The sequence below is a fragment of the Musa acuminata genome, chromosome BXJ3-6, assembly GCF_036884655.1.
Source record: "Musa acuminata AAA Group cultivar baxijiao chromosome BXJ3-6, Cavendish_Baxijiao_AAA, whole genome shotgun sequence".
NCBI classification, from domain to species: domain Eukaryota; kingdom Viridiplantae; phylum Streptophyta; class Magnoliopsida; order Zingiberales; family Musaceae; genus Musa; species Musa acuminata.
In genome coordinates, this window is record NC_088354.1 from 11,851,046 (window position 1) to 11,989,295 (window position 138,250).

General features: G+C 40.4%; 19 protein-coding genes and 1 pseudogene across 23 annotated transcripts; 11 read left to right on the forward strand and 9 right to left on the reverse strand.

Moving 5' to 3' along the window:
• Positions 1 to 216: 216 nt before the first annotated feature.
• LOC103987949 (uncharacterized) lies at positions 217 to 6,263 on the reverse strand. 2 transcript variants are annotated; one of them, XM_065154771.1, is made up of 6 exons: positions 5,999 to 6,263; positions 5,790 to 5,881; positions 5,090 to 5,186; positions 2,888 to 3,746; positions 2,677 to 2,810; positions 217 to 1,390 (listed from the first exon to the last, which is right to left on the reverse strand). In XM_065154771.1, the coding sequence occupies exons 1-6, from the start codon at positions 6,103 to 6,105 to the stop codon at positions 523 to 525; spliced, it is 2,157 nt and encodes a 718-aa protein (XP_065010843.1). In that variant the 5' UTR covers positions 6,106 to 6,263; the 3' UTR covers positions 217 to 522. The 2 variants fall into 2 exon arrangements, with proteins under 2 accessions (XP_065010843.1, XP_065010845.1); XM_065154773.1 differs by having other exon boundaries at positions 5,090 to 5,157; positions 5,999 to 6,046.
• Positions 6,264 to 6,584: 321 nt separating this feature from the next.
• LOC135641340 (WAT1-related protein At5g07050-like) lies at positions 6,585 to 7,409 on the forward strand. Its single transcript, XM_065156701.1, has 3 exons — positions 6,585 to 6,820; positions 7,014 to 7,097; positions 7,178 to 7,409. Exons 1-3 carry the CDS (start codon positions 6,585 to 6,587, stop codon positions 7,407 to 7,409), a joined length of 552 nt encoding a protein of 183 aa, XP_065012773.1.
• A 7,658-nt stretch (positions 7,410 to 15,067) lies between these two features.
• Positions 15,068 to 16,259, reverse strand: LOC135641527 (E3 ubiquitin-protein ligase SGR9, amyloplastic-like). The gene has a single exon (XM_065156918.1). It carries the CDS (start codon positions 16,035 to 16,037, stop codon positions 15,225 to 15,227), a length of 813 nt encoding a protein of 270 aa, XP_065012990.1. The 5' UTR covers positions 16,038 to 16,259; the 3' UTR covers positions 15,068 to 15,224.
• Positions 16,260 to 18,244: 1,985 nt separating this feature from the next.
• LOC135641528 (uncharacterized GPI-anchored protein At5g19250-like) lies at positions 18,245 to 19,756 on the reverse strand. The gene is made up of 2 exons (XM_065156919.1): positions 19,426 to 19,756; positions 18,245 to 18,877 (listed from the first exon to the last, which is right to left on the reverse strand). Exons 1-2 carry the CDS (start codon positions 19,493 to 19,495, stop codon positions 18,363 to 18,365), a joined length of 585 nt encoding a protein of 194 aa, XP_065012991.1. The 5' UTR covers positions 19,496 to 19,756; the 3' UTR covers positions 18,245 to 18,362.
• A 4,189-nt stretch (positions 19,757 to 23,945) lies between these two features.
• On the forward strand, positions 23,946 to 26,243 carry LOC103987951 (gibberellin receptor GID1C). The gene is made up of 2 exons (XM_009406427.3): positions 23,946 to 24,381; positions 25,002 to 26,243. The coding sequence occupies exons 1-2, from the start codon at positions 24,343 to 24,345 to the stop codon at positions 26,001 to 26,003; spliced, it is 1,041 nt and encodes a 346-aa protein (XP_009404702.1). The 5' UTR covers positions 23,946 to 24,342; the 3' UTR covers positions 26,004 to 26,243.
• Positions 26,244 to 30,093: 3,850 nt separating this feature from the next.
• On the reverse strand, positions 30,094 to 32,651 carry LOC135641525 (probably inactive leucine-rich repeat receptor-like protein kinase IMK2). The gene has a single exon (XM_065156917.1). It carries the CDS (start codon positions 31,584 to 31,586, stop codon positions 30,378 to 30,380), a length of 1,209 nt encoding a protein of 402 aa, XP_065012989.1. The 5' UTR covers positions 31,587 to 32,651; the 3' UTR covers positions 30,094 to 30,377.
• A 135-nt stretch (positions 32,652 to 32,786) lies between these two features.
• Positions 32,787 to 39,276, reverse strand: LOC135641524 (autophagy-related protein 18g-like). Its single transcript, XM_065156916.1, has 9 exons — positions 38,796 to 39,276; positions 36,311 to 36,772; positions 35,782 to 36,213; positions 35,425 to 35,670; positions 34,510 to 35,328; positions 34,249 to 34,415; positions 33,916 to 34,007; positions 33,235 to 33,831; positions 32,787 to 33,147 (listed from the first exon to the last, which is right to left on the reverse strand). The coding sequence occupies exons 1-9, from the start codon at positions 38,964 to 38,966 to the stop codon at positions 33,143 to 33,145; spliced, it is 2,991 nt and encodes a 996-aa protein (XP_065012988.1). The 5' UTR covers positions 38,967 to 39,276; the 3' UTR covers positions 32,787 to 33,142.
• Positions 39,277 to 40,818: 1,542 nt separating this feature from the next.
• LOC103987956 (BTB/POZ and MATH domain-containing protein 1) lies at positions 40,819 to 47,088 on the reverse strand. The gene is made up of 4 exons (XM_009406430.3): positions 46,402 to 47,088; positions 44,205 to 44,553; positions 42,397 to 42,673; positions 40,819 to 41,158 (listed from the first exon to the last, which is right to left on the reverse strand). The coding sequence occupies exons 1-4, from the start codon at positions 46,851 to 46,853 to the stop codon at positions 40,983 to 40,985; spliced, it is 1,254 nt and encodes a 417-aa protein (XP_009404705.2). The 5' UTR covers positions 46,854 to 47,088; the 3' UTR covers positions 40,819 to 40,982.
• Positions 47,089 to 47,587: 499 nt separating this feature from the next.
• On the forward strand, positions 47,588 to 67,055 carry LOC103987957 (protein HUA2-LIKE 3). The gene is made up of 11 exons (XM_009406431.3): positions 47,588 to 47,985; positions 48,615 to 48,691; positions 54,540 to 56,633; positions 58,992 to 59,460; positions 62,600 to 62,708; positions 62,793 to 62,905; positions 62,986 to 63,173; positions 65,156 to 65,633; positions 65,720 to 66,173; positions 66,263 to 66,439; positions 66,719 to 67,055. Exons 1-11 carry the CDS (start codon positions 47,863 to 47,865, stop codon positions 66,742 to 66,744), a joined length of 4,308 nt encoding a protein of 1,435 aa, XP_009404706.2. The 5' UTR covers positions 47,588 to 47,862; the 3' UTR covers positions 66,745 to 67,055.
• A 613-nt stretch (positions 67,056 to 67,668) lies between these two features.
• LOC135586173 (diphosphomevalonate decarboxylase 2-like) lies at positions 67,669 to 72,908 on the forward strand. Of its 2 annotated transcripts, XM_065156979.1 has the most exons (11): positions 67,669 to 67,766; positions 67,875 to 68,123; positions 68,288 to 68,486; positions 68,737 to 68,800; positions 69,023 to 69,086; positions 69,187 to 69,267; positions 70,213 to 70,299; positions 70,603 to 70,760; positions 70,909 to 70,957; positions 72,238 to 72,362; positions 72,443 to 72,908. In XM_065156979.1, the coding sequence occupies exons 1-11, from the start codon at positions 67,698 to 67,700 to the stop codon at positions 72,663 to 72,665; spliced, it is 1,368 nt and encodes a 455-aa protein (XP_065013051.1). In that variant the 5' UTR covers positions 67,669 to 67,697; the 3' UTR covers positions 72,666 to 72,908. The 2 variants fall into 2 exon arrangements, with proteins under 2 accessions (XP_065013051.1, XP_065013050.1); XM_065156978.1 differs by having other exon boundaries at positions 67,714 to 68,123.
• A 396-nt stretch (positions 72,909 to 73,304) lies between these two features.
• Positions 73,305 to 76,221, forward strand: LOC108953162 (isoamylase 2, chloroplastic). Its single transcript, XM_065156977.1, has 2 exons — positions 73,305 to 73,435; positions 73,518 to 76,221. The coding sequence occupies exon 2, from the start codon at positions 73,541 to 73,543 to the stop codon at positions 76,127 to 76,129; it is 2,589 nt and encodes an 862-aa protein (XP_065013049.1). The 5' UTR covers positions 73,305 to 73,435; positions 73,518 to 73,540; the 3' UTR covers positions 76,130 to 76,221.
• A 148-nt stretch (positions 76,222 to 76,369) lies between these two features.
• Positions 76,370 to 84,578, forward strand: LOC135641554 (diphosphomevalonate decarboxylase MVD2, peroxisomal-like). Its single transcript, XM_065156980.1, has 10 exons — positions 76,370 to 79,802; positions 79,967 to 80,165; positions 80,416 to 80,479; positions 80,702 to 80,765; positions 80,866 to 80,946; positions 81,890 to 81,976; positions 82,280 to 82,437; positions 82,586 to 82,634; positions 83,911 to 84,035; positions 84,116 to 84,578. The coding sequence occupies exons 1-10, from the start codon at positions 79,593 to 79,595 to the stop codon at positions 84,336 to 84,338; spliced, it is 1,260 nt and encodes a 419-aa protein (XP_065013052.1). The 5' UTR covers positions 76,370 to 79,592; the 3' UTR covers positions 84,339 to 84,578.
• Positions 84,579 to 85,212: 634 nt separating this feature from the next.
• Positions 85,213 to 87,893, forward strand: LOC135641319 (isoamylase 2, chloroplastic-like; annotated as a pseudogene).
• A 440-nt stretch (positions 87,894 to 88,333) lies between these two features.
• LOC103987959 (isoamylase 2, chloroplastic) lies at positions 88,334 to 91,529 on the forward strand. Its single transcript, XM_018827698.2, is given in 3 exon segments — positions 88,334 to 89,700; positions 89,703 to 90,187; positions 90,189 to 91,529. Coding segments are annotated over 3 exon segments (2,130 nt in total). The 5' UTR covers positions 88,334 to 89,276; the 3' UTR covers positions 91,410 to 91,529.
• A 1,328-nt stretch (positions 91,530 to 92,857) lies between these two features.
• On the forward strand, positions 92,858 to 94,576 carry LOC135641341 (cocosin 1-like). Its single transcript, XM_065156702.1, has 4 exons — positions 92,858 to 93,104; positions 93,216 to 93,505; positions 93,604 to 94,053; positions 94,123 to 94,576. Exons 1-4 carry the CDS (start codon positions 92,858 to 92,860, stop codon positions 94,513 to 94,515), a joined length of 1,380 nt encoding a protein of 459 aa, XP_065012774.1. The 3' UTR covers positions 94,516 to 94,576.
• An 11,615-nt stretch (positions 94,577 to 106,191) lies between these two features.
• Positions 106,192 to 110,306, forward strand: LOC103988441 (uncharacterized). Its single transcript, XM_018827971.2, has 13 exons — positions 106,192 to 106,433; positions 107,446 to 107,583; positions 107,702 to 107,783; positions 107,897 to 107,973; positions 108,482 to 108,588; positions 108,811 to 108,922; positions 109,055 to 109,171; positions 109,262 to 109,353; positions 109,456 to 109,522; positions 109,608 to 109,686; positions 109,769 to 109,860; positions 109,948 to 110,091; positions 110,169 to 110,306. The coding sequence occupies exons 1-13, from the start codon at positions 106,281 to 106,283 to the stop codon at positions 110,190 to 110,192; spliced, it is 1,284 nt and encodes a 427-aa protein (XP_018683516.2). The 5' UTR covers positions 106,192 to 106,280; the 3' UTR covers positions 110,193 to 110,306.
• Positions 110,307 to 110,635: 329 nt separating this feature from the next.
• LOC103987961 (acetyl-coenzyme A synthetase, chloroplastic/glyoxysomal) lies at positions 110,636 to 117,500 on the reverse strand. Its single transcript, XM_009406437.3, has 18 exons — positions 117,149 to 117,500; positions 116,808 to 116,951; positions 116,564 to 116,719; positions 116,358 to 116,480; positions 116,109 to 116,277; positions 115,574 to 115,656; positions 115,330 to 115,431; positions 115,161 to 115,249; positions 114,960 to 115,050; positions 114,593 to 114,706; positions 113,558 to 113,634; positions 113,393 to 113,471; positions 113,174 to 113,242; positions 112,870 to 113,045; positions 112,632 to 112,688; positions 112,404 to 112,494; positions 112,221 to 112,319; positions 110,636 to 111,135 (listed from the first exon to the last, which is right to left on the reverse strand). Exons 1-18 carry the CDS (start codon positions 117,368 to 117,370, stop codon positions 110,950 to 110,952), a joined length of 2,127 nt encoding a protein of 708 aa, XP_009404712.2. The 5' UTR covers positions 117,371 to 117,500; the 3' UTR covers positions 110,636 to 110,949.
• Positions 117,501 to 118,740: 1,240 nt separating this feature from the next.
• On the reverse strand, positions 118,741 to 122,639 carry LOC135639950 (nascent polypeptide-associated complex subunit beta-like). Of its 3 annotated transcripts, XM_065153983.1 has the most exons (7): positions 122,059 to 122,126; positions 121,595 to 121,696; positions 120,532 to 120,599; positions 120,218 to 120,366; positions 120,074 to 120,130; positions 119,881 to 119,919; positions 118,741 to 119,156 (listed from the first exon to the last, which is right to left on the reverse strand). In XM_065153983.1, exons 2-7 carry the CDS (start codon positions 121,670 to 121,672, stop codon positions 118,984 to 118,986), a joined length of 564 nt encoding a protein of 187 aa, XP_065010055.1. In that variant the 5' UTR covers positions 121,673 to 121,696; positions 122,059 to 122,126; the 3' UTR covers positions 118,741 to 118,983. The 3 variants fall into 3 exon arrangements, with proteins under 3 accessions (XP_065010055.1, XP_065010057.1, XP_065010056.1); XM_065153985.1 differs by lacking the exons at positions 121,595 to 121,696; positions 122,059 to 122,126 and adding an exon at positions 122,569 to 122,639; XM_065153984.1 differs by lacking the exon at positions 121,595 to 121,696 and having other exon boundaries at positions 122,059 to 122,173.
• A 55-nt stretch (positions 122,640 to 122,694) lies between these two features.
• Positions 122,695 to 125,088, forward strand: LOC103987962 (glyceraldehyde-3-phosphate dehydrogenase A, chloroplastic). The gene is made up of 5 exons (XM_009406438.3): positions 122,695 to 122,856; positions 122,936 to 123,055; positions 123,253 to 123,557; positions 123,637 to 123,881; positions 124,414 to 125,088. Exons 1-5 carry the CDS (start codon positions 122,815 to 122,817, stop codon positions 124,914 to 124,916), a joined length of 1,215 nt encoding a protein of 404 aa, XP_009404713.2. The 5' UTR covers positions 122,695 to 122,814; the 3' UTR covers positions 124,917 to 125,088.
• A 4,165-nt stretch (positions 125,089 to 129,253) lies between these two features.
• Positions 129,254 to 130,815, reverse strand: LOC103987963 (probable BOI-related E3 ubiquitin-protein ligase 2). Its single transcript, XM_009406439.3, has 3 exons — positions 130,620 to 130,815; positions 130,022 to 130,424; positions 129,254 to 129,920 (listed from the first exon to the last, which is right to left on the reverse strand). The coding sequence occupies exons 1-3, from the start codon at positions 130,676 to 130,678 to the stop codon at positions 129,369 to 129,371; spliced, it is 1,014 nt and encodes a 337-aa protein (XP_009404714.2). The 5' UTR covers positions 130,679 to 130,815; the 3' UTR covers positions 129,254 to 129,368.
• Between the last annotated feature and the right edge of the window lie 7,435 nt (positions 130,816 to 138,250).

Here is a 138,250-nt window from a genome sequence, read left to right on the forward strand (position 1 = left end):
TTCTTGAATTATTTGACCTTTTTACTTGCATGTAGTGTTTCTCCAATATTATTCTGGATCATTCAACATGTTTCAAGATAGTATTAGTGACACAGAATCTCCAGAATATATCGAAATTCTTTTTTTATCATGCTTTGTATCCAAATGACAAACTTGTGGACATGCTTTGCAGAAATAAAATTAACTATATGGTCATGTTCAACTCCTCCCAAGGCATTCAACAAGTTGAAAGGGCGAGCAATGGATCAGCAAATATCAAAATCTAAACAGTTAGTGTCAAATCACGAATCAAAATAATGCTCTGTCAGAACAATTAGAACCTCTTTTTCTCTCTGGAGTCATCTTGAAAGGGAAATCTTTTTCGTACAATTCTTCAGTGGCACGAGATGAATAGCTTTTGCTAAAACTCCATGCATTTTTCCAATGAGCTTGAGTGGCTTTGTATAACAAGAATTCTCCAGTATTTGCTCTGCAACTGAGTGATCCCATAATATGACAATATCAACGGCTTCAAAAAAATGTTCATGGTTTGGATGACCTCCCGATACATGGATAGAGCAAAATATGCAAGCAAAGAACCCAACAAGGTAGATGAATCCATAGTAGGTACAGATAAGTGGCGCTGTTCCATGACCATAAGAGCTGTGACAATTCCCAGAAGGTACCGATACTTGTCTTTCCAAAATCCTCAAACGCACCTCTAGATGTCAGTAATGCAACTGTTGGAAACCCAACCACAACCAGAGCTAAATTGCAGATCACCAGTAGTGCTGACCTGAGACAAACACTTTCCTCCACCTGCTTCCTCAGAGGTTGAACTAACAAACACATTGGAACAATCAGCATGGCCCCAGTCTGTGCAGTTGAGAAATTGATGACTGACATTAAGCTCAGACCCATTGAAGCAGCAGCAATCATCACAGATTTCAGAAGTTCCCATCCACAATGGGTGGAACAAGTGCCCAAAACCAGGTAGCAGATCAGCAGGGTTCCGATGGCTATTGCAGCCCAAACTAACATGAGATTTGTTGGGATTGTAAGGGGGAGTTGGGAAAGAATGCTCGGCAGCAATGACACGATGATCCCCCACAAGTGAATCATGAATACCACTTTTGCAGCTTGAAGCCATTTCCATGATCCAGAGCTGATTTCTGCGTGACTGGCACATCCAGGTTCTGGGTTCATTTCATCTGCTGAAAGCCCTAATTTATCACTACGAGAAAAGAGAGCAGCAGCGACTATTGGAAGAGGAGCTATTAGCAGTGCAAATGGAATCATGTAAACTCCGACAGACACAAACTTATGAGGAGCTGTTAAGAGATAGAGGAAAAATGACTGATGAAACTTCTCGAGAAGGTTATTTACTGAGCGGATGACTGCTTCAATTAACCTGCATAAAAAGTTAGATGCATTTCGTAGATGTTAGCTAACAAGTTACAAAATTCTACCTGATTTTGGTCCTTGAGTCTGCAATATAAGATGTCTTTCTTCTACAATAATAAAACTATTTCAAAGGTGACATTCATACTCAATAACCATTTCAACTCATTGAACAATTCCATATGGTGAATAATAATGATGAACTATGAAGTTAACATATATGACCATCATGGATAGCAGCCATGGATTTAAATTTACCATTCCTAACATAACTAGGCAATAAACTTACCAATACCTAACTGGCTGACATGGAACATATAGATTTCTTTTATTTTTTATATATTTAAAACCCCTCCCTCAATTTCTCAGTGTTCCTAAAGCAGACTAGAATTCTCTGTCTATATTGATTCAAATTTAATTTAGCTAAACTGATAAATCAACTTTAGGTCCTCTAGAGCCCGAAAATTTATGTGCTTACTCTAGATCCTATTTCATTAAGTGTACCACCAATGCTCTAATGCAAAAAGTTAAGTATGTCATTTTTCAAAAAGAAACTATTTTTTTATCGAATATATCAATGACCATTCCGCATTGTAAGATTAGGCAAAAGTTAGAAGCTACTAAAATTGGAGTAAGCCATGTAACTAGAAATTTTTACTCTATAAAACAATTTAGTAGTTAATATCATGGTCTGCAGTACCGGACTGTACCGCCCGGTACGGGCGGTACGTACCGGTCCGATAGGCTTCCGGTACGCGGACCGCCTGTTATCGGTCCGACACTGTAGCAGCACTGTAGCAGTGCTACAGTGCTCGGCACGCCTGAATATATTGCTCGGTACACCTGGGTGTACCGCTCGGTATACCGTATCGTACCGGTACCGAGCCTAGGTCGAAACTCCAGTATGGTACGGTATTGCGGACCTTGGTTAATATCCTCTTACCAATTGGTTTTCTTTCGATTCCTGTTTCTTTTGAACAACCTTGAATAAAAAAAAATATGATGAGATATTGATATTATTACTTCATAACATGAAAATGCATAATATAAAATGCCAAACACTATAGTGTATCAGTGACCAGAATAGACAACCTTAAGAGCTACCATCAAAATCATGAATTAAGCCAGACAATGAAAGAGGTGACTAATTAAGAGCTAGCAGTAAAAGCACAAAATAATTTGGACAACCAAAGAGGACCAAACAAGAAAAGTCTTGAATCACATAATAATCCCAAGGCATCAAATGCCCAAAGCGACATGTGCAAATGATTTATAAAGATGCCTACGGAAACTAACCTGCCACTCCTAAGAAGAAATGCATATCGACTGTTGTCATTATTAAGAGGGAATCTGGGGGAGAGCTCAAGAGTAACTGCATCCACTTGGTAATCACGGAAAGCCCCATGGGACCCAGTTGGCACACCAATGGCCTGCAAAAATGAAAAGCAACTCACTAAGCTTGGCAAGCAAACCAAAAATCAGCAAACTCAAGGTCTATGATTTCAACCTGATAATAAATTGAGCTTGCAAGAGTAGCAGTGCCTTGAACATATTTGGCAGCTGTAATATCAAATTTCCATTTTGGATTAAATTGTTTGGCCAGTTTACCAAACCATTGCAGCATTTCACCAATAAACTTGAGCAATGCAGATTTAAGTAATGATTGCATGGTTTCAATCTTTACATGCAGACCTTGTCTGTGAACTGCCAAATAACGAACAATACTAATAAGATCAAGATTAGGCATCTGGCCATTAGATGCCTCTGCATGTATAGTAACACAATCTCTTTCTTCCTCCTTGTCCACGATCTTAAATACAAGAGCAACAGCCATAGTTCCAGCACGCTTAAAAACATTACACTTTGGTCCATTAACCTTTAATTGATCCATAAAACGGTGAATATTTTCTTCAAAACATATACCAGCAACTATCTTCCCTGAATCACTAAGGAAAGAAGGATTATGGTAGTCTTTTAGCCAAGTATCAACTGCTATATACTCTCCATATCTGGAATCTGCAGCTAACCAAACTATATCCTTTTCAAGCCATGTAACTCTGCTAAGAAGTGAGAAAATTGAGAAGGCAAGCCCTAGTGATAAGGCTTCATCCTGTCTGAGATTCTTTGCATTGTAAGGAGTTACCAACACAATCGATTCTTTCCCATCACCATGAGGCGCTCGTATAATACCAACAGAATTGAGACCAAATGATGTGCAGCTAGAGTTATCTTGCATCTCCAAAGTATTAGTGATGGAAGAGAAAAAATGAAGAGGATGGAACTGATTGGCATGAGGTTGGAATTTGTGGTAATACAATTCAGCACCCACATCCACCATCTGCTGACCTATCAATTTTGCTATTTCTCTGAAATTTTTGGGCAGTGTAAGATTAATAATAACCAAAGAAAAGTGCAGTTATTATTGGAAAAAAAAAAAAATAACCAAAACTTGCAATAAGCAAACAGATATAACAGAACAAACACTTGTGTGATGTGCCTCTAAGTTGCTGGCACTATTGTTAGTGTGCTAACAAGCTTGTTATCAAGCATTGAGAAAAGCATTTTAAGCACCAAGCAATTTGTTTTAAGCTTCAAACTATGTAAACATCAAGCTATTGTGGAGGACTCTTCCATGAGTTTCCCACTTCATATTCTGTAGTTTTCAAATGATTAATCCTTTAATATGCTCTTCAAGTGAACCTCTATGAAAAATGTTGCACAAATTGCATGAGTTTTCATTTCAAAGAACAGAAAAATAAAAAAAAAGAAACAGATCAAGTGCCTCATAGATCTAATACTTCTTAAATTCCTAGTTTAATGGAAGATGTTATGAGATTATCTTCAATAAACACAAGTGAATTTTATTGACTGATTCCAAAACAATGTCTGATAACCTGTGGAAAAGGCAACGGTAAAATAAATGAGGTATAACAAGCAACACCCTCTATCTAATCACTCAGATTTTCTTTATATTATAAACTACCCTTCTTATTTCTTGTGTCCATGTCATACAAGGTAAGTCTCTTAGTTACCATCCCTTAAAACAAAACAAAGAACCTCCTCAAGGATTGGAACTGTCTAATCACCATTGCGCATGTGTGAATAGAACAGTCATCATTTGTAATACCAACTACTAGATCATACCCAATCCCCTAGCTAGACCATCTTCTAAACCATCCCCAATCTCCTAGCCAGACCATCTTCTAGACCATACCCAGTCTCCTAGCCAGAAAAACATATATCATCTTGTCCATAAACATGATATGTCAACACCTTATTAACTGGCTATCCAGTTTGTCAATTCACATAATTTTCTATAAAAATCATGTGAATCAACAACAGATAGCAGTCATGCATGTAGGTGTCATGCATGTTTCAGAAAACAAAAAATTAAGCTTGACCAAATGTTAACAGAACATATATAGTAATTTTATCACATGCCATAAAAACCGTGTGAAAAAATACACATTGCAAAATAGTATTGATTATTGCAAGTCAATGTCCATGAAAAAGCATGCACATGGCAACTGAAAACAAGTGAATCAGTACCAACCTAAGAAAACACACTATGGATCTGGTGCCACATGTTTCAACATCTCATTTATAATAAGGCATTAAACTTCCAGAGAACGACCAGGAGAAACCAAAGTTATCCATGAAAAAATCAAGTTTATAAAAAAATATAATACACAGAAGTAAACGGACATACATTCCTGTAGCTTTTGTGTTTTCTTTATCAATCATTTCCTCGACAAATCTGTTTGCTTCGAGTACATCCTGAGAAGAAAACATTGGATTGGCAGAACCTGTTACCAGATCCTTTTATTGGTCAAGTACATTCAATGCTAATTAATCAGTTATAAACTTGAGCAATAAATGCTCATAGAGAAGGTATTACAGTCAACCATTCATTAAGAATGAACGACATGCTCAGTTCAGAATTTTTACCAGCTTATTTTAAAGGGACATGCATCAAGACTTGATTCCATCTCTATATGTATGATTCTACATAAAAGACACGCTAAAGCATACAAATCATTATTTCAACGAATATAACAGGGTAAAAAAATATGATCATTTCGATCAATGTAGGTTGGGTTTGGTCATTGAGTTGTTATCGTTTTTTCACTTTCCTTTTCTACAAAATTGAATTTTACAAGACACGATGGCTCTCCCATCATCATATGTCCGTTTTAGCCTGAGCAACATTCCCTTCGTTTTCCCTAGAGTTCTATGACCTAAGAATTTGACACACATTCAGAGGATCTACAAATCGTAATGAGACTATCAAAGAACAACCAATTGGAGACAATTAAGTAGGCATTCTATGCATAAAGATCCAACGCGGGGAAAGAACCGTGAATTGATTAGGGAGGCAGGGCAATTTTAAGGTCGGAGAAGGTACCAACCTGGCATCAGCGCGTTCTCGGAGACGTAAGTGTTCTTGGCCAGTAAAGGGAGGAGGAGGAAAGCGATCGACCCCGCTATGCCACACACCACGCTTGGTTTCAACACAACGATTTGGATCGGTCAGAACTCCAATAGCATCAACCAAAAAGAATGTAAGAGAGAGAGAGAGAGAGAGAGAGAGAGAGAGTGAGAAGGACGAAGAGAGTACCTGACGAGAACGCTGTGGGCGACGAGGAACCCGGCGAGGCGGACGATGAGCCTGGATCTGGGCCTCGTCCTTGGTTGACGTTTCTCTTCCGCCGCCTCCGCGGCCATGATCGCCGAGGGAGGACTCCGCTGACACTTCCTCGGGAAGCAACCGAAAGGAGAGGCGCAGACGAGGGCGGCGCTGGAGACGACGACGGAGCGAGGCGACGAAACGAACGGCTGGCCGAGGTCGCGTTACTTCCACTCGAGCCAAAACAACGGTAAGCCCGAACTCGGTGTAACGGAATGATGTCGGGTCTCGCTTGGATCCACGGCCATATCAGACCCGAGACCCGTTTGTTATGCAAGTGGAATTCCAAGACCTCCATCTTAATGCAAGCAGGAATGTAAAGAATCCCCTGCTTCTGCCCACGGCCAAGCATGCCTCCATGAGGATAGGGAAGACATCGTCAACAGCACGCACCGGCATCCCCCACATCGTATGGGTGCATCTGCCATCACCCACCACTGAAGTAGCGCCCAAGACCCAACCATGCGCCTCCTCTTTCTGCCACTGTGATGATCTCACTGGCCAGTGCTGCTTATAAATGCCGAATCCAGAGACACACTCTCCTGCTGCGTTGAGGAGGCAAGGGAGCTGCAGCAAGTTCTTCCAGGTCTGCAAGCCGTACGTCGCCATGATCTTGCTCCAATTCGGCTACGCCGACATGAACATCATCACCAAGGTCTCCCTCGACGACGGGATGAGCCACTACGTGCTGGTCGTCTATCGACATGCCTTCGCCACCTTGTCCATAGCCCCCTTCGCCCTCACCCTCAAGAGGTAAAGGAGCACAGACTTCCGATACAGACTTGTGAGCTCTTGCACTCATCGTTCTTGCTCACCTTCGCCATCTTCATGCAGACATTTGTGCTAGGGCTAATAGTTTCATGCAGATAGTTGTACCTTAGCTTGATGACATAGTTGTCAGCTAATAGTTTCTGCAAGACTTGACGCCATGTTTGACATGGTTTAGGCCGGTCATAGACCAGAATTTCTACTACGCCGGGTTGAAGTTCACGTCGCCCGCCATGACCTTCGTGCTGGCCGTCCTATGCAGGTAGACAAGTTCGATCGCAGCTCTCATGGCTCCATTACAAGTGCAAGTGCTGCTAATCTAATGCGGTCGTCCAATGACAGGATGGAGAAGGTTGATCTGAAGAAGGTGAGATTCCAAGCCAAGGTGGTCGGGACGCTGGTGACTGTGGCCGGGGCTATGTTGATGACCCTGTACAAGGGGCCTCTTATGGAGATGGTGTGGACGAAGCATATGCATGACCGTCCCCACCAAGCCAACGTACCTGGTTCAAGGGCTGCATCTTCCTTGTCATTGCAACCCTGGCTTGGACTTCTCTCTTCATCCTCCAGGTAATCCTTGTTTGATATGTAACAGTTGCAGTGCCTCATAAAGTTGTTCTTTGTGGCAATTCGTCCTGCTTCAACAAGCTGCAGCCTTGAGAAGATACGATGCTCCCCTCTCACTCACCTCAATGATATGCTTTGTGGGCACTCTGCAAGCCATTGTTGCCACCTTTGTCATGGAGCACAATGTTTCTGTGTGGCACATAGGGTTGGATATGGACCTCGTTGCTGCTGCCTATGCAATCAGTCTCCCTCTCTCCTCCTCCTCCTCCTCCTCTCTCTCTCCTATACTTGCAAGATCTCACGGGGCATTTGCTGCACTGCCTACTATGTTCAAAGTCGGGTGATACAGGACAAAGGGCCCGTCTTTGCCTCTGCCTTCAGCCCTCTGACGATGATTATAGTTGGCCATAATGGGGCTTCTTCATCCTTGCTGAGAAGATCTACTTGGGAGGGTAAGCTCGCCACATTCATACACCACGTCCAAGAAGAAAACTGATTGCTTTACGTCCATCAAAGAAAGTTGATACAGCAACACCTCTCCGAATATAGATCATCGTCTTGACTTACACAGTTGTCCATTTATCTATTTATTTTCTAACATGGTATCAGAGTTATAGGTGCCTCTCATCACATCACCGCTGATCTTCAGAATTTGTCTTTTCACAATCCCTATGGCGGCGATGAAGATATCATCATCGGTGATGGTAAAGAACTTCCTATAACTCATACTGGTTCCACAACGCTTAATTCTGACTCTAATACATTTACCCTCAATGATGTTTTATGCGCCCCTCATATTAAATACAACCTCATTTCTGTTTCTCAATTTTGCAAACATAACAATACTTCCATTGAATTCTTTCCTGATTCATTTCTTGTTAAAGACTTGAGCACGGGGGCATCATTGGTCCAAGGCCCGAATAAAGACAACATTTACGAATGACCATCAGCCTCTCAAATAACCCAGCCCACTGTTCATTCTTTTGTTGCGGCTCCAGTTGATGTGTGGCATCGTCGGCTTGGTCATCCCTCGTCCTTTATTCAGCAGAAATTATTATCTCGTCACTCTCTTCCTCTTTTTAAGTCCACTAATTCTATGATGCATTGTGATGCTTGTCTTAGTAATAAGAGTCATCGGCAACCTTTTGGCTCATCTTTCATTTCCTCCTCTAAACCTTTTGAAATTATATATACTGATGTTTGGGGTCCTGCTCCAATCTTATCTTTTGATAAGTTTCGATTTTATGTTATTTTTGTAGATCACTTCTCTAAGTACACATGGATATATCCTCTTTCTCATAAATCTGACGTTTCTCGCATTTTTTCCACTTTTCAGAAGTTGGTCGAAAAATATTTTCAGTCTACCATTAAAACATTCTACTCTGATGGTGACGGTGAATATCAAGCCCTGGCATCCCATCTCTCAGCTTGTGGCATTCAATACCTCAAGTCTCCCCCACATACTCCTCAACTAGTTGGTTCTGCCGAACGCAAACATCGGCATATAGTAGAAACTGGACTCACACTTCTACATCAGGCTTCCATGCCTTCAACTTTTTGGACAACAACCTTTCAAACTGCTGTCTACCTAATTAATCGAATGCCTACACCAGTTCTACAATACCAGTCCCCCTTTGACACACTATTTCACAAACCCCCTAACCTTCGTAAACTCCGAGTGTTCGGTTGTTTATGTTATCCTTGGTTACGTCCCTATGCCTCTCATAAGTTAACATCTCGATCTACTCCTTGCGTCTTTATTGGTTACTCACTTGAACATAATGCTTTCCGCTGCTATAATCTCCACACTCACAAAATCTTCATATCACGTCACGTTGTCTTTGTTGAGTCTAACTTTCTTTTCCAAACCCTTCCATATCCTGCTATACGGACCACTTCACTATCTCACTGGAGTATACCTTCGGACCAATCGGACGAGCCTCTCATGACTTCATCTACTTCCTCCCCTCCTGATCCGCACTATATCACTCCAGTTCAACACTTGGCCGTTTCCTCTGTTCCTACTCCACTCCACTCTTCCCCAATTGATGGGGCAATATGTTCCGAAACACAACCATCCTCTTTACCTCCTTCTCGCCCAAGTGCCCCTGACGTGTCTCCACTTGACCCGGCTTGTGCCACAGATCCTCACCCAATATCACCTCTCAATCCTATCGTCTCCAATCATCCTATGACCACTCGCTCTAAGCATGGTATTTTTAAACCTCATCAGGTACTTAACCTATAAGCTATCATGAATTCCTCATCCCCCAACGTTGAACCCACCACCTTCACTCAAGCCCAAAAATCTCCGCATTGGCGTACTGCCATGAGTGAGGAATATAATGCCCTCCTCCATAATTCAACGTGGGATCTCATTCCTTTCCATCCTTCACAAAACATCATCGGGTGTAAGTGGGTCTTTAGAATTAAGCGGAACCCAAATGGCTCTGTTGCCCGATATAAGGCACGCCTGGTCGCCAAAGGGTTTCATCAACGACCTGGAGTTGATTTCACTAAGACGTTTAGTCCTGTTTTTAAACCCACTATAATCCGACTTATCTTGAGTCTGGCTACCACTAAAGGCTGGCAATTACGATAATTGGATGTTAATAATGCCTTTCTATAGGGATCTCTATCCGAAGATGTTTTTATGCAACAACCCCCTGGTTTTACTCATCCTCAGTATCCACAGCATATTTGCAAACTTTGGAAAGCCATTTATGGACTTCATCAGGCTTCGAGAGCTTGGTACACTGAACTTAGCTCATTTTTTACTTCTGTCGGCTTTCTTAACTCCAAATCTGACACTTCGTTGTTTCTGCGACATCATCATGGAAACACAATGTATATTCTGGTATATGTGGATGATATTATTGTCACAGGCGATAATCCCATCAGCATCCAAGCGTTCATCAAACAGCTGGCAGCTCGATTCTCGCTTAAGGATCTCGGACCCTTGAGCTACTTTCTGAGCATCGAAGCTACCTTCACGTCTTCCGGTCTCCTTTTATCACAACGTAAGTACATTCAAGATTTGTTATTAAAGACAAACATGCAGGATGCAAATGCAGTTACAACCCCCATCTCTACTAGTAGTTCTCTCAAATTATCGGATGGAAGTCCTGCTACGGAACCCACTCAATACCGCCAAGTTGTTGGCTCTTTACAATACTTAGCTCTCACGCGTCCAGACATCTCATTTGCTGTCAACAAATTATCACAGTTTATGCAGCAACCATCTACTCTACACTGGTCTGCGGTCAAGAGACTTCTACGATATCTTAAAGGGACCCTAAATCATGGTCTCTTTTTTTCGTAAACACTCTCCACTTCGTCTTCATGCCTTTGCCGATGCTGATTGGGCAGGTAACCTTGATGATAGAACATCCACATCAGGGTATATTATCTTCCTTGGTGTTCATCCAATCAGTTGGAGTTCTAAGAAGCAAAAGACAGTCGCCCGGTCTACAATTGAAGCTGAATACCGTGCCATTGCCGCTACCACTGCAGAACTCAATTGGATCACGAATCTACTCCAGGAACTCAACATCGATTCCACCCCTACAATATATTGTGATAATATAGGTGCTATGCGCTAATCCGGTATTCCACTCCCGCATGAAACATATTGCTATCGACTTCCACTTTGTACGCGATCAAGTTGTCCGCCATCAACTTCGTGTTTCTCATGTTCATACGGTTGATCAGTTGGTCGACTCATTTACGAAGCCTCCAACTCGTAAACTTTTTGCATTACATCTGTTCAAGATTGGCCTCCTTGATCGAAGTACCATCTTGCGGGGTAGATGAGATTTCCCTAACTGTTTAAGGAAATCTCTCTACTCTGTTGAGGGAAATCCTCGTTGAGGAAAATTCTCCCTTCTAACCTGTATAAAAGGAAGGGAGATATGTTAATAACAATCAACTTCTTCTACAACTTGTTTATCTATTTATTTTCTAACAATTTTCTTGTGGGTGCTGAGTAGTTGGATCAGTTCTTATTATCGTTGGCCTCTACTCGAATCTGTGGGGCAAGAACATGGCGAACAAGGAGAAAGAGTGGGAAGCCATGGACACACCTGTCCATGGAAATCGTTAGATCGGATGGAGTTGAGCGGGAGAACAATTAAGGAAGAAGATAAAAGTTATGAAAGAAGAAGAACAATGGATGGAGTTACGAAAGAAGAACAACTAAGGAAGAAGATAAAAGTTATTATAATATCTTCTAATAGTAGTTCATCTTTTTTTCAAATATCCAAGACATTCTTCTTCTTTTCGAAGATTTATGTCCTTATGTTAAAATCTTTCCTCATCCAAAATGGTCAAGTAAGACCTTTTTTTTACTAAATTAAGTTTAATCTAGTACAATGGTAGATTTGTTGTTGATGCAAATTTATGTTGCTTCTTGTTTGATATGTATCTTCTTTGACAAGCTTCTTAACCATATAGCATTGCATACGCATGATGATGTCCCAACATATTCAAGTTGAGTGTTACAATTGATTGCTTTTTGACTGTTCAAGTAATTATGATATCTCTCATATAGAACACAAATTCAGATGTGCTTCTTTTATTATCTGAATTGTTATTAGAATATTCAAGGTCTCCTCCTAAATTGTTATTAGAATATTCAAGAAATTAAAAAGTATTAGAACTTGAATAGAATAAATCCTGGGAGAGTACTTTTGATGTAATGAAAAATTCTTTTAGTAACCTTCAGATAAGTTGAAGTAGGATCTTCTATAAATCAACTTATTAATCCGACAACATATAGAATGTTTGATCTTGTGCATGTTAAATATTTCAAACTTCCAATCAACTCTTATAAAGAGTCGCATCTATTGCTTTGTCTTCATCATTCTTTGATAGCTTGACACCGCAATCTATCAGTTTGGTTATAATCTTTCATCTTAAATCTTTTGACAACTTGTCTTGCATATACTTCTTGTGAAATAAAGATATCTTTTTTGTTTCACTTCTATGCCATGAAAATAAGATATCAACCTCATGTGGGTCATATCAAACTTCTTTATCATAGCTTGCTTGAAGTCTCGAAACATATAAGGATTATTCCTTGTGAAGATCTATTTGTCTACATACAAGCAAATATATAATATGCTTTCATCTTCTTCTTTAAAGAAAAAAAATACTCATAAAGATATTGCATGACACCATTAGTCTTAAGATAAACATCAATTCTAGCATTCTAAGCCTTCGGAGCTTGTTTTAACCTATAACAATTTTTTTTCAATCTTATCTTCATGTCCTTTCTCAATATATCTGATAGGTTGTTCAATATAACTTCTTTAATAAAATCATTTATTGATGTGGACATTGATAAATTTTTATTTATTTTAAGCAGCTAAAGAGATAAATAATCTAATAATTTTTATTCATGCAATAGGAGCATATACCTTATCATAGTCAACATCAACTTTTTGCTTATATCCTTTAGCTATTAGTCTTACTTTATATTTTTAAATTTCTCTTTATGTGTTCTTCAAAAATCCATTTATCTCTATAGATTCATGACTTTAGGTAAAGTTGCCTCTCTCAAGTCTTATTGTTCTTTATGATATTGGCTTTCTCATCTATTGCTTTCTTTCATTTTTTATCTTTGATTACATCGTCAAGAAAAATAACTTCTTCATTAGCATAATGATAAACAAGATTGAGTTAGGTTTGTCATCTCATATAATTCTTGTATGCCCCTTGTTTTGTTTTTCTGGTTAGATTTTCTTCCAAAGATAATATAGGAGATGATGAAAGTATAATGTAAGCATAAAAATCTGAAATATACTATATTAAATACGAAAATAACCTTTATGTCAGAATTGAAATCAAATACTTAGATCTAATTAACGATGCGTACCTTGTGATGTCATTTGTTTAGAGATATCTATTTGATCTGCAAGGTATGTCTTTAATCCAAGATCGCTGTCAATCTTGAAACTAGATCCTTTCTCCTCTCTTTCTATCTTTTCATAAGATCACTTAAATTGATGGATTAAGAGATTAGGGGAGAGAAAGATTGACAGAAAAAATCTTAATCTCTCAACTACATTGAGTGAAAAGATCACCAATAACTATTATTAGAATCCAATCATATTTATAATATATCTTACTTAATTAAATAGGACCATATAATCTAACAATAAGCTCTTTATTTATCACTTTGTCTTTATCTTCATGTTGCACCATTTATGCTCCAATTCTATACTTTATCTTCATAAAACTCCGCATCTCTACTCACATGTATTTTGTGTTCTTTCGGATCAAATAACATCTAGATTTTAGATCGGATATTATAGCCAATGAAAATATATTTTGAGCCTTTGTTATTTAATTTTATTCTTCAATGATTTAAAATATGAACATAGGTAATGCATCCAAAAATCATTTAAGTAAGAGATGTTAGGCCTTTTTCTTTTCAAAAGATTCATATCGTTTTTAAGATGTAAACATTTTTCTTCATTCAAGATGATCCATTAAAATTGTCTTTAATTAAGTTAAGCTTAATCTCAAACCATCACCGTGATCGATAAGGTCACCACAGCCGTTTCCGATCGGGCTGCAGAAAAATCCCCTTGAAACCGAACGAGCAAGGAGAGAGACAAACAGAGTGGAGGAATTGAGTGGATTCAAGTGTTGAGGAGGAGCTCTTTTGATCTTTCACCTCTTGTCTGTTTTTTTCTTCTCTTCTTTCATGGCATAGTTCGAGCTCTTCATGTAAACCCATGGTTTGCAGCTCGGAAGGACTGCTAATGGAGAACTCCATGTCCCTTGATTCAACTACTCCAGTTGCTTTCATTTTAGCATCCAACGAACAGATACAAGTGGCATCAACATCACTACCATATGCAAGGTTTGCTTCCAGGTTAAAGAAGGGCTTAATTCTTGAAATGTATGATCATAGAAAACTGAGTTGCCATAAAGAAATGATGATACTGATATGGTAGCGATATCTGAATCAACATATGAATGTCTCTTAAGAGGAATGCAAAGTCTGCATGGAAGTGGCTATGGACAGAACGATCGCATGATTCATTCAACAACAAGTCCCACATATTTCTGCAGTTCATAACCTCACCCGCTAATCCTGCAACCTATTGCGAGTGCAGTACATGGTTTGGGCCATCTTGACATGCATCAGCTCGAGTGTTGATGATTTGTATGCACAACGTGAAACAGATGGTAGTGCATGCACAATGCTTAGCGAAGCACCGATGGAAATAAACTAAGGTTACAGTGGCAGATCTCAGCCCCAGGTCACAAGTTGACTCGTTCAAACATGTAGAACGGCCATCGAGGACAGAACGAGAAGAAGATTACGAGGCGGCGGAGGAGGAGGACGAGAGAGAGAGAGAGAGAGAGGGAGAGACGTCGCAGGCGAGCTGTGCTTCGGCTTGTCTCCGTCGCAAGTGCTTTGGCTGCCCCTCAGATGGCCACGTTTCCGGGAACGAAACAGATCCGTCCGTTCGTTGTGGTTTGACTGGATCTGACCGTTAGTCGAAGATAACGGGGCGGTCGAGGTTGCTTTCTTTTGATCGTCTATTACTTGTTCTACTTATCTTCTAGTACCCATTTTGCTACCGCGCGTTGATTCGACAAGATACATACCGGCCTTAGAGATAACCGGGGCCCACTGGTGGGCCCCACGTAAGACATAATTGGATCAGATCTTTGTGATCCCTCTTCGTTCCACGTGTAGGATTTTATTGACTGACAGACGACTGTCAACGTAGCATCAATACGAGTATACAAACGCTGCAAACCAAGACCGGTTCGCACTGCGACGCCGGCCACAAACGTAGCCTTCTCATGTCGTCCACTGATCGCCCATCTTAGCCGCAGCTCGCCACAGTCTCCCCATCTCACAGAACACGTCCTCCGTCGGCAGCTCGTGCCGGCAGCATGGGCACGTGTTCCGCTTCCCCAGCCACCCCAGGACGCACCCCCAGTGGAACCGATGCCTGCACGGCAGCTCGCACACGTCCCTCCCCGCCGCCATCTCCTCCTTGCATATCACGCACTCCCACCCTCCCGTCCTACACTCCACCGACGGCAGCGCGACCACGGCCGCCACCCACGCGCCGGCTTCGCCGTCCACCTTTTGCCCGCCGCCCCCAATATCCGAGAGAGCTTCCGTCAACCGCCGGCACTTGACGGCGGCGTCGACGTAATGGCGGACGACGGCCCATGCATCGGTTCCGAGCCCCGAGGGGCTCAGCATGGAGCGAAGAACGTTGTCAGAGACGGCTGAGTGCCAGTTGGAGAGGCGGGCGACGGTCGGGTCGTAGGCGTCGCACATGGCCAGGAGGAGGAGGGCTGCGTCGAGGTCACGCAGGCGGAGGGGGTGGGAGGGACCAGAGAGGGAGGGGAGTAGCTTGCGGAGACAGGAGAGAAGATAGCGGGCGAGGAGGAGAGTCTTCTGAGGGAGGGTGAGGGAGCGGAGGAAGGAGAGGGTGAGGGAGAAGTGGAAGGGGGAGACGAGGAGGAAGGCGAGGCGGCGGCGTTGGAGGCTGAGGTCGTAGGACAAGGAGCGCGCGACATCCGAAAAGGAGGCGGAGGGGAGGCCCAGGAGGGCGGCCATTACGACTTCACCAGAGGAGGAGGGCAAGGAGAAGTCCATGGGGATCGGAGCAGAGCTTGCAAGGCTGCAGAGGAGATGAGAGGGCGATGTGCCATGAGCATGACACCTATATACTGTTTGCAGAGTGGGACTAATTGGTCCAATAAATTATTTCTATTATTCTAATATCAAGACATGAATCATAGTAACAAAATAATACTAAGTTTGGCATCAGCATGAATAAAAACACAGCATTCTACACCCAGCCGTAACACCAAGAAAATACATTTCAATTATAGATTTCAGAGGAATGAAGTGCTAGATCAGCTAATGAGTCACAATAGAGACTTGGCTGAGACAAAATCTTTTAACTTTTTCTTATGCGTGAAGATGATTGTCAACATAAAAATTATAATAATGCTTATGTTATATGTAAAAAATATGTTTCTATTGTATGAGAAAGTTTTAATATAAAAATTAAAATTAAATAATAATATATCTAGATTAGGATTATATACTTTTTGATATTATTTAAAAAAAAATTATTTGATCTACGAGTGTGTCACTGTGAAAGCAGTAGACTCGTCTTCTATTCTTTTCATATCCTTTATAGGAGCATTATAAATGAAATAGGGACTAAGAAGAGATAGAAAAAATCTATAATCTCAATATATAACTTAGTAACATATATTAAATCTTTAGGAGTTTTTGTCTACGAGAGCATAAAGTCTAAGATAAATAATTAAGAGAGTCCCTTATTATGGTGAGCGATCGTTCTCACAGGGTCGATCGACGACCCCATTTATTGTTGCGATGTTCCACTGTGCGATTGTACTCACGTGCTGACCAGCCTTCACCAATGACCCTATTGCCTATGGTCACCACCAGCGCTATGTGCGATCAACACATCATAGCCATGAGTCATGCAATGCAATCCATCGTCAATGCCATCTATCGACCAGTGAGCCCATCACAACATACTCCTTTAACGTAGCTCGCAACATAACCAACCCCCGATGATGCTATGTGAGGGTGTAACACTCATAGATTGTCATTCACAATCATAGCCACCTTCACCGTCGATCAAGGACAGTGCCCAATATGGCTATTGCCTTCCTGTGCTATTGCATGCAACCAATGTTATCGTGTTATCGTTGCATGTGCAGTGCCGCTTATAACCAAATCGTTGTCGTGTTATTATTGCAAGTGCAGTGTCGCCTATAACCAAATCTTACCACCATAGGCAATAGCAATGCCATTACCCATGGTGGCAATTGTCGCACACAATGATGTCGTCACAACACTTTCGTTGCCTAGGCTACTACACATATTAGTAACAATATAGCGATGACTGTCATTTGCATAATCATTGCCCGCGACCATAATGGTGACCAACGAAGGTCATCGCCCTCAAAGTGCTATTGTCAATAGTAACCTGTCGACGATAGCCCGTTGAACAAATACGAACAACATATTCTGTCGTGGTTCCACCTATGTTGCAAGCATATGAGAAACACAGAGAAATAAATTCAAAGATCAAACAAGATGGACATGATAAGAAAGCATATCGACAAATAGACAAATTATTCAAGCATGATACAATCATAATCGGATCACATTTTTGTAAGTGAATGGTATTAACAAATAAATCTAAATATAAAATAAATTTGATATACTTTTACGATCTAAGATATTTGATTTCAAAATATGACTGATATAATTATAAGTATAAAAACTACGATCTTACTTATGTTATGCGGAAAAACTTTAATATCATAATCAAAATCAAATAATGATACATTAAGAATATGATTATGTACCTTTTGATACTATTCAAAAATATTTTATTTGATATGCAAGCGCACCATTGTAAGATCCGAAAGATACAATGATATCGATCTATAATGAGAACTAGACTCATATATATATATTTTTTCTATCCTTCACAAAGTCACTATAAACGATAAAATAGAGACTAAGGAAAAATGAAAGAGAAATTATAATCTCTCAACGTATAACTTAGCATCACATATTAAGTCCCTAAGAGGTACTATCTATTTAAAGATGATAACAAATTGTCTAGATAAGTATGTATAATTTGAGTTCCTAGAAAGTCATATCTATTTATAGATTATCACAAAAGATAATTAGGATAGTATTTCATAATTAATTTTTTTATTAGTCGATAATCATAAATCAAAATTAAATCATTTCTATAATATATTTTACCTAATTAGATATGATCATACAAAGATATCATAAGATAATAACTCTTAAATCCTTTTGAGGGAACTATATTTTATGCCATATAAATTTTTTTCAAAAAGTTCACAAAATGCTAGGAAAAAAAAAAAGAACACTTCCACTGTCACACATGAAAAGAACTTAGCCGACCAGGTAAATAGCGAAACCCAGCAGCAACAGCATCACGTAGTTGTGATCAGCAACTGAAATGAATGAACCAGCGCTTGCATCTGCAGCTGAAGCATAGTTTCCGGTGGCCGTATTTGTGGTCAAAACTACAACAACCCAGTTGCCTTCCTCAGCAATCCCGATTCCGGCATAGCTGCTGTCGTTCAGCTTCTGGTTGTATTGAGACTTGGTGTAGTTGGCCAAGACAAGATCAGGCGCCAAGTCCGGCACACAAGCTGGCATTATGAACCCGTCTCTCGTCACCGTCGCGTTTAGATGACATGCGGTCAAATAATCAGGGAAGTCGGGGAACTGCTCCTCCGTGCCGGGAACAGTATCTGATCCAGTGGTGTTGCTGCAGCCTTGGCCTTTGAATGCTGATGCAAGCTGTGCAGCCAAGCAATCTGCATTCTCGTTCTCTGTTAGTGATGAAAGGTTGAGGGAGACTCTGTAATCGTTGATACCTCGAAGAAGCTGACCGGTTGTATCTGCGAAGAAAGCGAGTATTAGGAAGCTTCCATCAGAAAAAGTACTGCAACCAATGAAATATATGTTGTCATTAAAGCTAATAGTTTTGAGTATTATATTGTCATTAAGCTTTTACAGAAATCATAATCTTTGCTTCTGCAAAATCATAAGAAGATTTCCTGTCTCGAGAAGTTTTGATCGATCACTAAAGAAATCTTTGTTTGAGATGCTCATGAGCTCGAAGGTCTTCTCTCTGTGTTATGCTATAGATCTAGTTCATCCCCAATTTGGTCACCAGCTTCATAATGATCAAACTGTAAGCAGATTTAGAGCAATGAAAATGCTACATCCAACTCACAGTCAACAAGTCCCCTTTTCTGCGTAAATCTATAGATCTGTCTCATCCCCTACCTCGAAGAGGAGCCTCTAATAGAGAGCAGAACAATTCCATGAACTTCTATTTAGACAGGAAGAAGGGAATCTACTATCGATCTAGTGGGGCTTTGATGAAAGGATTGATTCCATTTCCCATACATTTCATAACGTAACCATAAAGAAAGAAGCTTACCACCAGATCTGGCTGAATCAAGCAGCACAGTGAGGAAGAAGAAGGAGAGGAGGAAGATCCCGAGGCCCATCTCTCACTGCCTCCTCAGCCACCCGCCCTTCCCTTCTTCCGCTCCCTGAGAACTCGAGAACAGGAAGCGGAGAAGGAAGACCAAAGCTCCTTTCTCTCGTTCTTTATTTACACCATGCTTTTCCTTTTCCTGTTCTTTAATCCAATTTCACGGTGGAGCGTTGCTGGCGCGGTGTCCTTTTTCCACCAGCTGTCAGGAATTCACAGTATGTACGGCATTCTTTTCTACTGTCTCATGGAGAAATTTGCTTGGTGAGCCGAAGATTAACCACCACCTCTACGCAGGATCAGCGACCTGAATCAGTGAACAAAGCGAGCTCCGTGAGCTGCTGAGCTTAACCACTGCTTCATGGAATGAGATGTTGACCTCTAACCCACAGCGGTTGACTTCTTTGTGCACCGACAAGATCTGACGCGCTTATCACGATAGATTATGTGGAGACTAAAGATATGGGTTAGGCCAGTCCATAACCCACCCACTAGTCTTGAAGAAGAAATGGGCTGCTGAGCCCACTCGTCTTGGACTACAAACAAAGATTCACAAAGCAAAAGAAGTAATGCGCACACACGAAGTGCAGAGAGAGCTGTAGCAGACTCGAAGCAGTACCGAACGTCGTTTACTTTGGGCAGGCTGACTGCCACAGCACAGCCTGCATCGACACATTGTTTATTCCTCCTCCTTGTACACACAGAGTCTTGCGGTGATTTATAATGGCCGGTGGCCAATTATGGTGCTGACAGAGTGCCGTGAAAGCCTCGCCGCCAGATGCCATGGACTACACAACTGTGGGGATCCGCAGGTTTCCCATCATCCTCTGTCTCCATTAAAAGCGGTGGGAGAAGACTCGCAAGAATCAGAAGCGGAGAAGACGAGGGAGGGGGGCAGTAGCAGTAGCAATAGCAGTAGCAGCAGCAAGGAAAAGAGTGAGGGCCAAAAGGAACAAGATGCATGTCATCTTCCCCCACGGCAAAAGGACTCGGCCTCTGCTTCTCCTGTGAATGTACAGTATCCAACAGTGTCTCTGGTGCACCTTTTTCGGATTATTCAAGAGGCATATCTCATTGGTCACCAGAAACAATTCTAGATTCAAATTCTCCTTCAAAATAAGAACAAGGAAAGAAAGCATCCTCACTAGTTCCAGACATCCTATCTATTGCTTCTCTCATGTTTCAATCGACAACATGGATAAATGACACCGAAGATAATCCAAACTTATCCTAAAATTGACTTATATTTTGTCCAGCTTAATAAAGATAGACTTGGCAGTCAGTCAGCCACAGGCTTTTCTTATTTGTTTGTTTGTTTGATTGATATAATCCAAGCACTCTGCCATGTACTTCCAGCCTTTTCCTGTGGATCATGGTCTAGACCGAGCATTAAGTATGAACAAAACGAAGAGGCTAAAGATTCTCTCGCTGTGATCAAAACATTGATTAGGTTGCGTGATCATGACACTAAAGAGGACAACTGTTTTATAAGAAGAAAAGTAAAATAAGGCGAGGAACAAATGTATAATTCTCTTTGTCCCCATCTTTTTATATTACCATCAAAGATTGGGTTGAAGAAGCTGGTGAGGAAACGACAACCGAGCATCACAAGGCATCAACTTGGCTTGTCAAACGTGTAGCCAAAGCGATTGGGATTCTTTTGTCTTCTCTCCCTTGTACAGAAGCTAAACACACACTTTTTCCATGAAGGATCAGAATTCCCACACTGTAGCAGATGATTGGTGCGAGCTGATCAGACCGTTCTACTGGATCACAATCTATCAGACACTCGAGCAGAGGAGAAAGGAGGAGGAGGAGGAGGAAGAAGAAAGAAGACAAAGTGGAAAAGGTCTAAAAGAGCATGCAGCACACGTTGAGCCACGTCCAACCAAAGGACAAGGCAGGCACATGGGGGCGCACCATTAATGCTTACGTGAAGCATCCTTCTCTCCCTCCCCCCTCCGCCCTTTAATTAATGTGCTCTGTTGATGCATCCATCCATATCACGTCCAACCCGTGATCGTCCTCCCACCCCATCCATCCATCCATCATCTGATGTGTGCACTGTGTGTGCATCATCCCATCACCATCACATCCCTTTGTCTCGACGTTCTTTCTCTCTCTCTCTCTCCTCTTCATCGCGATCTTAATTCATATCATCGCCAATTCAAGCTTAAGCCCTTCATCAACCTCAACAGGGGTCCGTAGGAGAAGCAGAAGAGGTTTCGGTGAGAGAGGGAGAGAGTCGATCGATTCCTCGTTTGAGTTGATTGAAGTGGATCGAATCCTTGTACGAGATGATTAAGGATCCCAACTTGCATGGCTTCTAATTCCTTCAAGGAGGATACAGTTCTCCTCTCCTGTACTCTTTTGGGATCGTCTTCTTGGTTTCTCTCCTTAGGGTTGTGTTGTAACAGCAGCGCCTGTACCGTTGACTTGTGACGTGGCTTATTTGAGTTGACCCCCGACAAAATCTACGCCAAAATCCCAGCCTCGGTCAAAAGGCCTCCCCGCTTTGGTTCCGGAATCTCCATCCTCTACGCGTGGGATCTTTTGCTTGTGCCAATGACACTTTGGATGTGAACGCATGATGGGAAATAACACAGCTTCAAAGAAGAAAACCTTCTTCCCTTTATTTTCTCTCTCTCTGTCTCTCTCTCCAAAACATGGGTAGTAATGAGTGCATGTCACACGCATCAACTGCATGATTCAAAGTCGATCATGCATGACAGGTCAAGTCGATGTAGATGACAACAGAAATCGAAGTCATTGGACCAAAGCAAGAAACCTTTAGAATAAACAACACAGAACAAATCCTATGCTTCATCAATGTCATCTACCTTTGTCGTTCATGTGGAACAACTTGTGAGAACATAAACTACTCTCCACCAAACCCATGACAAGTAAACAATCTGGATTATTCCGACTAACCCAAGTAGTAAATGTTGGGTTCCCAAGAAAAAGAATGTGCGACGGCCCCTAAAGTCACCACAAAGCGAGCACTTAGGGATGGCCATTATGAAGAATCACCACATTGGCAAAGCCATTCCCGTTCATCCAATTGAATTATTCGGGTTTACTTTGACTTGGCGCCCTCTTTCGGACAATGTGATCCTACCACGAAAGAAAGCAAGGCACTCCCATCCCTTTCTACATGTGAAGACAAACGCTAAGGGTGACGAAGGAGCGAGGGTGGCATTTTGGTTGGGCACGTCAACACGATGCCCATTAAAGAAGGAGGAAGACAACAAACACAAGGTTGGGGAATGGCGATGGATGGGGAGGTCTCCATTTGTGGGGTCGAGTAAAGGTGGTAGGGCTGCCTTCTTTTTGTCGTGGTGTAGCGTCTTCGCTTCGTCCTCACGCAGCAAACTTTTGTCTCCTTCTCCCCCTTCCATTCCCCTCTCTCTCTCTCTCTCTTTCTCTGTGTATGATTGCAGAAGCTTGCCGACAAAGGTCTTGAGTTGTATGTTCACTGTACATAGGTTTCACAAAGGTTGGATTGTATTGGACATACATATTTGTATACGTCATCGAGTCTATAAAGAACAAAAGAAGGGTCAATATATTATAGAATAGGATTATGTTTTACATTGAAGAAAGGAAAAATGAAACATATTCTTCTCTTCTTCAGAGGTTTCCCACTGACCCTAAAAGGAATTTTAAAATGGATGTGAACATTTGGACTTTTGTGGGAAAATTTTGAACTTTTGTATATTATTATTTCACCAGTATGATTTTAGCATTTCTTTTTTCTTTTCCAAGGCTATTGTTTCCACAATTTGCAATATTCATTATGTAATTTCTTGATATATGTGTATGTGTATAACAACACTACAAATAAAAATTTCATATTGAGAAAAAAATAAATATTTTAAGCTCAATCTCTCATCAATAAAAATTCATTTTTTTGACTATTGGACCACATAAATGAAAGGAAGCCATGGCAATATTTAACCCATTTTTCAATTAGATTAAATTATTTATATGGTATATATATATATATATATATATATATATATCCCAGTGACTGAGTTTTGTACACGTGGCAGTCCACTGTGCCGAGAGCCTCCTCTTTTGATGATTTGATGTGAGTTTGATTGATCTATTTATGAGATCCAGCGGTGGACAAAAGACCCATTGTGATTTGAATTGAAAATACAATAAAAATAAAAATAAAAAGGTATTAAACATGCCATGCATAAAATAAATAATAATGTTTATGTAGAAGCCACCAAATTGGACCCCAAAAACCGCATTAATCGACAAATAGTGTCATTATTTGTCGTTTTTGTGACGCAGGTATCGCACTGATGTCATGATGACATGGCACGATACATTGCTGACGTGGTATGCCTATTGGGGATTCTTTATTATTTGTTTCCCTTCGGCCGCCCCAATTTGTCGTCTCCTGCGTCCCTCACTCGCTACCCTTTGCCGTTTCTTTAACTCGCTCGCTCTCTCTCTCTCTGTGCTCGCGTGCCCCGTCCAACTTCTCCCCCTTAATAACTTCATTCTCCCCTCACCTCCTCCCGTCTCTTCGTTCCTACCCACATCGGTTTCTCCCTCGGTCGAGGATCTCTCCTGGCTCCATCTTGGTGCTTGGATCTCGAAAGGTGGTTCCTTTGGGCGGGATCGGGAAGCTGCGCGGTGGAAGGAGGTGAGCGGCGCGGCGGGGGTCCGTGGAGGAGCAGAAGCAGCGAGTTCGCGGGTTCGGGAGCGAGTCGTTGACGGTTCGATCCGTCAACTTCAGTTCACGAGGAAAAAGGAGAGATTTTTGTTGGCTTCCGGCGGGGCTCGTTTTGGCTCGGCTGGTTCTTCTCTTGTTCTTGGCGTTCTGTTTCCGGGTGCGGTATCGCGATGGCGGGAAGCAACGAGGTGAACGCCAACGAGTGCAGGGTATGGAACCTCTCGCCTCCCTCCTCGCTTTGGATTTGGTGTCAATGTTCCTTCTTTTATGGAATCTCTGCGCCCGTGCTTCCTGTGCCGATGATGCGATCGGTGGTTTCGCTGCTTTTTGTTCTTCGCCAGATTTTGGGGTGTATCTTGATTTCCGTGTCCATTCGGTTGGTTAAAGGTCGGATCTTTGATCGGCTTCAGTCGTTTCTCCTCTTGCATTTGGCTATTTTCTGTTCTTTCATTCGCTTGATGGGGGGACGGGGGTCTTTGCTTCGGGTTCGTGCATTCCGAAGCGAAGAAGCTTTGTCGATCTCCCATGGGCTCTATAGAAATCGCGAAAAGTTTGGATCTTTTGGCGTTATCCGAGGAGGAAAACAGTAAAACCAAACAGAAACCCTATTGATTCTCGCTCGCTATCTTCGTCTCTGTCCTCGATTCTAATGAAATGACACATGCCCTGAAGCTCCCAAGAAATCCCTCCCGGCAATTGCAAAAAGTTTGAATCTTGCTTCCCTTTCACGGCCAATTCCTGCCGTAAATGAAGACAGAGAAACCAAGAAGGACGCCTCCTCACCCTCTTTCTTGATTCGGTGTTTTTTTTGGCTTTGATTCCCTCGCAGATGGTGGTTCCCCTCAACACATGGGTCCTCATCTCCAACTTCAAGCTGGCCTACAACATGCTGCGCCGCCCCGACGGAACCTTCGACCGCCACCTCGCCGAATTCCTCGACCGCAAGGTCCCCGCCAACGCGGCCCCCGTCAATGGCGTCGTCTCCTTTGACATCCTCATCGACCGCACCAACAATCTCCTCGCCCGCATCTACCGCCCCGCCCCTCCGAACCCGTCCCCCGCCACCACGCCCCTCGCCGACTTCCACCGGCCTCCCTCCCCGGATCCCTTCCCCGTAATCATCTTCTTCCATGGCGGCAGCTTCGCCCACTCCTCCCCGAACACCGCCATCTACGACTCCCTCTGCCGGCGCTTTGTCTCGCTGTGCGGAGCAGTGGTTATCTCCGTCGACTACCGTCGCTCACCTGAATACCGGTACCCCTGCGCCTACGACGACGGATGGGCGGCCCTCAAGTGGGCTTCCACCGAGCCATGGCTCCACGGCGGCAAGGACGCCAAACTTCGGGTGTTCCTCTGCGGCGACAGCTCCGGGGGCAACATCGCGCACCACGTAGCCGTAAGGGCTGCAGAATCCGGGATCGAGGTATCCGGGAACATCCTTCTCAACCCCATGTTCGGCGGCAATCACCGGACGGAGTCGGAGAAGAGATTGGATGGTAAGTATTTTGTGACGATCCAGGACAGGGATTGGTATTGGAAGGCGTATCTCCCGGAGGGAGCCGACAGGGACCACCCAGCTTGCAACCCCTTCGGTCCCAATGGCGTCCCCCTCGAGGAGCTTCCTTTCACAAAGAGCCTCGTCATAGTGGCAGGCTTGGATCTTGTTCAGGACTGGCAATTGGCCTATGCCGACGGGTTGAAGACGGCCGGCAAAGATGTGAAGCTCGTCTACCGGGAACAGGCCACCATCGGCTTCTATTTGTTGCCCAACACTGACCATTTCTACGAAGTAATGGAGGAGATCAAGCACTTTGTTACCTCTAACTTATAGTCCATGTGCAGCAGGAAGAAGAAGGAGCTGTTCTATCATCTTCCTATGCCTGATTCCAGTTCCACGAGGTTGGAAGATGGTGCTAACTCTATAGGTAACTTGCCTTTCTTCCTTCTGCTGGTGCCTTCAGTGGTATCTGTTGGACACCAGGGTGTATAGTGAGTCAAGTCCAGGAAGATGGATACAGCATGTAACATGGATCTTGTGTTGGTATAAAGATGCCCTCCTGTGATTCCTTTCTTTGCATGTAACATTGATCAGAAGAGAGAGGGTTTTGGATCTTCCTCGGTCCATTTCTTGCCTTGGTTTCCAAGTACATGGCCACCACTGGGACCTGTGGGCACTGTTGCTTGACTTCTGATGCCTTCTTCTTCCTTGACAAATGGTTGTTAGTCGGCTCTCTCTCTCTCTCTCTCTCTCTCTCTATTCTTCGCAGGAGTAGTAGTTTAATGCACGCAGTCCATATTCCAACCACAGTACTTGGTGTGATATGATACATACATATAGGTCATATAATTAGGTGCAGGGCAAATTATTATTGTCCTTTTGACTGGACAACCTTTGTCTGCTTCCAATGGCAGGGCAGCCCTGTGAGCCATGCTGGCTACATTTCCTCGTTACCAGTCAATAACCAGTCCTTTTCAGAGTTTTATGTGTCACTGTTTACTGCAAGTCCCAACAACAAGAAGAACAAGAACAACAACAGCAACAGAAGCCTGCTCTGCTCATTGCTTCAATTGTAAGCAGCAAATTGGAGCACGTGGAGTGAGAGTACTTTTGTTGACGTGGTTGTCAAAGACCAAGAACCAAAAAGTCAAAAGGAAAGGGAGTGCCAGATGTTCTCCTCATCCAAAACAGATTAGATTAGGTCAATTCGAGGGTTCCTCCTCTCTCCAAAACTCTACAATTTAAATCTTATGAAGTTGATTGGGATAATCTCAAGTGTTGGGGATCAGTCGTATCCATCTTCATCGAGTATGTCATAACCAATCTTCTAATCACGAGTGGTTTGAGAGCCTTCAAGTTTTCTCTCGGGAGCACCCACTTCGGTATCACTTCGTCGAGTTTGGGATGGGATCTCAACTCCACGTTAGCAGAATTTATTCGGTTCGGGTCAACCTTCCACGTTGCGCTCGGACGTGATCGCGTCCGATCCCTCATTCGGAGACGACTATGGAACCACCAGAGGTAGAATTGATTCTGGAACAAGCGTTGCATTTTTTGGATTCCGAGACATTTCATTTCTTGAGTGTTGGGAGATAGCTAGTCCTGTCAAAAGGTTGTTTCTTTGTGTCATGCGTCGTTGAATACTGAAGTCGTTTTTGGCTTGTTGGTGTTATCTCCGGGGTTTATCATCATCAAGAAGGTCAATGTTGGGATTGAGATGAAAAAGGAGCATTCTTGACTAAGATGGGCTGAAGAAGACCATCCGAGGATGGGTCATGGCATGGGCACGTCCGACATGGATACCGACAAGAACGACACTATGCGTGTTGGTGATGCTGCTTGCTCCGGTATGGAAATTGAGATCTTTTATCTGACCCGCCGATTGCTCCCATGTTCTTCACCAGTACTTGTCTGTCGATAGCCCGTGGCCTGTGGGCAATGGATAGCCGGGCATATGTTTCGCAGTTCTCGGAGATGGTTCACCGTTTGTGGTTGCGCTCCAGGTGCTTGCTGGAATTACTGACCGATATATTCATTGCAAAATGGCATCTGTTCATGTGTCTAACTTTTCATGTTTGTCGGTTATGTGATAGGGAAGCCGTGTGCTAATATACAATGTTGATAATGAGTGGAAAGTGGGAAGAACATCCGTGCCAAAAGCTTGAGGTGGACAATTGCCGATAGATCTCTTTCTCCAGATCAACCATACATTGTGAGTTCCTGAAACAGTCTTAGTAAAAGCTTCCGGTTGCATTGCTTTAACTGTTTGTGCCCAAGAATAATTGTTCCGTGCCTTCTTCTATGGATAGTTGATGGCCAGTGGCAATTCTGAATAGATCAAGATTTTGTTGCAATCATTTAAGGTTTAGACATTCTTACTCTACCCTGCAATTCGGCAAAGCTTTCTGGGATAGTGGCATCTATTGCCACTATCCCAGACCGCTTGGCTGGTTGTTCTTGTATACATGTGAGGTGAGTAATAGTGAAGCGGCAGAGGTCTTTTGAGTGGCGGTGCAGAGGTGATAGGAGTACTCTGGTGGGGAGAGAGAGAGAGAGAGAGAGAGAGAGAGAGAGAGAGAGAGAGGTTTGAATCCTTGTGAAGGTGATTTTCTAGAATGGATTCACCCCCTCCTTTATCCTAAATTGGAAGAAAAAAACAGCACCAGATAGAATGTCACCGTGACTGGTATCCAATTGGATAATAAAACCTTATTCATGCCCTTTTTTAGCATGACTAATATTTGCATGCATTCCAATTGAAATCTTGTTGCACTTGGGCTACTTAGAGGTGTCCAGATATCTCAGGTTTCTGTATATATTATGTTCATTGCTACGATGTGAATCTTTAGGATTTTACATCCAGTTAGTACCTGAACTGTCGATGCTTACGAGATTGTGTCTGCTTACCTCGACCTTTATCAGCATTCATTAAACTAGAGTGATTTGCAGAAGGAGCTTATGAAAAATACTATAATTTGCGACAAATGTAATTATTTGACATCTATAATGTTGCAGTTCAGATACTTGCTAGCTTATAATTTTGGTGAGGATCTAATTAAATAACAAGCCTGGATCTTTTCCTACTATCAAGTTTAGAGCAATATCGCTAGCCAAACTACTCATTTTATTCTTCTAATAAAGTTTTTCTTTGGTGACAATCATCAAAAACCTTTCTCAGATATTACAACCCTGAGCTTAACTAATGTTGTTGAAAGGCTATATCAAGAACTTCGTTAAACTTTTATTATATAGATGGAAAATACCACTTTAAATTTGTTGTCTTTGTAAGACATATATCAGTTTGCAGATGAGTCTACTGTGGTTGTCGGTCCACCATTTGTCATGTGATTACTAATGTTGCAGTAGAATTTCAGAAGAACAGTCGTAAAAGGACAATGATTGACCATATCGCAATTCCAAATTAAACCTGTAAATTGCTATTTACTGCTTTGGGTAATTGATACTGTCTCATGAGAAGGCTTAAGCCTATTCAAGCTTCTTTCTTGAATAACCTAAAGCATACATGCCTTTCTTTTTGTGATTATTTTTATATTGCTGACTTAGCTGTTCCCATTTAATAGATCCAAAAGTTTATTTCTTGATTCAGAATTCACATCATCCTTGGTTATTACAGGCATTATCAATAAGTTGGTGGCTGGATCATGGCAATGCTATTATTCCCCTTCATTCCACCTTGGCTTGATGGTGAAAGATCCAGTTTACAGAAAACACACAGTAAAGCATCCATCAGAAGAATTTTCAGATACAACTCTTAAATGATAGTGCAACGCCCTCAACTTGAATCAAATGAGCACCCAAATGTCTTCTGTATAAGCTATAGTTGGTGATCTTTCAATTATTATGACAAAGTTCTTTAGGCAATCAGAGAACTCAATTGACATTCTGAAACAAGATGCTGGTGAGAGTGTTCATGTGAGATGCCTTCATTAACATCCATGGAAAGAGTCCACAGTGTACTACCAGACCTGGTGGAGCTGCAAACTCTGGGGGAAAGAAATTATACAGCCTGTTCTCTCTTAGGGAAGAGCATGATTGATACGTGGAGATGAAAAGGTTTGGAACAATCACAGCAATTCATTCGGCAGCTAGTATTCTTCATGTTGTTCGATCTCCTCACAGATGTGTTTCTGGTGTTTGGATATTGCAGGTGGTGTTCTAACATGCCACCTCGGTTACGCGGCTGAATCCAACCAACCTCTTCCTACAGATCCAAAACGTCACTGAGATCTCAAAGGCATCAACATCACCCATGGATGCACTGAAGGGTACAAAAATCACAGACCAATCCAATTGGTCATATCAGCTCGACCGGACCAAACAAACACCAGTGGATCTCGTACCGAATCCAACGAAAGATTGACGAGGATTTGCTCACATCGGACTTCTGCAAACGACATCAATATACACGGCCAAAGCTCGTAATCTCTCTACACAGCAACTTACATTATCTTACAATAAAGCATAATTAAGGAGAACAACATGACATTACCGTCCTTAAATCCCCATATATATATATATATAATTGTTCGTGCTCTTCTTCCACAACCCAAAATTAATAAAAGAATTTTATTATTACCGTATGTTAATAAGCTACTTTTTTTTATCGTAGTAATTCTCTGTAAGTCTTCGGCTGACTCGATCGTGGTTGCTTGGAACAGGCGGTGATGGTGGTCACGAAGGGGCGGATTAGCTTCTCCAGTTGGGGCACTGGTCGACGGGGCGCATCTTCTGCGTGCCGGCCTTGAGCGGGCAGGGCGTGTCGAAGGGCGGAACCATGCAATTGTACTGCAGGCAGAGGGCCGCGCCAACGGGGATGACAGCTGCAGCAGGGCCGAACTCGATCCCTGTCAGGAAGTTGTGCTGGAGGTAGAGCAGTTGCATCCCGTTGCTGAGCCGCTGCACCAGGCGGCTCGGAACCTCCCCGGTGAACCGGTTGTTGTTGAGGTACAGGCGGTCCACGCCGGCCAGCTGCGGCGGAACGGATCCCCACAACCGGTTGTAGCTCAGGTCTACCACCGGGATGACCACGTCTCCCTGGGGCACCACTCGCCCGGAGAAGGCGTTGCGCTGGAGTTGGAGAGCCTCGAGCCGGAGTCGGAACACGCATCCGGGGATGGGGCCCTCGAGCAGGTTGGAGCTGAGGTCCAGGAAGTTGAGGCGGGTGAGGCGGGGGAGCACGGCGTCCACGCTGCCGGTGAGCGCGTTGGAGCCGAGGGCGAGGTACTGCAGGGAAGACGGCAGCGGCGGGATGGGGCCGGAGAGCTGGTTGTGCTTGAGGTCGAGGCGGAGGAGGGCGGCGGAGCGCGGGAAGCGCGGGATTGGGCCGGAGAGCTGGTTGTGGCAGAGGATGAGGTTGGAGAGTGCGGAAGCGGCGGTCAGGGCGGGGGGAACAGGTCCGGAGAGCTGGTTGTAGCTGAGGTCGAGGGTGCGGATACGGCGGAGGGAGCCGAAGCCGGCGGGGAGGGGGCCGGAGAGGAGGTTCTTGCTGAGGGCGAGGAATCGCAGGCCGCTGCAGCGGGCAAGGGCGTCGGGGATAGGGCCGGTGACGCGGCCGGGGACGAGGGACAGCTCGGCGAGTGCGGAGAGGCGGCCGAGGGCGGGGTCGAGGCGGCCTTGCAAGCCCGGGGAGCCCGCGCGGGGGTCACCCAGGGCGAGCGCCACCACGCGGTCCCCGGCGCAGAAGACGCCCGGGAAACCGCAAGGGTCGTCGGTGAAGTCCCACGCGGAGAAGAAGTCGGACCCGGGCATGTCCTCCAGTCGCTTCCGCACAGCCTGCAGCGCCAGGAAGTCCACCGGGTCCAATATCCCCACCACGCCCTTCGACGACGCCAGCAGCAGTAGCAGAAGTAAGAGACCCCCCAAGAAGCAGCACCGCAACGCCATCGTCACAACCATCACCGCATCGGCTCTGTACAAAGTCTGCTCTGCTTTCCTTGGCTCCCCTCCTTTCGACCGCTCCTTTCCTTTCTTTCCTTGAGCTGCAAAGGGGAAAAGAGGGGGTTTTAATAGAGAAGACGGAGGGTTCACGGTACACCCTTTCTACGTTGGCCTGCTGGCTTTCTCGTGGGGAAGGGCGTGAGCACTTTAATGGCGGAAACCGTAAAGAGCGAAGACGTGGGGGAGAAGCCTCCCTCTCTTTTCTATTCTGCGGTGGGTTGGTTGCCGGCGAGGGTCTCGTGTCCCAGAAGATGGTAGTAATCGATGCTGGCTTGAGGAGGAAGGGGAAATCGATGTGGGTACTCGATGCCTCCTCCCGCCTCTGCAGCGAGCGGACGGTTCTTTATCGTCGTCGTCATCATCATCGTCATTATAAGCGTGGTGCGGGGTTTTGCCTTCTAATTATTGTCATCTTACTGGTGGTTTTGGTCCGGAACAATAAACGGCTGTCCGAGGCAAGTGGTTCGGGGTTCGGTGGTGCGGTACGGGGAACAGAGGGAAGGACACCTCAGTGGCCACGTCAGACAAGGGCGTGGCGGCCATGTCGGAGTCGTCCTTGGAACGCCACGTGCCGGTTGCGCTCAATTGGTACAGAAAGGCCCTCATCTCAGGTGGGAGATGTCTTCTTCGTTCGACTGACTGCAACTCTGAGACATGTCATGTGACGAATGTGGGGCTAAGGCAAACCTGGTGATCAGATCAGCCGACCGAGAAGACGACAATAGAGTGTCACGTCGATGCGGTGGCCATGTTTGCGGGGGGAGGGTCTAAGCTTGTACGCGCCACTGGCAATTTGCCCCCGGGAAGATGGTCCATGATATGTGCGTCGGGTAGCACGCAGCAAACTAACTGTTCGACGTAAGGCAGCCAGTTTCCTTTGAAAGAGAGTGGCTTTACTTCTTCGTTCCCATCGTGTTTCAGATGTCAGGAAGGCCTTGTCAAGTATGGTTCGTCTTTGGGGCCGACTGATTCCTGGCCAAGGATTGATTCCCTTTCTCGTTCTGAGGATTCCTGGCCAGCGAATGCGAATCTTAAGTTACCACACAGTGTGTTGTCACAGAAACGAGTAACATAGAGCACACAAGTCTTGATATAAGCAACAAAGTCCAGCTTGTAAACATAGAAAACTAGTTTGAAGTTTATTTCACCACGAAGAGGAAAGTGAATCGCCCTTGAAACTAATTAATGGTGAATACTTGTGTAAATGTAAACAGGAAGGAGAGCTCATCTGTGGGAAGCACGTCCAACTACATGAACTAAAAATCCATATCTACAGAATGTACAGTGACCGTGGTGGTCTAGGTGGTTGGATTGGCAGACCTTTTGCTTCCATCTCCATAACTAAAAATGCATTATCTACCTTTGATTGCAAAATGAGAATCAAAGAGAAGGAGCAAGTGTAGCTGTAGAAGTACATGTCGATAGCTTCCGGTTTGTAGGTTGTTTCAGCCATCCAAGATAGAAATTTGCTTGTAGAAAGACATCGTATGATGAAGCCACCAACTTCCACATCATCAACCTGTTCCGCATCATCAAAAGGTAAAATAATTGACACAGAAAATTTAGATTCAGTGCTGAACAAAAGATCTTGCGAGTTTAGGTTCACCTTCTTCGCTGAAGGCAAATATACCTCCCACCATGTTGTCGTCGTCCCCATCTTCCTCGGGCTTTTCTCTCTCGCAGTGGCTGCTGTTGCTGTCTGCATCTGTTACAGCTTCAGTCAACTCGCGGCAGTCATCGCGTTCCGATACTTGGCAGTAACCCTCGTTGAAATATTGGGCAAACTCCACTGAATTGTGGGAATCAGATCTTTCAGCGTGTTCCATGTGGGTGTTTGTAGAACATGCCTTTTGAACTTTACCACTTCCTTTATCGTTCATAAAGTCATTATCTACAACCAGTAATCTACCACTACATGACAGGCTACTTGATCTTGTCGACACACCATCAGTGACAGAGTCATCCTTGACAGAATAGCTATTGGTGTCTTCTGAATGAAGTCGGGTGCAATCATTAACGGAGTCCTTTATTGGCAGTGTAGTGGATGCTTTGGATTCTGATAATGCAGGAATACCTTTGCTGATGATTGAAGGCGAACCGTGACCAGATTCATCAGCTGTAGTCTTCTCTATCGCCTGCAAGCTAACAGGTTCACAAGATCCTGTTTCATCAAAATCGAGCAAACTTTGTGTAGTTCCTGACCCTAGAATAAACATTTAGGGATTAGTAAGTTTCTGATTACCAAATTCCATATCAAAGTTTCTTCAAATTCAAAACTTTTACTTACCAAAATCCGATCCACATGCAAAAGATACAGGCTTAAACTCATCTGTAGCTTGGAAAACCCCTGATGATGAAGTTTGATATCTACCTCCAACCCTGAAAATGTAGATCATGTAATGGCCAGGTTGTATCCTTGGTTAGTACTCATTGCTTATTCTGATACTGACTCCAATTATTTTCCATTTTGTTGGGTTCTTCAAGAGTCAACGCTCAACCCAAACTACCAAAATGGTGTCAGATATGTAGACGAGTAACAAATAACAGAAACAAGACTCAGAAACTCAAACTATTGAACATGATTGGCAATTTGAAAAAATGAATGGGATAAAGTCTGTACCTATCATTCCAGCTGGATTGGATACAGCGAAATTGCTCAAAAACAGGAAGTAGATCCTTTCGCCTTATTTCTATCTCATCAAAAAATAAATTTTCAATCTCAATCTCTCCACCATCTTCTGTAAAACCTTCAACTGCTCTTGATGGATTCAACACACAAAAACATATCTACGATAAAAAAAAAAAGATTAGATACATCATCAAACGACTTGGAGAAATTAGTCATTTTTATGAACAGCTCAGAAACAGAAAAAATGACCACCTTTGATTTCTGCCATATCGGGATCTTTCCCGAGTTAATCTGTACCTCTGCATTTGAAAGGTACCAGTGGAATCTTTCACTTCTTGCCGACTCTGCTCCAGGTACACTGCCAGTAGTCGACATGGAACATGAAGTTTCATTATCTTCACTATCTCCGGAATCCATAACTGTCTCACTAGTTTGCTGATCATTACAGAATATTCTGGAAATATCTTCCTCTCTCTCAGGCCAATTCAATCTTCTGCAGACATCCCACCATTGAACTGGCTCAGCATTTACACGTAAATCATCATCTTGAAGTTGCAACACAGAAGTAGGTATTGTTTTCGAGCTTCTATCACAAGGCTCCACAAAAGAAGATGGAAGAAGTTTGTGTTGTATGACATGACCAGATGGAGAGTAAACTAGAAGATGCTCCAACGAGTTGGCCTTGGAGGGACCCCGTGGAGTGTCATGATACAGAGAATTATGAAACACAGCAGCAACGGCACCTGATGGTACAGATATCTTGCCTGCTGCAGAAGCAGCAACATTGCTAACAGTGCTTAGCCAACCAGAATTAGCATTTTTAATCCTACTAACTACAGAATATGTAATTGGAGGTGGTGGTTGTTGTAACTGTTGATGGATCATGCAACAGGAAGCTGCCCACCATGGCGACGTGAGATTAGGAGTAAGAATCGGTCCATCATGGATATTTTGTGGTTGAAGGCTAGCATCACCACCGAAAGGTGATATAACATATATGTGACAAGTTCCCCGGGATGAAATAATTGAAATCCACTGACTATAATGACTAAATGAGATATCCTGTATGACCTGGTACAAGAAAAAAAGAAATCCATCAAATATACTAAACAACTGACATGTCAGTTGCCCTACAAAACATTATAAAGATAACTCTTAGATTCATACAGCCGCTGTTAGCCCACGATATAGTTTGTAAAGATGAGCATGTGATGATGTCCAATCATAATGTGCTGAGATAGAACCATTATGTACACGGGTAGGCATAATCCGGAAAATGTTTATATTGTGCCCATGTATTGAAGCTGTAACCAAAAGGGTACCACTTGGGTCAAAACAGAGAGCAGATATTGGACTGGTGTGAGCCCTAAATTGTGAAATGACATCCTTCGAAATGAAATCTTTTATAACAACCTGCATAGAACCATTACAAATAATTAATTTATCCAAAAAAAAGACCATATGATTTCAAATCCATCTGCATTAATATAAGAGGAACATATCCAACTTTGATAATATACACACCGTTCCTGCATTGTCAGGTTCAGTTGGAAGTCCTGTTGGTGGAAATCTTCCAGACCTGTTGGAATGTGGTGACAAAGGAGAACTAGAACCATCAGGAAGTAACTCCTGACAATATTTTGAGAGAGTTTTGTAACCTACATCTCCCAGATTAAGAATTCCAGCAGCCAACGTTTTACTAGATTCCATTGCATAACGAGCAACTAAATTTCCACTGCTGGGTGAAGTTGATGGGCTTACGCTTGGAGAGGGAGTAAGATTTTGAGGACTAAGGCGGCCTGTACTTGGTACAAGAGGGTTATTGGAAGCGTAAGCTAACCACCTAGGACCAACAGCCATCGGACCATAACCAATGTTAACACCAGCTGTTCCTTGTAAAGGATAGGTCAGAACGCTGAACTTGTTCTCGAGAGTAACAGCATCAAAGCAGTATATCTGCCAAAACAAAATTCAAGCAATCAGAAAAGATAAATCATTATGTTGAATCCCATATCAACATGATACTCAAAAATATAGTACATTTCCTGCTTACTTGTGCAGCAAGCGCCACAGCAACTATTCTAGGACTGCACCGAATCATATATACAGCAGAGCGGAATCTCAGAACATGAACATAGCTATGATATTTGAGTGAGTAGAACCTAACAACTGAAGGAGTAGTGATACTATTTCCTGCCTGAGGTTCATTGACGCTCTCTCTAATTAATGCACTCAGACGGCCACCTTGGACCATACCTGTGCCATTGGTCTCATCACCAGCAACAATCAAGAGCAAAGGATGTGAGGCTCTGAATCCTTCAGTAGCTTCAGACATCATTGGCGTGGGCTGCATCTGTAAAAAAGTAGCTGGGCCATCACGCTTGGATACCAGTTCGCAGACATTAGAGGCATCCTCCACATCAAGCACTTGAAATCCATTAGAATAACCAAGAAGTAGAACATTCTTGAAGGAAGATGGACTAAGCTCTAGTTTATCGAAGCCAGCCCATAAAACCTGTTAGAGAAATAATTGATTATGATCAAAATGAAACACAGAAAATATATGGACGATGTTGTGGATGATTCTGGTGAAAATTTGTTATACAAAAACGGCTTAATAATACCCAATAAATGAAATATGTTTACTAACCAAATATAGCATAAATAAGGTAAACTAGTCAAAACTACGTAACCACAGTTACATATGCCTCATAGTTCATTTTCTTATGCACAATTTAAATAGTTAATATAATCAAACTATTCAAACTAAGTGCACCTTCACAAGCCTCCCTAATATCCCCCACTCTCTTTACTTTCCGAAGCAAATTACCAGCACAAATAAGTTCCTGTGTAAATCTGCTTTTGCATTTTCTACTATTACACCAAATATATGGAAGGCCACTAGTATATCTTTAGTTACCAAGTTAACTAGGCCAGTTTGTTGTGGAACCTCTTCATCAAAGCTAGGAAAAAATATAGTGAAACTTTTGCTTTTTGATGGCAGTAAAAAGGTTATGAGAAATCCACTTCATGGAGTACTTTTTTATAATTAATTAATTAAATATATAGGGTGAACAGTGAAAATTAAGCCAGTGCATGGTGGATTGACACACCACTACCATGACCACTTGGTTACAACTGCCCTTAATCTCCTCTTGTGGTTAATATACACCAACTTTTAATTGTAAAAACATGCAAAAGTACTTTGGCAATACTATAACGTAGAAAAATGAGTTTATACCCACCAGCTTATATGTACCAAAACAGTAGCAGCAGCACCACCACCAAAACTCAAGATGACAATAAGTTCCAACTTGACAAGTTGTATTCATAGTGCCACATGCCTAGTAAAGAATTTTGAAAAGAACGGGCAAGCAACCAGTGATCCTATTCTCATTGGAAACTGGACCTACCTGTAATCCTACAACCAAATCAAAGTAATTACTATGGTTTTTCAACCAGGATGTGAGGCACTAAGATTCCAATAGTTCAGAGTAAAAATATCACCTACTCTTGCATTAATAAACTTCATCAAGACTGAGATCCTAACTCAAATGAGACTAGAATAATTTAAACTAGTAAAACAGGACTTTTCTTCTCAAAAATTCATAAAAATTCTCATCTGGAGGAACATCTAGATCTTTTCAAACTCAAATCCCATTGACCCAGCAATATAACTAATCCAAAAACTCCCCTGATTTAGGATCTGTAATCTATTACTCAGAATACCAACAAGATAACTAATCCAAAAACTCCCCTGAACTAGGATCTGTTATCTATTACTCAGAATGTGGTTCTAAAGCCAGTAATAGTATTTATCTAAACAAACAATGATAAAAAAATGTAACCTATATATTGTTTGGACTGAAACCTGTTACTCATAACCCAAGCTTAGCCTCCACTGTGCTTTAACCCAAGGGTTAAAGTTATTGTACATGTAAGTTTCCCAGGAAAAAGTAAAAGATCTCAAGATTCTTTTACTGAATATACATGTCAGTGTCTAAACTGTGCAAGTTGGCTCCTTATGTGCCATAAGGCTCAAGAATTTGAAAACAGCATCAAGAATGAGCAGCATGCAAGTGTTTAGTTTCCCTGACACGAAACAAGATGCTTTTGGCCAACAAAATTACCTATTTAAGATGGATAATCATTTACATTCTCCCTTCAATTATTTTTTACTTGTTCACAAAAATGAACCATAAACTCTTCCATCCTCCTGGGTCGTCGTTCCTAATTAAACTCTAGGTAGGAAAAACTGTTCCTCGGAAGCATTGACAAACCCAGCAGTTGATATTAAGAAGCCTGAGCAACAAACCTAGAGAATCAAGAAGCTTGAGAGAGCCATAGACCTAAGTCCTATCAAGTACCTATCATGCATCACAGTTCATTCCATGAAAAAAAGTAATCACATAGCAGTAATGTCATCGCAAGCCAAATTGAAAACAAGACTGTCATCCAACACGGAAATCAACATGCCATAACGCCTCTCTTCCGTCCAAAAGCAAGCAAAGGGGGAGATATGTATTTTCGATAGCAACCTGGTCCTTCTCATCCTCGGCCGGCACGGCGATGGATGCGGCGACGGACGCCCCGGCGGATCGGACGCTGCTCGCGACGGACCCAGCGTTGGAAGACACGGTTTTGAGGCACGACGAGATGATCCGCAGCGAGCTCGGCAGCAGCCCGCTCTTAACTCTCCCCTTCCTCATCCTCCCAACCTTCCCACCTTGCACCTCCTCCTCTGTCTCCTCCTCCTTCTTCTTCTCTACCAACAACCGCCCACCGCCGCCCCGCCGCCCATCGCCGACTCCCACCGCCGATGATCAATACCATCCGACTCCAGCGCACGCCGCCCTCCTCCTCCTCCTCCTCCTCCTCCCAACAATCTATTCTTCCTATTCTTTCACCTCCTACCCTCAAGGTTTGACTTCATCTCCATCGTGATCATCGTCTCTCTCACGTTCACGACTCGCCCCAACTCACAACCAGCAAACTAAAACCAACCCAACCCTCTCCGTCTGCCTTTTATTATTATTATTATTATTATTTATCTATTCTCTCTCCTCTCTCCTCGCTGTTCTCTCGCTTTCGTGTTCGCTTATCCCTCCCTCCTAATTAATGATGGTGAATCTGGTTCCGCTGAACCGCTGGTAGTCGTTAAACAAGTGCACCCTCAAGGTGATCGGGTCGGATCATACGGAAATCCTCCGTCGGATGTGTGTCGCTAACCGGGCATCACCCGCTAACTACACATTCTCCTCCGATCACGCTGCCGGGACCGCTATACAATAAGCAAGGAACAAGATAAGGACGACGCAACCGCGGGCTACCGGAACCGGCGTTGCATAGAGAACTCTAAAGGTAGATCCGCACGCAACGGGAATTTGTATGAGAAATTTACGTATCTAACGAAACAAAGAAAACGAACGGGTCCCACTTTGCCCGCCAATAAGAAGGCAGGTAGGAGCATCGCTCCATCCTCCCTCCTCCGTGCTGTTGTTTATTTATTTTTATTAAAAAGCAGAAAATATATTACTGAATAAGTCAATTTTTTGGTCATGTAAACCTCCAAAATTAAATGGATTTAGATTAAAGAATAAAAAAGAGAGTAAAATGTGCTAACCAGTTAGCACTATTCTTTCAATACATGGCAAATAAGATTCGAAATGACAAGTTCAACAATTTTAGGAAGATGTTTCCTTTTTGCTCAATAGCTTCTTCAATGATACACTAATGTGATCTCTAACTACCCTACGCAACAACTCATCACAATTCCAATTTATAATAATAAGATTTTATGGTTAGTAATGCTCCTATGGAAGATTGAGTCTCCACAAGAGTAGCATGAATACGAGGAGCGGTGGCATGTGAGCGCCGACAAGGGTTGCAGCTTGGTGGTCAAAGGGAGATCGTGATCACATCAAGTGGTGGGGAAGGAACCGCTCGGATTTATATGGCATCATTAAATCATGATCTTATTAGTCTTTTAAGTCTAATAATAGCACATAGAAGGCATTGTGAATCAAAGCTGAGGAAACAATAGAAAACATTTTTGCAACATAAATTGGACATGGCATCCATCATCTGTTCTTTAATCGATACATTGCCAGACCAAGATAGGAAAATGATGAAAAGTAAAAGACAAGGGAGAAGATTATGTGTTAATCAACAGGATTTGCTTCCTTTCAGTTGAAAGATAAATATGTATAATTATTCTCTGAAACAAGATAAAATGTCAGATTACATCAGAGACTAAACATCTGCAGAGATTGAAGTAAAATACGGTTTAGTAATGCACAATCACCACAAATATAATTCAATCAACAACAATCCAAGGAGAAGGAAAAATCTCACAAGAACCTGAAGACAACATGCATGCTAATGGCTGGCCGCACGCATCGATGGTATCTGAAGGGGGCCACAATAGCAATGCAGTTCTTTACAAATTGATGCAAACAAATAATCTGAATCACGCTGTCCATTTTGTCCAACATCAAATTTTCAAAAGGTGACAATTATAACCAGAAACCTGTAGGATCCCATCATAGCTCACAACACATCTGGTGTTTCATGGTTCTTGCTATGCTATATTGACATTTATCTTGTTACGGTTCAACAAAGATACAAGTATTTGAATTAGGAAATTATAAGTTGAAAGCAAAAGTTTACTACATAGCACAACAAACAATGAACTTACAGCCATAACAAATTAGTCATTGCATATATCAGATCCGAGGCTTGACCCGTCTTCCCGTTATATCACAGCCGTCAAGTGCATCATTTGCACATGCATTAGAAACTGATGAAATTTCACCAATCCTAGCAACATACTGCAAGAGCTCCGTCAGAATAGATGGACAACTGACCTTCAAGTATTCAAATCCCTCGGTTTGCATCACAGCTGCAAAATGCAGTACAACCAAAATATTACCAGAATTAGGAGGAACATCAACGGTTAAGGAACTTCTAGACCACATATGGTCGCCCAAACAATGATTAAATGTATCAACGGAATTTTTACTATATGCAGTTATATATGTGTGCAAAATGCTTGGCTTCTCACTGACCTTGGACCAAAACAAAAACAAGGCATTTAAGTCTGAAAAGAAAACATCATGTAACAAGGCGATACAGTGTTTGTTCTTACCATACCACTTGTGATACATGGTACTACAGTAGATATGAAAAGCCAGAAATACATTGGATGATGATGGTACACGGATTCTAGTCAAACCAACACACAACTAGAAAAACAGAAGATATTTCAGAAAGTAGGCATAAAAAGTTATAATCAATCACTCGTGTCAAATGATTGGAAAAATAGGCTGACCTTACAATTTTCAAATTTCAGAGATCGACATGCATCAGAATAAAATTGAAATGGGATCCATCAGAGCATACACTCTAACTAAACATGATGTATGCCAAGGAAATGCATGAAAAGCCCATTGTTCAGAGGGGGCCATATTTGCCTGGTTACCGAAAAAAGGACACAGCAAATAGTGGATGAGAATAAAAATCTGACCATGAGATGCTCTGGCAAAATGGTTTTGTGATGCCATAGAGGGAGACATGTACATACATCTAAAATTCATGCCCATATCAACAGTAAGATAACTATGTCGAACAATTTTAAGCATGCAAAAAAAATTGTTTCAATCAACAGTGTGTTACCTTATGATATAGCAAGCCTGTATTAAAAAATATGATAAGTTTCAATCAAATTATCTTGCTAGCAGAATTTGTCTGTTTACCATCTGTGTGCACCTTTCGATTTTTTATATTGCTTGTACATATCTCATAATTAGAAATTAATTGCAAATACCCTGTTATCGAGATGCAGTTTTAAATTGACCTCTAAAGCACTATAGCAGTTCTTATGTTGAAAGAACTAAAGCTAGTTTTATAACAATGAATAAGATAAATAGTACAAAATGGAAAGAGAACTTTTAAGAAGAGTCCCATGGAAATTCATACTCCAATCAAAAGATCACCTGTGTGATTCATGCCACTAGATGATGGCGAACCAGCACTTGTGCCTGTCTATAAGTATAGTGTGTTGATACTGGTATACTAAAGGTGCCACTATCAAAGTGTATTTAGCAAAATGGAACCCTCAAGATAGAATGCTGATTATACCTCTCAAATTTTCAGGCAATGCAACAAATTTGAGACAAACAGATTTGAGCTGAATACAGTGGTGCTGCTCAGCCAGAGCTAAGGTAGTGGCCACTGTATTTATAGCAACATCCTCACATAACTTGACTTCACATAGTAATTTAAGCCTATCCAACGCATAGCAGTCAGCAGCAGCAAGCAAATGTTGAGACATCAAAGTGGAAGCACACTTTGCATTCAGACCAGTAAATTCTTCCATGTCAGGTAGAGAATCCCAGTATATGAAATGGAGTAGAGCCTGAAAATAAGAATAAGCAATTTTTTTGGGGCTAAATTGATGATGATGATAATAATGTGCAAGCATATCACTTATGGTACAATACACAATAAATGATTTTAAAAGTAACAAATTCCACATTTTCCTTACTGAAAATTATAGTAATAGGAAAAATAGATAACATTATCAAATAATTTCCCGTCTTATAGATTGAATTCCATGTAACAAGCCCTCAGGCATGCTCAAAGATAACAAATTTCTATGAAACGGAAAGCTCACTATTGCAAGCAATATTACCAAACAACTTGTGCTGTTTCTGTTCATCACAGTCACTGCCTAATATGAGATTCCAATGTTTTCTGGACAAAGACATGCTGGGCATTAGATAACTTAAACAACATGGAGAAGCATATAGAATTAGAGTAGCAATAACGATGGAGTAAAAAGTGGATGTCACTGTCAGAGATGATAATCCAAGTTAAACTGACTGCAGAATAGCTTGTGAATGAAATGCCTACAATTATGAACATGTGTTTTATCCAGCCAATATCAAGTGAAAGAGACACTTAAAAAATGTGTAATATAAAGGGTGTTGACTTTAGACCTTTGGGAAGATAAATTATAAACAATAAGTCCCAAAATTATGAAAAGTAAGTTCCACAAACCCATTTGGGTTGTAGAAAGCTCTTGGACTGATTTTTTTTTAATTCAGAACTCATTTAAGGGTATCTTCCTACGTTGAGTGTTCAATAATGTGTATGTGTCGAGAGTAATTGCAATGTCGCAGAATCTCAGGTTTAGTGGATCCTCAATGGTACGTGAAAATAAATAAAAATAGAAATGCAGATAATTATATTATTGCTTCAACATCCATCAGGATTAGTGTTTCTTGTGTCAAATAAAACCAGAAAAAAAAAGGCTTAGCACCAAAAGAAAAGGGCACAGCCAATCACCAGCCTCCATATTTAATAATATTGTTTCAGTTGATGATAAGCTTAGGTTTCACTTTCATTACACAAACTGGTCGTTAATTTTTTTCTTCTTAACCTTGCTCCCTATAGAAAGTGAAGTCACACAGTTAACCATCTATGTGTCCTTAGAAAATCCATCTACATATCAAAATTTAAAAAATCTTCATGCCTTATTCATAATGATCATCATCAGCATGTAGCAATAAATCAATTTCGGCTGAAACCATACATTATGGTGCTAGTGGTAAAGGTAAGCTCTATGAAAAATTTTACTATGAACAAATGAAAATTTGGCAACAACAACAGAAGTTATTCCCTTCTTGCAAAAAGTAACTATAGTAGAAAGTGGCGTGCTACGAGCCCAAGAAGCAACTGGCAAGACCAAAGTGAAGTAAACTGATAGTCTGATACTATTGGAAATGGAAGTTATAGAGATGCAACAAGAGAGTATATACTCCCATCTCTAGAAGAAAAAAATAATTATAAGAGCTTAAACAAAGGAGGCAAGGATTAAATTAGAAAATCAGGTTCATCTAAGTAAAATAGTAGCAAAACCCGACATCATATTAAAACTACACTACCTTAAAAACTGGAGCTTCCATATCTTCAATCTTTATGCAATGCGTGTTGCTGTCTTTCATTGGACCAAATAATTGTGCCCTGAACACAGGTGATCGAGCTGCAAGTACCAACTTGTGGGCATTGAAAATCTCACCATCAACTTCAAAACTTATATCAGTTCCCCTTCCACTCTCTAAAAGCTGTCCAAAATGCTGAGCTATATTAGGTGGTGGCACTGCTATGGTGTAAACCTTGGGTCCTTCGGTGCGTGATCTAACAACACCAACGCTACAATTAACCAGAAGACAATCATCTTTAAGATACTCTGATGTCTCCAAAGCAGTTCTTCTGAAGAAACGCTTATAGCCCCTGCAACATTTAAAGTGTAATATCCACGTGTAAGGTCACTCGTAATACTCATTCCTTGCAGAAATTTTTATGCACAGAAGGCACATAGTAATAAATTCCAATATGTACAAATTACAAATCCAAGCAATGAAAAACAGAAAAGTACATTACCTTATTAAAAGCTACTTTTGAAGAAAAAAAGAACCACTATCCCATTATTGGTTATGAAAAACAATAAAAAAGAGAATCAGACAACAAAACCAACAGTTGTCATGTTTAAGGCACAGAATCAATTTCTGATCCAACACACTTTAGCTGTTAAGCTGTATGATAGTTGATACTCTTGATAGTTTCCTTCCCCCTCATGTGCATATCTTTGATTCTGAATAACCATTTGAATTATTCAAAACTACCCACATGACATCAGCTAAATAAAATTCACAGTGACATGCTCAACCAAAGATTATGAGGAGCAACAGTGCAATCGTAATAACCAAATCAAGTGTCCAATGGAAACTGCAGTTTTACTGATAGTCATGAACCATGGAGAAAGCTTTATTCTACATGCTATTGGTAGTTCGAGCATAACTCAGATTATGAGTTAGTTTCCACTTTAGAAGTACAAGGAGTAAAAAGAAATCTTATTCAAGAAGATAATTAGGTCATTATGATGGCAAAATTGGACCATATTATGCTGATACAACATCATATATGAGATTCAGGCAACCTGGCCCATACTTGGGACTGAAATAACTAATCTGAAAATACTATGAATTGACTAGAGAGCAAGTGTAACAGAGAAGACATCCAGATTAAATACAGAACAATACCCCATAAGCGTAATATCTATTCTAGAGACGGCAGCTAAATGGATCTTCCACAAAACTATAGTGTTACCAAAATTTTCTCAGGATGTTGACTAAATCTTGTCTAGTTGATCAATTAAAAGTGCCAATCCATATGGTCCACAGAGTAATCAGTTAAACCCACCAAGGCCAATAATAGTTATAGTCCAAAATGATTGTCTAAGGATTTCAATTGTCAATAAATCTGAACTACCAAGTTTGGCTCGAATGGACTGTCAAAGCTCATAATGACATATTCAGCAGTTTAAAACTAGGCCTTGGTTTGGGACCCGTAATCTACTGTTTAGAAACAATTGGACAAGATCAAATATAGCTCAAAAGTTTACTAACAGAGTCAACTATTTGGGAATTCGATGAAAAATTAAACAGTAATTTTGTTGAAGCTAGCAGAATAAAAGGCAACCCAGCATTGTTGCAAACAAAAATCTGACGGTGTACTAAATGTGTACAATTGTTACCAAGAAGCAACAATCTAAAATATCTCATAACATAACACAGTATTTATTGCCAACTTTGTTCAAGTAATACACTAAATATTGTTGCCCAAAGAATGAATCTCTGATAACCAAATAAAGGCAATATGACCACAAATTTGGAAAGAGACAAACAAATATCTTAACAATCAATTTGATCAACAAACTTCCTCACTTGTGAACTCCTCTTAGGTCAATTGAACCCTCCACACACCTTCTACAAGTACATATTTTTTTCCACAACACAATCAATTGAAACTAAATTTTGAAAAGAAAAGACATAATACATGTTTTAAAACATGGTCATTTTACATCGGAGAAACAAAAAATCACCATCCACTAACCATAGGAATATTTTCAGAGAACGATTACTTGGTTACGATGCCATCTCAACGAATGTTATGTGGCAACTCATAGACAAAATCAAATCACATGCCCCGGAGATGCAAAATATAAAAATAACTAATAATCAACGATCAAAGAAACTATTAAAAACTTGTAAATAGCCAATTCACATGAGCTTCACTTACCACATACTGCCGCGGTACTTGAGAGTGTAGGGGCCACCCTCGAGCGTCCTCCCGAAGTGGCTATGGACCTTGTGCTGCTCCTTCCCGCTTTGATCCAGAAGCGTCAACTCGAAAAGCGCCCTGACGTCGGTCCCCTCGCTCGCCAGCGCGATGAACAGCGACACGTACGTGGCGCCGTCCTCCAAGCTTTTCCCGTCGGGGTAGAAGTAGATGGCCCAGTCATAACCGCCCACCGTGAACGTGTCCGACGCCGTGTACTTGCCGATGCCCATCCCCTTGAGCAGCGAATACCCATCGATCTTGAAGTGGTGCGAGCCGTTCACCGTGTCGGTAACTGACGTCGACGCCGTCTCCGTCGGCGGCCCGGGAGGGGCCGAGAGGTGCGGCGACGAGGAGGAGGACGAGAACGGCCGGGCGAAGGTTCCTCCTCCGCATACCCTACCGCTACCCATCTCGATGAGCGCAGATCGATTCGATCGGCAAGCGGAATCGATCTCGGAAGGACGGATCTTCGAGGAGGGCGCGGCGAGGCGCGTCGCGGGGCCTCGGGGTCGAATTGACCTGGGGCTTTGCTCTGAGAGATCGAGCGATGGAGATCTCCCAGGGTTAAGACTCGGGATCGGCGTGGGGCGATGGAGATCGGGGGAAGAAAGAGGGAAGAAATCGGCAAAGAGGGGAAGGTCCGGCCATTAATGTGTTCTCCAGGGTTGGAATTGGGCAAGGACCGATTCATTTGCTACTCGTATACAAACGCACCCGCGTTTCGTATCTTCCGTTTGATTGGTAAAACCCACTCGGGCCCACCTATAGAGCATTAGGTTCTCCAATCAGAAGGAAGATGCTAAAGGTGGGTGAATATCTCGTATCGGATGATGACAGGCAATTGAAACGAGACTTGGGCACCACCGCGTTCAGTTTCACGCATGTTCTGGTTGTGTCCGTTGGAATTTTCGTGGCAATAAGGTGAAGGATGACGACAGGTTGACCATGGGCTGGGTTGGGCTCATCTCACCATGTTGATTTAATTATTTATTTTATATAGTCGCCATTACATATTGATTGCATACGTTTTTTTATACGGTGTATGAGCGAGCGTATGTATTTCCAGCGTGCATTGACATATCGAGTGACGGGAGAAATAGGGATATGAACGGACTTCCGCACACCATCATAAAGATCCCGTCGCCGCTCCGCTTCTCTTGTAGACATAATAATAGAGGGGTTCTTGTTGCTTGAGAGGCCACATCGCCACCGGAACCGCCCCTCTCCTCCGGTGCCGCCGATTCGATGCCTGCGCGCCCCTCCGCCGACTGCCGAGCCCTGTCGCCCGTAGTAAGCTCTCCTTTTCTTTGCGAAGAGAGGAGGGGAGATCTCCCTGGGCAGCCCCTCGGTCCCTTGTTCAGATCCGGGAATCGCATGACCTAGCACTAGGCGGTCGGGTCGGCGGCTCTCGTTCTCGCGATGGGGACCTCTCGGAGGAAGGGATCTGGTAGAGCCGCCGCCGCCGTCTCACAGCAGCAGCAGTGGAAGGTCGGTGATCTCGTCCTCGCCAAGATGAGGGGCTTTCCGGCGTGGCCGGCCATGGTATCCTCTTGGTCCTTCGATCCATCCTAACTTCTGCAACGGAGTTTAACTCTCTTCTTTTGCTTTGCTGCGCTGTCCTTTCTTGATTTCGTACCGGTTATTCATCTTTTCTTGACTTTGTTTATTTTTCTCTCCCCTATTGTTTTGCTGGCTCCCCTTGTTTGATTCTGTAACTATTACGTATCTTTTTCTTGACTTTCTTGATCGAAGTAAGTGAAGCAAAAGAGAGATTATCTTTCGGGCTACTTTAGTTTCAATTAGAGATCTGGGCTTGAGAAGAAATTGCTTCGGTTGCCCTACGCGATGCTGTGTGCTTGCTTTTCTGTTGATATGGATATGAACCATTGTTTATTGTGTAACCTAGGCGAAACCTGATTTACTCTTTGATTTTGTGACCACGAAATGCACTCTGAAGATTATGCTGTAAATATCTATAAACGTTGTTTCTTGTTTGATTTAAATACCTCTCTGTTGTTGCGGAGCCTGATTTTTTCTATTCCTTTTTTATCTTGAAGTGCACAGGGATATATATATGCTGTAAATCTTCCAGTAAATTTGAATTTTCTTTGCCTTTTCTGGGTTGTGGACTTTGACAAACTTTGCTCATTGATATTTTTGATGGTTGGCAGATTAGTGAACCAGAGAAGTGGGGCTTCTCTGCTGTGCGTAAGAAATTGTTTGTTTACTTCTATGGAACTAAACAAATGTGAGTACTTTAGCGTTGGATGCTTATTTTATATATGCCCTCAAATGATTTGACAGAAGTTTACTGGAAAAAAATGGTTTCATATTTGTTTTTCATTTACATGTGAAGCATCTTTTATATAATTTGTGCCGCTAGAGACTACTACAGAGGTTTTCTAATTTGTGTGTTTTTTTTGGATAGCTTCTACTGCTAGAGAAATTAAGGTTTAAGATGCTATATTTTTCTAGGTTTCGTACATGCAAACTTACGTTAGAATGTCCCTTTTTTGTTCTAAGAGCAACATGTAACTTTCATGGAAAAGCAATGTGAAATATATCACGATCAGATGCAACAATCTCATTCTATATTTTTTGAGACCTTGGCTTGGGTTTTGTAGTCATGGTTCTGTCCATTTAAGGTTGAACTTTTCAACGAATTTTATGGCAGTTTAAAGTTGCTAGATGTCATACATATGGTTTATCACTACCAGTGAGAATTAAACTTGGTGTTATGTTCTGATGTCTTGTCTATGGATGATAATTTGCAGTGTGCAATACAAGCCATGTTTTGGTGGAAAAAGTGGGACAAGGTGTTTAATTATTGTTTTTTTTGTAGAATGGTTTTCAGAGTTTGGCAGAAGCTTTGAACCAAAACATTACACACTGAGAAACTGAGAAAAACTGAGACACATTCGAGTCAAAATTCACATCCATAAAACCTGTGCAGTTTATAATCATATATCACATCACTCAAACTTTTATGAAAACCCAAACTAATTAACAAAACATTAACCACACTTATAAATCCATAAGCGTAAGAATTTATATAATTAGAACTCTAATCATTTACCATAAGTTCATATCATCGTAAAATAAATATTTTAAAATTTCAAACGTGAGAGGTCTTTTAAAACTTTTATACGATATATCAATTCAAATCTGTCGACAACATTTCATTACATATAAAATATGCTTATACAATAACCATAATATATCAACCAACAAGGCTAAAGACAACATTTCATTACATACAAAACATTATATTTTCCTAAAGCATAACTACTCCATGACTTAATTTCAGAATTTTGAAAATTTAAAATTAAAATATTTTTGTGTATTTGATTATTTTTTTGTTCTTCAATCATCTCTCACATTTTGATGGCATCTTTTTATATGTTGATTTAATTACACATCTAAAAAATTAAGGCGGGTACAATACCCTTTTTCGAGGATCATAGAGCCTAGAGGCTAGTTTCATGCATAAGCCTTTATAAAATTATATATAACTTTGGTGTATGAAGCAAACAATGACATACAGATCTAACATTTTATGAATCTCAAGTATAAATGATGTTCCTGATGTAATCATAATACTACTTGCATTGTGGTAATTAATAACTTAGTTGTGATGAATTATGTTTCACTCTTAGCCGTTCCTTCCCATCTCAGACATTACAGACTATCACTTATTGATTGTTCAATCATGGTGGCTAGGGGATTTGTTGTCAGATTGTTTGATTTTTTTTTATAATTATCTGAACTAATTATGTAGGATCTTCTATTAAAAACTATATACTGTTTTTTATTTTGAATTTTATTATATATTTATTTTTAGAATTGATGGTTGGAAGAGCTTTCTTCTTTAAGATATTAGAGGATTCTTAGAGTTCAACTATCAAAGATTCCCCATGTCTCATAGGAAATTTTGGCTATGCTAATGTGTGTTGCCACTTGCAACTTATAAGAAGATCCAGTTAACAGTGTGATCAAGTTTGTAGAGTGATAGAGAGGGGAGCTAATTTTAGAATCTATAGGGATCCATTTGATACATCAATGAATCAGTGGAAGCAGCAGATATGGAAATATCTGTCGGATGGCAATTCAATGTCTATCGATATGTCTGAAATGTGAGATCTTAGGTACCAGTGCTTCTGTAAAAATCTAAATGTTATATTTTTAAAATTTGCATAGTTTTAGTTCAATGCCAAGGTGTTTCCAGTTAAATTCCAGCTTCTAATTGGTTTATGAAAAGGAACTTCTTAAGTTGGAGTTTCAGATGAAAATTCATAATATGAGAGGGTTAGGGGTTAAATTCATAATTAAGTTGGAGTTAAATTCCCCGTGACATTGCCGAGTCTTCTTCTCCCCATGCGGATGAGAAGTCGTCGATGACACTAAGGTCTCATCGCCTCATACGAGGAGGAGATGACATCTCATCTACCGCGTTCGACGAGGGAGGGCGGCGACGGATCGAGATCGTCAATGGAGAGCGGTGTTGGATCTCCATGTTCTTCCTTTTTTTCTCCCTTGGCTAATACCACTAGGTAGCTGGCGGCGACGGTTGAAATCGATCATCTTTGACCGATTTAGGGTGGTGACGGGACGAAAACAGCCCCATTCGACGGTACTGCCCATTAGCTGGCGATCTACGTACCGGTACGTACTGTCCGGTATTGGCAGAATTATTCGAAATTAATATCCTTGGTCTAAAGACCTTTGCATATCAGAGGCTTAGGGGAGGACTGTCCGGTATTGGCAGAATTATTCGAAATTAATATCCTTGGTCTAAAGGCCTTTGCATATCAGAGGCTTAGGGGAGGTGTTGGAATAGAATCACTAGATGCAAATCATGGAGACCCTCTTCAACTCTTAACAACTTCGGGATATTCATCTTATTTTTCTTTTGGTCGCTGCTTTTCCATTATTCTGACTGGTCAGTCCTATTTTTATACTTTGGCTTCATCTCCTCTTTTTCCCTACCCATTGATGTTCCTTATCTTTTGTCTACCTTTCTTTCCTTGTTCATATTACCTCATTATGATAAATAGCATATGTACATCTAGTAGCTTACTTATAAAGCTGAAGTTTTTTTATATTATTTCCTTGACGTTGTCAAATTATGCTTGAGCTAGACATCAAAATATTTGTTGTCAGTCTTTTCTATATTGTAACATTTTTGTTGATTAATACCTAATTTATTCACTACTTTGTTATACTAACAATATCATACTAAGGTAATTACTAAAAATACAATGTATAGACATCTTTAGCTAGATATGGAATTGGGTGCTTTAATAGATCACTCTCCAATTTATTTTTTCTTAGAGGTTTGTGAAAATGAGTAGAGAGAATTGCACATTGATTTTGAAGCTGATATATCAAGGCAGCGACTGAATATTTTTCTGCATATAATAGCATGGTATTCTTAGAGTTGTCTTCTCGAGGTCATGCTGTTACAAATGAAGGCTTTATCTTTTGGCTTCTGGTGTTTTAAAAGATCATTGAATCCTATAATTTGGTTAGGTTCTAATTTCAGTTTCAGTCTGAAACTTTTTTATTTTAGACCAACTTTTTTCTGACTGTATTGTGTTGTGTTTGTCTTTTTTACTATGAACTATGAAGACATATTTTTATTTCATTTTTACAAAGATTGCCAAACTTTAAGCACATACCTGAGTGGTAAATTACCTCATCAATGTAGTTGTAGTGGGGAAAATTCTTAGGATAATTTGATGTAAGTCAACTTGTCCAAAGCTATTTTGTGTTCTAAGATATAGGAATGCAATATCCCATGATATTCCCACATCCCAATTAATAGACTTGAACTTCTGTGAATGATTTTGGGTTAGAGTAATGAAGCTATCTGGTTGGATTTCCCTTATGGGGGTGAACTAAATTGACTAAAGACGATAGGCCTTTTTCTTTAAAAAAGGTGAAAACCTATTCATTCAAAGAAGGTAAAGAACATCTTCAGGAATAGAGTAATGTGGAGTTCCTCTCCCCGGCTTAAAGATTTTTTACATTTGATGCATCTAACATTGGCCAATTGATGGGTAATGTTCTTCTGTGAATGTGGCTGAATTTAACCATTCTAACTAAATTAACAAATTTCAAAATGTCCTTTACAATGGATTGAACTTGCCAAGGCACGACAGAGAAACCATATAGAAAGTTCACCTCCTCCGACGAATCTGATTGCACCCAGACATTGCTGAGCCCTTCCCGTCTAACATATTTCAGGCCTTCCAAAATTGCCTTGTATTCAACATGCAGGGTGTCTGACTGCACCCAAACATTGCTGAGCCCCTCCCGTCTAACATAGTTTGGGCCTTCCAAAATCACCTTATATTCAACATGCAGGGTGGTTTAGGCACATCCAAAATTGCATCGAGCTGCTGCCGACCTGCTTCGCCTCATTTTGATGACAAAACCTGTACCTGAAAAATTAGATTGTGTGGAAAGATCCATCACATCGCATTATATAATCTGATAGAGAGCATTCCTCTCCAATGTGTTGTGTTTGAACCATGGTTTGCAATACCATACCATACCGCTCGGTACGAGTGGTACGTACCAATCCGATACAGGATTGGTATGGGCAGTACATTGGTACACCTTAGTGTAGTATGTGTCAGTATGCTTGGTGCAGCTCGATACGTACCGTATCGACAGCTGATCGGTACACCGATATAGTATAATATTTATAACCTTGGTCTGAACAATTCTCTCGTTTTTAAATATACTCTTGGTGAATTCGTTGGTGGTAGTAACCAGCAACCACCTTAGTCCAAATAGAGATGATGTTGCCTTGGCGGCTGTGAAAGTTTCATCAATAAGCCAAGGGACCATATGGAGATACAAATAAGACTTCTGATTTGCCAAGTAATATTTCTGTCTAAGTCTGTCCCCTCCTGCACCCATGCTCTGGAATGGCATTCATTAGAAGAAGGATAATTAATGTTGCAGCTTAGAGGCCATGAAATCCCAGAGTTGATCCAAAGACCTTGAGCAGCCAACAATAAACTGCCAGTAGTTGACATCAACCTGAGGTTGCTAGGATTACAAGATTATAAGTTTGCGCTCTATAACCCTAGTTGGAGTTGTGTAAATTTTAACCGTAATATGGATCTAATCTTGCCAGGGAGAAATTTCATAATTTGTCACTTGTAACTGTGAATTTATTTGGGTTGTAATGACGTAATGTTCAAAATAATTAAAACTTACAGGTGCAACCCATATGATATTCATGTTATTTGTAGTATAGAGTATAATGGGTTTTAGGCATTCATCATTGCTGTAACCAATTCACAATACAGGCATTCATCACCTTATCTGAATGGCGATTGTTTAGTTAGCTGGAAAGTATTTCAGATGTGTAGGATAGTAGTGCTAATTAGCATCCCTATGCTTTGGCTATCCAGCTGAGTATGTGGATTCAACCGAATACTTCCTGTTGCCCTTTTCTGCAGATCATTCTATATACCACACAATTCTAGGAAGAGAGAACTCTATGGAATATAAAAACAGATCTTACTGGATGGCTAGCAGCCTGTTCTCAAATTTTAAAGAACTACCTACCACATTAGACGACACACCACATTTGAACAAGAGATAGATTTTAGTACTAAAGGCTAGTTAAGTGGTTAAAGAACCTGCCTTGTGGTTGTTTCTCAGCCTATTTGAACCTGCAGGTCATTCTGCTGTTTTATTCTCTTGTACTGAAAATATCTTAGAGACTGGTAATGGGAAGTATTGATATAGAGCAATGGCAGTTTTTAAGTCACAAATGACTACAAAGCCAATTTTATGAATCTGGAGCAATATAATGTTTAACAATTTTTACAGACATCAAATATTTTCTAGTCATTTACATGTTTTCTGTTATGTAATATTCCAACTTTAGCTTACTTTTATTCTTTTTTTCTTCAAGCATCTGACTTGCTGCTCAGGGTTTATTCCACTTTATTCTGTTAGATAAGTTCATGTTTATGATATGTGCTTAAGGTACCTTGTTGCTTGTAGCTCTTTACTATGTCTCTTTTTTCACTTTTTTGAATAGATATTCTTTTTTGTTGTGATCTTCTGTGTAGCGCCTTCTGCAATTATGCTGATATTGAAGCTTTCACCGAGGAGAAGAAGAAATCTCTTTTGCTTAAGCGCCAGGGCAAAGGGGCTGATTTTGTGCGAGCTGTTGATGAGATAATTGATATTTATGAAACTTTAAAGAAGCAGGATCTGTATGAATCTAATACAAGCAATGATGATGTCGAGCCATGTGCTGAAAATCTGAAACTTGTAGGAACTAGAAGCAATTCTTTTAGCTTTAGGAACCGTTTGGAACTTGGCTCACATGTAGATTCTGACCGTAAGTTAGAAACTGTCTGTGACATGGAAGAAACCAATGATACTGTGGGTTCTGAAGAAGTTTCTGCAACCTCAACTGCAGATGATTCTCAAAAGGATTTAGTGATTGATGAGCCACTTCAAATGGTAACCGTTCTTGATCAACTTAGACAAAACTCATTAGGTGCTAGTATTACTTCAAAGAAGAAAAGATTTAGGGATGATTCCCAGGATAGCTCATTTTTACAGAAAAGTGTGCCATCACGTAGGGGGTTTAAGAGTTCATTGGTTGCTGATTCCTCAATAACTCAGGAGTCCACTTCAGTATATGATTCTGATCTATCAGGTGATTTGATTCCTGATGTGATTCTTAGTGTGAATGCAGAAAGCAAGACTAAGCAGCATGCATCTCATACATCTAATTTTCATGTCACGGATGTGCCTTGTACTGCTAGTATGCCTTCAAATGGTTGCAGAGAGGAAACTGGTACTGAAATTGTAGCAAAAGATTATGAGGCATGTCAACTGAACATAAGTGTTGTAGAATCCAGTTGTCTTCATGAAGCCTCTACAAATGGATGCTTGGGTGACAAAGATAAGTTGAATCGAAATATTGAACTCCCCACAAAATCTTCTGTGCATAAGAAAATAAAATCAAATAGAAAACAAGTAAATGATGCTGCAGAATGTGCTGTGTTGAACAAGGATGATGATTTACAAGTTGTGTCTGGTTACAGTCCACCAAATTCTTTCAACGCAATGGAGGAAACAAATCAGAAGGCAGATGGAGATGAACACCTTCCTCTGGTGAAGAGAGCTAGGGTCCGGATGGGCAAACCGGTTGCAGAGGAGGCACAGCATGGTGAGCTCATCTGTGGTGATGAAAAATTGGAAACATTAACCGTGGTGACTAGTTGTGACGAGCAGCATACATCCCCTACTTTTACAAATACTAGTCTTCTCGAAGGGACATTGTTAACAGGTAAAGAAGACTTAAATTCGTCTGTACTAAACAATTGCTCTCCACCTTCAGGAAAGGTCCTTATGTTTTGGAAGGCCAAAAATTATCAATTAAAGAATTCCATGCTAGATGTTGAAGCCGCTTTGCCTCCATCAAAGCGCCTACATCGTGCTTTGGAAGCTATGTCTGCTAATGCTACTGAAGCTACAGAAAGTTGTACTGAATCTACAAGGGCTATAGAAGCTAATATCTTCATGGCTTCTGATGCAAAGTTCGGAAGCCCTGTAAGATTGCGGAGCATATGCTCATCTGACTGTGACACACATGCAATTAGTCAATCAGGGTCAGTCACACAGAATTTAGACATTCCTTCTTTATCTTCTTCAGAAGTAAAAACACATGACATTCTTGCCGACATTGAAATTGTTAGGAGCCCACAAAATAAGGATTGCAATAAAATTCTACAGAATGTTGCTGAATGCAATGGATTTAGTGTATCCAAAGCTGTTGTTGGTATTACTCAGAAGGAAAGTCCACAGCCATGTTCTTCAAAGTTCACCGAAGAGGTTAATGTCACACCCTCTGATAATTTGGCTGATAAGGCACGTCTATCATTGGATAAAACAAATAAGGATATGATGGAAAACAAGGATGGAAACCACCATGTTTGCATGGACCACATTAATAGAGATGAAAGTGTAGAACTTGTTGTACATAAGCAGGATGCTTTTTTAAATGCTGATGGGGGTATTCACTTTGTGCCTCCTGATGAAGCTGTTCTAACTGTATCAGCTGCAGATATGGTTTCAATAGCAAGCAGCACATCCGGGGCCACAATGTCTTCTTTTCAATCTGATGAAGACAGTCAAACTGTCACCATGTAAGCTTTTAGTAATTATTGTGTTATTTAGTTTGCGTTGTTTAATTATAACTGCTCTTAGTTGTAAATATTTCAATTATATACCAATTTATTTTGTATTAAAGTTTAATCATTGGGTTAGGTTGTGTTCAAGATTTTTCAGTATATAAAAGAAGAAAAATTGTGCAGTAGGACATTTCAAAAATGCTTTTAGATAAGCAAAATTTACTAACGAGCTTAGGATGATCTAGAAATATTCACATTCAGTGCATACTTAAGATTTGCTTGTTAATCCCAAATAAAAACTCTCGCTTTTCCACTTTAGATATGATTTTTTTTTTAAATTTAGTTTACATGAATTTTTAGGTAAAGTTGATCTAGCTTAATTCTGGTCAAAACTCATTTATGAGTGGTTGTAAAATCCTTAATCTTCACATATTGAAACTGCTAAGAGCATTGCCATTCTCTCTCAAGAGTCTAATTGGGTTAACATAGTAACTAACCTGGATGAATCCAAGATTGAGCAAACTATCTCAGGTTAATGTCAGTTTGTTTTCAGATGCTTCTGCTGGTTGTCATTAGTTGTTTTTAATCACCATATATCCTGAAACATGTGTTGTAGAAAACTTCTAATGGACCATGCTACAACAAAAACATTCCTAAAAGAAGCAGAAGCATATCAGGAGACAACAGTCTATTCTTCACTTGTTATCTGTTTGTGCTTCATAATTAGATAATAAGTTGTTATCTCTTTTAATATTTTTTTGGCTTCAAGTAGTTTACTATTATTTTGTGAAATTATGTAATAAGTTGGTCTTGAACATTTTATTTTTGAAGCATACTTATCAGAACCCGACAAACTGGTTGGTTGAATCGAAAAAACTGAGAATCAGACCATTAACCGGTTTTGGTTCCCTTATTGGATTTATTATGTCGAAAAACTGGAATGAATCAGTTGAACCGATCATTTGTTGGATGACACGCATGAATCGATTGATTAAATAAAAGCGATCATATATACGCTTTCAATCTCTTTCTCCTCTACGCTTTCAATCTCTTTCTCCTCTACCCCTCCCCTCTCATGTGTTCTCTTCATCTCATCTACTTCGCATCACTCTTTTTTCTTTTTGTATTTTCTATTTATTTTTCTTTCTTCAATAATTTGTGGTCTGCTCCTCTTCTCCCAATCGTTCTTGTTCATGTGGTCATCGTCTCATTGTCTTCTCTTTTATTGTACTTCGCTACTTCATTTTCTTAATATAATTTTACTTTATTTTCATCATAATATATGTCACATCCATATCCAAATTCTTAGTTCAGCAATTTAATTACATATTCACACTTTAACTTTTTAAATTTTATCACATATTATTTAATTTGGATATAGGTTTATGTTTATAGTGTTGGTTGATGTTAATAATTTTATCATATTCTATTCAACTGAAATTTTGTTTTCATTTGTCTAACATTGTTCATTAGTAATTTTGGCATATTAGATTTTTACTATATAAATTTGAATTGTTATATATGTTTTGAAAAATATATTTGAATTAAATGTGCAGTTGGATCAGTTGACTCACCGGTCCCACCAGTGACCCAGGTTTTGGTTGGGTTGCTTTCTAGTCTGGTTCTGATTCCTTTGTTCTGAAGCTATACATGGGATGGTTCCACATATAAGTTATTATTGTTCTGTTTGAACCTAAAGACAGCTTGATCTTCAAGTTTACACTAAGCAAAAGACCTGTTTTATGTTTGAAGTAATCCAGCTTTTAAGCTGATCCCACTTGTAATTCAAGTAGGTCTACAATTGGTAATGAGGTATGCCTGGAAAAGAAAACATCAAGCAAATGTAATATTACTATAATGAAAAGCTCAAGTTTGATACAAAACATCATCACAGGCTAGCAAATTTCTCATGATCAGTCTGGTTTTGTAGCCATTTCTTCCTAGCTTGATCAACCAGGAAAAACATGCATAGTTCAACACCTCTTTTAAGCTTGATCTGTTAGAAAAATTAGCTGAAGCAATGTCACCAAACTTAAAAATCAGGATATGAGTTTGAACATTTATATCTGATCTTGCAATGAGCCTGATATCAGAACGTCAATGTTTAAGCTAACATTGTAATGGTGAGTTTATCCTTGTGATATTATTTTTATAGGGCAAGGTGGTAAAATTGCTCTCAACAATATTTCCTCTAAGCTGGACATCAGAAAGAGGACATAGTTTACTTATATGTTTATGGGTGCCTTTGGTTCATTAGCTATTTTGTCTGCTTTTATTCTGTTGTCCAGTTTGCATTTTTTTACACTAATCATTTGGTATATCTTGATTTGAAAATTTGAATTATGAGGAAACATTTCTTGTCATTGCATTCAGGCAAGGTGCTGTTAAAGAAACTCAACACAGACAAACTCCAAAAGGTAGGTGTATTTCTCCTGATTTGATGCCCATGAAAGAACTGATTGCTGCAGCTCAGGCCAAGCGAATTTTGTCTCGCTCCACTTCCTTTTCTCACAGCTATTTAGATGGTAAAATTGTTCCAGATGCAATAGTAAGCCCATCTCTAGTCCATAAAGGAGACTTTTCTGGGCAAGGTTTTCCTCCAAATAGTTTGGTCAACAATACATCTACTGGCGATGATATGAGCAATTCATCCCAGAATGGCGGAAAAATTTCTCACATTAGTTTGCAACTGAAATGCACAAACAGATCTAACCATGTAGAAGCAAATGCAGCATGGAAAACTTTTGAAGCTTTACTTTGTACACTGACTAGGACAAAAGAGAGCATAGGCAGAGCAACACGGCTTGCAATTGATTGTGCTAAATACGGGTTGGCTGCAGAGGTCAGAGTCATTTGCGCTTTACTTTTTTGTTTTCTTGTTAAACATTTCTCATTTTTTCTGTATTTATGTTCCAATCTTTCCTGCTATAATTGTTTAATCTATTTATGAATTATACTCTTGCTGTGAATATTCCTTTCGTTTGAAGGGAAAATATTAGAGTTTTGCTGATTAAAATTCAACTAAATGTTATGCTAAGGCTATACTGTTCAATAATTGGTTTTTTTGTATGCATTTCACTAGCATGATAATTTAGCAATTTGTAACAGATTGTGGACTGGTGTGTTCGCAGGTGAAAAATATTAAGGTTTAGTATTCAGTTAACAAACAGAATAGTCTAGCAGGTTCTTTTCAGTGTAGCTAATTTAGTGAATGATTCTTGTTATCTGTCTGTGTGATTGCTATTTGTTAGATTGGATTTCAATTTTTGAAGTGCAATACCTTTTTCTTTCTGCAGATTTACATTCTCTTAGAGCAGATAGGTATCAAATTTCAACTGACACTCCTATACCTGATAGAATTTTACCATTTTTATGCTTTTGGAAAAGCTTTCTCTCTGAATATTTTGTAACTTGATGTTCATTTTTTTGTTTTTAATTGCATTATGCTTGTGGTTTATTGATACGTGTGTGCACCTTGTCGTACATTGTCGTAAAGTTAATTGCAAAGCTTTCTCTCTTACATTGTCGTAAAGTTATTTACATGAGCCATAGCCTACTTGAAGAACGTGTGTGCACCTTTGTGCTCTTAAATATGGTTCAATTAAATGGAATTTAGCAGATGTAGACCAGCTTTTGTTTGAGAACAATGGTGGTAGAGAAGCTAGAAAAATCCAAAAAATCACATGCTTAATATTTGAGTTTTTGGCCACTATGAATCAGGAAGTGGAAAATGATTGATCTCAGGGACACACCCTACATAAAATTAGTGAAAAGCCAAACAACATATGCCAAATAGTTATTACCTAATCACTACTTTGTGTACTTGTCAACTTGCACTGCATTCTCTGGAGGATCCCTTTATTGTTCCCTTCAGAGTTAGATAAATTAAAATTATGCATGTAACTTTTCATTCAAAATGTATTTTTGTTGCATTTGGTTAATTGCTTTAAAAAATTACCTTCTACCTCTTTTATTTGTGCTCTAAAAATGTGTACCTTAAAACCTTTTGGATTAAGTATAAAAAATGAGGTACTTTATTTTTGTTCATTGTGCTTAATAAGATGTCTTTATTAGATTCATTATAGAGTATGTTATGATTACCTTTGGAGTTTCAACGTCCATCTGGCAAGGTTGAGCTTAGGTTTGTTCCACTTGCATGCTAATCATTATCTGTCAAACCAAGCCTGAGACTCAGGCCAGGTTGCAGTCCATGCTAGTTGAAGTTTTGGTATAATACGAGAACAACGACCTTATTGGAAATATTTAGAGCAGATACAAGTCTCATTATTGTCTTGACATGGTCCTTGTTCATGGGGTATGGGCAAAGCTAAACATTTTAAGGGCTAAAAATAAAACAGCTGAGCCCAGTTTTGCTTTCTAATATGATGTTTGGTTGAACCCTGCCCTTGATCTTTAGTTTTATTTAGTCCATGGAGTTTGTTTTTCATGGCATCATGTTGCTAGCCTGTTCTTGTATAATTGTCTCGTACCATTCACTTCGGCTTCAATATGTTGTATTTGTGTTGACCCTTGATGAAATTTTAGTTGGAAGTTGCATTTCATCACCTCCAAATCTTTGGTTATGATGACAAGATATAGTATCCCTTCTATGGTGATTATCATGATCTAATTTAACATGAATTATTAAGTCATGAATAAAATAGATACAAAATGATGTGGGAGTTTACTTAGAAAACATTGAAAGAAAATAATTCTCCCAAGATGCTAAATTTGATATGATTACTGTTGATACTCTGCTGTGGCCAAGAAGGGTGCCTTAAATTGATATTTTGATTCTCATATATAGTGCTGTCTTGAAATTCGTCAAATGTTAGCAAGTAATGTTTGTTTAATAGCTATGGTTCATACACATGATCATAAAAGTTGATAAGGAAGAAAAATATAGACAAAAGCAGGAATAATCATTTAAGAAAAGGAGATAGATATCAATAGGAGAAGAGTACATTAAGGTGATTCATCCCACAATGTTCTTTCGTGCAATTGAGACCCTATTTTTCTGAACTCTTTAACCATTTTCTTGTTCATACTTGATTGAGACTTGCTGGATATTGAAAATGATTCTGCTCGTTGAGCTGTTAATTTATTTTCATATAGCCTTTACTGTAAATGGAAACCCAAACAGTCTTCATTTTCTTTCAGAGCATGCTTATGAACTTAGGTTGGTGCAAGACAATGTCAGCTTGAATTGCTCTTCACTTGGGATACTTCCCATGTCTGAATCTTGGAAGATGTTTTTTCTGTGGTCTAGCATTGGTAGAGCTCTACATTGCTGAGAAGTTATTGGTGTTGTTCCCGTCATTATAATATGGGAAAAAGAACTTTTTTTTTCCAAAGGGTTAATGGTGAAAGCAGGACCTTACGGTGAGCTAGCACCTTCAGGGGAAAAGAAACTTTATTGAAGAATTATTGAGCCTTACCTAAGCCCAGTGTCTTACTAGTTCTGCGAATGCTTTTCCTTTTTCATTTGTTTGTGGAACTTCGGTTCCATTTTGATTAAGAGCAGGTTACTTTATTGCTTACTATTGGAATAATTCTACTGAGTTAAATTCTTCTCTATGTTGTCATTTTGAGTGCTTATTTTTAATTATGTGTTTCAACAACAGTTGCCAAGTGTGTAAAAGAAGAATAATTTTGCTAGTTCGTCAAAGATGGCGAAATTAAGTGGCCTTTTGGTTTATGTTTTCATGGAACTTATCTAGTCTTTTAGTATAATTACATCTATTATCTTGCTCTGTGCATATCCATAGCTAATGTGCAAGTTGTTTCAGGCTCATAGTCAATTGTGGGAACTTAGTTGCCAATCTGATATCAAGGCCTTTTGGTGTCAAAAGATTGTTATTATGTTCATGGAATAATGTGAATTTGTTTGAGATAATTTTTAATGCATTTTTGTCATAGCATATATTTTGCATTAATATTGACAATTTCTTGTCTGTTTACATTCCATATGATGGTACTAGGTAATTGAACTTCTTCTTCAAAACCTGGAAAAAGAACAGAGCTTGCACAAAAGGATAGATCTTTTCTTCCTTGTAGATTCAATTACTCAGTGTTCTAGGAGTCAGAAAGGTACTATAATTAAATATGTTTCATATAGACCATTATCTTTGGTTTTAAGGTTATAAGTCAAAATTTGCATCTTTTAATTTCTAGGTGGAGTGGGAGATGTCTACCTCTCTCTTGTCCAATCAGTGCTTTCACGTTTATTATCTGCTGCTGCACCTCATGGAAATGCTGCATCCGAGAACCGCAGGCAATGCATTAAGGCAAGAACATTAAGCAATTGCTTTCGACTTCTGTTTACCGAGTAATGCTAATGCTTATCAAGTTATACTTATTGAATAAGGTTTTGAGATTATGGCTCGAAAGGAAAACCCTTCCAGAATCAATTGTTCGTCATCACATGAGAGAACTTGGCTTCACAAATGAACTGTCATATAGTAGTAGTTCTTCTCGGCGTCCATCAAGAACAGAGCGGGCTCTTAATGATCCTCTCAGGGAAATGGAGGGAATGCTTGTTGACGAGTATGGAAGGTGCAGTTCGTACTCTTCTCTTGCTTACTTTTTTCTAATGTGTGATGCATGCAAAATTTAGTCAACCCTTTTGGAAAAGGGAGTATAAAGCATGAAAAGCAATACTTGGCTCCCTTGTTTCTTGCTCTTAAACATGTTTGTCCTGATGCTACTAGAATTGGCCTCGAATATTTGCCTGTGTGGCTGCCCTTTTAATGGTACTGACAGCATGGATTTTGATTTTGGTACTGGACACAGTACCAGTGACCTGACACTGGTACATAATACCCACTGTTGCAGTGTGAATTGAAAACTAATATAAAGACAAAAACTGAAAACTCTGTCTCATTCTAAATGTGTGTATACATGTGTATATATTCTTGCTTGCTTGTTTAACTAGCTGCTTCTGTGTAGTTCGTCAGATCATAGTGTGTGGAGCCAAACTGGTATTTCTGCCTGTACAATGTACCCTTTCACTGTTTTGGAAATATATAAATATCTTAACAAATTCAGGTTCCTCCATTGCACTGAATTGCGTGCTGGTCCATGGCCAGACTGACATACCATGTACATACTGACAAAGAGTAGGCTGTTCTCTTTCGTGATTCTTTGCTTATGGGATCACTTGTCTGCTTCAATTTTGTTGCATTTTGAATCCTGATTTGATGAAGTTCCAACATTGCATTATGAATGGTCATCTTAAAATTGAACTTCAGTGCATGACCTTTTTTGCAAATTTTTGGCTGTAAACCATGTGAGAAAATAGTCATTAGAGAAACATCATTCTTAGTAACAATTGCTCTGATTTTTCTATTTATTTAGGGCCAATTAGATATCACTTAAAGATCCCAGTGATGATTGTAAACAAAGTTGTAAATTAAATTTATTCTTATAAGAGGATAATATTGTGGTTTGATGGTGTATTGTAATGGATAGGCTTCACACAAATTTTTGATTGACATCAAGCTACAGAGATTGCTAGTTGATTATAATATAAACTATTTTCATTGTTGCTCGAACTATGTGGTATGGTTCAGCAAATACCATAATTGTATTATTTGGTCCCACTTGTTATTAAAGGAATCAGGGATACCTTCAGCAAATAGTTTATTGAAGAGTTAGTGTTTAACAAGTCGAAAATCTAAGTTTATCGGAAGCTTGGTCGAAAAAAAACACATTTTAAGATTACAATGGCAATACTCTGAGAAAAGGAGGATTATTGAGTGTAAGGTCAATGGACAATAATAATGAAATAGCTTTTGGAATCTTAGGGCACCCTAAACTTTTTTGGTTTACTCCGACACTATTCATTTGTTCGACTAAGCAGTTTTCAGTTGATAAATGAATCTCTTTAGATGGTTATCTTAATGTGGCTGATTTATCCTCGTTTCAATCAGTTTCACTGTGGCACCTGCTGCACTAGCTAATTGCCCACCCCTGTGTGATTAGTATTATGTATGGTCGAGCCTAATTGAAATATATTCTTTTTTATCAATGGAAATCCTTTCTCAAACTGTGCAAGCTTTTACTAAGGCATACAAATTTCTTGATGTATGTGATTATATCTAGATAAATGGATCTTATATAAGCCCTACGATGAAGTGCGATGTGAGTATTCACATATATGAATCAACACCTACTGAATCACTCATGCTGTGGTCTTCTACATCCTAATCTCCCCATTCGATCATTTGTCTTTTATTCTTCATGTAGCATTTGGACTGAATGGCTGAAATTCAGTTAATACTTTCACTAATGTAGGAGACATCTCTCTCTTTTCTCAGGTGATCTTAATTGCCTCTGCTTAATTTCCACTAATTTAGTTGATCTTGTACTTTTTTGCCCTATATATGCTGTTGACTGTTGATTTTGAGGATACTATTTTTACGTAAACAAAATGGTTCTTATGTTTATACATCCATGGTTATATTTAGATATGTTGGTTGTTTCTTGATATAAGCAACTGTTTATTTACATGATTTTTTTTTCTTTGTTAACATCAGCAATAGCAATTTTCAACTTCCATTCCTGGTGAATACTAATGTGCTAGAAGATGAAGAAGGAAATGCTTCTGATGGGAAGAGTTTTGAGGCTGTTACTCCAGAAAGATGTGCTGAAATGGATGGTGAGAAGGAGACAATTCAAACTTCTATAGAAAAGAATCCCCATGTCTTGGAAGATGTGGATGTTGAACTTGAGATGGAAGATGTATCCCCTCCTGTGAAAATGAACTCTTCAGGATCTTATACTATTCACTCCCATCATCAGACTGATCAGCAACATTTATTACCATTTGCTCCGCCACTTCCGGAGGACAGGCCACCATCTCCACCCCCTTTGCCATCTTCTCCTCCTCCTCTGCCACCACCACCTCCTCTTGGTTCCCCCTGTTCAACCACACATTCTGTTGTTCCACAGTGGCAATCAGGAGTTCATGCCCTTGCTGATGCCATTGAGTTGCACCTGCCTAGAACTGATCCTGTGAGTATCATTCAAACAAATTGCAGGAGATTTTGTCAGATTTTTAGTTGCCTGTGTTTTAAGCATTTCTGTTGTGTTATGTGCAGAACATGCAAAATCAACAATCCCATTATTTTAGCCAACAACCTTCTAATCAAGATGCCCATTTGATGTCCAGTAAGCCTGCGCCACAGTATGGCCCCAGTTATGGATGTCTTCCTGGCGAGATGCCACCACCTGCTTCTGTTCCCTATGGCGGTGTCACTACTTCTCATCCGTGCAATCGGTATCGGAATGACTTTCAGCCATTAGCCAGCACTTCTTTGATGGACACCGGTTATCGCTTGCGGCCACCTCCACCAACGGTTTCAAATCAATTTTCTTATGTACAGGCTGAACCTCAACAAAGAGCACATCCTTGGGGTAACTGTCCATTTCCTGAGAGATTTCAGTATGCACATGAGAGCCACAGGGGCAGTTTGCATGGTGATCAAGTGGCTACAGGGCAGTTGTATCAGGATGTTGTTGCAAGAAACAGATTATCTCCAGTGCTTCAGCCTGGTAGTGCATTATGATTTACCCTGACAACTTTTTTTTTAAAATGAAAAAAATGTGTTATCACCAACCAGGAACTTCTGTCCCCATTATAGGTTCATCTCTTGGTGACAAGGTTGGAGTATCACCTGCTTCTCTTCCCCCCTATGGTACGTCAGAACCCCCATCAGTGACATGTAATAATGGCTGGTCACATCCTCCAAGGATTTCAAATTACTCTATACCTACATCAAGACCATCAATAGAGGGTGCAACTTCAAAAGTGGCAGGAGGTGAAACACTTGAATACAACCTTTTCTTTTTTTCTTTCTTGAATGTTTCATCATATGTCTCACTACCTGGTATTAAAATCATCTAATCTAAAGATGTCAACTAGTTTTAACTGATAAAGATCTTTTATCGACATTGTTGATAGTAAGGTCGTAGGATAACTTACCTTTACACAGAAAAAGATAATCTAATCTTGACTATGTTATAGTCTATTTCCAATTTTTTTTAATGGAATGACTTTTATGTGGTGGAAGATTCAGTATTCTGATTTAATTTTGCAGCATGTGGCTACTGGAGACCAAGATAAGAGTGCAGATGGTAGGTTCAACAACTTGTCTTCTGTGGAATCCTACTTTTGCAACCTGGAGTTATCCCTTTTTTTTTTTTCGGAAATACTCATCTGTTTTGGATGAATATGAGATTCTTCCCTTTCCTGCTGGAAGATGGGCCCAGTGATCGGCCTCCTTGTAAATATTTATTTTAGAATTATTCTGCAGATGCAGAGGCATAACAAGTAATTGTGGCAGAGGCACATCATCTCTGTAGGCAGTCTTGTATCAATCTATTTATGGTAGATTTAGTCGGATAGTTTTATACATTCCGACGAGAAGGATCAAAGCACTTATGTCCACCAAAGACTTCCTTTTCCTTTTTCTCTTTTTTAATTTACTGTTTTACAAGTCCCTTTTACAAACTGCAAGGGCTCCACATATGGAAAAGCAACATTAGCGTAGATCTTAATTCAAGTTCTTGGTGTATAATTTCCTTGAACAGCTTCTCCTTATGACTAGTACTGGTAAGTTTCTCGAGGTTGGTTATTTCAAAATAGATTCTTGTGTTCTCAAATTTCCAAATAAATTGTGACTGCCCTTTTCTATTTGTTATTTTGTAGCGATCGGGAGGGAGTTCCCCTCACTGTGAGATTCTATGCATACATGATTGTTTTAAGAGAGGAAGATGAGCAGACGGGTTGGTAAGGTTCGCACGTTTTATGCATGCCCACATTTTTCGCCGAACGAGTCAGATATCTTCTATGCGCACAGCGAATCTTGCAGGGTCCATGCATCTCTTTAAATGATAACATGGACAAAGCAAATTGTACAATTTAATTTTCTTATATATATATATATATATATATATATATAGTGGATAAAATTTCAAAATCGTTACCATTTATGTATTTAAAATATACACTAATCATACATTACATACATATATATTCTTATTTGAAGGAGATCAGCATATATTAAATGGAGATACATGTATCAAGGATGCCTCGGAAATAAGAAGGGTTGGGCCAGTCCAGTTAAGCGGACAGTCAGCTGCTTGGTGACTCCGTCTTCTCTCTCTCTCTCTCTCTCTCTCTCTCTCTGGGGATCGAAATATAGACGAGGCTCCGGCTCTCACTTCCTGTCGCTCGCTGCCTTCTCCCACCAGCAAGGTTTGCTGCTGGAGTCGGATCGGAGGGGGATGGCGTCGGGGACCGAGAGCTGGATTCTAATGGCGACCGGAAGAACTCCCACCAACATCGCGGTGATCAAGTACTGGGGGAAGCGCGACGAGGCCCTCATCCTCCCCGTCAACGACAGCATCAGCGTCACCCTCGATCCTGACCATCTCTCCGCCACCACCACCGTCGCCGTTAGCCCTACCTTCGACAGAGATCGGATGTGGCTCAATGGCAAGGTAGATCGGATCCTATGCTTCTGTGTTTTCTTGTTTGCTTTATTTTTTTGGGTTTCGATGGATCGCCTTCTTTTTGGGGTTTTGAGGGTAAGAAGATTAAGGTCGTTTTGGTACATCGATAGTGTTTGTTTGGCTCGATGTCTGAAATTTACGGGTTTCTGTAGGAGATTCCACTCTCTGGAGATAGATTCCAGAGCTGTTTGAGGGAAATCAGGAAACTTGCCGATGATGTCGAGGATGAGAAGAAGGGTATCCGTATCCGGAAGGATGATTGGCAGAAATTGCATGTCCACATTGCTTCCTATAACAATTTCCCCACAGCTGCAGGATTGGCGTCTTCGGCTGCTGGCCTTGCTTGTTTTGGTTAGTACTGGTCATATTTGATCCTTGTACACGAGAGTTAAACATTTCTTACTTAATAAGAAATGACTAATATTCTTAATAAGGATATTGCATGACTGATATTCTTACGACGCCCCATTTTGATAAAATTTGTTAACTTTTTGTAGCTAGTTTTGTCACTTAATAAGTCGGTATTGGTTTCGTTATACTGACAAAAAACTGTATGAAATAATCTGCATGATATCATCTTATAGAGTGTTTTTCTTCACAGTTTTCACTCTAGCAAAGCTAATGAATGTGAAGGAAGATTGTGGAAAGCTTTCATCCATTGCGAGGTCTGTGCATATTACTTCAACTGTGTGTTTATTCCGATGAAATAATGTGTCTTGCACTTACATTGTATAATCATGCCCTTTCACTCTGCACTTTTAACTCTCTTTGGTCCCACTTGTCAGACACTGATATTTTTAGGCGTCGTCTCATAAATCACTGCGGTTAACCATATAATATTACTACCTATAAGTGAATCCCAATTGAAGTAACATTCTCATATGTAGGCAAGGGTCAGGCAGTGCATGTCGCAGTATGTATGGTGGTTTTGTCAAATGGACCATGGGTAAGGTAAGTTTACACTATGAAAAGAACATATATAACCTGAAAGCACTATATATAGTTCCAGAGGCACGGTTAATGATTATTAATTAATCTTGCTGATTATCAGGATGCCTGTGGAAGTGACAGCATTGCAGTTCAGCTTGCTTCAGAATCACATTGGAATGACCTTGTTATTATCATAGCAGTGGTATGTGGTCACCGTACATCAATGACATCGTGAATTGATAAATGTTTTTATTATCTTAGTCTTTGGTGATAGACTTTTTTTTAAGTAGTTATTGTGTACATCTGTTCTTTCATGGAGGACAAGCTTGACTTCTTTCATACACAAGCTCATTTTTTTTCTACTCAGAACATATAGTGAGACAGTGGTCACTGATATGAGTTTGGCCATCTTTCGTAATTTTTTATATACTTGTGATATATATTGCTGCAGAGTCTTCTAGAGCCAATAAAAATTTCTCCAGATACTCAGATATGATTATTAGGGCTACTAGCTTTCTTCTCCCATCTCTGAACATCCAGAACCAAAAATTTTACTTTATATATCCTTGAAAACTCTCTAAGGGTAATTTTCTTTTGTTGGATACATTATGGACTATGGATCCTTTCTTTGCCTTGTTATTTTTTGAAGGACGTTGATTTTGTTCACTATATTACATTTGAAATTTAATTTGTTGTTCAGTTGATGTTTTGAGGAAGGATAACAAAGGTAAGAAACACCCTTTTTTCATTTTTGAAAGATTTTATGCTAGATCATAATATTTCCGTTATCATTATATTGAGAAATTACATCAAACTTGAAACCTTTTATGATATGGACAAACATAGATTTGACCAAATTATTTTGCCAGAATATGCCTGTTCAATAATTTGATACTTTTGCAGAAATATGAAACATGCTAACATATTATGACTAAAATAAATATACTGAACAATGGCACTTGTTGGCTCGTCTTATTTTGTATAGCTTAGTAAGTCTGGTAAATTATTTGTCATTTAATTTGACTGCAGTGGTGACCCTGAACAATCATCAATTCATAAAATAAGTTGAATGCACCAATTACAGCTTTTCACTCTGGGTGCAGTTTTGCCAAGTATATATATCTCATTTTGTTAAACACAAATCCAGGTGAGCTCAAAGCAGAAGGAAACTAGTAGCACCACTGGCATGCGTGACAGTGTTGAGACAAGTCCGCTCTTACAACATAGAGCCCAGGTTTTGTTACACTTCATTCCCTTGCACTCTCTTTGTAGTTAAATCTCTTCTTCAGTCAATTGATAGAACTAGTCTTTTTATAGTTAATTCTTTTTGTCAGTCAATTGATAAAATTGCATCTTTTTTATGTTCAGTTACTAAAAGTTCTTGTAGTATGTCATCTGAGATTACTTGCTGTCCTTATTGTTAAGTGTTTATTCTTATTAGAGCTCGTACAACTATTTCCCGAGTCTGACATCAATATTTTGCAACTTGTTCAAGAAGAATTAGTGCCAACTTACAATCTTTTGTTGTCTATTCTAGACTGTTGTCCCAGGTCGTATTTTGCAGATGGAAGAAGCTATCAGAAATCGTGATTTTGCATCTTTTGCTAGGTTGACTTGTGCAGACAGTAATCAGTTTCATGCTGTTTGCTTGGATACTAGCCCCCCTATATTCTACATGAATGATACATCACACAGGCATGATCTTCTCTACCATAAAGATAAACCATTCATACTCAATTTATATTTGAATGATAACACCATTGAAAGCATAGTCATATGTGATTTAAGTTATATTTTCTTGGCACTAACTGTGACTGACTGTTTTGCATCAATCATATCTCAGGATAATCAGTCTTGTTGAAAGATGGAACAGGTCTGAAGGAACACCACAGGTATGCACGTGCAATTACATGGGAGATCTATGATGAACACTAAACAATTGAATATAAAGTTCTACCATCTATTTGGATTAACCAGAGCACAAAAATGTTTTGGTTCCTGATTTTTGTTAGTTAGTTTCGTTTTTTATTGACAATTACTGCTAGATGCTTAAGTTTTGCATCTGTACATGGATGGATTTGCTTGTTAAAAAAAGTGAGTAACTAGATGTTGATTTCAAGTGCTGTAGCAATTAATGATAAGCTGTATCCTAGTTTGAAAAGAATTAAATGATTACGAGAACATTGTTTCTATCAGACTGAAGCCATCCTAAATTGACTTCTGCATTCATGAAATCTGGAAATAGATAGGGTCTTTGATAAAGTGAGAGGAGGAACTCTTGTCAGACTTCTGAAGGATGATGTTCTCAATCCTAACATTTCAAAAGATGCAAAAGAGAAAGAAAAAGGGAATAAGGGATAGGGTAGGGTCTTTGATAAAGTGAGAAGAGGAACACTTGTCAGACTTCTGAAGGATGATGTTCTCAATCCTAACATTTCAAAACATGCAAAAGAGAAAGAAAAAGGGAATAAGAGATAGGAAAGTACAGGGAAAGAGGATAATTATGAAAAGTAAGCACCACAACTAAGGAAGTCAAATCTCTTAATTGTTCATGATTTAGGACATGGAAGGATGGTGGCTAAGTTTTTAAATATTAAATCACTCAAAAATTGAGGATTTGTGGAGATTTTGTCTCAGAATAGGTAAAACTACTTAAATGTGGAAAGACCAAGTCATATTGTATTATAAACAATTTTTCTACTTAAAAGGATATGAATATTAGAATCTAATTGAATTTATTCAGGAACTTACGACTATGGGATCTGAAATTAGAGTAACACTGGTTTTTTCACAAGCATGGAACCAAAGAAGTTAAGTTAATATAAGAAAGTATATATCTGAAAGTGAATCTTTAAGACTCTGACATGATCCCCACATCTTAGGTTCTTCAAAGATGGCTTAAATTAAATAGGAATGTTGCTTAAATTTAGTCTAAATATCTTGAGGAAATTTGAAAGTTTAACCAAGGAAGAAAATCATCTTTGTCTCTTAAAAAAGGGTTAAGGTGGCCTATGTAAGGCCATCTGGAAATCACTTCTCCACTGATCTCTCACTATCGTTATATCGTCTTTGCACATTGCATTAAATCTCAGAGAATAATAAGTATGATACAGAAGCTACATGCTCGCCAATTCATCAAAGCTTGATGTTTTATGAGATGGCTAAATTTCAGGCAGCCTACACTTTCGACGCGGGGCCCAACGCCGTCTTGATTGCACCAAACAGAAAATCCGCTGGTCTTCTGCTTCAGCGCCTGCTATTCTGCTTCCCTCCACCAGCAGACAATGAATTGACTAGGTCACTGGGTTTTCAGGTTCTGCAACACTAATACATTGGTTTGATCTGATGTCAAATTTAATCGTGTATCTTCCTTGCAGTTATGTAATAGGAGACAAATCAATTCTGCATGAAGCTGGTCTACAGTCGATGAAAGATGTTGAAGCCCTGCCACCACCACCTGAGAGCAAGGACAAGTATCCATCTCAAAAGTTCCCCGGCAAGGTCAGCTATTTCATCTGCACCAGGCTTGGGAGTGGACCAAGGGTGCTCACTGATGATAGTCTAGCTCTGCTAAGTCCCACTACTGGACTCCCAAAGTGAGTTTGCTTACAAGAGAACATGATGGTCATTGGAACTACTTTGTGAGAGATGCTCCCTTTATAATTCTTGGGTTTTGCCGGAATATCTTAGTATGATCCTTTTTGGATCGTTCCTCTTCTCTCTTTTCGCTTTGGGAAGAATCTATGCTTTTATTTTATGTGGGGATTGACGGACTTCTTGCACTAGCTATTTCTCTGCATATGGTGAGGTCAAGATATAAACAAGTTGCTCAGGTTTTGCTTTCGATTCTTGCCAAGATTGCTATTTATTGTTGTTGAGAATGTCTATGATGGCAAACGTAATCCAACTTGAATCGTATTTTCATTGGGAAGAAATATATAAGCCGTTGGTATATGATATATTATGCTATCTACTCGTGACGGGTCCTGTGCGATCGAGAGTTGGGCGCGGACAGGGAACAGGGAATTAGATATGAGTGTAGCCCTCTGCTGGTCCGTGGTGTTCCAGTGAGCCGATGGGAAAAGGCTCCCTGTCATGAGTCAGACACGTGATCCTCGACCTTGTGGGTCCCACCGACGAAACGACCACCTTTCTTCGTTCACGTGATTCCCAGGTGCGTTGTCTTCCTCCTTGGAATCATCCCCATCCTCTTCTTAAATCAAAAAAATCCAGATTCTTATTTTGTGACCGAGAGAGCAAAACAGTCTCCGTCAAACATATCCCTCCTCCTCCTGCTTTGTTGCCTTCACCATCTCCCGTCCCTCAGACCGTTTCGCTTCGCCTCCATCTCCGTCCTCCGAAAGAGCCACGTAAAACCCCTTCCCCTCACCCTCCCCTCCACCCAATGCTTTCCCTTATTGATTAATCCCGAATCAGACTCATTTCTCACAGCAGGAGGCCTGAAAGGCTGCTCTATGGCGAGCATTTGGTTTCCGAGTGCGGCGGCGAAGACTCGCGGCCATCCACATAATGGCGTCATCTGGCAGCGGCGGAATGCGGGGACGCACGGACGGTGCAGTTGCAACCGGAAATTCTCGCCGAAAGGCGCATCATTTGGTCCCCCAACATGCCTTAATTCAGTGGTCCGTGCAACCTCCCCGATCTCACTCCGACAATCGCGGCCGATGGCGGTGGCGAGTGGCAAAGCTCAAGTACTCGAGGGGAGGGAATTCCCCTACATGTTCAGGTCCGAAAAGGGGGACCTTGTGAAGGTGGTGGTGGTGGGAGCCGTAGGTGTGAACTTTTCTGTGCACATTGAGGTTTTGTCTGTCTCCCAGGACGAGTTGGTGCTGATCTATGAAATGTCGAGATCTGATCCTCCGGGATCACTAGTTGCAGACATCGAAAAGGGGATTGGTGCCGTCATAATGCCCTTCGTTCGCAATTCTTCTGGAAGGTATACGTTGGATCTGGATTTTGATTCAGCAAAGGCTCCCTTTTATCTATCATTTATGCTGCATTTGTGTTCTGATGCTGGTGTTGTTGCCTCGGAGATTAAAACGCACAGAAAGACAAGATTTTGTGTGCCTGTGGGTTTAGGCCCAGGATATCCTGCGCCCTTGGGTGCTTCTGTTTCCGATGATGGAATGGTCAATTTCTCTTTGTTTTCGAGGAAAGCTGAGAACGTTGTCCTCTGCCTGTATGAAGGGAAAACAGAGGTTCCGTCTTTAGAGATCGAACTGGATCCTTATGTCAATCGTACAGGAGATATCTGGCACGTCTCGATGGAGAGCATCGAGGACTATGTGAGCTACGGTTATCGTTGCAAAGGACCAGTAGAGAAAAGAGGTGGATTTGATATGCAGCATGTGCTGTTGGATCCGTATGCCAAAATGGTTCGAAATCTTCTTTCTGTTCAGGGTGATACAATGACTCCAACCAAGTGTCTTGGTTCTCTGGAAATGGAACCTATATTTGACTGGAGTGGTGATGTTCATCCGCAGTTGCCAACAGAGAAGCTGGTGGTTTACAGATTAAATGTTGGGCAGTTTACAATCGATAACTCGAGCGGGCTCCCAGAAGATGTTGCTGGGACTTTCGGTGGTGTGAGTGAGAAAGTAGAGCATTTTAAAGAACTTGGTGTCAATGCAATCCTGCTAGAGCCAATATTTCCCTTTGATGTTAACAAAGGCCCTTACTTCCCCTATCATTTCTTCTCGGTAATGGATGAATATGGACAAGAACATAATGCTGCTTCAGCAATCAATTCTATGAAGGAGATGATCAAGACGCTACATTCCGAAGGTATAGAGGTCTTAATGGAGGTTGTTTTTACTCATAGTGCTGAAGGTGGAGATGCGGACTCCCATGTGATATCATTCCGAGGTATTGATAGTTCTTCCTATTATATTGTTGACAAGAATGTTGGATCAGGAACCAATAGTCTACTGAAATGCAATAACCCCATTGTCCAGCAATTAATAATAGACAGCCTCCGGCATTGGGTGGTCGAGTTCCATGTAGATGGCTTTTGCTTTATTAATTCTTCTTCAATGGCTAGAGGACAGAATGGGGATCATTTATCTCGCCCACCTTTGGTGGAAGCTATAGCATTTGATCCAGTACTTTCTAGGACAAAGATTGTCGCAGACTGCTGGTCCCCGCTTGACATGTCATACATGGAAATCCAATTTCCTCATTGGAAAGCATGGGCAGAGATGAACATGAGATTTTGCAGTGATGTAAGGAACTTTTTGAGAGGTGAAGGACTCCTAAGCAATCTTGCTACTAGACTTTGTGGCAGTGGTGATCTATTTTCTTCCAGGGGCCCAGCATTTTCTTTTAATTTTGTGACAAAGAACGTTGGACTTCCTCTAGTTGATTTGGTCAGCTTCAGTACTGCTGAGCTTGCTTCGGAATTAAGCTGGAACTGTGGCGACGAAGGTCCAACAAACAATAATACTGTCCTTGAGACACGTCTTAAGCAGATACGGAATTTCTTGTTTGTCTTGTTTGTGTCACTCGGTGTTCCTGTTCTAAATATGGGGGATGAGTGCGGCTACTCCACTGGTGGTTCTCCATTGTATGATGACAGGAAGCCTATCAATTGGGATAGCCTAGGAACAGGCTTCAGTAAGCAAATTACAAAATTTATTGCATATCTAGGTTCACTTAGAATCCGAAGAGGTGATATTTTTCAGAGCAAGCACTTTCTTAAAGTAGAAAACATTGTTTGGTTTGGAAGTAATCAATCTGAGCCAAAGTGGGATGACCCAACATGCAAGTTTTTGGCTTTGGCTCTGAAGTCAGAAAAGAACTTTGACATGTCAAATTCAAACTGCGGTGACTTGTTTATATGCTTTAACGCCAGCAATAATTTAGAGACTGTTGTTTTGCCCGAACAGCCAGAGGGAAATGTTTGGCTTCGTTTGGTCGATACCTCCCTTGCATTTCCAGGAATCTTTTCAAATAGTTGTGATCCAAATGTTCAGAAGGCTGAAGGATCATCTTCTTATGAACTGAAGCCTCATAGTTGTGCCTTATTTGAAGCCACTGTGGATTGAACTTTGTGCCTTATTGTCTTATATAACGGCAGGAGTTTCTTGCTGTATCTATTGTCTCCTGTTATCAATAAAATGAAGTATCCTTTCTGTTAGCACTGAATAAGTGCAAATGTTTCTAAACCATTTTATTTCGCATGCTTGTTTTTGTACAGTCTCTTAATGTATGATTTTTGCAATACATCTTATGATATGTCCATATTTTTATGTGTTACCACACAACCAACTATTTTCTTAAGGCTCTTCTTTATCAGTAGCATATTCCAAACTTCAGCTTTTAATTCAAAGCGGCATGGTTTTATTCTGAAATCTGATTTTTGTTCACTTCCAATGTTTGATTCTTTTTCCCTTCTTGTTTGAACTTTCTTAATTGTATATTTTGCAAGACATGATTCTTCCTTTCTCCATCATTGTGTTATATCATCATCCTCTTGCTGTATATTGAATCATCATCTGGATAGTTAAATTTCGTTTGTCAAAAACCATTATATGGCACTAGTTTTACTGTTAGATTTGGTTTCCTATTTGACATGCTCAACCAAAGATTAGGAGGAGCAACAGTGCAATCATAATAACGAAAACAAGTATTTAAACACCAATGGAAACTGTTGTTTTACTAATAGTCATGAACCATGGAGAAAGCTTTATTCTACATTGTATTGGTAGTTCAAGCATAACTCAGATTATGAGTTAGTTTCCACTTTAGAAGTAGAAGAAGTTAAAAGAAATTTTATTCAAGAAGATAATTAGGTCATTATGATGGAAAACTTGGACCATATTATGCCGAGACAACATCATATATGAGATTCAGGAAACCTGGCCCATACTTGGGAGTCCCTTGACTAATCTGAGAATACTATGAATTGACTAGAGAGCAAGTGTAACAGAGAAGACATCCAGATTAAATACAGAAGAATACCCCATACGCATAATATCTATTCTAGAGAAGGCAGCTAAATGGATCTTCCACAAAACTATAGTGTTGCCAAATTTTTCTCAGGATGTTGACTAAATCTTGTCTAGTTGATCAATTAAAAGTGCCAAGCCATATAGTCCACAGAGTAATCTGTTAAACCCACCAAGGCCAATAATAGTTACAGTCCAAAATGATTGTCTAAGGATTTCAAGTGTCAATAAATCTGAACTACAAAGTTTGGCTCTAATGGACTGTCAATGCTCATAATGACATATTCAGCAGTTTAAAACTAAGCCTTGGTTTGGGACCCATAATCTACTGTTTAGAAACAATTGGACAAGATCAAATATAGCTCAAAAGTTTACTAACAGTGTCAACTATTTGGAATTCGATGAAAAATTAAAAAGTAATTTTGTTGAAGCTAGAAGAATAAAAGGCAACCCAGCATTGTTGCAAACAAAAATCTGATGATGTACTAAATGTTACAATTGTTACCAAGAAGCAACAAACTAAAATATCTCATAACATAACACAGTATTTATTGAAAATGGGATTGGTGCCGTCATAATGCCCTTCGTTCGCAATTCTTCTGGAAGGTATACGTTGGATCTGGATTTTGATTCAGCAAAGGCTCCCTTTTATCTATCATTTATGCTGCATTTGTGTTCTGATGCTGGTGTTGTTGCCTCGGAGATTAAAACGCACAGAAAGACAAGATTTTGTGTGCCTGTAGGTTTAAGCCCAGGATATCCTTCGTCCTTGGGTGCTTCTGTTTTCGATGATGGAATGGTCAATTTCTCTTTGTTTTCGAGGAATGTTGAGAGCGTTGTCCTCTGCATGTATGAAGGGAAAACAGAGGTTCCGTCTTTTGAGATCGAATTGGATCCTTATGTCAATCATATAGGTGATATCTGGCACGTCTCGATGGAGAGCATCGTGGACTATGTGAGCTACGGTTATCGTTGAAAAGGACCAGTAGAGAAAAGAGGTGGATTTGATATGCAGCATGTGCTGTTGGATTCGTATTGTCACGAACTGTCGTCGCACACCCGCAGCAACTTCGTTCAATGAACCGTTCGTCACTTTTGCATATATGTATGGATTCTTGGCAGCATGTTTTGCCATAGTTTTGTGTGCTTTTGCTTGTAAAAATGTAAGTTCGAACAGGTTGCAGCGTTACAGTGCAACCGCTCACTACGCCTAGCGAAACAACCCCTAAATGGCTCCATTTTCGCGTGCCACGGGCTATTTTCTACAGCCGTGCTGAACGCGAAACGTCAGCCATCTCAGTACCTTGGAACCACCCGGGTGGCACCATGGGGGATGGGGCTTCGATATAGTGTCGGGCGTTGAACAATCTTTCATAAATTCGCACGTTAACTTGACAGGGACTTGTCTTCGCGCCCAACACCCGGTGAACAGCTGTTTGTGGACTTGCATCTGTTCGTTCAACCTTCTAATGCCCTTGTTTTTCCTCTTTTCTCTGTTTTCTCTCATGCACGCAAGTGCTCGCTGAATTGCTTGTAAAGCTTCCCTTTCCGCGAGACGTCTGGACTTGTCCGTCGCTCATTCTTCGAACTAATCAACTTTCTCTTTTACAGGTCCTTCGGGACCTGAGTGAGGTTGCAAATCGGCTGACCTTTGCGGACGCATATCGCAAGGGCGCATCATGACTTAGGCAATCCCAGCTAAGTCCGAGAAATTGGCACAAGGGCGTTTCGCGACTTAGGCAACTCAAGCTAAGTTTGCATCTTGGCCACAAGGGTGCTTCACAGCTTAGGTAATTCCAGCTAAGTCAGTGACATTGTGGTATCAGAGCGGGCAAGCAATTCGAGCAAGCAACGAAGGAACTTTGCAATTTCGCCATGGAAAAGCATCATGGCGAATCAAGCAAGACGGGGCATGTCTGACCCTTGCCCCAAGCAGTCGCAGGTGGGCTGCAAGTGCATACTCACTCTCATACTGTTGGTGCCGCTCAAGAGGAGCGCAGCAACGAACATGATGAGCGAGAAGTTGGCTACTCTCCGCGAGCGGAGGAGGTGCAATCTGGAGCGCCAACTGGGAAAAGGAGCCATAAGGAGAGACTCACAAACTCGCTTAGATGTTCTTGGAGCGAGCTTGGAGGAACTCTACTATGGCCAACGAAGGCTTTCTGGGGTAGAGAGCTCACCAGAAGAAGTTGAATCCCAGATCGACAAGGTAGAGGCCCTAGTTGATCGACTGTCAGACGACACCAAAGACTCCGTGCAACATCTGCACGAAGTTGTGGCGGAACTCACCTCCAGGGTGACCATGCTCACAAGGGCACTGAATGCGGGAGGAAGCAACACCCGCATTGCACAAGAGAAAAGAGAGAGAGGAGGAAAACAAGGACTTTAGAAGGTTGAACGAACAGCTGCAAGTCCACAAACAACTGCTCACCGGGTGCCGGGCGCGACAACAAGTTCCCGTCAAGGTAACGTGCGAACTTGCGAAAGATTGTTCAACTCCCGACACTATACCGAAGCCCCAACCCCTATGGTGCCACCAAGGTAGTTCCAAGGTGTTGAGATGGCGTCGGGGACCGAGAGCTGGATTCTGATGGCGACCGGAAGAACTCCCACCAACATTGCGGTGATCAAGTACTGGGGGAAGCGTGATGAGGCCCTCATCCTCCCCGTCAACGACAGCATCAGCGTCACCCTCGATCCTGACCATCTCTCCGCCACCACCACCGTCGCCGTTAGCCCTACCTTCGATAGAGATCGGATGTGGCTCAAGGTAGATCGGATCCTATGCTTCTGTGTTTTCTTGTTTGCTTTATTTTTTTGGGTTTCGATGGATCACCTTCTTTTTGGGGTTTTGAGGGTAAGAAGATTAAGGTCGTTTTGGTACATCGATAGTGTTTGTTTGGCTCGATGTCTGAAATTTACGGGTTTCTGTAGGAGATTCCACTCTCTGGAGATAGATTCCAGAGCTGTTTGAGGGAAATCAGGAAACTTGCCGATGATGTCGAGGATGAGAAGAAGGGTATCCGTATCCGGAAGGATGATTGGCAGAAATTGCATGTCCACATTGCTTCCTATAACAATTTCCCCACAGCTGCAGGATTGGCGTCTTCGGCTGCTGGCCTTGCTTGTTTTGGTTAGTACTGGTCGTATTTGATCCTTGTACACGAGAGTTAAACATTTCTTACTTAATAAGAAATGACTAATATTCTTAATAAGGATATTGCATGACTGATATTCTTACGACGCCCCATTTTGATAAAATTTGTTAACTTTTTGTAGCTAGTTTTGTCACTTAATAAGTCGGTATTGGTTTCGTTATACTGACAAAAAACTGTATGAAATAATCTGCATGATATCATCTTATAGAGTGTTTTTCTTCACAGTTTTCACTCTAGCAAACCTAATGAATGTGAAGGAAGATTGTGGAAAGCTTTCATCCATTGCGAGGTCTGTGCATATTACTTCAACTGCGTGTTTATTCCGATGAAATAATGTGTCTTGCACTTACATTGTATAATCATGCCCTTTCACTCTGCACTTTTAACTCTCTTTGATCCCACTTGTCAGACACTGATATTTTTAGGCGTCGTCTCATAAATCACTGCGGTTAACCATATAATATTACTACCTATAAGTGAATCCCAATTGAAGTAACATTCTCATATGTAGGCAAGGGTCAGGCAGTGCATGTCGCAGTATGTATGGTGGTTTTGTCAAATGGACCATGGGTAAGGTAAGTTTACACTATGAAAAGAACATATATAACCTGAAAGCACTATATATAGTTCCAAAGGCACGGTTAATGATTATTAATTAATCTTGCTGATTATCAGGATGCCTGTGGAAGTGACAGCATTGCAGTTCAGCTTGCTTCAGAATCACATTGGAATGACCTTGTTATTATCATAGCAGTGGTATGTGGTCACCGTACATCAATGACATCGTGAATTGATAAATGTTTTTATTATCTTAGTCTTTGGTGATAGACTTTTTTTGAAGTAGTTATTGTGTACATCTGTTCTTTCATGGAGGACAAGGTTGACTTCTTTCATACACAAGCTCATTTTTTTTCTACTCAGAACATATAGTGAGACAGTGGTCACTGATATGAGTTTGGTCATCTTTGGTAATTTATATACTTGTGATATATATTGCTGCAGAGTCTTCTAGAGCCAATAAAAAATTTCTCCAGATACTCAGATATGATTATTAGGGCTACTAGCTTTCTTCTCCCATCTCTGAACATCCAGAACCAAAAATTTTACTTTATATATCCTTGAAAACTCTCTAAGGGTAATTTTCTTTTGTTGGATACATTATGGACTATGGATCCTTTCTTTGCCTTGTTATTTTTTGAAGGACGTTGATTTTGTTCACTATATTACATTTGAAATTTAATTTGTTGTTCAGTTGATGTTTTGAGGAAGGATAACAAAGGTAAGAAACACCCTTTTTTCATTTTTGAAAGATTTTATGCTAGATCATAATATTTCCGTTATCATTATGTTGAGAAATTACATCAAACTTGTAACCTTTTATGATATGGACAAACATAGATTTGACCAAATTATTTTGCCAGAATATGCCTGTTCAATAATTTGATACTTTTGCAGAAATATGAAACATGCTAACATATTATGACTAAAATAAATATACTGAACAATGGCACTTGTTGGCTCGTCTTATTTTGTATAGCTTAGTAAGTCTGGTAAATTATTTGTCATTTAATTTGACTGCAGTGGTGACCCTGAACAATCATCAATTCATAAAATAAGTTGAATGCACCAATTACAGCTTTTCACTCCGGGTGCAGTTTTGCCAAGTATATATATCTCATTTTGTTAAACACAAATCCAGGTGAGCTCAAAGCAGAAGGAAACTAGTAGCACCACTGGCATGCGTGACAGTGTTGAGACAAGTCCGCTCTTACAACATAGAGCCCAGGTTTTGTTACACTTCATTCCCTTGCACTCTCTTTGTAGTTAAATCTCTTCTTCAGTCAATTGATAGAACTAGTCTTTTTATAGTTAATTCTTTTTGTCAGTCAATTGATAAAATTGCATCTTTTTTATGTTCAGTTACTAAAAGTTCTTGTAGTATGTCAGCTGAGATTACTTGCTGTCCTTATTGTTAAGTGTTTATTCTTATTAGAGCTCGTACAACTATTTCCCGAGTCTGACATCAATATTTTGCAACTTGTTCAAGAAGAATTAGTGCCAACTTACAATCTTTTGTTGTCTATTCTAGACTGTTGTCCCAGGTCATATTTTGCAGATGGAAGAAGCTATCAGAAATCGTGATTTTGCATCTTTTGCTAGGTTGACTTGTGCAGACAGTAATCTGTTTCATGCTGTTTGCTTGGATACTAGCCCCCCTATATTCTACATGAATGATACATCACACAGGCATGATCTTCTCTACCATAAAGATAAACCATTCATACTCAATTTATATTTGAATGATAACACCATTGAAAGCATAGTCATATGTGATTTAAGTTATATTTTCTTGGCACTAACTGTGACGGACTGTTTTGCATCAATCATATCTCAGGATAATCAGTCTTGGTGAAAGATGGAACAGGTCTGAAGGAACACCACAGGTATGCACGTGCAATTACATGGGAGATCTATGATGAACACTAAACAATTGAATATAAAGTTCTACCATCTATTTGGATTAACCAGAGCACAAAAATGTTTTGGTTCCTGATTTTTGTTAGTTAGTTTCGTTTTTTATTGACAATTACTGCTAGATGCTTAAGTTTTGCATCTGTACATGGATGGATTTGCTTGTTAAAAAAAGTGAGTAACTAGATGTTGATTTCAAGTGCTGTAGCAATTAATGATAAGCTGTATCCTAGTTTCAAAAGAATTAAATGATTACGAGAACATTGTTTCTATCAGACTGAAGCCATCCTAAATTGACTTCTGCATTCATGAAATCTGGAAATAGATAGGGTCTTTGATAAAGTGAGAGGAGGAACTCTTGTCAGACTTCTGAAGGATGATGTTCTCAATCCTAACATTTCAAAAGATGCAAAAGAGAAAGAAAAAGGGAGTAAGGGATAGGGTAGGGTCTTTGATAAAGTGAGAAGAGGAACACTTGTCAGACTTCTGAAGGATGATGTTCTCAATCCTAACATTTCAAAACATGCAAAAGAGAAAGAAAAAGGGAATAAGAGATAGGAAAGTACAGAGAAAGAGGATAATTATGAAAAGTAAGCACCACAACTAAGTCAAATCTCTTAATTGTTCATGCTTTAGGACATGGAAGGATGGTGGCTAAATTTTTAAATATTAAATCACTCAAAAATTGAGGATTTGTGGAGATTTTGTCTCAGAATAGGTAAAACTACTTAAATGTGGAAAGACCAAGTCATATTGTATTATAAACAATTTTTCTACTTAAAAGGATATGAATATTAGAATCTAATTGAATTTATTCAGGAACTTATGACTATGGGATCTGAAATTAGAGTAACATTGGTTTTTTCACAAGCATGGAACCAAAGAAATTAAGTTAATATAAGAAAGTATATATCTGAAAGTGAATCTTTAAGACTCTGACATGATCCCCACATCTTAGGTTCTTCAAAGATGGCTTAAATTAAATAGGAATGTTGCTTAAATTTAGTCTAAATATCTTGAGGAAATTTGAAAGTTTAACCAAGGAAGAAAATCATCTTTGTCTCTTAAAAAAGGGTTAAGGTGGCCTATGTAAGGCCATCTGGAAATCACTTCTCCACTGATCTCTCACTATCGTTATATCGTCTTTGCACATTGCATTAAATCTCAGAGAATAATAAGTATGATACAGAAGCTACATGCGCGCCAATTCATCAAAGCTTGATGTTTTATGAGATGGCTAAATTTCAGGCAGCCTACACTTTCGACGCGGGGCCCAACGCCGTCTTGATTGCACCAAACAGAAAATCCGCTGGTCTTCTGCTTCAGCGCCTGCTATTCTGCTTCCCGCCACCAGCAGACAATGAATTGACTAGGTCACTGGGTTTTCAGGTTCTGCAACACCGATACATTGGTTTGATCTGATGTCAAATTTAATCGCGTATCTTCCTTGCAGTTATGTAATAGGAGACAAATCAATTCTGCATGAAGCTGGTCTACAGTCCATGAAAGATGTTGAAGCCCTGCCACCACCACCTGAGAGCAAGGACAAGTATCCATCTCAAAAGTTCCCCGGCAAGGTCAGCTATTTCATCTGCACCAGGCTTGGGAGTGGACCAAGGGTGCTCACTGATGAAAGTCTAGCTCTGCTAAGTCCCACTACTGGATTCCCAAAGTGAGTTTGCTTACAAGGGAACATGATGGTCATTGGAACTACTTTGTGAGAGGCTCCCTTTATAATTCTTGGGTTTTGCTGGAATATCTTAGTATGATCCTTTTTGGATCGTTCCTCTCTCTCTTTTTGCTTTGGGAAGAATCTATGCTTTTATTTTATGTGAGGATTGACGAACTTCTTGCACTAGCTATTTCTCTGCATATGGTGAGGTCAAGATATATACAAGTTGCTCAGGTTTTTCTTTCGATTCTTGCGAAGATTGCTATATATTGTTGTTGAGAATGTTTGTGACGGCAAACGTAATCCAACTTGAATCGTATTTTCATTGGGAAGAAATATATAAGCCGTTGGTATATGATATATTATGCTATCTACTCGTGGCGGGGCCCGCGCGATCGAGAGGTGGTCGCCGACAGGGAACAGGGAATTAGATATGAGTGTCGCCCGTTGCTGGTCCGTGGTCTTCCTGTGAGCCCGATGGGAAAAGGCTCCCTGCCATGAGACAGACACGTGATCCTCGACCTTGTGGGTCCCACCGACGAAACGACCACCCTTCTTCGTTCACGTGATTCCCAGGTGCGTTGTCTTCCTCCTTGGAATCATCCCCATCCTCTTCTTAAATAAAAAAAAATCCAGATTCTTATTTTGTGACCGAGAGCGCAAAACAGTCTCCGTCAAACATATCCCTCCTCCTCCTGCTTTGTTGCCTTCACCATCTCCCGTCCCTCAGACCGTTTCGCTTCGCCTCCATCTCCGTCCTCCGAAACAGCCACGTAAAACCCCTTTCCCTCAACCTCCCCTCCACCCAATGCTTTCCCTTATTGATTAATCCCGAATCAGACTCATTTCTCACAGCAGGAGGCCTGAAAGGCTGCTCTATGGCGAGCATTTGGTTTCCGAGTGCGGCGGCGAAGACTCGCGGCCATCCACATAATGGCGTCATCTGGCAGCGGCGGAATGCGGTGACGCACGGACGGTGCAGTTGCAACCGGAAATTCTCGCCGAAAGGCGCATCATTTGGTCCCCCAACATGCCTTAATTCAGTGGTCCGTGCAACCTCCCCGATCTCACTCCGACAATCGCGGCCGATGGCGGTGGCGAGTGGCAAAGCTCAAGTACTCGAGGGGAGGGAATTCCCCTACATGTTCAGGTCCGAAAAGGGGGACCTTGTGTTGGTGGTGGTGGTGGGAGCGGTAGGTGTTAACTTTTCTGTGCACATTGAGGTTTTGTCTGTCTCCCAGGACGAGTTGGTGCTCATCTATGAAATGTCGAGATCTGATCCTCCGGGATCACTAGTTGCAGACATCGAAAAGGGGATTGGTGCCGTCATAATGCCCTTCGTTCGCAATTCTTCTGGAAGGTATACGTTGGATCTGGATTTTGATTCAGCAAAGGCTCCCTTTTATCTATCATTTATGCTGCATTTGTGTTCTGATGCTGGCGTTGATGCCTCGGAGATTAAAACGCACAGAAAGACAAGATTTTGTGTGCCTGTGGGTTTAGGCCCAGGATATCCTGCGCCCTTGGGTGCTTCTGTTTCCGACGATGGAATGGTCAATTTCTCTTTGTTTTCGAGGAAAGCTGAGAGCGTTGTACTCTGCCTGTATGAAGGGAAAACAGAGGTTCCGTCTTTAGAGATCGAACTGGATCCTTATGTCAATCGTACAGGAGATATCTGGCACGTCTCGATGGAGAGCATCGAGGACTATGTGAGCTACGGTTATCGTTGCAAAGGACCAGTAGAGAAAAGAGGTGGATTTGATATGCAGCATGTGCTGTTGGATCCGTATGCCAAAATGGTTCGAAATCTTCTTTCTGTTCAGGGTGATACAATGACTCCAACCAAGTGTCTTGGTTCTCTGGAAATGGAACCTATATTTGACTGGAGTGGTGATGTTCATCCGCAGTTGCCAACAGAGAAGCTGGTGGTTTACAGATTAAATGTTGGGCAGTTTACAATTGATAACTCGAGCGGGCTCCCAGAAGATGTTGCTGGGACTTTCGGTGGTGTGAGTGAGAAAGTAGAGCATTTTAAAGAACTTGGTGTCAATGCAATCCTGCTAGACCCAATATTTCCCTTTGATGTTAACAAAGGCCCTTACTTCCCCTATCATTTCTTCTCGGTAATGGATGAATATGGACAAGAACATAATGCTGCTTCAGCAATCAATTCTATGAAGGAGATGATCAAGACGCTACATTCCGAAGGTATAGAGGTCTTGATGGAGGTTGTTTTTACTCATAGTGCTGAAGGTGGAGATGCGGACTCCCATGTGATATCATTCCGAGGTATTGATAGTTCTTCCTATTGCATTGTTGACAAAAATGTAGGATCAGGAACCAATAGTCTCCTGAAATGCAATAACCCCATTGTTCAGCAATTAATAATAGACAGCCTCCGGCATTAGGTGGTCGAGTTCCATGTAGATGGCTTTTGCTTTATTAATTCTTCTTCAATGGCTAGAGGACAGAATGGGGATCATTTATCTCGCCCACCTTTGGTGGAAGCTATAGCATTTGATCCAGTACTTTCTAGGACAAAGATTGTCGCAGACTGCTGGTCCCCGCTTGACATGTCATACATGGAAATCCAATTTCCTCATTGGAAAGCATGGGCAGAGATGAACATGAGATTTTGCAGTGATGTAAGGAACTTTTTGAGAGGTGAAGGACTCCTAAGCGATCTTGCTACTAGACTTTGTGGCAGTGGTGATCTATTTTCTTCCAGGGGCCCAGCATTTTCTTTTAATTTTGTGACAAAGAACTTTGGACTTCCTCTTGTTGATTTGGTCAGCTTCAGTACTGCTGAGCTTGCTTCGGAATTAAGCTGGAACTGTGGCGACGAAGGTCCAACAAACAATAATACTGTCCTTGAGACACGTCTTAAGCAGATACGGAATTTCTTGTTTGTCTTGTTTGTGTCACTCGGTGTTCCTGTTCTAAATATGGGGGATGAGTGCGGCTACTCCACTGGTGGTTCTCCATTGTATGATGACAGGAAGCCTATCAATTGGGATAGCCTAGGAACAGGCTTCAGTAAGCAAATTACAAAATTTATTGCATATCTAGGTTCACTTAGAATCCAAAGAGGTGATATTTTTCAGAGAAAGCACTTTCTTAAAGTACAAAACATTGTTTGGTTTGGAAGTAATCAATCTGAGCCAAAGTGGGATGACCCAACATGCAAGTTTTTGGCTTTGGCTCTGAAGTCAGAAAAGAACTTTGACATGTTAAATTCAAACTGCGGTGACTTGTTTATATGCTTTAACGCAAGCAATAATTTAGAGACTGTTGTTTTGCCCGAACAGCCAGAGGGAAATGTTTGGCTTCGTTTGGTCGATACCTCCCTTGCATTTCCAGGAATCTTTTCAAATAGTTGTGATCCAAATGTTCAGAAGGCTGAAGGATCATCTTCTTATGAACTGAAGCCTGATAGTTGTGCCTTATTGGAAGCCACTGTGGATTGAACTTTGTGCCTTATTGTCTTATATAACGGCAGGAGTTTCTTGCTGTATCTATTGTCTCCTGTTATCAATAAAATGAAGTATCCTTTCTGTTAGCACTGAATAAGTGCAAAATTTTCTAAACCATTTTATTTCGCATGCTTGTTTTTGTACAGTCTCTTAATGTATGATTTTTGCAATACATCTTATGATATGTCCATATTTTTATGTGTTACCACACAACCAACTATTTTCTTAAGGCTCTTCTTTATCAGTAGCATATTCCAAACTTCAGCTTTTAATTCAAAGCGGCATGGTTTTATTCTGAAATCTGATTTTTGTTCACTTCCAATGTTTGATTCTTTTTCCCTTCTTGTTTGAACTTTCTTAATAGTATATTTTGCAAAACATGATTCTTCCTTTCTCCATCATTGTGTTATATCATCATCCTCTTGCTGTATATTGAATCATCATCTGGATAGTTAAATTTCGTTTGTCAAAAACCATTATATGGCACTAGTTTTACTGTTAGATTTGGTTTCCTATTTGACATGCTCAACCAAAGATTAGGACGAGCAACAGTGCAATCATAATAACGAAAACAAGTATTTAAACACCAATGGAAACTGTTGTTTTACTAATAGTCATGAACCATGGAGAAAGCTTTATTCTACATTGTATTGGTAGTTCAAGCATAACTCAGATTATGAGTTAGTTTCCACTTTAGAAGTAGAAGAAGTTAAAAGAAATTTTATTCAAGAAGATAATTAGGTCATTATGATGGAAAACTTGGACCATATTATGCCGAGACAACATCATATATGAGATTCAGGAAACCTGGCCCATACTTGGGAGTCCCATGACTAATCTGAGAATACTATGAATTGACTAGAGAGCAAGTGTAACAGAGAAGACATCCAGATTAAATACAGAAGAATACCCCATAAGCATAATATCTATTCTAGAGAAGGCAGCTAAATGGATCTTCCACAAAACTATAGTGTTGCCAATATTTTCTCAGGATGTTGACTAAATCTTGTCTAGTTGATCAATCAAAAGTGCCAAGCCATGGTCCACAGTGTAATCAGTTAAACCCACCAAGGCCAATAATAGTTACAGTCCAAAATGATTGTCTAAGGATTTCAAGTGTCAATAAATCTGAACTACAAAGTTTGGCTCTAATGGACTGTCAATGCTCATGACATATTCAGCAGTTTAAAACTAAGCCTTGGTTTGGGACCCATAATCTACTGTTTAGAAACAATTGGACAAGATCAAATATAGCTCAAAAGTTTACTAACAGTGTCAACTATTTGGAATTCGATGAAAAATTAAAAAGTAATTTTGTTGAAGCTAGAAGAATAAAAGGCAACCCAGCATTGTTGCAAACAAAAATCTGATGATGTACTAAATGTTACAATTGTTACCAAGAAGCAACAAACTAAAATATCTCATAACATAACACAGTATTTATTGAAAATGGGATTGGTGCCGTCATAATGCCCTTGGTTTGCAATTATTCTGGAAGGTATACGTTGGATCTGGATTTTGATTCAGCAAAGGCTCCCTTTTATCTATCATTTATGCTGCATTTGTGTTCTGATGCTGGTGTTGTTGCCTCGGAGATTAAAACGCACAGAAAGACAAGATTTTGTGTGCCTGTGGGTTTTGGCCCAGGATATCCTGCGTCCTTGGGTGCTTCTGTTTCCGATGATGGAATGGTCAATTTCTCTTTGTTTTTGAGGAATGCTGAGAGCGTTTTCCTCTGCCTGTATGAAGGGAAAACAGAGGTTCCATCTTTAGAGATCGAACTGGATCCTTATGTCAATCGTACAGGTGATATCTGGCACGTCTCGATGGAGAGCATCGTGGACTATGTGAGCTACGGTTATCGTTGCAAAGGACCAGTAGATAAAGAGGTGGATTCGATATGCAGCATGTGCTGTTGGATCCGTTTGCCAAAATTGTTCGAAATCTTCTTTCTGTTCAGAGTGATACAATGACTCCAACCAAGTATCTTGGTTCTTTGGAAATAGAACCTATATTTGACTGGAGTGGTGATGTTCATCCGCGGTTGCCAACAGAGAAGCTCGTGGTTTACAGATTAAATGTGGGGCAGTTCACAAGAGATAACTCGATCGGTCTCCCAGAAGATGTTGCTGGGACTTTCGGTGGTGTGAGTGAGAAAGTAGAGTATTTTAAAGAACTTGGTGTCAATGCAATCCTGCTAGAGCCAATATTTCCCTTTGATGTTAACAAAGGCCCTTACTTCCCCTATCATTTCTTCTCGTTAATGGATGAATATGGACGTGAACATAATGCTGCTTCAGCAATCAATTCTTTGAAGGGGATAATCAAGACGCTACATTCCGAATGTATAGAGGTCTTGATGGAGGTTGTTTTTACTCAGTGTTGAAGGTGGAGATGCGGACTCCCATGTGATATCATTCCGAGGTATTGATAGTTCTTCCTATTGCATTGTTGACAAAAATGTAGGATCAGGAACCAATAGTCTCCTGAAATGCAATAACCCCATTGTTCAGCAATTAATAATAGACAGCCTCCGGCATTGGGTAGTCGAGTTCCATGTAGATGGCTTTTGCTTTATTAATTCTTCTTCAATGACTAGAGGACAGAATGGGGATCATTTATCTCGCCCACCTTTGGTGGAAGCTATAGCATTTGATCCGGTACTTTCAAGGACAAAGATTGTCGCAGACTGCTGGTCCCCGCTTGACATGTCATACATGGAAATCCAATTTCCTCATTGGAAAGCATGGGCAGAGATGAACATGAGATTTTGCAGTGATGCAAAGAACTTTTTGAGAGGTGAAGGGCTCCTAAGCGATCTTGCTACTAGACTTTGTGGCAGTGGTGATCTATTTTCTTCCGCGGGCCCAGCATTTTCTTTTAATTTTGTCGCAAAGAACTTTGGACTTCCTCTTGTTGATTTGGTCAAATTCAGCACTGCTGAGCTTGCTTCGGAATTAAGCTGGAACTGTGGCGACGAAGGTCCAACAAACAATAATACTGTTCATGAGATACGTCTTAAGCAGATACGGAATTTCTTGTTTGTCTTGTTTGTGTCACTCGGTGTTCCTGTTCTAAATATGGGGGATGAGTGTGGCTACTCCACTGGTGGTTCTCCATTGTATGATGACAGGAAGCCTATCAATTGGGATAGCCTAGGAACCGGCTTCAGTAAGCAAATTACAAAATTTATTGCATATCTGGGTTCACTTAGAATCCGAAGAGGTGATATTTTTCAGAGCAAGCACTTTCTTAAAGTAGAAAACATTGTTTTGTTTGGAAGTAATCAATCTGAGCCAAAATGGGATGACCCAACATGCAAATTTTTGGCTTTGGCTCTGAAGTCAGAAAAGAACTTTGACATGTTAAATTCAAATGGCGGTGACTTATTTATATGCTTTAATGCCAGCAATAATTTGGAGACTGTTGTTTTGCCCGAACCGACAGAGGGAAATGTTTGGCTTCGTTTGGTCGATACCTCCCTTGCATTTCCAGGATTCTTTTCAAATAGTTATGATCCAAATGTTCAGAAAGCTGAAGGATCATCTTCTTATGAACTGAAGCCTCATAGTTGTGCCTTATTTGAAGCCACTATGTATTGAACTTTGTGCCTTATTGTCTTGTATAATGGCAGGAGTTTCTTGCTGTATCTATTGTCTCCTGTTGTCAATAAAATGAAGTATCCTTTCGGTAAGCACTGAATAAGTGCAAAATTTTCTAAATTATTTTATTACTCGTGCTTGTTTTTGTACAGTCTCTTAATGTATGATTTTTGCAATACATCTTATGATATGTCCATATTTTTATTTGTTACCACACAACCAACTATTTTCTTAAGGCTCTTCTTTATCAGTAGCATATTCCAAACTTCAGCTTTTAATTCAAAGCGGCATGGTTTTATTCTGAAAGCTGATTTTTGTTCACTTCTGCATCTTCCAATGTTTGATTTTTTTTCTCTTCTTGTTTGAACTTTATTCTTCCTTTCTCCATCATTATGTTATATCATCATCCTCTTGCCGTATATTGAATCATCGTCTGGATAGTTAAATTTCGTTTGTCAAAAACCATTATATGGCACTAGTTTTACTGTTAGATTTGGTTCATATTTGACTATCTCAATATTTATCTTTTTGAAGAAATGCTAATGTGGGTGCAATATGTTGTACTTACAATCTGCTTAAACCGACCTCTGGTACATTTTGATCACAGCAATGTTCCATGAATCATTGTTCTTCTTTTCCTCTCTTTTCGTTTTTATATTTGCTTTTCATTATCATCAGAAATATATTGTTTCTTAGTTGTTGCAAATCCACACCACGGTTGGTTCCTTCCCACAGATCTCCAGCAGATACTGAAGCTGCTTCACCATTAGTGTGTGTATCTCGAGGCCCATGAGAATTGGGTTTATGAAATTGTTTGAGCTCAAATTAATATTACTACACTCCTCAATCTCTCTTATAAGCGCAGATATCTTCTGTTTGATGCTTGCAAGAATTGACTCTTGGAAGTTATGGTGAATTGTGTATGGTTTCTTCCTCATAGGAGAACATGGTTTGCTACTTTGATTTAGTGGTGGCTAGGTTTCTTCTTGCAAGTTTACAAGGGAGTTGGTGAGGCATTTCAACATACAACTTGGCTGCTCTTCCGCTGTTGATGCCATGGCCAGGTTTTCTACAGTGGCAATCCATGTGCCGACTCAATGGTGGAGGTTTTGTGGTTTGGTCTCGTCTGGATCGGTTCCATTCTTTAACGGGTGCAAACGCTGTGCAGGGTGCTGCAGGGAAGCAACCCAACGCACCGTAGCTGCTGAAGACCACCGCAAGCACCACTTCACCGCTACCAGCCAACTGCATGCCGCCGTCCCAACCCACTGTTTGCATCGCAGCAAGCGATTGGGCTCTCTCAACATATGTCCTCGCCTTCTTCCAACCCGGGCCACCTGTGCCTCCCTTCGAGCTGGTGTAGCGACACGCGAGCGAGCGTTCCAGAGATGCCCGTGACCAACCACATCGGGAGACTATAAGAACCTTCCTTGCACCCACCCTGATGCATGGCAAGCTCTGCACTCATCATGCTCTCTTTCCCTCTTTGCGTGTCACTACTCCTGCTCCACAGCGCTCAGGCGCAGCTTGGCTTCGGGCAGCAAGAAACAGGGCAACCGGGGGGGAGCCGATGCCGAATCGAGAGGCTTAGCGCTCTGGAGCCCACGATGCGCGTGCCCTCAGAAGCTGGCTTCACGGAGTACGTCGACCAGAACCACGAGCAGTTTCGGTGTGCGGGTGTCGCCGTTCATCGCCGTACCATCCTGCCGAGGGGCCTTCTCTTGCCTTCCTACTCCAATGCCCCCAGCCTCGTCTACGTCGTGCAAGGCTCGATCATCACTTGTCCTCGGTCGTGTTAATCATCAGTCGTCCTGTTTGACTATGGTGTGACAGTTCGTCGTCGCTGGTCCCTGCATGCAGGAAGGGGTATTGCCGGAACAGTGATCCCCGGTTGCCCAGAGACGTACCAATCGTTCCAACAGCAACGGGAGGGGGGAGACGAACACCAGAGGATCCATTCCTTTCACGAGGGCGACATCATCGCGTTGCCCGCTGGAGTCGCTCATTGGTGCTACAACAATGGCGAAGCTCCTGTCGTAGCCATTACGGTCTCCTACACGAGCAGCAGTGCTAACCAGTTGGATCGTCAGCACAGGGTGAGAGTCCTGATGAATCCACCAACCAATTCGCTACTGCAACAAACAGAGCATACTAATTTGGTGAGCAAACATATTCTTCACGTCTTCAATGGCAGTTTCTACTAGCTGGAAGGGAGAGACGAGCACAACAAGGTGCACATACAGAAGAGAGATTAGAAAAGCAAAAGGGGGTCAGCCTCCTTAATGGTTTCGAGCTTGAGCTACTGGCGGAGGCGCTCGGCGTCGACAAGGAGGTGGTGAGGAAAATCCAGAATCCAGACGACGGAAGGGGTGAGATAGTCCGCGTCGACAGAGGGCTACGGCTGCTACAGCCATTACAGAGGAACGAAGAGCAGGAGAGACAAGATGGCGACGATATAAGGCGACGTGAATCGAATGGATTGGAAGAGGCATTCTGCACGATGGATTACAAGCAGAACATCGGGGACACGACGCTCTCTGACCAATACGATCCGAACGCCGGAAGGATCACCGTACTCAACAGTCGCAAGTTCCCCGTGCTAAGATTCATGCAAATGAGTGCCGTGAGGGGATCTCTCCGCCCGGTAAGGTCATCTTCGATGCATATGATCTCAAAAGTGTCGATCGAGTAATGTGACTTTGTCTGCCCGCAGAACACCGTCGGCGCACCATATTGGAACATCAACACTCACGGCATAGCGTACGCCCTAAATGGAAGCTGCCAGATGCAGGTGGTGGGGCACGGAGGGCGGACCGTCTTCGATGGCGAGCTCCGTCAAGGTCAGCTGTTGGTGATCCCACAGCATTTCGTGGTGATAACAAAGACCCGGAGCGAGCATTACGAGTGGGTGTCGTTCAAGACCAACGACAATCCCATGGTGAGTCAGATCGTCGGGAAGGCATCGGTTTTCCGAGGCATGCCGGTGGAGGTGCTCATCAACTCGTATCGTATCTCCAGGGACGAGGCCAAGAGGCTCAAGTTCAACCGCGGTAACCTGATGTCCATGTTTCCTCTCGAGTCTCACGGCGATGTGATGGAGACCTGAGCGGAAGAGATGGCCCGTAGTATGTTCTCTCGACTACAATAAACAACAGCCCAAATTAATAGTTGCTGATAGTGCAACATTCGTCACCCAAGAAAAAAAAAAAGAAAAAGACAAATATAATTCCAATTATTTCAAAGTCTTCTTAGAATATATTAGAAATTGAATATATATTAATATTAAATTTCACAATATTGCGTCGTATGTGTAGTAGCTATTAATGACATACCTCACTCACACACATCATATCTTCTCGAGTGTTCCCCCATATCCTCCTGCTTTCTCACCTTTTCAGATATGTTAGAAAAGAAGGGGACGAAGAAACGCGAGAGAGATCTCGCGTCAGCTCGCTCCTTCCTGTCCCTATAAATAGTAGGGAAGGCCACAAGCTAAGAGCACAGATCAAGGCCGACGGTCCTTTCTCTCTCCATCTCCTCCTTCGGTCCATGGAAGAGAGACGGGGACACAGGAGAGAGCTCATCGATGGTGCAGGGTGCGTGCAGGAATGCAACCCAATGCATGCATTCCTTGTCTTCCTAGTCCATGGTTGGGTCCCTAGAAGAAGTCGTGGATGAGTCCCAAGCACGGGTTCACCACTCATAGAAGACATCAATGCAAACACACGAAAGAGGAAGGCAGATTGATGACACTACATAGATTGATGCCAACATAGAGAGCGGAGTGACACCAGCACCCGATGGCGAAACCCTCTCCGATGAACGAACTACTCCCCCACGCACGCTTCTCAGGCGGCAAGACGGAGGACCATGGTTGCCAAGCACAACTCTCATGCAGCTGTGTGGCTACGCATCGATGGTACCCTGGGGTTTTTTCCCTTTCAGCAAACCAATGTGGGGAGATAGACATCTGGTTGCCGCGGCTGTCGCAGTTCCTTGGTCTTTGCTCTTCGACGTAAGTTGGTTGATGCCGCCGAAGAGCAAAGAACAAGGAATCGTGAGAACCGCCGCAAGCAGATGTCTGTTCCTCCATGTTGATTTGGAAGGGAAGAATCCCATTGTAACACGTATGTGGAACCACATCAGCTGCTTGAAGGCTGTGGCACGAGAGAAACAAACAAAGAACAAGAGAGAGCAGAGTTCGTCGGTGAAGAGGAAAATAAAACTCTCTCTCTCTCTCTCTCTCTCTCTCTCTCTCTCTCTCTTGCACAAAATTCCCTCAACTCTTCCTCTCTATCTTTCTATTTCTTAATCTTAAGAACATGTGATGGATGGTGGATGTTAGGACCATCCTTGCTTCCTTGGGCTCTTGCAAATCAAGGTTTTGAATGACTCCATGGTAGCAATGCCATTGTGCTTTTTAGATCGTCATTAATCTATTCGTTCTCATTCATGCACTGACTCGTTTTGGAGTGGTGTAGTTGTGCTTGGATCGCTCCACATCTTCTTCTTCTTGGGTCCCAATGCATCGGGTTGCTCCTCCAATAGGTTGGGAGAAAAGGATCACTCCAACTCTCCCACCAAATTTGTTGATCCAAACTCGAATTTGACGATAAAACTTTGTTGAGGCTCATAAGTTGACTTCATATTATTATGTTTTATGAACAGTCTCATTTATGAATTTTGTATAAATTTATTTATATATAAAAATTCTTCCTGATTTGTTATACGAGAGAATGTAAATAGAGATTTGGGCTTAAGTTTATATTGTTTATATAATATAATATATTGATTAAAAATTTAATTTTTCTAAATGGATATAGAGAAGAAGTTCATAATAATGTGTCTTACGTCGATTATTTTTTAATTTATATTTCAATATTGAATCTATAAATTCTTCTTTTTGGCTTAAAGATCTTCTTTCTATTTCATAATTTTTTTTATGAAATAGTTTATTTAGGTTTGGTCAACCTAACTAAATTGTTTTGAAATAGAATTTTTCTCTTATCATAATAGAAAAAATTAGAGAGAGACATCAATATACCATTATACTATTATCATTTTAGTGAATTCACATGATTTTAGAGAGACATCAATTTAGTGAATTCACATGATTTTATCATTTCATGTTACTCCCAATAAGTGCCTCTAAGGGTAGAGGATGATGCTGGTGCTTATAAGATATTAGCTTATTTGTTTCTCAATCGTTGTTTGATTAAATATACCTATCAATGTCTCAACAAGGGAGCCAAGGCCTTATGGGCCTTGTTAGTACTAAAATGATAGAGATGAAGTCGATGATATTCGAATCAACCCAACTCGATTCGAGCCCATACGTGGAAGAAACTTAATAAGAAACTTAATATATAGCATGGCTTAAATGCTCCATAATTGACTTGCATGAAGAGTGAAATTGAGTGGATTTTCTAACTCAATCGTTCCGACGCTTAAGTTAGTAATTAATAATAATAGAGTATATATGATAAATAGTAATTAACTTTGATTATCATACCCATAATAGCATTTTGTAATAGGTTAATAAAAGAAAATATTTCATACAATGTTCCTCCCATTGTCATTTATAGGCATGAGTGAAATAATCCTTGACTAATATTTTGAACTGATATCCATATGGTCTAGCTATCGATCAAATCTTATCCTCTCAATCGATTGTGTTGTCATGTGTACTACCACACCACACGTTTGAATCGTTACTAAGAGAGAATATTTTTCCTATCAAGAAGATTATTTTTTATTAATATGTTGACCGGGTATTCACCATATAATGGACATCAAATGGCCGTTCAGATGGATTCAAATGAGTGTTTATTGAATATGATTCGCAAATTCTCATTAGAGAAGGTTTGCCATAGAAGTCTTCAATCCCTTTGGTTGCTGCAAACCATTGTTGATAAAACTTGAACCCTTTCCGGTTAATTTTGATGTATATAATTTCTCTGTCTTTAGAGAGAGAGAGAGGGAAATGCAATGATCAACTAGTTGGCCAAGTATTCAAGAAGATAAATCTCTCTTCTTCTTTTTTAGTTAGTAAGCAGTCCTCTCGGTTAGACTTTTTGTTCCATTCTAATTTTAGGAGTACTTTTTGTTCCTCTCAAATATAGTAATTCCTTTCATAATATGAACATATCATTAGTATCATTCACGTAAATGTCATATATATAATAGTGTGTATTTGGATCTTCCTCGACGTCTTAGCTATTCATGGAATATGAGAAGTAGATGAAGAATCATCTACTTTCGGAAGATATTAAATAATGTTTGGTTCAAATCATGTTGAAAGATCCACTACAGATCATAAATTATAATTTTTTTAAGAAAAAAATAAGATATTTCATCTGAATGAGAAAGAAATGATGGATATATTATTGTATATTTACAAAATAATTCATAAGATTACATTAGATATAGATATTAATGAGCCGATTGGTAGATATTATTATTATCTCTCACTAGCACAAATCTTCTTGTGCATTCGCACATGTAACATATCTTCTCGTGTCTCTTCATCTCACCTCATAGATAGATCAGATCATATGGGAAAGAAAGTAATCTTTTGGAGCGCTCCTTCCTACCTATCCCTATAAAGTAATAGTAAGAAACATAAAAGGTCATCGTCTCTCTATTCTCTCCGTCTCTCTCTTACTTCCCCTAATATCTTCTTTGCAAGGTAAAGGAAAACAATCCAATGCTACGGGATAAAAAGAGCAAGAAAATTATAAAAATAAAATAAATTAAAAGAGAATAATATCAAATAAGAAAATCAAAATAATATCTAACAAGAGATAAAATTAAAAGCACTTATGAAATATTGTCAAGTGCAGGCATATTTACTTCATGAATAATATCAAATAAGAAAATCAAAATAATATCAAACAAAAGATAAAATTAAGAATACTTATGAAATATTGTCAAGTGCATGTATATTTACTTATGAATCATGATCCTATTTATAGAACATATTAATAACTTTTTCATCCATAATTAAATTAGGTATAGAAACTACCCCTATGATAAGAACTTCTAGCCACTTGGGTAAAACTATTTATATTATATTTAGAAATATCTAAAATCAAGATTTACTATTTTGATATGTACAAGCCTCGCTCAATTACAGTATGCTCAAAATAAGCTAAAAACCTTCAAAACACTTAAAATTAAAAAAAAAATTAGAATAAAATTTTAAAATTATAAATAAATATAAATTTAGTATAATTTTTATAAAAATAAGTTAGAATAGGGTTTTGATGTCTATGTCCTATAGTTTATGTTGTATCTACTCAAAATCATACAATTCCTTCCTCTTTCCCTTATGTTTATAAACTTGGTTAGTACCTCCTTGAGTTCCAGGATTTAAATCTTCGATGACATATATAAACTACTACTCTTCGGTCTATGCACCACCCTTAAATTGTGTAGATAGGACCATTGACTCCTCGGCGTCGTCACCATCATCGATTGAGGCATTGTTGTCCACGTTGCTGTCATGTCTATAGATTGAACAGGTTGTTGAATGTGATTGATAAGATATTTCATCACCTGACTCGATTCTTTTCAATAGTACGATCGATGCTACTATCTTCCCCTTTGTCTTTTCCTTTGCACACTAGATGAATGATCGTGATAGTTGAGTATCTTTAGTTCCTCAAGCAATCTGACTCGATGTTGTCCGACTCCTTCCATCACATTCTAATCGGAGGGGATCTTCCTCTTAATCCTCTCAAATTTGATCCAATCCATAAATTATAACTTTTTTGAGTTAGAATAAAAATGTAAGAATGAGAGAAAAATATGAGTGAGAATGAGTTTGAGAGAGCTGAAAAGATTGAGATACTGATATGAATTGAAAGAGAGGGGAGGAAAGGGTTTAAAAACTTTTTCCTATAGTTCAAACAATTAATTTGATCATTTGAAATAGGGTTATCTTAGCCCTTGATCGGTAACAGTAGAAATTGGATAGTTATCGATCAATACAAGTCGATAACGATCATATTTCGATCATTACCATATGGTACAAAACTCGTATCGCTCGATATAGAATTATATTATGGTATCGCTCAGTAGAGGATGGTCTGCATACTGGTCTACTATCGGATCGCCCATACCGAGCGGTATACATCAATATTGTAAACCTTGCCTAAAATATAGTAACTACTTAAGATAATTACTTATGAATCAATCTTTAATACTCTTCCTTGATTCATAGTTACATACATCAATTTAAGACCTAAAATAAATATACTTCTAAAGTGGAAGAGACTGAATGAGAATATATGTAACTTATTCATTTATGCTATAATACTTCATTGTTATAGCTCCACTTGCTACAAAATTCTAGATAAAATGATATCATATCTCTATATGCTTTATTCTCTTATGAAAGGTTGGATTTTTTATCATTGTAATTGTAGTTTTATTGTCACAAAATATTTAGTTGCTTCTTTTTGTTCTTGATAAAAACCTTCGACAAGTCTTCTAAATCTTATTGCTTGACAAGCTGATGATGTTGTAGCTATATATTCTGCTTTCGATGTTGACAACACAGTTATTATTTTTTTCTTTGAACTTCAAGATATAGCTCTTGATCTGAGGCTAAAATATTACCCGAAGTATTTTTTTCTATCATCCAAAGGTCATTGTCACAGTGAATATCCTTTTGCTATAAGCCAAGCTTTATGCTTTTGGATATATCTAATAATATTATACTTTATTTTAAACACTTATTTTAATCCAATAAATTTTTATTTTCTTGATAGATCCATTAGCTCTCATGTTTCATTCTTCTCATTTGATTTAATTTTCTCCTTAAAATTTATACGATCTAAAATAAATAAAACAAATATTAAATCATAATTTCTATTAGTAATCTGAATTTACTACGAGGGGTTTCATTTAAGGAATCATTTAATGAATCTAAGTTGCTATTATGTGAGGTTGATGATGAATTTGTTGGAGTAGGATCTGTCACTTGATTCTGTTGAGTATCTAGTTCTATTAGAAATAGAATTTATTTTTCACTTTCATTATTCTCCCAATTTTAACTTACCATTTCATCAAATATAATATTTATATTAATAATAACTTTATCACTATCAAGATTATACAATCAACACTCTTTGGATTGTAACAAATAACCAATTAAATTTTTTTTTAATTTTTTATCAAGCGTATAATTGTTTTATGAATTTACCAAGCATAAGTAATACAATTAAAAATTCTTAAATAGCTTACACTTAACTTCATATAATATCAGGCTTAAAAGGAGTTCAATTCATAATAGTCTTTATTGGTAAAATATTTCACACAAAAAATACTGTTACAACTACCCAAAACTGATTTAGAAGATACCTTCCCTTAAGTAAACTTCTTATCATTTCAATGATAGTCTGATTCTTACGTTTAACTATACTATTATACTATTTTACTTCAGTATATGTGGTGTTATCAATTTCCAATAAATATCATTTTCTTCAAAAAAAATTAAACTCATTAGATAAAAATTCATCATCTCTATCTATCCAAAGTGTATGTGGTGTTGTCAATTGACAACATCACGTATACTTTAGTGTATACGGTATTGTCAATTCCTTATGAATATCAATTTCTTTACAAAAAGAATTAAATATATTAAAAAAATTATCACTTTTATCTATCCAATATATATTTATACTGTTGAATCTCGGATTTTGATGATAAAACCAATTGATAAGTGTTTATGATTTAATCTACGTTTTGAGTGACGCGGGATGTTTCGATCAAAGAGAGACAATTAAAGCAAGAAGAATCATGTTGGGCCAAAGGAAAACGTGTCAAAAGATTGGACGTCGGGTCGGAGGATCAGTCGACGTATCGATAGAAGGCTTCGGGTCATGGATTCCGACATCGGGCCAAGAAGAGCGGATATTGTGCCAAGGATATCGGAGTTACGAAGATCAACTGGCCGATTAGGCAATAGGCCGTAAGAGAGGACGACGTGTCGAAGAATCGAACGAAGCATCGATGGACCAATGATATACTGGACAACATGATTCATGCTTAGTAATAATTATCTAAATCAAAGTGTATTTTTGTGTGTGCAGGATTAACTACGATAGTAAGGCACATAAAGCAAAATGAAGTCCCGGAGTCAAGAACGCGATTTCGTTGGGAGTTCGAGAGTTCGTCGAAAGTTCGGACATCCGTTAGAAATTCTGTTGGAACCAACTGAGAAGTCCAGGAGCTTGCTAAAGAAGTTTGTCGGAACTCGACAAGAAGATCATCGTGAAGTCCAGGAGCTTGCTGGAAGTCCACGGGAACATTGCCAAGAGATCGTCGGAAGTTCGTCGGAAAGATCGTCGGAAGCTCGTCGGAAGAAATAGGACTTATCTTGCTTAGAATATGTCTTAGGAATCGTAGTTAGCACATAATTAGAGTTGGGATTGGGAGGTAATCCCATCAACTCTTTTAGGGGCCAACTAGGCCCGAAGTTGGATTGGTTTGGGCCGCATTCAAGGCCCAACCTGGGTGCTAAAACCCTGGCCAGTGGTGGCACTGCCTAAGGAACAGCACCCCAGGATTCTTGGGCAGTGATACCGCCGGCAACAATGCTGCCAATGGTGGTACCACCCAATACCAGATCCTGCAGTGGTAGTACCGCCTAGGAACGACGATGGTACCACCAATACCTAGGAATCTTGGGATGAGACATTTTTAGGCTCCAAGTTTGAATCAACTTGAAGCCTATAAATACCCCTGTTATCCCTGGTTAACAAATACAAGCACGGAGTATTTAAAAGTGAGAAAACGCTATTGCAATCACTAGAGAAATCCTCTCTTATAGTCTAAGTTTAGAATTCTGTTTAGGATGAGTGTGTGCTTATAAGGGTTGTCTCCTAAACCCGATAAAAGGAGAAGAGGGGTGTAAAAAGGAAGATCGATAGTAGATGCCGGTGGCCTCGACGGAAGAGGAATCGGAGAAGTGGATGTAGGTCACGATGACCGAAACACTATAAATCAATTTGCATCTCTGTTTTGTCATTTATCTTAACTGCAAACTGCCTTCCTTGCTTTACATCGACTACACTTCCATATACCTTCAATTTAAAGATCTTTCTGAAACGGTTTTCATCAAAATCAGATTTTATCGTACGAAGGTTTTTCTAACCGGCGTAATTTTTACCGCTGTACTAATTCACCCCCCCTTTGAGTGTCGACTCATTCCTAACATATACATCTATCATTTTATCTTTTCACAAGTGCCTTGAATTTTTAAAAAAATTTAAATATTTTATATTTTAATTTTAAAAAATATACCTAACTCATACGAATATAATCATTAGTAAATAATAGAAAATATCGATTTCTACCTAATAATGTTCAATTCATAGGTTTATATAAATCAGCATAAATTAATTCAAGATAATTAGATGCTTTTATGCTTTTCCAATAACAAATGGTTTCTTGTTTTATTTATCATAAATACATCCTTTACATATATCAAGTATATTAATTTTAGATAATTCAAAAATTATGTCATATTTACTTAACAACCTTAAACCCTTAATGTTAAAATATCTATATCTTAAATATCATAAATTAAACTCATTCTTTTGAGTTGCAAGAGCATATTTTTCAATAACATCAAGTAAAAATATCTTGTTTTGAATCATGCAATCACTTACTATAATTAGACCAGATTTTTATTTTTAATAGTACAAGAATTATTATTAAAAATCATTGAATATCCATTATTCATCAATTGGCTAACACTCAACTAGTTATGTGATAAACTAGAATAAAGAAAATATTATTAAGGTATTTTACCTTCTCTTGACTTGTCTTCGGCTCAATTATTCCTTTCCCTTCTACTTGGATTTGTTTGTTATCTGTAAGTCTAACTTTCAACTTGTGAGCTTCATCAATATCCCTAAACATTAATCTTATATCTAATATATGATTAGAATATCCACTATTCAAAATTTAAATATTATTTGAGATATCATTCACTTATGAATGAGTCATAAATAAGTTACTATTTTTTTATTTTTCTCCAAATAGCTTATTTTTTCTATTTTCTAGCAATTTATTTTCATGTGACTAAACTTGTTATAATAGTAGCATTAAATTCTGCTCTTGTAATTTTTGTGATTATAAATTGATTGCTTTTATTTATCATATCAATCAAAGTTTCTCTTCCTCTTACTCTTCTATTTTCTCTACTAAGAAAGTCTCCTCTATCACATTCTCTTTCTATTAATTTTTTTTATCTGTGAAGTAGAAGATTCCCCTTTAATCTAAAATATTTTTTCTTCACTTTTCTCAAGGGACCTATTCGGCCTTACTTCATTTGCTTGCAAAACCCATTAGTATATCAAATGAAAAAATAAACAAATCTTTTGACTCCTCAATTATAGCAATAATATGATTAAATTTTAGAGTTAAATTTTTTATTTTTTTACAACAATAATATGATTATGAAAATGATCACCATAAGATTTTATTTGATTGATAATTTTAGTCACTTAAAAAAAAAATATTACACTGATTCATTGTTTTCTATAAACAAAATTTTAAATTCACGATGAAAGGTTTAAAGTTTTACTGCAATCACTTTTGCTGAGTCTTGAAATTCATTTTGAAGTATTAATCAAACTTGCCTTGAAGTTATAGTTACTATAATTCTTGATAAGATTGTCTCATGTATAGCTTGTTGAATGAATAATAATGATTTTGAGTCATTTTGAGTCATTTTGTTTATTCTCTCTCAAACTAGTTTCTTCATCAAGATCTATATATTTATTCTCTATTAAATCCAAAAAAATCCTATGTTTTGAATAGAGTTTTCGTTTTTATACTTCAAAATTCATAATATTTATCTGAAAAATTAAGAAGAAGGGGTTGAGTCATGGGATTACTATTGGAAGCCAAGATGCCCAATTCATACTGAACTCGGCTCTGATATCATAAATGTTAGAGATGAAGGAGCAACAAAACGATACAAATATAATTATGTGATGCAATTGAAAGAAAATACTTTCAAGCAAGAAAATTAAAATAGTATTAAACAAGCGATAAAATTAAAAATACTTATAAAACATTTTTAAGTGTGTAGACCTTTTCTTTTCTTCATGAACCATGGTTCTATTTATAGAACCTAATAATAACTATCTCATCATCTCGTCACCTATGATTAAGTTAGGTATAGACACCATCCCTATAAAAATAACTTCTTACACCATTGATTACACTTAGGTAGAATTACCTAGAATATGATTAAAACTATCTAAAATATGATAACTACCTTAGATAATTATTTATGAATTAATTCTTAACATGGAATTCCTTACCCCTTATATGGTTGTGTCCTAAGAAGAATAAGCAGTCATGGACCAATCTAATTATCATAACTTCATCGGCTTATGTTAAGCATCAAAGAGAACGTAGATAGGGAAGACAAAGAGAAAGGTGCATTAGGGAGACTATAAATATCCACCCTTCACACACTCTTCTTTACCGGTGTCATGGCGACCTTCACTTCTATTTTGCTCTCTTTTGTTCTTTAATTGTTTAGTATATGTCATGACTCTTAAGCTATTGGTTTCGTTGTACATCGTGGATCTCTTAGGGCTCTCCACTCTCTAGTTGAGATAAAGAGTTCAACGAGATGGATATCCATTGTCACAATTCTTATGATTGCATTGTTCATTCCTATGATGAACAACAAGGCAACCATGGGAAAGGGGACAACCTCAAGAGTGATGATGATTCATTGATGTGTCATTATATGATGATTCATTAACTGAAAATATTCATTGATGTATCATTCATATTATGATTGAGGTATTTATCATATTACGATGAAACATCAACCGAGTAATATTGATGTGTCCATCGAGTGATAGATATGTTAGTTAAGAAATAATATGTCCATCATATATTAGTGAGGTGTTGATCATTTGTACGTGTCATTATCTTGTATCACCTAGTTTTTCATTAAGTTCAAGGTTGATTCATTTCCATTCACTTTGGTAGGAGAGATCGATCGATCGATCGTGTGAGTGAGCCTTTATCCAAATATAATTGATAGTTTGAAGTAATCTCATGCATTAAATCTCATTAGGTGCTACAATATACAATACCAAATTTTATACTATCATGATATTTAATAGATCAATTAAGAGAGAAACTTTCAATCTCCTCCCACCGAAATGGGAATCTATAACAAAAACAACAATATATATATATATATATAATCTTAATTATTTAGGATCGACTACATTAATCATTTATCATTAACCATTGAAATATATATATATATATTTACGTTTATAATAGTTACATTTTTATTTATATATTCTATTATGGTATTTTTAATTTTTCTTTATCTCTCTTCATATCATTAACATTAATTATTTTATCATATATATTTTTTACTACTGCATGTAAAATTAAAAATGAATGAATCGCTTAAGTAAATATTAATTAGATTAAATGAATGCATCTCTTATCCGAATATTAATTATTTTAAGAATGGTTATAAGGTCTAAATGAGTATAATCCCCAACTTGATAATAATTTCACTATTTGTGTGCGTGTATATATATGGAAACATCGATGCCATACGATATGTATTCACGTGATTGTCACGTGTCGTATGAAATAGTGTGTATATGCTGTATAATGACCTGTATCTTCCGGTGCATCTCCCGTTCCTCCCAACGAAGCCAAAGAAGATATAAGAGAGAGAGAGAGAGAGAGAGAGAGAGAGAGATTTCATGCAGGAGGAGAAGACAGGCCACGGCGTCCGACACACACAGAAGAAGCCGCGAGTAGGAACCCGACGCTCTCCACCGCTCCTCGATCCATCGAAGAGAGATGAGGACGTACGAGCTCATCAAGGACAAGGACGACCTGGAGGCCGGCGTCAAGTACAACCGGAGAGCGTCGCGGAAGGATGAGGCGTTCGCCGGCCAGAAGCAGGGGCAGCGCCTCGTCTCCCTCGACGTCTTCCGGGGACTCACCGTCGCGGTACGTCAGCCGTCCACTCCGCATTGCTGTATTCCCTCACGCCTTTTTCTTCGGTCTTATATTTAGTAACTGTGTTTTCCCAATCAATAATTGGGATAATAAAGGATTCGGTAATTATTCGCTTGGATTCTCCATTATTCCTCTCCCAAATTAAAATATGGATAGATGTCGTTGTGATTTTACAGAATACTTTGTTGGAATAATTTATAATGATTTTGATAGTTTATCGTAAGATCCTAAACTCAAATCTCATCACAACATTGAAAGGTCATAGTCACTTTGCTTTGAATCCATTGCTTCCGGAGAAATGGCCGAAAAGATGCACACGGACACGGTAGTTTGCTTGCTGCAAAGTGCACTGCGATGCATCAGCGTCGTCTCCCACTTCCTTGCAATGTTGCAGGTGTTTTCTGCCGCCGACATACACCATCTTTTAACCGGAACGGATTAACGTAGCGGTGAGTCCCACTAGGATTTGACAACACTGGAGGTTCGTATGAGTTCCGACGGTGGAGGAGATCGATGACCAGTAATGACCATACGAGCACTCATAGCAGCTACTGTAGTGGACAGCATCACACCCGCCTTCGGTGGGCTGCGAAAGTATGAGCAGGAAGAGAGTGGAAACATTCTGTTCTAGCAAACAGTATCTCTTTTGATGGCAGAACCAGGATTTGCCATGAAGGCCTCCGGGGCTCCCATCCCTGTACTTTTGCGTGACTTGATGTGTTCCATCCCCGAAGAAGATGAGTACAACAGAAGTAATGAGTTTGCTACATTTGCCACTGAGAAGACATGTGGTAGTGCCAAAACCTTTGACCTGTGCCCGGTGGCCTCTGTTCATCGAAATCTGAAGATCTCAAACTCAGTCTTCTTTACGGAAAAAATCATTAGGAGAACAGTGAAATACTAATGCATATTTGATATATACTATAACATTTGACTCATATTATACTGCTTTTTTTCTTTTAGTCTCATCACCTCTTAATAATTTACACATCATTTACTGCAGCTCATGATATTTGTAGACGATGCTGGAGCACTTTTCCCTTCCATCAACCATTCTCCATGGGATGGTGTAGCCCTTGCTGATTTTGTGATGCCATTTTTCTTGTTTATAGTGGGAGTTGCACTTGCAATTACACACAAGGTAGGCCTAATTGCTTGTCGAAATGCTTCATCCCGTTGCGGAATTTGTCACTTTTCATAGAAGTGTGTTAAGGATTTCAATGCAAGAAAGATGCAATTTACACTTGCTTTGTGCTCAGGGAGTCACAAACAAAGTTGTAGCAACCAGGAAATCGGTATTTCGAGCATTGAAGCTCTTTGTTGTAGGTCTTCTGATTCAAGGTATGAAACTCTTTTAGCTTTTCCTACTGCATTTACTAGAGGAAATTTGGTTCCTTTCTCAGTTATCTTAAATTCATATTTGGTTGCTTCCTGAATTGTCACAACTTTCTTAGGTGGCTTTCTTCATGGCCTTCACAATTTAACTTATGGAGTTGATCTTTTGGGAATAAGATGGATGGGAGTGCTACAGGTAGGATATCCACAATGATGCTTGCATATGCTACATAGATTGTTGTCATTCAGCTTTATGATGATTTGTAACAGAGCTTATATTTCTAAGTTTGCCTACAAACTCTCATGTTGATTTCAATCTAAAATGCCTTAATTTTTCTTCTGATATGTATAACTGCATCTGTTTCATGGAGATCAGAAGTTCTTGTAGTCATCAGGTCCTTCTCAGAGTCAGCTAGACCTATCAGCAAGTGAAACTATGAATAAATTGTGATCAAGAAATTATCATCCACAACCTAATAATCACTATATGCTCCAATCATGCTACCAAAGAATACATAATCATCAAACCCAAATGATCCTGAAGAGTTTATACAAGATAGCTGCTGATTGGACCCTAAAGATTATATCCTCTCTGTTGCAAATATTAAAGAGCTGTATTATTATCTACTAAACATTATTTATTTGATTAATGAACTTCTATGTTTCTACAGGTTATCTGATCAGCTAAGTGTCTGTTCTTGCAGAGAATAGCAATAGCCTATCTGTTGGCAGCAATATGTGAGATCTGGCTTAAAACTGATGATAATGTTGATAATGGATATTCCTTAATCAGGCGATACCGATTGCAATTGTATGTATGACTCTGAATTTGGGAAATTATCAAGTGTATTTTGTCATTATTTCTAGGTTACTCTTCGATCATGACATCATGGCAACTGTTGAAGTTTGTGTTTAACAGACATAAAAATGCTTCACTAAAAATAAGAAAAAGAAAGGAACTGATACATAGAGAGAGATGAATGGAGAGAGGCATTAACCAGAGATTAATTGCAACATTCTTGTGTCTGAATAGGTTGATGGCTTTGATTCTTACAACCATTTACATGCTTCTTCTGTATGGCTTATATGTACCTGATTGGGAGTATCAGATAGCAGTGGGAGGCTCCATGTCGAAATCCTTTTCAGTGAGTCAAATGCCTTGCATCACACACACATTGATTTCTACTCAACTGATGCCCAAACACTATGATTTCTTACTTTGTCAACTCTGATCAAGTTTCTGCATTCCCATTGATATTTATATATACGAAAATTAGGTCAGATGTGGAGTTAGGGGTGACACAGGACCTGCCTGCAACGCGGTGGGAATGATCGACCGTCGGATCTTTGGCATCCAACATCTACATAGACGTCCTGTTTATGAGAGAACAAAGGTATCACTTGTAGCACCGGATCTACTTCATTGATCAATCCATAGATTCTTGTTCCTCCATAACCTTGTAGTTTCTTCCTCTTGTCTTCAGCAATGCAGCATAAATTCACCAGATAGTGGCCCACCTCCACCTGATGCTCCTTCATGGTGCCGAGCTCCTTTTGATCCTGAAGGACTACTCAGGTCAGCTATCTCTCTGCCTCACTGCCAACAAGTCGGGAGATTCATCCTATTTACCTTTTCTTTGGGTGTGTTGCTGCAACTAAAACGAAGTCAATGCTGCAGCTCTGTAATGGCAACTGTTACTTGCTTGATTGGATTGCAATTCGGGCATGTTATCATACATTTTAAGGTGATGGATGGTCTTCTCTTCAATCTGTTCTTGTATGAAGAATCACTGTGTGTGTCAATGTTCAACACTCTTGAACTAAATGCAGGTTCACAAGGATAGAGTAATCCAGTGGATGGTTCCTTCCTTCTGCCTGTTAGCATTAGCCTTTTCACTGGACTTATTCGGTATCCACCAAGATTACCCCTTCGTCTTCTTCTTCTTCTTCACGTCAATTTGGTTCATGTCTTGCTTTCATCTTTGTTGTAGGAATGCATATGAACAAACCTCTATACACAGTGAGTTACACATGCGTCACTGCTGGAGCTGCTGGAGTGCTATTTACTGCAGTGTATCTGCTGGTTGGACATCCATAACCTTTTTCTTCTTTGACATGGCCATATGCATCTGCGACACTGCTCAGACTTCAACATTCTCGATGTCGACAGGTTGATGTCTATGGCTACAGGAGGCCAGTGTTGGCCATGGAATGGTTGGGGATGCATGCGCTCATGGTCTACCTTCTAATAGGTTGCAACATCTTGCCAGTTTTCATCCAGGGGTTCTACTGGAGGGAGCCTCAGAACAATCTCGTGAGTAAACCTACTAATCTGATGAACCCTTCCACTGATGCTAAACACAACCTCTGATGTCTCTGTTTCCAAAACAGTTGAAGGTCATTGGCATTTCCTAACTATTGCGGAGGATTATGGTGAGGCATGCACGTAGTGGCCTCGTCTTCATCGATTGCTCTGTGCAGAGGAGGTCACAAGCATGTCTCGAGAGACTGCTGCAATGGTGGAGAGGCTTACTCGCCAATTATGCGAAAAGGTGGTTAAGTTGCAGACCACAGAATCTGATTTGAATGCATGCAGTACGTAATGTGTATACCAATGTCAGAGGAAGGAGTTATGGGTCTCCATCTTTTCTGCTATGTATTGATCTCTTTTAGGGATTCTAACCTGAAAGTATATTTGTCAGTAAGACTCATTGATCTAATTCAAGGTTTATGAAACAGGATAATACGATGCAGTCATCATATGGTCATGTAAAACCAGTTTGAGTTCCTGACATATAGTACCCCTTTTCAGATCCATCAAAGAGAAAATAGCGTGGCAGCAGGGCATCATGCAAACCTGAATCCAAATCATGGAAACCTGAGTTCCACACTTTTACTGATTGATTCATCAAATGTTGGAATAGACAGAATTGATGCTTGGAATGATTTGAAGTAGCATACAGACAGCTAAACTATTCTAGCACTAAAACATCAGAACCATGAATCACACTTGGCCCAATTGACGACTCCCTCCCACACATCTCTTGACTATGTTGAAATACCCCGGCCGGGCATGAAAAAATAGGCATAAATAAATTTCTAGAATCACATAAAACCACGCCACAAATGTATCGACATTTAGGAAATGGATGATCATCATCAGAATCTTTTACTAGCATTCACCGAGTGCAATTAGTTGGTCCACAACGTTGGGGTCAGCAAGCGTACTGGTATCTCCAAGCTCATCCAGCTGCCCGGATGCAATTTTCCGTAGAATCCTTCTCATGATCTTTCCGCTCCTCGTCTTTGGCAGTGCGGGTGCCCAGTGAATTTTGTCTGGGGCAGCAAATGCACCGATCTGAAGAGGAATTCCTTTAGTTAGTACAATGGACAAATGAGCTCACTCGTTTTCGTGTCGAACACAATAATCCATTACAAAATTGATATGTAGTAGTTCTACCAAGATGATGATCTACATCCATATGTAATTGAGTGAACAACGTGATGCTATCATTGTCCAATGAATAGTAAAGCACAATCTTCTAAAAATGCCAATCAGACAGGCAATCAAGTATTTATTGTTTACTTGAACTTCAAACTCATTACTTTATACGCTAAGATGCAAAACGATGACAAGCTGATACTGGCACTTAATTCACCAAAAATTATCCTCTTTTTTTCAGAAAAGGTCTGTGAGATCCTTGTCATACTTGCAGAACTCCATCCATGGCAATGAAGAGTTAAGAATCCAAATTTAAAAGAATGGTTTAACTTCCATAACAAAGATAGAAAATGTAGAATTACAATTACTTGTTGAACCACAACTAAAACGGTATAGTTCTACAAACTAAACAAAAAATGGATGTTCTATAGAGCAACTGATACCATGATCAGGAAATAGACTTGATACTTCATCATCAATTGGTAAAAATACTGAATATATAAAATAACTTAATCATGCTTAAACTCCAAACACAAGCTATCAGCCAAATACTCTACAGGACTCCGAATCCTTTTTAAGTTAAATTAATGACTAGAAATGACTTTTATAGCCAACATTATTAAGACCCTTTCTTATGTGTCTTCCCTCATCTCTGTGCTTTTAACTCTCTGTCACCATATATATTATAATGGTTCAGCGATTCTTTACTACATCAGACTGAATACAAATTTAAGCCAGGAGAAAGAGGTCCTGCCTTGCCAAACAAGGGCATGCAGTTGAGTGGATGGAGCACAGATCTGAATCTAGAGTTTTTTAACTTGATACATGCACTAGCAGTAGGTCTAAACTAGTACTTTATCATGATATTGTATACTTATAGCCAGACTATTGGAGCTGGATTAAAACACGACATAAAGCTGAAAAATCAAGCCAATTCATTTAAGATGCCTGGTTAATCAGATAACTTTGATAAGATACTAACATCTCTAAGCAAAACACACCTGGTTTCTGACTGCCAAAATGAGGCTTTTCCGGATTCCTTCACTGTAAGAAACACCCTCCACTAGACTGACAAAAGCATAAATGCTCTGTCCTTTGATCTGAAAACAAGGAAGGTTATCGGATCAAATTTGACAGATGACCGATACTTACTGTCTAGAGTGGTACAGCCAGCACTGTCATACCTCATGTTCAACACCAACTACGGCAGCCTCTGCACAGTGGGGATGTGAGACCAGGGCAGATTCTACCTCGGCGGTGCCAATACGATGTCCACTGCAAAGAATTGATGTGCTATAATCTATCAAGCCCACAAGATTCAAGCAATAACCAAAATGTCGACATATGTCATGCTTTGATGAAGATATCTCCCACTGTAACAATATGGTAAGGATGTGTTAGTTTTAAAGTACCTCACATTAATGACATCATCAACTCTTCCAGTAAGCCAAAAGTAGCCATCCTTGTCCCTAACAAATCAACATGATAACAAAACATTATAATCATCAAAATCCAAGTTTTCCTTAATTGCATTGCATAGAGACCTTTTGTCAGAGTTGAAATATCTTGAATGCAAAATCATTTATTAAATGTATATTGGTGAATATGAAAGAGGAACTTTGGATCAGTTGATGCTCTGAAGAAAGTAACCTGCTGCATCCATCTCCAGTAAAATAATAACCAGCAAATGGTTTAAAATAGGTGGTTTGATATCTCTCATGATCACCATAAAGTGTACGGAATGCACCAGGCCATGACTTCTTGATGCAAAGATACCCACTGCATTCACCTTCTATCTCATTCCCTTTCTCATCAACTATGACTGGCTGCAGTACTTTCTCACAGTATTAGAAAACTAAAAAAGATATTTCACATTTACAACATGTATTTCCTTAAGTTGGTTGCATTAGTACATATCTGAATGAAAATTTATTATTGTCACATCAACACATACCTGAACTCCAAAGAAAGGAAAGGTAGCAGAACCAGGCTTCTGAGGCCAAGCACCAGGCAAAGGTGTAATCTGTATATAAATTATTCAAGATAAAACATTGTAGATTGACCAAGAACATTTAATATTAGGAACTGAACCCAAACTACCACATATGTTTTATACCAAAACAGCTACTGCAATTAGCAAATCCATGGACACAGGTATGGAGCATTCACTTACCATGAAGCCACCAGTTTCTGTTTGCCACCAGGTATCTGATATAGGGCATCGTGAATCCCCGACAACATTGTAAAACCACCTAGTAAATGTATATAAAACATTTAAGGAAGTTGTTAAATTGCAAAAGCAAAATGCAAAAAGCTAGCCTAAAAACAGTCAGGCAACCTCCATGCACTAGGATTAATTGGCTCCCCTACACTACCAAGAACACGCAGGGATTTTCGATGGTAGCGAGTGACGTACTGCATCAAAGCACCGAGGGGTCAATAAAAATTGATAAACAGATAATAGAATTGGTTATTCATAGCTCTCTCCAAGTAAGCCATAATATCATCTTAGGGCCAGTTTATTTGAGGAATATGTATTAAGAGATTAAGTATGTTGTTCCATACCAAAAAAAGAAAAGTTATACCATTCTTTTTGTTTTGTAAGTACGTCAGAAAAAAAAAAAGCATTACCTTTTTTGCATCGAACAAGATTAGGAATGGACAATTTAAAGGAAGAGCTAACTATATCATTTTGGTAGAATAGGTTATTTTGTTGGCAACAACAATTAACCCGATAAGTAAAGCAACAATTGACCCGATAAACATATGCCTTTGGCTAGTACTATGATAGGGTTATTTGGCAGGTTATTGCAGGATAAGTTCATGTCCCACCACAAGATTAACAACCAAACAACCCCTTAATCTATCACTAAATAATGGATACACATGAAAAGGTGTGCCTCATGAAGGTGAATTAAACAAAGAAGGGCTTCTGGAATGCAATTTATAAAGCTATAGTGCTGGTGAAATAATGCCAGGATGTTACAAGGAAACACATGCACAGTAGATGGCAATGGTTTAAGGTCCAAGAATTCCATAAGACAATTTAAGGTGAGAGGTCTTGGCAAGGAAGACTTGTTCAAATGAGAACCAATGAAATCCTCAGGAACCTGTAGTTTGTATTGCATGCACAAACAAGTCAAGGATATGCATAAGGGATGAAACTTGTTTGATATGTGACAAGGCACATCTTTAGTGTACTTGAGACAAATGTAGCATCCACTGGAACAGGTGCTGAAAACATAAATCATTCTTCACATTCTGAAACTAAGCAGATATCAGCATATATTGCGAACAGGAGATGAAACAGTTCAAATTGAAACTAGGCAAGAAAACTGCAATGATTATGAAGGAAATATATGAAGACTCATACCTCATCACCTTCACGCATTAGGGAACGCACTAGCGTTGGGGCTGTGTAAAATAATGTCACCTTGTATTTATCAACAATATCCCAACATCGTCCAGAGTTGGGATAGTTTGGGGCCTACAGGTATCATTCACAAGGTATTACCAAGATAAAAATATTTTATTGACATGAAAAAAGAAAAAGAATCCTGACAAACAAAACATCTATTACAAAATTATATACGAAGGACAAGGGAAAAAAAAGTTGAGTTTTATTTATCTGTCAATTTGCTGAATGCAACAATATAAAAATCAGAATTCTGAATGTTGTTGTCAGAAAGCACATTTAAACATTGTTAATGTTCAAGGAAGAGACATTTTCAGATCGTTACCCCTTCAAATACCACAACAGTAGCTCCATTCAAAAGAGGGCCATATGTAACATAGCTGTGTCCTGTTATCCAGCCACAATCGGCAGTGCACCTGAGTTTGGAGAATAAATGATATGAAGGCATTGCAGAACAGGTAAGTTTTACAGAAATGACTTAAAACACATTCTGGAACAACCCGTGACCACATAAACACCAGCATACCAATATATATCTGATGGCTTATGGTCGAATGCATACTTAAATGTTGTTGCAGTATATACCATATATCCCCCAGTTGTATGTAGAACTCCCTGCATATTGAAGCATAAGTATCCATCACTTATCAATCAAAGAATTAATAAAAAAAATAAAATCAAGAAATATCTGTAACCTTTGGTTTTCCAGTGCTACCACTTGTGTACAGGAGAAATAGTGGATCTTCTGCATCAACCCATTCCACAGCACACTTTGTCGGAAATTGTGGGACTACATCCTGAATATTGCAACATTGAATGCAAATTAAAGATGTAATCAAGATACTAGTTCTATTGCTAGTGTTCAACGGCAGAGATCCAATCATATAACTAAAAGTTCCATCTGCGATATGCCAGCACTGAACAAATTATTGGACTAACCTGCCACCATACATCTCTTCCCTCCTGCCACTTCGTATCTTCTCTCTTCATAGCTGACTGGTTTTCAAAAGTCAAACACAGGCCTGTTTAACCAGGAGGAAAAAAGAAGTAATCAGATCGTTCAAATGTGAACAATGCAGAAGTAGATAGAAAAAGCTGACAATAGAAAAAAGATCCGGTTCTGCGACATGTAAAGATGTTTTATCATACTACAAGTGAACTTTATGATTTCATATGGAGAAGTTTAGTGACCATTAAGAAAATGTGAGAATGTCGTGCTCCGTCTATCTCTAATTCTGCATAAACTAGTTGATTAGCATATATTTAATATTCCACATATATATCATCCAAAAAATAAAAAACAAATCAAAAGAAAATTAAATAAATTAAAAAATAAAAATCAAATATGAATGTAAGTCGTCAAGGATGAAAAAGGACTGCCTACATTCAGAGGCAGATAATTCAATGGTCTACAATGATATATGCATATTGTTCAATAATATGTTAAAACTGATCATTGCAAAAACTAACATACCTACAGGGACTCCACTTTTGACAGATTCATTGATAGCGCTGTCAACTATGTCTTTGAGATGGATGGCTTTGGGGCCTCTCCTCACAGCATTACATGTTATTACAACCTTGGGTTTGCAGTCAATGATCCTTTGTGCAAGGGATTCAGCAGAGAAGCCCGCAAATACAACCTGAGCAGAGCTTGTAAACATCTCACTTGTTAAATCTGATCTCGACAACACAGATCTGACAAGAAAATTCACCAGCTTACCGAGTGGACCGCACCAATACGGGCACACGCTAACATTGAGATCAACAACTCCATCAGCATAGGGAGGTAGATCACCACTGCGTCTCCTTTGCGAACGCCAACATGTTTCAAGTAATTGGCAAGCTATCGCAGAATAATTATATGATCAATTAAACAACAAAAACTCATGGTTCTTTAAATTCAATTTGGAATGGGTCGAAGCATACCTGGCAAACCTTCTCCAACAGCTCAGCATATGTTAGCTGCTCATCGTCACCAGGTTCGTTGCCTTCCCAGTAGATAGCAACTTTTCCACCATTCCCTGCCTCAATGTTCCGATCCAAAGCATTGTAGCTTATGTTCGTACTGGCTCCTTTGAACCACTGCGATCAGCGATAGTACTACACGAATTCAGCGTCCTGTGCAGATCATCATTTCGAATAGATCAAGCTTACACATTAAACAACCGACCTCAAACTTAACGGTCCCCTTCCTCACATCAATGTTCTCGTTGTAGACCTCCGGATCCCATTTCTCCTTCCAGTAGAACTGGGAAGCGATCTCAGACCAGAATCCGGCAGGATCTTGAATCGACCGCTCATACATTTTTCGATACTAATGATTTACGAAATCAATGCAGAGATCATAAGCAAATTAATCAATTGAAGAAAACAACATTGGCTAACATTGCAAGTAATGGAATCTTTTCTTATGGAAGCAATGGAATCTTCAACAAAAGCCAGATCTTTTGTTGAAGATTCCATTGCTTCCACGAGAGTTCAGATCAGGGGCTCTGAAGACACGGAACGCACCTGTTCGGGGGAGGAGACGAGAGCCTGACGAGAAAAGTCCTGGGAGGGGAAGACGAGATCGTTCTCCTCGGAGGCGAGGGTCTCGCCGAGGATGACGGCGTTGAGGTGGGAGATCTTGCCAGCTCCGGAGGGCAGCTGGGCCATCGACTCCACGTGCCGGAGGTGGTCCGAGGACGCGAAACTCCGCCGCGGAGACGCCGTCGTGGCCTCACCCGTCGTCATCCCGAAATAGTGACGCCGTCCACAGCCGCCTCGGCGGAGACCAAAGGTGGTAATGCGGAAGCGGCGGCGGAGAGTTTCGAGGCCGGAACGCAAGGACAGAGATGTCGTCGCCGAGATCTGAGACGACGTCTGTATTATAAGATGCGCATATTCATATTACCAATTAATAATTGTAGAGATGATTAAATAAAAATCTTTTTTTTTGACATAAATATCCTTATGAAGTTTGGAAATAAAATATCTTTCCATTATAAATTGTTAATATATAATGAATGATCCATCCATCAAGAATCAAGAGATTGATTCTCCATCTCTAACATCTATCCGTAAAATCTAGGACGACCATTCCAAACTATCCTGTACGTTATTAGACCGCATTCCAGTGAAGGCATGCATTATCAATCAGAACGGGAAGAAGGAAAAGTCAAGAGGGATTTGGGGATGATCATCGCATGGCTTTGGACCAATAAATGTTAGGTAGAAATCTTGGATTACGGTGTGCAACGGAATGGGTTGGTGGCTAAACAAGTGGACTGACTTATGTTGGTGAAGAAATTAATGGCAAAAGACGGCCGAAGATACGTTGACCACTGTTTTATTCGGTATTTATTGCCCTGCGTGGCATCCACGGAGTTCAGATTCCTACGGACCACTCTGAATCCGAGCTCGTCATCTTGCCTGTACCAGTACGGTTCGACGTTTCTTGGATCTCACGTACGTATTATTATTGTAATAGATTTCGTAGCTTTTCAGATCGGATCTATGACGGTGTTTCAATTGAATAAGGAGAATCCGTCCATATAGTCGACATTTCAGATTCACGTATATTATTTATTATCCAATATTAATCTAGAAATCATATGAGAAATAACCATTTTAATCTATCCAAAATAAAAATCCATGTCAGAAATCTCGAGTCAGATGTTGGATTATGGAGTCGCAACTAACGTCGTTTGGTAGACCAAAAGTGACGTACTCGATTTGCCAGAGTCGTAAAACTGACTGCATCAGGCTTGTCGTCGCTTTCCACCTACCTCAAAGTAGTAGGTAGATCTGAAAACCTTCAACCACTCATCAGATATAATCTTATCTTCCATTATGCAGATCTAAAATGGATGATATAGCAATAAATAATTTTAGAAAAATTTCCAGAATAATAACCTTTCAGATAAAGTCAGGTATTCATGCCAATCAACTAGAACTAAACAATAGCATAAGCACTTACCACTTGCAATGTCCACCTCAACGTCAGGATCCATGAAACCCAAAAGACAACCCGAAAGAACTGCTTGTACGAGTAATAAGACATCAAGATCTGTCTTTTGACTCGGTCGGGAACCTGCTCAACAATTCATCAACTCCCAGGAAACTTGGTAAGCAATAAGACAGGTTTATAATGCCTCTGGGCAATTCATAAACTGGCCCAGGTGCATATCATGCGTGCAATCCAAAAATAAGTATTTGTCCATCATTCTATCGAAGCAACGAATGACGATTTGCTTTTTTCGTACTCCACTTAACATAAATGGCACAATCTACTTCCATCCAGATGATCCAAAATGAGAAAACAACAGAGTGAAAGGAGCCAGAATTTATCTGGGTGAATATATTCTCTATGAAGCTTGATTTTCGTCAGCAGCTGCTTCAAATGTCTCCCCAGGCACCAGTTCTGGGACATCATCATCATCATCATTATCATTATCCTGTTTGGCAGCGGCACCAGTGCCAGGTGCATGTTTCTGCAAGTGTTCTGCAAGCCTCTTCAGGTTCTCTAAGTTATCAGGGCCTGAAGAAAAGAATATCAACAGTAAGTCATAAAATACAAAACAATCAGAAAAATATATAACCATTATAAATGCAAGCTACAAAGAGCAGTAATTGCATTGGCTATTTACCAATTCCATTGAAACAAATGCAAACAAAGTAGAAACAACTGCATACAATGAGTTGGTAGATGAAGAAAATTTGATAACCTTATCATTCAACAATTTGGAAGTAAACATAGTAAACATGGAACAAAATGATGCGGAAAAATTAGACATTAGATATATAAATATTGAAGTTCTGGAGCATATGCGTTTGCAAATTAGAAGATTAGCAATGACAAAAAGGTCATGATGGAATAACATAATGTTCAAAGTAATATCATCAGTAAGTCATACAATACAAAACAATCATAAAAATATGAAACCTTTAAAAGTGCAAGCTACCAAGAGCAGTAATTGCATTAGCTATTCACCAATTCCATGTAAACAAATGCAAACAAAGTAAAACCGATGGCATACGAGTTAGTAGATGAAAAAAAATTGACAACCTTAGCACTCAACATTTTGGAAGTAAACATGGAACAAAATGGTGCAGGAAGATTAGACATGAGAGAAATAAATCTCGCAGCAATGGTGCATGTGCATTTGCAAATTAGCAGATTATCAATAACAGAGAGATCATGATGAAGGCCAAACTAATAAGGGCACTAAACAGCAAATAAGAGCTTATGGAAGTAAAAGTACCAAGTTGGTTAATGATCCCAGGTAGCACATCCTGAAGTTCTGTCAAACAGAAAATGCAGTGTATGAGATGTATCAACTCAAGAATCCAGGTATGGAATTCGATAAAATCCAAAATCAAATTGTTATAAATTATATTGTTAACATTGTTATTCAAGATCATAATATTCTGATAGTTATTCATGAAATTACATACTTTTTGTCTGAGGAGAGCCACTGACAACCCATGTATTGGCTGCAATGGAAGCTTGGACTGCAAAAAAAAGGAAAAGGAAAAAAAATGAGTAGCTCCTTTAGCATATATATTAGTGTTTCATTTTATGCATATGATGTTCTTTACCCTTCGGATTAACGAACTGAATAACGAGATCATCCTTAAAAATATTCACTTCTTCTATAGCAGGAATGACATTAACGCCTATTCTTTTCAGTGTGCTCTGCAGCCTTTTGTCATCTGTTGTTGTAGTCTTGTGAACTGCCTTCTTCTTCCTGATCAAAATGCAGGTATCAGATTAAGGCATTTATAGTGTGTGCTCCAGTAATTAACATTACAAATCACACATTTGCAAAAGTTGTACCCTCCAATTTTAACAATAAACAACCAACTAATCAAGGCACTATTATTCGTAAGAAGGCAATAGAACAATTTTGAACCTGCGCATACTGCCCTTTCCACCAGTGCGAACAGCACCAGCCATCTTCATAAGCTTCTCCACATTCATCTGCACAGGAAAGAAACATCAAATGGAATTAGAAACTAGAAAGTACTGTAGTTAAGCACAGGTGAAAACATTATAATCTGATAAAAGATTTTAGTACTTAGCACCAGCAAACAAAAGCAAATAACTAATGAAAGCTGCAATGATACAACACAACAAGGCAAAATGTGCAATCTATCTATTTAATTTCGCTTGGAATTACATCAAATATTGAGTTTCTCCAACATTTTGAAGAGTTATCATAGCAAACTCCAATTCTTGTAAACCATAACCAAAATCCCATTGTAGCTTTTTATTTACAGGATTAGATATTTCACATGTATAAAACCTCATTTGAGCATGGGCACATCAGATAGGTCCCATATGCATAAAAGGAGATAAGTTTTGGATCTTTTTCACCAAGGACTGATGTCTTCAGATATCTCATAATAACAGATCACTTTCAGAGTGTGAGATATCAGGCACCAAATAGCCCAAAAATACTACAATCTGCACATCAAAAAACATAAGGGTTTAATTCTGTTGATATATCGTGTAACAGGGAAGAAAGACAACTGGTCTATTTCCTAGTCCTCAAAACGTTCACAATTGCAATATGCAACTCTGCAGATAACAGCTGCAGATTTTCTGCTATTCTCCTTTCACGAACCGAGCCTGATGTCCGCTACCATTGCATCCAAAAATTCTTAACCCGAAAGGCACAAATCTCAAGTTGCCGAATCTCAAAGCTCTCAACATCGACAACTTGAAGGTAATGTTTATTCACAACAGGGTCTGGATGTTAACTAGCGATTTCAGAGTTGTCATAAACAGCTCATATATGAGTTTTCTATAAGAATAACATTCATAACAACTCCGTTTGCATCATCCTATTAGATCAAAAGGACGAGGATCTCTGCTGCTACCTCTTCACTATTCTTATACACTACCAACGCCTAAAAGCTGAAGACATATATCTGTTGCAAAAACAATAATTTGGTGGATCATCAAGAACCTACCGCAATAAACTCGAAAGACGCTTTACCGCAACAGGCCCATACACAAGATAGAATGGTCATTAGAGGAGCACCAACCATCTAGGATCCAACATCTCGATAGAGCTTGTACTCAGAGGTAGCAAAAAAGTAAGCATCATAAATGAACAGATAAAGATCAGCATAGATCTCCCATCTACAAGATGACATCAAAAATAGTAACCCTAAAAGAAAGGATGCCACCAAAACCAAAAACCAAATTTCAAGCCCAATCAGAATCATTTCCGGAATGTCTACGTACTCTGCAACATCGAGTGTAACAGGTAAAACCCCTAAACCCTAATCTTTCCCGAACGGCTAAATACCACTGCAACATCGAGGGAAACAGGAGAAACCCCTAAACCCTAATCGACGAGGAACCCCCGAGTTTTCTGGAAGCACATGAACCTAGCGGCATGAGTGGATTTATGATGGATCACGGGAATTACCTTTGCAACGGGGAGAGGGAATTACGCGAAGGAAGAAAGAGGGGGAGGGCGAGGAGGAGAACGCCGACGCCGCAGCTTTCGCTTCGAGGAATGATAAGGGTAGAGCGGGTAGAGTATATTTGCGGTATCGCTCGATAAATTACCTTCGTGCCCCCAAAACTTGCTGAGAATTACCGCCTTGATATATCTCATTTGAATCTAATACCAAATTATCGACCCCCAAATAGAAAGTGAGAAAACTGATGATGATCTAATTTAGAATTAAGAATATTAAGCCGTTTAACTATAAATTCACCAAATCTATGAATCAATTTTTTGAATGGGTCGGATTGTAATAACCGTGCTATTTTAATTGGTTTGTATTTATCCTTTGTAATTAATATATGAATACTATGCATCTATAATAATTAATATGAAGGAAATCTCATAATCACTAACATTACAACACCAGAAAAGGAGAGCCGAGGAGTATGATGATGCAATCCCACCATGGAATGAAGCTATACTTACCACCAATCATCAAGCTCCAAGGCGAAGCCGAAGCCCATGTCTACGGTGATGTGATGAAGGAGCTCTTCCATCCATACATTGCCGGATGAGCTATCCAAAATCTCATCTCCTCCTCGCCTCTCGATTCCCTCATGCGTCCATGCACCACAACCTGCCCTCTCTTCCTATCTTCCCCGCTTATAAGCTCTCGTGCTGTTGCTGCCGCCGCCGCCGCCGCTGCCGCTTCTGTTCTCCCGCTCTGTTCCAATGGCTTCGGCGACTCTCACGGCGGCCAATGCCTGTCTTCAGGTGGGGTCCTCCCTTCTTGCTTCAGCTCTAACGTTAAGCGTAGACAACTGATAGTGGTTCTGTTTGGCTGTGGCGGCAGGCGAGCGGCAAGGGGTTCTCTGACTTCTCCGGACTGAGGAGTGCTTCCTGTTCCATTCCCTTGCGAAAGATCCACTCCTCTGATGACTTCCTCTCCACCGTCGCCTTTAGAACCGCCGCGGTGAGCTGCTCGTGGTTTTTAATGGGCTGTAAACACCAATAGGCTAAATCCAAAAGTGTGCATTGGGCCAAACATGAGATCTTCATTGGGCTGTTTCGGCCCTGAACATGCACTTTCTCTTATCCGGAAGCCTGACGTGGTTGTGGGGTCTTCGGGTGGCGCTGCTTCACCCCTGGGTGGTCGAGCGGGCGGCGCAGGTGAGCAGCAGTGGCGGGTACCGAAAGGGCGCGGCGGAGGCGAAGATAAAGGTGGCGATCAATGGGTTCGGCCGCATCGGGCGCAACTTCCTGCGGTGCTGGCACGGGCGCAAGGACTCGCCCCTGGACGTGGTGGCGATCAACGACACCGGAGGCATCAAGCAGGCCTCCCACCTCCTCAAGTACGACTCCACCCTCGGCATCTTCGAGGCCGACGTCAAGCCCGAGGGCCAGTCCGCCATCTCCGTCGACGGCAAGGTCATCAAGGTCGTCTCCAACCGCAACCCCCTCGACCTTCCCTGGGGGTACGTGCACGCCCATGACACTTCCCTCGAGTCCCGCCGCGTAGCATCTCGAATCCAACTAAATCTGTTCGGGTTGTAGGGAGCTGGGCGTGGATTTGGTGATCGAGGGGACGGGGGTGTTCGTGGACAGAGAAGGAGCAGGGAAGCACATCCAGGCCGGCGCCAAGAAGGTGCTCATCACCGCCCCGGGCAAAGGCGACATCCCCACCTACGTGGTGGGCGTCAACGCCGATACGTACAACCCCGATGAGCCCATCATCAGCAACGCCTCCTGCACCACCAACTGCCTCGCCCCCTTCGTCAAGGTCCTCGACCAGAAGTTTGGTGAGCATCGCATCTTTGTTTACCTCTGAGATTTTAATCGAGCTTTGCAATTTGTTTCTATCTGCCATATGAATAGACTGCTGAACACAACTTTCTATAGAACAAAAACCAACTTGCTATTTTCTCATTATGATCTGTTACTTGAATTCATAGGTTAATAATCTTTGTGACCAAACCAATCTCGAACGTTGACTTGCATTTCCTTTGTTAGTAAGTCAAACTTAGTCTCTTTGTAACACATTACTTCCAATTCTGTCTCATGCACATCAGATATATATATACAAAGAAAATGACATAGTCATCTGATGAACTCCTGTAGATGGTGTACTTGAGATCGAAAAATGCAATACTGGCGAGATCTCCAAGCTGATTGCATTCGACTTCGTTTTTGTGATCTTCATGTGGATGTCGATGTGGGATTCACAGTTGCTGTTCGATCTTTGAAGTGCAGCTGATATATAGATGCAAGTGTTAAGATTTGGTATCTACAGGTTTTCCTGTTGCAGAGTAACGTAACCCCATGAATCGACAGGAATCATCAAGGGAACGATGACCACCACCCACTCCTACACCGGCGACCAAAGGCTGCTCGACGCGAGCCACCGTGACCTGCGACGTGCGCGAGCTGCTGCCCTAAACATAGTCCCGACCTCCACAGGCGCCGCCAAGGCCGTGGCCCTCGTCCTCCCTTCCCTTAAGGGCAAGCTCAACGGGATCGCCCTCCGCGTCCCAACCCCAAATGTCTCGGTCGTTGACCTTGTCGTCCAAGTATCCAGGAAGACTCTGGCGGAGGAGGTCAACGCTGCTTTCCGGAACGCTGCAGAGAAGGAGCTGAACGGCATCCTCTCCGTCTGCGACGAGCCTCTCGTATCCGTGGACTTCCGCTGCTCCGACGTGTCGTCGACCGTTGATTCGTCACTGACCATGGTGATGGGCGATGACATGGTGAAAGTGATCGCATGGTATGACAACGAATGGGGCTACTCACAGAGGGTGGTCGACTTGGCTGACATCGTAGCCAACCAGTGGAAGTGATCGGGAAGCATCAGAGAGGACGATTAAGTTTGTAACCTTTCTGTTTCTTCTTCTTCGTCGTCTCAAAATTTCTGCTCTTCTAAACACAGTCACCCAAAAATCGATCTGTTCTCAATCTTTTGGTATATTATCCACTTCTGCTATCAGCAATATATATATCGTGTAAATTTCATGTGGTTTTCGTGTTCTTCTTTAGAAGGCAGAGAATAGTCGCATTCAGTTGTATATGTTCAAAGAAGACCCAATATATGTTCTCAGAAGTAAGCCCATCAAACACATCAGCCCAATTCTATGAACACAAACTGGTAGAGAGATGTTGATTCTGGTTCTCTGTTGTGCAGCCCAATCAATCCAATGCAGCTTTGATCTTTAAACTCAGAGAGTTTAGCACTAATTCATGAAAATATTGAGACCTATATGTCATTAGGGAAACCATAATTAATGTGCTGTTAACCATGCATATCAAGACCTATATGTCGGTGTGTAGCGTGCCACCGACGGCAAGTCCGGCAACGATGGCCGCATGGCTCGTCTTCTTCGTGGAAGTCTGATTCATATCAACCCCACCGACCAATGTTATTAATCTTTGCAGAATTTTGTACAGTTTTAAGAGCCCTCATGGACCATCTCTCTCTCGTAGGATCAGCTGCTGCCTCCAATCGTGACCTTGGAGATGGTGGTCCCTGGCATCAGCGTTTCGTGCAGGCAGGCGGCCCATTTATTGCGATCTAATCACGCAACCTTCCAACTGTTGTGGGTTGGGGAGTCGTCCCTCTTCTCCCAATACAGCACCTCCTCTTCCTCTGGTGCTGCAGCTGCAGCTGTGGCCCGTCTTCCCGGCTACCGTCCAAACGACTCTTTATAGGTAGCACGTCTGTGTTGTCCGCTCTCCGTGAGCTTGCATCTTATCCTAATTTATCCTGATGACCCGTTTCCATCAATGTTTTCTCCCCTGTAGCTCATGGGATCCATGGAGTTTACCCCTGTCTCCCGTTCTTTTATTATGCTGGGTGTCAGAATGTGAATAGGTACAAGTACTGGTGGGGATTATAATTTGCAGGAGGGAGACAAGAGACGGGACGCAGTTTGGTCCCGATCGACTCTAATGCATTTATTCTCCGGTTAAAGAGTTAGCATCGATGGAGAGAGCACATCGACGATGAGGCCAGACAAGTCCGGCTGATTGAACGCCGAGTAGTCAGAGGACCGATGGCTTCTGCTGAATGATTATTCATGAGGGAGATGAATGCGTTCAGGGACAGTACTGCTTGGCATGCACGCTGCTCCCATTATGGCCACTTGAAGAAGAGTGGCGAAAAGGTTCCTCCTCCGTCACATGCACACATTTGTCTTCCTGTAGAAAAAGCGCATCCTATCTTACTTCTCCTTCCTCCTCCTACTCCTTCAGCATTTGACCTAGTTACTGCGTGGAAGCCGAGGGTAGATAGACCAGCTCTGTTTTCTACAAGATGCATCTTCGAAATCGAAAACCCTACGTGCACTCCAAATCTCTTCTCGTGTCTTGCTTTCTCTTTGACCAATGGATCATCATGATACCCGATCTAAGGATTCATATAAAATGTTCTGCACATGGACGGACACCACCCTGTATCAGCTCAGGATCAGATCATCAGGCGTGAAGCCATGTTCTGACAAGAAATGTTGGGTGGCTCATAAGGTCTGATGCTTCAAATCTAAACAAAATTTCATGACATGATCATGGAGAGGACCAAGAAATGCTTCGTAAGAAGTGTGGTGATCTAAGAGGAAGCTGCCTTGAAGGCACCAGAAAGGCATCCCTGGCTCCCCAGATGAGTGTTCTCATCCAAAGAAATAAGAAAAGGTCCACTGAGACGGAGACATCTCGCAAGCCAATGCAAGTAAAACTCAGAGACATTGGGAGGGGAGGAAAAGTCACCAACTTTTTTTGGTGGACAAGGTTGTGAGATTCGAGGGAGACCTATTGCATTAAATTTTGGAGCCTTGTTGGTAGAGCTACCCAAGTGGATCGAGGAGGCAATAAAGAAAAGCCAGCACACTGGCCTAAGATTCAGTGGACAGAAACCTTGGAGAAGCTACAGAGCATGGAGCAAGACAGGTCAACTGATGTCCATGTTCAAATAACCTCAGCCAGACCCCACCATGCACACCAGACCAAGCCAAAATCGTTGATAGGGCCGATGGATATTGTAGTGTTTTCAGACATTTTAATTATATTTAAATTCATTAAATATAATTCATTAAATATAATCTTAATTAAATTAAAAATTGAGATGAAGATTATTATGATTGATAAACATTTTTAAGAATTCTAATTATATTTAAAATTAGTTGATAGAATTTTATTTAAATTAAAAGTTTTAAAAAAAGGATCGAGAGAGAGAGAGAGTTATTTAGAAAAATCATATTTTAAGAGAAATAAATAGTTAATTTTATATATTTAAAATTTTATTTTTATAAGTGAAAAATAAAAATGTTTATGACTCTTAGTCGATCTTTTTCTCTCGCTCTCTAACTGCGGCACTGACGCCCCACCCACTGAGGCCGAGATCAGAACTGTTCACCTGTCTTCGTCTCAACGCATCTATCTCAATTCCCCATGGCGGAGGCTGTCCAAACCTTGTCCACATCCACTTTGTAACCCGCTCGGCTTCGGTCAATTACCGCTGCTTTATTCCGCCATGGAAACAGCCAGAAGAGTGTCGGACGAAAGAGCAAGGTGCTTCTTTAATCTACTGTCACAAGGACACTGAGAGGGCCGGTAAAGATAAGGAAGGAAGAGGTGATGGCCTGCCTTTTTCTCCACCGAACCCGGGGACAAGAGGAAGAAGAGTAGGTGGGCTTAATGGTTTCACCACTTCACATGCCATGGGCCATTACTCCAGTGGAAAATGACAGAAAGCCAGCGTATGGATGGGCAAAGGAAACAGGGTTCAGTAGGGTAAAGCAGGGCATGTGAGAGAGAGCTTTGCCGGTGGCATCTGATGCCATCGATGAGATACATGTCGCTTTTCCTTTTGCCCTGCTCCGTAACCTTCGAGCTCAACGGAGAAGCCACGAAGACGAGACGAGGAAAAGGAAAAGGAAGCTTGAAATCATGGAGGCATCCACGGATGCTGTCAAATCCCTGCTCCCACTGCAGCCACTTTGCCACAGGGCTTCCGAAAGGCTTCTGCACAGTCATTGACCGTAACTTTACGTGGATATCTTTCGTCAGTGTTCACAAGGAGATCGAACGTCTACAGTCCAAAACAATCCACAGCGTGAGTAATAATTGCCAACGCGATTCCAGTACCACTCAATTTTTACGAGACCGTGCTGTACTGTGCGCCAGTAAACGTAGGTCAGAACAATCGACCTGTGAGTTCGAGCAGTGTGTACCCAAATCTTCATGTCCAGTACATGACATTAATTGTGGCTGGAAGAAGGCATTCGCGCAAGGCGTGTGAAGTGAATGAAACCAGCAGCCCGTGTTGGCTACGATCTCACTGTTGTTTTATGTTTCATGTGCGACATGTACCGGTAGCCACTTATGGCATCCGTCCATGTCCACCCAAAGCTTAATTCCTCTTAAGTTTCGCCGTTGCGAAGAGAAGAAAAGCCTCCTTCTACGCACAGGGTTTGAAGGTAACTTCCAGCTGCAAGATGAGGATAACTAGACGCAGAGGGATGATCTGTTCGGGACATCTCTGCCACCTAAGTCACCACCACCTCCACCATCCCCTGCTTTGATCGATGCTCCCTCCATCCACCAAAAGCTAAAAACAAAAGAGGGAGTGGAAATAATCGATGGCATGAGGTGGAGAAGTCCTCCTCCTTGATTGTCTAAAAAGATACATATAGCGGCAGAGTGCATTGCATCTTCTCGATCGGTTGGCCTGCAAAGCTTAGCCATGACGTTAAGCATCCATTACCTATTCATCAAATCACATGAGGCAGCATCACCATGATAAACAATACAATACTGCCGCTCCTGGTGTTCCTCCCATGTCATTATTCTCTCCTACAAAGCCTATATAGTACACAGACCGAGAGGGGCTCCACGAGATCTTTCCTTTTCCCTTGCATGCTCTGCTACACCTCTTTGCCTCTTTAATTAATGGAGTCATCTAACTGATAAATAATATTAAACTGTAGGCAGTGAATATGAAGAGAGGAAACAATGTGAAGTATCTTTGCTATAGTAGATCTGACCAGGTTTGACAAGCCAAAGGAATCCTCCAGCATTAATTCTCTGATCTTCCTCGCTTTAGAACGAGCATTGAGGAAGGGTAAAGATCTTACTTTGCAGACAAGAAATTTAAGGCAGTCATTAATTTGGTGAGGAGGAAACCACAGAAAATAATGCGAAATCTATACCATGAAACAAATCCATTTGTTCAGTCAACTCCCGGCGGCGAGCCTTACAAAGAAAGAAGGAAAGAGGAGGCCATCGAACGAAGAAATGTTTGTCTACGGCATAAAGATTTGAAGGCATGCGTTCTTGACGGTGCCGCAGCAAGGGCATGCGTGTGTTTTGGATTCGCAGCTCTTGCATAAGCAGAGGTGCTTGCAGGGGAGTAGCAGAACGCACACGTCGCCCTCGGCGCACGACTTGCATGCAGCCCGGGGCCACCGGCGGACCTCGTCAGTCGGTGCCGGCGCGGGGGCGATAGACTTCCGCCCCGTCGCCTCGACCGAGCGGCAGGACTGGGCGTCGTCGTCTGTGTCGCCGTAGCCCTCCTTGACCTGGGCGGCCGCAGCGTTACGGAGGAGGATCTGCTCGAGATCAGCCCGCAGGCTGGCGGCGATGATCTCGTTGTTTCTGGCCACAGCGAACCACATCTCGCCCTCCGTGGCCAACTGCCGCACCCTTTCCTCCAGCTCCGCGTTCTTCCGCCGCGCTTTCTCGAGCTCCGCCTCCTTCTCCCTCAACCTCTTTGCCGCACGCTGCTCCATGCCCCACAGCAGCGCCTTAAAATACTTCTTCCGCGCCTCTTCCACCCCACTCTGCAGCCGCTCGTTCTGCTAGCGATACGGATATGACGAGTTAGACACCGAGAAGACCAAACACGAATCAAACACATGCAAAAGGATAGAGCGCGCGGAACAGATCGATACAGTACCTGAAGGCGGATGAGGGAGTCGATCTCGACGCCGTGGTGAAAGATCTGGGAGACGAGGTTCATGGTAAGAGGGGACGCGGTCCGGCCGCTGGTGGAGGTACCGGCGGACTCGAGCAGGCGGCTCTGCTGACAGCCGGCGGCCGATGCCGTGATGTCGGGGTAGCAGATCGGGGACAAGACGGAGGCAAGGTTGCTGTCGTAGTCCGGGATAGGTTGCGGCATCACCATGGGCGGCTCCTCCAGCGGCCGCTTCCTCTTCCCGGAGGCGTTGCACGTAAGCTCGCTCTGGGGATCGCTGAACACAGTGGCATTGTTAATGCCGCCGAGGTGGCCGCCGTACAGCCCTACCGTATTACCCTGGTCCTGCAGCATCTGGAAATCTTCTATCACAAAGCTTCCGCCCCTGCAAACACACATATATACAACCAAAGGTAAGAGACAAAAGCCGAAACGCCTCGAATTATACGATCAACGTATTACGCAATAAAGCCTTCCTAAACCGCGCAGAGGTAGACAACATGCAAGATAAGGAATCCCATGCACGAAAGGAAGGAAGCGCTCGTGAGCAAGTAGAAGTAGGAAGGTAAGCTGAGCTCACCGGTTGCGGAAATCCGGGGAGAAAGCAAAACCGGAGGGATGCTGCGCTTGCACGGCCATATCCCTTTTCCGCACGTAACCAATCCAAAAATCTCGCCCTCCCACCACCACCACCACGCTGCTGCTCTGTTGGCACAGGAGGAGGACAGACTCGAGAGAGGAAGGCAAGGGCTGACGAAATGGCAAGAGGAAGGTGTTGCGGTGCACTATTTATAAGACGACATAACATGAGAGGGAGGAGTAAAGACGAGAGAGAACGGACAGATCAATTGTTTAATGACACAATTATTTACGCCCTAAAACTTCTCTTCGACTTCGCATCGATCGCGTGGACGATAGGCACTGAGAGTCGCACGGCGACGCGTGGGGGAGAGGCGGTCAAGAACCGACACTGACGACGAGGCGGACGAGATCGAGATGGAAGAAGGGAGAGAAGACGACGACGCCCTCGGTAAACGTGAAGGAAAAAAAAGGTGAAATCACAGGGAAGGGGAGACTAGAATTCATGGCTGCGTCTTTTTGTCAGGTTCATGCAGATGACATTGAACATCTCTTTTACCGCTCTGACCGTGCTGGAAAAGTCGGGGAAGAGTATTTGATTGGTTCTTCTTGTCTCGTTACACGGTGTGAACCAACGTTTGCTTGCATCAACGCGACAAAGTCAGTCTGTGGATGCTTAGCCGCGAATTTTCTACAAGTGACGGGAACATGTTTTGGACTGTTCTCCATATCGTCACAGTATTTTGCTCCACCTGTTCTTATTGTGCTTTGTTTGACGAATTGTCTCGCAATCATATTATATTGTGACTTCAAATTATAGTTGCCAGCTTGCCACAATGAATCCCACCATCGTCATCGCTTACCCTTATAGAAAGAAGTTATTATTATTCTTGCATGATTTATATTTAATTGTATTCAAAATGAAACATAATTTAGCTATCCAAATTTTCATGGATATCAAATTGTCAACTAATACATGAATCCAATAATTAAGGCGTGCAAGGCTTTGGTGCAAAAAAAGCAATTTACGTGTTAAAAAAGGCTACGAATAATAATAAAAAGGAAAATCAACTGTTTTTAGTCTGTGAAATTTATGATTAATTTCAAGTCAAATTAGTAAATCACTTATTGAGTCATTTTACCACTCATTTTATTAATTAAAGGAATGGAAGATATTATTTCTATTATGGTATATATATATATATATAGAGGACAACAATTAGAGGATGGCAACTCTGTGTGTACGGGTGAAGGTAATTGAAGTCGTGTGACAGAACACAGCCACGTCAACGTCACGTCGCCGGCGGGGGCACGTCCGTGCCTTGGCCACCACGGAATCGTGGCGGTGTTTGGGTCCGCGATCCCCAGCATCGCGGGCCCAGTGAGTGGTGGTCTAGGTGATGGATGGATGATGATGTTGTTTGCTGCTGCACCCATCACCAATCCTTTTAATCCTCTCGTTCTTTGACACCACTGCGTGATGATGATTAACGCTACGTATGTAATATAATAGAGAGAGAAAGAGAGGGTCAATCTCTCTTCACCGCGTACATATATTAACGCTTTCCTATCTACCGTTCGCCCTCGGTCATCACAAGTGCTGGCCATTGGCATCCTTGCATCTGCAGCGTACGAGGACAGTGTGGCAGTAGGGGCTGAGGGACCGGCCAAGAGGACCACGATCGGTGGTGCTCTTGTCCTCACCTTACAGTGGCAATTCCATCTCTATACCGCTGCAGTAACTGCAGCACGAAGGCGTTTAAAGATTAATTAATTAGTGATGTGAGAATCGCGACGACTGCTCGATGGCGACAACATAAAGCAATCCTGGAAGGAAGTATCAGTTCGCCTTCCTGTGAGTCGTGCAGCCAACGTTGTCGATCCATACATCATCCGGTCTGGAGGATCACGAAGTTTCACCAAATCGTCGTGTTCTCTCTCATAATTCTCCCGTCCACACGACATCAACATTGTTTATTCTGGGCGACAGCCTCTCACATCTCTCTCGGGGTGAATGGATCCATGGATAGCCATGGGGCTGCGTGACTTAGTGCCAGGGCTTTAATCTGTCGCCATCCTTTCCCCGTTGCATTCTTCCACAAATCTACCCGTCTCCTTTTTCTCCTTGCGCATCGATCGCGCCATCACTTGTGGACGACATGGCCTTCAAGATGTCGCTCACATGTACGTCTATAGATCTGTCCACCTCACCTGTCCCTTTCCTGTCTTAATTAATCCAACCCTGGACGTTGCTTACGCTTGCCAACTCCATAGCCCTTCCTTCCTCCTCCAAGCAAGAAAGAGTGCTACGACGTGGGAGTCGAATCTTCCAACGCAACTCAATTCAAGAAACATCACACGGAGATCCAACGGTTCATGGAAGGAAAATTACCTTGGTGTGACTTTGACATGAGGGGAGTTGGGGAATTCAGAGCGAAGTGGCCCTTTGTGTGGCTTGCAAGGGACTGAGTACCACATTGCATGGTCCAATGCCGTGAAGGCGAGATCAAGATTGACCTGGGGTAGAAGAAACATGGTTGTTCAAGCAATTAAGAAGGACCAGTTGTGATGACCACCACCCACCTTTAATTTTCATTTCTCCAACCCCTGAAAAGTTCTTCTTCTTCTTCATCATCTTCCTTTCTACTACCAAACGATGATGGTAGGCTCATGAAGCTAGCTGTGTGTTAGGTCCACTTACCAGTGCTTCTCGGACACTGTTCACAGCCATTGACTACAATATTCTATAGATCAAGTGTTGTAAGATTGCATGCTGGCTTGTTTAACAAGTGTTGGAGCACGTTGGGGTTGATAATTACATCGTGATGATTCGATTAAGATGGTTTGTCCAATCGTGTAAGCCTCTGCTTTGATCGCCATTTGGTGGGTTCGAGCACAATTAGAACACACCAAACAAGGACAGGTTTCCATGGGGATCAGCAGCCCTCCATGTGAAATATCTGTGAAGCACAAGATTGCATATATCCATGTCTTCCTTCTCAAATGAGTTGTGCTTTGCCTTCCACGGTCCGTTCTTGTCGTGCTCGGGCTGCTCTCGATTGAATATGACATACTTTACAGGAAGGATTAGAAGTGCATGCATGCATGCATGCATATAAGGTTTAAGCTTTTCTACAGGTATGATTTATGGATCAAGGAAAACAATCTCGAAGGGAGAGAAAACATGAAATGGTATATGTGAAGTTGATGCATCGGATCAAAAATTTGGACTCCGATCTTTAGTGAAGTTGCAGTCGGCGAATCACGCTGGATAACATCTCAGGGGCCCTCCACTGGGGTGCAAAGGAACACCCACCGTGGAAGTCCCTCTCTGAAATCATTCACACGAATTCCTTGTCATGGTTGGAATAATCACACAGTCATCACTGTGGAAAAAGACCTGAGGGTCCAACCATGAATGTGAACAGTATACATATACGTATAATATATTCCCACTAGCAGTACAAATGTTGTCAGACGTGTATGTACACAGAGAGAGCCATTCTGCCTTCACTGTTCACATGAAGACCGGCCAAAACAATGGCCCCTCAGTAGTAATCGATACATTGTTTCCTTCCATGTATTGGTTCTCTCGAAAGGTGACAGCCCCAGATAGAGAGAGAGACGTTGATAGGGTGTGGTCATCTGTCCTCTACTGCTTTAAATTTGCGCATCCCACCACCTATCACGTTCCAAGGGGTCACCGATGACCACACCATTTCAACCTCTCTCTCTCTCTCTCTCTCTCTCTCTCTCTCTCTCTCTCTCATACACACACAGAGGGCACGGTTGAGTAGGAAAGGGATGGTCATGGCTGTCTGCTTTGTCCTATGGAGATGATGGAGTCCTCCTCCGGCATGCACTTGCAGTGGTCCGCTTCCTACTTTGATTAAAAGTGACAACATGTCCGTCGGTTTCCTCGTGGCTTCCGTCCTTTGGAAAACACAAAGAGAGAGAGAGAGAGAGAGAGCGCTACTTTATTTACCATCTGGACTTGGTTCCTCTCGGCCTGAGACGTATCCTGCAGCATTTGTTGGAACGTAGCTTCGAGTGGCCACAGACGTAGTAATCAAAGGTAGATTATCTCGTGTGCTATCATCATGATCGGTGAACACATCAAAGAAACGAATGGCAGTGACAATGACCAAAGTGTTGGGTACGTTCCGAACAACCATGGCTTCGAAGACACGCATGCATTCATTGAACTTGTCGCTTGATGTGAATCTCCAGACTTGAGGACCGAGAGGGAATCAACCAGAAATTTCTTGCAACCAAGAACACGGCGAGTGATGGAAACGAAGATCACATGCAACGTTTGCTTTTGACCATAGCATAAACACAGGAAGAACCTGCTCGGATCGTTCGGGTGGGACATCATGTTGAATCAGTCGTCTGCTCCAACCACCCTTCTTCTTCTTCGCCATCGATTTAGCTTAAGCTTGAATTCTGTGTTTTCCGAAATATGGTCATTATGAAGCCGATTACCGAGCATTTGTTTAATCGCACGAAAGAGATGTCAACATTATGAGGCATCAAAATAATTCAAGGTTGGCTGCCTGCACATTCGACAACATCTCACATGCAAGAACAATTGCCATCGAGCTCATTGCTGGGTCCCACGAGGGTGACCCCCATGTCAACAACAGGTAGATGGGACATTATGGCATGCATGACCATCTCATTACAACATTTCACATCATCGTCTAAAGCATGAGATTAGGTCTAACCTTTGCTGTTAATGGAACTGTCGGAAATATTACGCTACAAATAGAAAGAAAAAAATTTATTATCATAAAAATAATTATTATATTAAACTTTACGGTTATATATGATTTTAATTTAGATAAAAATTCTTATCATAGTTAGATACATGTTGGAAGGAAATTTATTGAACTTTGACCTCCCTACTATTTGTTTTCATACAGACAAATGAAGGAAATGTCATCAATCTACCTTAGTCGGGACCAGTGAAATTGGACTTGGACAACTATGCGGGCAGTACTGATGTGAACAATATGTGATATGACTTTTAGGTGCAAGAGAATACAAAGATTCGGATGATGGATGGACAGAGCATCTTTTACATCTCATCGATACGTAACATATATTTCAAAAGATGATTGGGTTGCTGCTATTACATCATATCCACATTCTAAAAGACTTGTCGTGCATGCTTCGCTATCATACAAATTTATTGTTTTGTTGTAATCGTCGTCTTCTTGGATAAAATAGATTTCTTCTAATCATGCCTATCACGTATTTATTGCACTTTTCCTAAATCAAATGAAAAAAAAGTGTAAATATTAAAAGTATAAATATTATATACATACATACACATGCTAAAATAATATATGCAAAAGTCTTATGGTTATCGATGCATTAATAATTTAATTTTAAATATGATAAATAATTTTAATTTAGGATACATTTCTTTGACTCGAATAAATTTTAATGTCATAATTTCACAAATAATATGAGTTTAATTTTATAAATCTAATTATGTTGATGTAATTGGATCAATATTCTAATTCGGTTCAATTCAATCGAATCGATTCATTTAAAATATATATGTTTTTTTAATTACTTAAAATTATAATTTGATTAACTAAACTAGATAGATCCAAACTAGAATCGATTTAAATCTAAATAATTTTAATCAAATCGAACCAAAACCCTTTGACGATTAGGTTACACGGAGGTTATCATAGCCATAAGATAAGACTCGAAGAAAGAAGCCAAATAATAACTCTTCTCGACCAACCCCATCATCACGCATTATGCCACCCCCTTCGGTCGCTTTCTACAGCAAATCTCTCTCTCTCTCTCTCTCTCTCTCTCTCTTCCTGGCCTTCTTCATCAGTCCTCGGTCCACATGAAAGCAGCCATCAATTACTCGTGAGAACGAAGGAAAACGACAGAAACATGGCATTCAAGATGTGCAACAAACGATGGACATGTTTGAGAGAAGAGGAGAAGGATCTTGAAAACCAAAGGAAAAAAATCAAGGGGATAAAAAGAGAGAGAGAGAGAGAGAGAGAGAAGAAGAAGAAGAAATGAGAGATTTGGATTCCAATGTGACAGAGAAATGACACGAGATGGGAAGGTATATAATATGTCTAACATTGCAAGTGGCCCCATCCCATCTCCCACCCGATTTAGACTTTGAATTCTTTACAATCTAACGTAGAATAGCAGTGTAGTTTCTTCGACCATCGTTCGAAGAATTCTTCGGCTTGAAATCATCACAATGTCTCGAGCAAATGATGGTCAAACGTTTGACTTGCCATATGATGGTCAAATTATTTAGCCTAACTATGGCTTCTACGAGTTCATCTTGACCCTGTAGATTTTTAGACTTCTGATACGACTTCGTGAGAGAAAACTCAGTAATCAGTGGTGAGGTTTCCCCATACTCTTCTTCATCCACAAGCTGTCAATGTCTCCTGTTGTCATTGCGCTGCATCACAAGCTCTGTGGACCATTCATAAGCTTTGACAAAGATGCTGCTGAGGAAGACGATCTTCCCGATAAAGACCTCTCATGATCCAAGAACCTCAAGCTTCTTCCCTTCCACATCTCTGTACAGTGACACAAATTACTGCGATAAGGAAGAAACAGGTGCAGTGGCGGTGGTGGATGCCCTTGCCGCTAGATTCTGAGGCACATGGCCAACCCTAACCAATCAGGCGAACACCACTGCGTGTCACCTCAGCAGACCTGCCTCCAGCTCTCGCTTCTGTTCTAAATCTGAGGCATGAGTCGAATCAATCAATCGTTGTTCCTATCTGTTGATAGATAGATGGACGTATAGTCCTCGATCCACTTCCGTCTCCAAAGCATCTTACTGGTGTCAGGGATATGATATATCATGCTGTACAATACACCAACCATGGTTGCATGTAGACGAAGCTGACATATACTGTTGGTTTGAGCACGTAGCTGTGCATATTCCATGACATGATGCTATTCTAATGAAGAAATAGGGTGGCTTGTTTGAAACGGTGCCTCCACTGAGTCGCCCGCCCTCATTGGTCATATGGATCAAAACTGGGAACATCAGCTAGTGATTCCAGTGGTTGATTCCTGAAGCAAGCAGACAAGTATGCTTGAACAGATAATGTGTGTTAGGATTGAGTAATGGAAATTTTGTTTAAAATGTTTTATTTATTCTTTTCATTACTTTTGTTTTCTTTTTTTATTTTTTATTTATCTTAATGGTCTCTACTTTTTCAATATGAAAAAAATAAAAAATTACTGCTTGATGGTTTGGATTCCTTATAAACATCTCATCTTCTTCTCATTTCCTCATTCGTTAAAATTATTTTTCTTAACTTGAAGGAGGTTTTATTATTATATTTTTTATATTAATGCGTGTTGAAAGAGCTTTTCCGATGTATTTATCATCATCCTTTGTATGCATAGAAAAAACTCTATCAATCATTCTTTGGCATCTTCTCATTATCATCCCATGAGGACAAGATTTTCTTTGAAGAAACATCAAAAATAATTTTATATTCTTTAATAATTTTATATTTTAAAAAATAATTTTATTTGATTTTTTAATAAATTTATTCAAGTTCATCCTCGATATGATGATGAATAATGAAATATTATTCTACACATAAAAAAAGT

Bases quoted from the DNA above. Each gene is read 5' to 3' on its own strand.
- LOC103987949 (XM_065154771.1), bottom strand. From the start codon at position 6,105: ATGGCCGCGGAGGCGGCGGAAGAGAAACGTCAACCAAGGACGAGGCCC. The intron at 3,747-5,089 runs GTATGTCCGTTT...CAAAAATTTCAG, and splicing joins AACACAAAAGCTACAGGAAT to AGAAATAGCAAAATTGATAG. The intron at 2,811-2,887 runs GTTGAAATCATA...TCATTTTTGCAG, and splicing joins CAAGCTCAATTTATTATCAG to GCCATTGGTGTGCCAACTGG.
- LOC135641340 (XM_065156701.1), top strand. From the start codon at position 6,585: ATGCCGAATCCAGAGACACACTCTCCTGCTGCGTTGAGGAGGCAAGGG. The intron at 6,821-7,013 runs GTAAAGGAGCAC...GACATGGTTTAG, and splicing joins TTCGCCCTCACCCTCAAGAG to GCCGGTCATAGACCAGAATT. The intron at 7,098-7,177 runs GTAGACAAGTTC...GTCCAATGACAG, and splicing joins GTGCTGGCCGTCCTATGCAG to GATGGAGAAGGTTGATCTGA.
- LOC135641527 (XM_065156918.1), bottom strand. From the start codon at position 16,037: ATGGACTTCTCCTTGCCCTCCTCCTCTGGTGAAGTCGTAATGGCCGCC.
- LOC135641528 (XM_065156919.1), bottom strand. From the start codon at position 19,495: ATGGGCCTCGGGATCTTCCTCCTCTCCTTCTTCTTCCTCACTGTGCTG. The intron at 18,878-19,425 runs GTAAGCTTCTTT...CTTTCTTCGCAG, and splicing joins TGATTCAGCCAGATCTGGTG to ATACAACCGGTCAGCTTCTT.
- LOC103987951 (XM_009406427.3), top strand. From the start codon at position 24,343: ATGGCGGGAAGCAACGAGGTGAACGCCAACGAGTGCAGG. The intron at 24,382-25,001 runs GTATGGAACCTC...ATTCCCTCGCAG, and splicing joins TGAACGCCAACGAGTGCAGG to ATGGTGGTTCCCCTCAACAC.
- LOC135641525 (XM_065156917.1), bottom strand. From the start codon at position 31,586: ATGGTTGTGACGATGGCGTTGCGGTGCTGCTTCTTGGGGGGTCTCTTA.
- LOC135641524 (XM_065156916.1), bottom strand. From the start codon at position 38,966: ATGAGGAAGGGGAGAGTTAAGAGCGGGCTGCTGCCGAGCTCGCTGCGG. The intron at 34,416-34,509 runs GTGGTCATTTTT...TTTTTATCGTAG, and splicing joins CGATATGGCAGAAATCAAAG to ATATGTTTTTGTGTGTTGAA. The intron at 33,832-33,915 runs GTAAGTAAAAGT...TGTTTATTCTAG, and splicing joins TGCATGTGGATCGGATTTTG to GGTCAGGAACTACACAAAGT.
- LOC103987956 (XM_009406430.3), bottom strand. From the start codon at position 46,853: ATGGGTAGCGGTAGGGTATGCGGAGGAGGAACCTTCGCCCGGCCGTTC. The intron at 44,554-46,401 runs GTAAGTGAAGCT...TAAATGTTGCAG, and splicing joins AAGTACCGCGGCAGTATGTG to GGGCTATAAGCGTTTCTTCA. The intron at 42,674-44,204 runs GTAGTGTAGTTT...TCTTATTTTCAG, and splicing joins TGGAAGCTCCAGTTTTTAAG to GCTCTACTCCATTTCATATA.
- LOC103987957 (XM_009406431.3), top strand. From the start codon at position 47,863: ATGGGGACCTCTCGGAGGAAGGGATCTGGTAGAGCCGCCGCCGCCGTC. The intron at 65,634-65,719 runs GTGAGTATCATT...TGTTATGTGCAG, and splicing joins ACCTGCCTAGAACTGATCCT to AACATGCAAAATCAACAATC. The intron at 66,174-66,262 runs GTAGTGCATTAT...TCCCCATTATAG, and splicing joins ATCTCCAGTGCTTCAGCCTG to GTTCATCTCTTGGTGACAAG.
- LOC135586173 (XM_065156979.1), top strand. From the start codon at position 67,698: ATGTATCAAGGATGCCTCGGAAATAAGAAGGGTTGGGCCAGTCCAGTT. The intron at 68,487-68,736 runs GTTAGTACTGGT...TTTTCTTCACAG, and splicing joins TGCTGGCCTTGCTTGTTTTG to TTTTCACTCTAGCAAAGCTA. The intron at 70,300-70,602 runs GTTTTGTTACAC...TGTCTATTCTAG, and splicing joins TCTTACAACATAGAGCCCAG to ACTGTTGTCCCAGGTCGTAT.
- LOC108953162 (XM_065156977.1), top strand. From the start codon at position 73,541: ATGGCGAGCATTTGGTTTCCGAGTGCGGCGGCGAAGACTCGCGGCCAT.
- LOC135641554 (XM_065156980.1), top strand. From the start codon at position 79,593: ATGGCGTCGGGGACCGAGAGCTGGATTCTGATGGCGACCGGAAGAACT. The intron at 80,766-80,865 runs GTAAGTTTACAC...GCTGATTATCAG, and splicing joins TCAAATGGACCATGGGTAAG to GATGCCTGTGGAAGTGACAG. The intron at 81,977-82,279 runs GTTTTGTTACAC...TGTCTATTCTAG, and splicing joins TCTTACAACATAGAGCCCAG to ACTGTTGTCCCAGGTCATAT.
- LOC135641341 (XM_065156702.1), top strand. From the start codon at position 92,858: ATGGCAAGCTCTGCACTCATCATGCTCTCTTTCCCTCTTTGCGTGTCA. The intron at 93,105-93,215 runs GTACCATCCTGC...GTTAATCATCAG, and splicing joins GGGTGTCGCCGTTCATCGCC to TCGTCCTGTTTGACTATGGT. The intron at 94,054-94,122 runs GTAAGGTCATCT...GTCTGCCCGCAG, and splicing joins TGAGGGGATCTCTCCGCCCG to AACACCGTCGGCGCACCATA.
- LOC103988441 (XM_018827971.2), top strand. From the start codon at position 106,281: ATGAGGACGTACGAGCTCATCAAGGACAAGGACGACCTGGAGGCCGGC. The intron at 109,354-109,455 runs GTCAGCTATCTC...TCAATGCTGCAG, and splicing joins GATCCTGAAGGACTACTCAG to CTCTGTAATGGCAACTGTTA. The intron at 109,523-109,607 runs GTGATGGATGGT...AACTAAATGCAG, and splicing joins ATGTTATCATACATTTTAAG to GTTCACAAGGATAGAGTAAT.
- LOC103987961 (XM_009406437.3), bottom strand. From the start codon at position 117,370: ATGACGACGGGTGAGGCCACGACGGCGTCTCCGCGGCGGAGTTTCGCG. The intron at 116,481-116,563 runs GTATGCTTCGAC...ATTCTGCGATAG, and splicing joins TGTTGGAGAAGGTTTGCCAG to CTTGCCAATTACTTGAAACA. The intron at 115,432-115,573 runs GTTAGTCCAATA...TGCAATATTCAG, and splicing joins GAAGAGATGTATGGTGGCAG to GATGTAGTCCCACAATTTCC.
- LOC135639950 (XM_065153983.1), bottom strand. From the start codon at position 121,672: ATGGTTGGTGCTCCTCTAATGACCATTCTATCTTGTGTATGGGCCTGT. The intron at 120,600-121,594 runs GTAGGTTCTTGA...TTTCCTGTGCAG, and splicing joins CGTCTTTCGAGTTTATTGCG to ATGAATGTGGAGAAGCTTAT. The intron at 120,367-120,531 runs GTTCAAAATTGT...CATTTTGATCAG, and splicing joins GGAAAGGGCAGTATGCGCAG to GAAGAAGAAGGCAGTTCACA.
- LOC103987962 (XM_009406438.3), top strand. From the start codon at position 122,815: ATGGCTTCGGCGACTCTCACGGCGGCCAATGCCTGTCTTCAG. The intron at 123,056-123,252 runs GTGAGCTGCTCG...CGGGCGGCGCAG, and splicing joins TCGCCTTTAGAACCGCCGCG to GTGAGCAGCAGTGGCGGGTA. The intron at 123,558-123,636 runs GTACGTGCACGC...TTCGGGTTGTAG, and splicing joins CCCCTCGACCTTCCCTGGGG to GGAGCTGGGCGTGGATTTGG.
- LOC103987963 (XM_009406439.3), bottom strand. From the start codon at position 130,678: ATGGCCGTGCAAGCGCAGCATCCCTCCGGTTTTGCTTTCTCCCCGGAT. The intron at 130,425-130,619 runs GTGAGCTCAGCT...GTGTGTTTGCAG, and splicing joins TCCCCGGATTTCCGCAACCG to GGGCGGAAGCTTTGTGATAG. The intron at 129,921-130,021 runs GTACTGTATCGA...TATCGCTAGCAG, and splicing joins ACTCCCTCATCCGCCTTCAG to AACGAGCGGCTGCAGAGTGG.